The following is a 134,083-nucleotide window of genomic DNA, read 5'->3' as shown; positions in this document are numbered from 1 at the left end:
GCCCTTGGCTACTCAGTAAGGGGCTTGTGCACTTTCATTTCATGTCTTATTTTCCCTAGTACCTCAGTGGCCCTGGTTGGTTTTATGTCAACTTAACATATGCTGGAGTCATTTGGGAAGACAGACTCTCAACTGAGAAAATACCTCCATAAGTTTGGCCTGTAGGCAAGCTTGTGGGGAGTTTTCTAAATTAGTGATTGCTGGGGAAAGGTTCAGCCCATTGTCGGTGGTGCTACCCCCAGACAGGTGGTTCTGGGTTCTTTCTACATGAGTAACATGTTCTTTCTACATGACTAACTCTGCCATCCCCCTGTATATTCAGGCATGATGTGCTGCCCCCTCACATGCATGTAATGTGTCTTCAGAAAACATATAGGACCGTTACATGCCCCATTCCTACCCAGGGCAATCCCAATGACCAGGGTCCCATTGCTAACTCCCTCATCCTGTCTCAGGAGGGCCCATGAGCTAAGGACCTCGAAGGACTCCAGCCCCACCGTCGCTTATTTACTCTGTGTGTGCATCAGTGTGGCACATTACTCTGTGATACAGGAAGCCCGTCTCATAGAACACTGCGCCTGAGGAGTCCTCAACTTTCTGGATGTGTTGAACTGAGGGAAGAACCCCACACTTGGACAGAGGAGGCTCCTGATGGGAGGCAGCCATGTCTTTCACTGGGGATAGACATCCCCTCCATGCTCTGTAGGATGCGTTTGTCTAAGCTCAGCTTTGTATTCCCTCCCCAGGACTCTGCTGGTGGCCCCATGTGGAGTGGACCTGGCCCAGACTGAACCTTGAAAAGACAAACGGTTAAGAGACAAGATGTAGAAAGCAGGACTTACCATGGGATGTTGGCTTCTCCATCAGGCTCCCAAGGGTAAGGCCAGGAAATTCCTTCATTGCTGAAGCTTAGGGCTGAGGTTCTGTCATATGCCAACAACAGCAAAACCTTCAGTAATTTTATGTTTCAAACCATAGCTAGAACTTGCAACTTATTACAACGTCTATAATAAATATCTCTTTACATAAAAATAGGGACCAAAATCTCCATCTTACACAACTGTTGTATCTTTACTTTGTGGACTGAAAGATCCCTCCCCACCTCTATTTCCCCCTGGGGCTGCCAAACAAACACAGCATAACACGTTTCAATTAGACTCGGCACAAACACCCATATCAAGGATGGACAAGGCAACCCAGTAGGAGGAAAAGGGTGTCGAGAGCAGGTGAAAGAGTCAGAGACACCCCCACTGTTAGGACTCCCACAAGAACATCAAACTATGCAACTATAACTTATATACAGAGGACGAAAACTGGTGTTATTGTCAGGATGGAATGTATGAGAGAAGAATTTAAAAAAAGAAGAACAAAACAAAAACAACAACAAATTGATTTTCAACTCGGGAACCCAACTTGAAAAGAACCTGAGAGAAATAAAGTTACTCTGAAGTTACATTCATATCTTCACGCACCATGCCTTAGAAAATAGAAGGTGGTCAAATGTGCTTTAGAAAACATCCATCTAACTGACTCAACCCTCACAGCTGTTCATGGCCAGAAAAGCCTGTGGGGGGTCAGGACAGCTCAGGGCAGAAGTAGCTTAGCATTGTGGGAAAGCAGTACAGCTGCAGCTAAGTGTCCGAAGAGCTGAACACGTGTTCTGCCATCTTACCTATGTAAGTGTGGGTAAGTCCCTCGGCCTCTCGGCCTCTAGTTTCTCCTCTCTGAAATGAAAAAAACATGATAGGGTCTATCGAACCTTCTCCAAAACCCCGAGCAGCTGCTGTGACCAGAGCTTTCTTAGAATGGATTCCCCTCTACCCATCCCCCCTGGAGAAGCTGGGAGCTGGGGTAACAGCATGTATGCATGTTTGTGAGTGCTACTCCCGTTCGCCACCAACACAGAAACTATCTGTGCTGGTTTGAATAGGAATGGCCCCCCCATAGACTCGTGTGTTTGAATGCATGGCTCACAGGGAGGTGTGGCCTTTTTGGAGTAGGTGTGGCCTCATTGGAGGAAGGATGTCACTGTAGGGGTGAGCTTTGAGGTTGTCTTTGCTCAAGCGACCCCAGTGTTGTACACAGTCTCCTCGTGCCTGCAGATCCAGATGCAGAACTCTCAGCTCCTTCTCCAGCGCTGTGTCTGCCTGCACCCTGCCATGTTTCCCACCGTGACAATAATGGACTAAGCCTCTGAAAGCCAGCCCCAATGAAATGTTTTGCTCTATAAGAGTTTGTCACGGTCATGGTGTCTCTTCACAGAAATAAAGTCCAAACTAAGACACCTCTTAGATGTGGCATTGGTGCCAAGGGCAGCAGTGAGCACATGCTGCCTCAACCTCCAGATTCTGAATTCATACTCTTTATATCTTGTATGTTTTGCCTCTCGACGGCCCATGTGGACTTGATGAGAGAAAGGGAATCTGCCTTTAGTTCCCATGGGATGGTATGTGTTCCCTTCTGGCCATTGGTGAGATATGACCCCGTTCTGGGGAACTCTATTTTCCCTAGATCCTAGTCAGTCAAGCAGAGTCCACACAGGAAACATTTAATAATAGGGGGGGGGGGGTATCTTGTCAACTGATTTGTTACACACATGCTGTTTCTCTTACTCTATTTTATCTCCCCTATTATCAGGGGCTCTAAAGGCAAATGTTCAAGTTCCCTTGGTTTATCCTTTTTCATAATATTGACCTTACTTTGTGCTCCTGGTGAGGTGATCTGGTTCCTTTCCTGAGACCCATGTCAGGGTGACATGCTATACTTCCGATCTTGGGTGAAGGCTTTCCTGCCTATATACCTGCTACCTTCAACACACCCAGAAATGCATTTCGCTCCCACCAGAAGTAAGATAATACGCTCCAGGTCCTTGCACCATGAGCATGAGGGGCTCAGACCACACACACCTTCTCTTAGTGTGTCGGTCTTCATTTTAAGACAAGCTTCGTTTCTATGGCGTGAGGTCACTCGCACTGCCGTGCACTTGCTGCTTGGCATTACTCAGTGTCTCTGTAATGGATCCCAAAGGTTTTCCATATTCTGGAGATGAAAACATCTCCTAGGAAACCCATCAACAGACCTCAGCAGTGTACCTTGCAGGTATCATGTGTGCAGTCGTCTGGCACCAACCCCGTTGTGTTCAACCCAAGCTACGTGCCCAGGCCAGGGCGGCAGGGAGCCCAGACCTCAAAGCAGGAGGCTTTTCCCCAGACTGCAAAGGTCTGTCTTCAGCGGGCCAAGAGTGAAAGCGTTCTTAGCAGACAGGAAGGCGCAGAGGACATGAGGCCTAGCGCGTGATTGAGAGGAATACGAGTGGCTTAGAGTGTGTGTACAGTTATCTGAGCACTCTCACACTCATGCGGCGAGCTAGCACTTAGGGTTGCAGGAAGGTTTTGCGTTTTAACATGGGAGCGTGGCCCACTCAGCTGGAATTTAGCAGTAGGAGACCACACTCTCGGACAACCTGTCTTCAGCAGGTGGCCAGGATTACCTGCAGATGACCCTGGCATACGCCTGCATCTCTGCTCTGACAAATCTGTCAATGCCAGCACACTGTAGAAAGTCGGTAAGTACATCTTCCATTAAATGGAAAGGCTTGGCTTTTAGCCTGTGGAGTTTATGAACAGGCATCAGCCTTTAGAAACCTCTAACTCTGGCACTTGCATTTACTTTTGCAGGTGAGGGCGTATATATGTGTCCGTGTTAGTGTCTGCATGGCTGTGTACATGTGCGTTTGTGTGCATTTGGAAAACAGGTTTTTAGTACCTTCTTCAATCATCTATGCCCTGTGGCTTTTGAGACAAGGTCTCTCTCTCTCTCTCTCTCTCTCTCTCTCTCTCTCTCTCTCTCTCTCTCTCTCTCCTCTCTCTCTTTCTCTCTCTCTCTCCTCTCTCTCTCCTCTCTCTCTCTCTCAACATTGGCTAACAATGAGCTCCAAGGACCTGCCTGTCACTGTGTCCCCAGCTCTGGGGTTACAGAAGTTTGCATCAGCACCTGCTTGTGTGGAAATGCTAGGATCCAAACTGAGGGCTTCATGCTTGCGTGGCAAGTACAATAGTGACTGACCCCAGGGAGATTGTTCCTACAGTGGCCTCAGTGAGCCATGCCAAGATGCCAGGTATAGATGGAGAGCCCTAAGCTGAAACCAAGGGCACGGGCTCAGGGTGGTTCTGTTTGTTAATCTATTTTGGAGCCATATGCCTATTAAGAATCCCTTCAGCTGCTCTGGTCCCTGGTTTCCTCATTGGCACAGTGGAAATCAGATTAGACACTCGTAGTTTAAGCCCCAGGAGGCTCTGGGCTCAGCCCTGAATGGCCATGCTCTGAGCCTAAGCTTGCTGCACAGGACTGTGTGGCCAGCTGCCTGGCCCACGAGAGGCTCCAGGAAACAGTAGTGAAGGCTCAGACAAGGACAAGCCACGCCAACGAGAATTCCATTCTGAAAATGCTCGAGGCTCAAAGATTAGCAGCAATGTGCCGTGCCACGTGTTTACAAGAACAGCGGCTGCAATAAAATAAAAGCGGCAGTAGGCACAAGAGTCTATTATGCCGGCCCTGGCTATGTTGGCAAGGCAAGAAGCAGTGTACCCACTGGGCTGAAAGGAGAGCTGATAGGATAAGGACAAACACAGACTGAGCACAGTGGTTAGAGGAACTCATTCTACAGAGATCGGTGAGGGTGACCCGCCTAACCTTCACCTCACCTGCAAGAGTGCAAACCACGGTCCAGAGAAGTTTGTAGAAAGCCAGGAGACGTTGTTACGCAGTGGCAGAATCTAAACTACAACGTACTACTTTTGCTTTCTAGGCCTCTGTGATGGGGTCTTCTGGGGGAGGTGAGAGGGGCACAAAGCTAGGCCACGGTCAAGGTCTGGGTCACCATTTAGCCCAGCATGGGACAGACATGCAGCTCAGGAGGTGAAGGTAGAAAGTGTGAGCAGTGCACACGTGTGAGCCCCGTGGACTGAGCAGCTTTCAGGAGCCCATGTAGCCTGGACAAGACACAGTCAACAGCAGGGACAGGAAGTCAAAGCATTTTAAATTGTAAGTAATAATTAGCCACACAAACAGCCACTGGAGCCTGGTGTGGTGGGGCAGGCCTATAATTTCAGCGCTTGTAAAGTGGAGCCAGGAGGATCAAGAGTTCAAGACCATCTTCAGTCACATACTGGATACAAGAGCAGCCCTGTGGACCATGCCTCTAAAGAACAACTAAATAGGGCTGGAGATATATATGGCTCAGATGTTAAGAGCAGTGACTGCTCTTCTGGAGGTCCTGAGTTCAGCAACCACATGGTGGCTCACAACCATCTATAATGTGATCTGATGCCCATTCTGGCCTGCAGCTGTACATGCAGGCAGAGCACTGTATACATAATAATAAATAAATAAATCTTAAAAAAAAAAAAAAAAGAAGAAGAACAACTAAATAAACAGCTGTATTCATCAGTGCTCCTGCCTGGAGGCTAAACTCCGTGTTCACAGAGCCAGACTGACCGCCCTTGCCTGCTTCCCCTGGCTCCATGGGAATGTGCTACTAGTCCACATAACCCTTAAGAACAGGACGCCAGCAGCCTCAACAGCCCCACATCCTCTGCGTCTAACTAAGAGCCTTGGCTGCCTAACCAGAAAGAAAGGCACGGTGAGGTGAGGAGAGATGACGACTGTATACCATCCCCCCTTAGCTCAACCTCTAATGGAGCCAGCCAGCACATAAGGGCTCCTTCCTCAGGGACAGGCCCATTCTCAGGCATGGGCCCAGGGAGTCCTGTCCCTGGCTCTTAGTGTTTAGCAACAGCTGTCTAGTTCTCTCCCCAGGGATCCCACAGCTGCCCTTACGAATGGCCACCCCCCTGCTGCCTGTATGAATGGACCAACCCCTGCCTCTATGAATGGACAGCCCCGTTGCTACCTGTATGAATGGATCCCCGCTGCTCCCCCTATGAATGGACCTCACAGGCTGCCTGTATGAATGCTTACTGACTTACTTGAGCTGTAGTTGCTACATCTGGAGCCCACAGGCAAAGGGTGAGTGGAACAGGCAGACTACAATATTGCCAAGCAAATGAATGGGTGTTAGGGATGGAGGGGGCTAGCATCCCAGGCTGCATCATGGCCAGACACCCACCTACCAAACCTGTGACCCTGGGTGACACTCAGGTGTGGCTTCCTAACCAAAGCCCCTGAATCTGTCGTAATTAGGCAGCCTAAAGGTGGAGCATCCACAACAGAGCCACCTTGAGACTAGAAAGAGGGATGATTGATAACCACTGCATCCCCGGTGGTCCAGACATGCATCACCCTGACCACAACCAGCTGACCTACACAGCAGAAGCGCCTACACCCACCCCTGTGGTGAGGACTCACCAGAGACATGCCTCTGGGCACGTTCATATGGGCATTCTCAGGAAGGGTTAATTGAGGTGGGATGTCCTGCCACAAGTACAGGAGCGCTGCTCCATGGACTGGGGTTCCATGTTGCATAAAAAAGCAGAAGTGAGCTGGTCACCAGCTTTCGTGTCACCCTATTTCCTTGCTACAGATGCGTGACCAGATGCCTCATGATCTCGCCCCCAAGCCTCTCCTCCACTACAGACTCTGTATCCTCTTAAAATGTAACTATGTACCGTCCCTAGCAAGCCCTTCCTCCCTCAGTTGTTTTCGTTTGGTATTTTGTCTCAACAAGTAACTAACATACTAACTTTGGCAATCACTGATGCACTAAGAAAATTGTTTCAAAAGCACAAATTGGAGTTCTGACCCAGGGCCCTGCTCAAACTACTGTACCACCAAGGACAATGCATGCAGTGAACCTAGAACCCCTATTCACATCTAGCCAATGGACAGCACATTCTCCATGGCTGTCTGGAGAGTGGGGGACTGCCTCTGACATGGACTCTGGTGCCCCCTATTTGACCACTTCCCCTTGGTGAGGAGCAGCCTGATGGCACTCAGAGGAAGGGTAAGCAGGCTACCAGAATGAGATCTGATAGGCTGTGATCATATGGTGGGGAAGGAGGTCCCCTTCTGTCACAGACCTAGGGGAGAGGAACAGGATGAAAGAAGGCGGGAGGGGGAAAGGGAAGATAGAAGTGAGGGGATAAACAACTGAGATGTAATCTGAATAAATTACTTTAAAAGAAAAAAGAAAAAATTAGAAAAATTAAAAAAAGAACACCACAATTCTACATACAAAGACAGTTTGTGGACAGATGTGAATTTAATAAACAAGAAGATGATGAAAAAAAAGTTCTGATCCTAGCCCCGCCCAAAGAGCCCTGTCCTCACCTTAAGAGCCACTGCTGCAATCTCATCTGTGTCCACAAGAGGGAGCACCAGGCCGCCAGCTCTCTTCTTCCCAGAGAACTTCCCCGAGTTCTTTCAAGCTCAACAACATTGTGCAAAAGAAGAAGAAGAAGAAAAATCTGGAACTTTAGTGTTATTACCCATAATCCTTTCCAATGTGGAATAAAGTTCCATGATTCCTAACCCAGGGCTGGCAAGTCACAGTAATGAGAGGCCATGTAGTTTCTTTGGTTTTAAAGGGCTGTGAAAAACAAAACCAAGAAGGACAAGAGAAACCCTTTCTCTTCCTTTTTTGTTTTTTCCCAGTCCAGTGGTCCAGATGAGCTGTGTGGTTTGTCTATTTGCCTTTCCCAGCTTCAAGTGATGGGGGAGTTTTTAATTACATGAGTGGCATATTTTCTTCAGGCAGAAGGAATGTGTGATGGTAAAGGGCGTGCCGGGCGAGCGTTGCCAGGTTACTCCTGCAGAGAACACAGGTACTCTTAAAGCCAATAGACAGTCTTCATTTGCCAGCAGGAGGGCTATACAGGGAACTGACCCAAACTATGTAGCCCTGGGCCTCACAGTTCTTTGTCTTTTGTGCACAAAAAAAAAAAAAAAATCACATCCTGGTGGACACACTTTGGTTAACAAGAAAACTACACATACCCAAAAGCAAGGCAGGTACATTTACAGATTTTCCTAGAGTGGGTCTTTAATGGGTTAGCTCTTTGGCAGGTGTTGGGGGCTGGGTTTTTAAGGTCAGGGTGGTGTCTCTACTGTGGTGTCAGATGTGCTAAGGTCTCAGGATCTACTAAGATCTGGGGGTTGCGGCGCGGATTACAATAAGAGGTAATTTACGCATAGCGAGGCCTGGCTTGTCACTCCCAAATGGGCCCAAAGTTGCTTCAATCTGGGATGTCCCCAGCCCTGTCACATAAACAACATCCCTTATTATGGTCTGCTCTGATATGTGTGGGGGAGGGGGAGGCTTCATACATACGTCAAACACCTGTTCAGCACCCAGCATCTGACATGAGTGTGAGACCTGGGACTGCTGAGTCAGAAGGCTGTGGAGTGTGGATCTGCGTGAGCTGCGGAGGTCCCACCTAATGACACCAAGGGCCCGCCACAGATAAAGTGTGGAGCCGATAAAGCTTTCACAGTGGAACGGCCTTGCTGTACTTAAACTTGCAGCTGGAAGTAATGGAGAAGTTTTAGGAACAAAGGCGTCAAAACTAATGCACACAGAGCCAGCAGCACCTCCACCCGCAGCTCCTGGACCGCACACCTCCTACCAGGAAACCCACAGAGACACGTCTCAGCGCCATTGAACCGAGGCGTGAACAAAGCCTTAGCTCTCCACATATTCTGCTGCGCCCAGGCTCTGCAGTGTGCCCTTAAAGGATGGTTATCATTTGCAGACACTGTCCTATGAGGAAAGGATGCAGGAATACACCAAAGGCAAGGATCGCATACTGAGTGTTCTTGACCTAAATAATAATCAGAGAAAGATGGACAGACAGACACACACACACACACACACACACACACACACGGACGGACGGGGGGACTGCCTTCAGGACACTGATATTGGGAGCCCAGTGGGCTGTGTGATAAGAACAGGAGTGCCACAGAAAGCCTTGAATGGAGACAGGAAGGGATTCCTATAGACAGAATGAATTATGTCAAGCATCTTGAACCGTTCTCTTTGACCACAGATTAACAAGGGAAATGCCACCCAAGGCTAGGTGGTTTGGGGCAAACATTCCGAAAGGGTTTTCTGAGCAAAATTCTGGTTCTGTAGCTAACGCAATGGGTTCGTATCTTGGTGAGTACAAAGTCCAAAGCAAACACCAACCTGAAATGAAAGGAGAAAGGTATATTGCCTGCATCAGGAAAGAACAGGCAGCCATTTCAAAGCAATCCAATGCCTTCCTCAAAGAAAGTGCCTGGCTGCTATTAAGAAGCCTATGCAGAGTCATCTTAGGGGTGGGCACATTCCTGAACATGCTCAGTTAAGATGTCAACTCCTACACATAGTCATTGTAGGGGTGGGGACATTCCTGAACATGCCAAGTTAACGTGCACATGGTCAATTTAAGGTTGCCATCAAGAAACAAAGATGCTAGGTGCAATTCTGGGCACACTCTGTGTTGGAAATATGGCAGCCAGGAGCCTCTCAGCATGCTGGGCATGTGACATAAACATTTTGAAGAATATGCTAATATAGGAGCTTGCCCTCTTCACCGAACGGCTAAGGCAGCTTGCCTCTGCCTGGTTTTTGAGGTTTGATCTGTTTCCTGTGGTCTACCTGCCAGTCAAGTGTCGGACCTTTAAGAAAAAAACAACCTCCTAGTTTTATCTATTAATAAACAGTTATTAAGCCAGGCAGTGGTGGCGCACGCCTTTAATCCCAGCACTCGAGAGGCAGAAGCAGGCAGATCTCTGAATTCGAGGATAGCCTGGTCTACAGAGTGAGTTCCAGGACAGCCAGGGCTATACAGAGAAACCCTGTCTCAAAAAATCTAAGTAAATAAACAAGCAAACAGTTATCAAATAGATGAGTGACTCTATTTGATTATGATAACTCACTGTCTAATGCATGACCTCAGATTTTAAACAGTATTAGCTCAGTACAAATGACTGATGTAAAATGACCCCTTTAGATAAAATATTTTTACATTTGAAAACACAACTGCCAGGGCCAAAAGCAACTGTGAGAGGAAAGGTCCATGAGAGGGGAGCATCACAGAGGTCCCGCATCTGTGGCCGCCAGCTGCCCACACTCAACAGACTCACTGGAGTCCTCTAGCAGAAAAGTGTTCACAGCACAAAAGCAACACTATATCCAAAATGTCCAAGCCTGCCCTCTGTCAGGTAAACTGTGTAGGACAAACTAACTGGGAGCTGGAGAGCCATGATATGGTGGGGACAGGTCGTGGCACAAGAGAGTGATACTGAGACAAAGGCAGGCTAGCACAGGCACTAACTTCTAGCACAGACTTTCTCACAATCTTCCAACTCTTACATGGTGAGGGCTAGACACAAATTCTGGCCTATTGTAAATAATTTTGGGATGATATCTGGGATTTCCCAAAGTGTGTAAAGCCCTGTTGACTACAGGACCAATAGGCTCCTTGCTGCACCAACTCTCAGTCCATCAACACAGAACACGGAACTTACCCAGAAGCAGGCACACACTGTGGGTATCATAGAATTATCATGGACAGAAACATGTGTCACAAGCATGCATGTCATCTCCACGGCAGGCACTGCGCGCTGAAAAGGAAATACATCCCATGCCTTTAATTAGCATGAATTTATTATGCATACACTAATAATATAAAATGTACCTAAAATATTCTGAAAGGCCGAGGAGATGGCTCATTGGATAAATCACTTCCACGTTAGTTTGAGGGCCTGAGTTCAAAGTCCCTAAATTTACATAAGCCGGGCATGGTAGCCGAGGTTTGCAACCCAAGTGTTCCTTTGGATAGGAGGCAGAAGCAGGAGAATCCCTGAAAGCTTGCAGCCAACCAGACTGTCGTATTCAGAGTGAAAAACAAACAGCAAAAAGGAGGCCCTCTCTCAAACCAGGAGGTAAGAAGCAAACCCTGAGAATACCCCATCAACTTTACATGCACACTGTGGCACACAGGCCACATTCACACACACACACACACACACACACACACACACACACACACACACACACACACACACAAGAACATACACACTCCCACAAACATGCATACACACAGAGCAAAAGTGGAAAATATGGCATTATCATTTCTATTTATTCCTAGTGACTTTATTGTTATTTAATATACTTGTCTGTTTTCAATATCCTGAACACTGTTTGACCTAATGGGTGCAGTGTGCTGCAGTAACCAGCAGGTGGCGGTGTTGGACTTGGCCTGAGATCTCTTAAGGCTGTGGGAAAGCTACAGACTGACTGCTGTTACATCATTGCAAAGCCAGCAAAGCCATTTGTGAGTATTTGACGTCACCTGCCTGCTTTACAGTAAGGATCAAAAGCAAACAAACAGAAAAACAACTTGCATAACCATTCTAACTAGGACCCAAACTAGAGAAAACAAACTCCTTACACCGTGGAAAAGTACAGAAGAGTTCTGGGCTGCATGTCTGCACCCTCCTGGTGTCTGGAGAATGTCTCAGACTGCTGAAGGTGGGTGGGTGTTCAGGGCGGTCCAGAGTAGAGTAGGCCGAGGTCTATACAGCCCACTACTGGCACTGCATCAACCTGTGCACGATGCTCCATGGTGGCAACCCGAGGAGGTGGCTGGGACACGCTACCAGCAATGTGCACAGGACACAGAGAGACCCCATGTGACAAAATGCACTCGGCAGGTGAAATAAATGACCTTTGTAAATAGCCTGCCAGTGGGTCCAGGTAAGCTTTGCTCCCCTGGGGTTCACTTGGCTGGGTGGGCTCCAAGTGTGACAATGTTGAATGCACCTGACTCCACCTGAGAGGCTGGGAATGAGAGAGCTGAGCCCCATAAGGCACATGGGGAGAAGCTGTAGGAGAGAGGTTTTGCCTTGTTAGTGCTAATTCATATTCTCCCCGCCCCCACCCCATGGTTCTCGGACCCATGGAGTATAGTAGATCTGGTGGAGGCTCCCATTGCTCTGTGGCAGTGTGGGGGTGGTATTGCCACTCTCTGTCTACTAATTAAACAACAAGACGTAACCCTCTGCTTGCTGTTCAGGGGCCCTGGTGAGTCTGTCTTTTGTCAGGCTTATTAGCCTCCTCCACCCAAATGTCAACTTCTCCTCCTAAGAATATGCAACCATAGTCCATGTCAGGAGCCCTTGACGCAGAGTAGTCTGCAGGGCCAGGGTAGCGTGCCTAAGGCCACACTTCTCTCCCACAGCTGCCGCGTGCAGAACAAACCTCAAAATGGCTCCTTCTCCACCACAGCTGTGGATTTTTACACTCTCCATTCCTCTACAATGCAAACCATGGCTCCTGTGGTATCCACCTCGTGCTCAGGTGAAACTGTAAGACAAATGCGATCCCAGGCTACAGTGTCGCCACCCTGCCCCCCAAGGGCTGCTGCTTGCTATGGGGCTGCTATGGTTTGGATGTGGAGTATGCACGGCTTTGTTTGTCCCTAGTGGGGAAGTCGAGTCTGGACAAGTGATTCCAGGCTGCAGCCTTGGAGCGCTCGGAGTGCCGGATTCCTAGCGTGAAGTGGCCACATGATAACATGTAAATGGTCGCCTCAGTGTTGACCCATTTTCTAACAAATGGCTCCAATATTGAGTTGAGATTGTATAAACTACTAGAAACTTATAGAATGGTCAGAGCTCTGCTAATATTGTAAAGGTGAATATGAAGCAGATGCTTAGATACGCCCTGCCAAGTTGGGGAGGCAGCCAGGCCATATCTGCCAGTAACAGGATGTCCTCGGATGCTGGATTGTGGCAGGGTCCTAAGGAAAACAAAGCCTTATTCAGTGCCTCAGTGAAGCATGCCAAGAGTCTGAGCGGCAGGTTCCATGCCTAAACAGAGGTGGTGCAGAGCTCAAATCTAAAAGAGAAAGCGCATGGCCACTCTTGGTACCCAAGGATGCTCCTGGCCTATTCCCCTCCCATGTTCAGCTTCCTGGCAGAGGTTAGGACACCGTGAGGTGGGATGTGAGCATAAAGGAAGAAGAAGACCAGAGGAGCAGTTGGAGACCCTGAGTAAATGGTCCAGCAGGTAAACACAGCATCAGGACATGGAGGTCCCAGCGGGTCTGGTGGGCAGCACCACAGAGGAAGGCTGCGTGATGCTACACTGTACTTTACTGCCAGCAAATCCGCATCAGTCAGGGCTACAGCACAGGCCTTAAGAAGAGCTAGGGCGGCATCATATCAGGGACCGAGAATCGCCCCAAGCGCCAGTTTCTGGTGAAGTGCCAGGCCTGTGATTGATCCCTAAGTGTTTATTGTGTGTGTGTGTGTGTGTGTGTGTGTGTGTGTGTGTGTGTGTGTGTGTGTGTTTTGTTTGTTTGGTTGGTTGGTTGGTTGGTTGGGTTTTTTTTTTTGAGATAGGGTTTCTCTGTGTCACAGCCCTGGCAGGCCTGGAATTCATTTGTAGCCCAGGCTGGCCTTGAACTCACAGAGATCCACCCACCTCTGCCTCCTTAGTGTTGGGATTAAAGGTGTGTGCCATAACCACCAGGTTCTTGTTCTTAGATGAATCTTAAGAAGGGTGTAAGTAAAAGCCATGCACATGCAAGTGGGATTTCAGCTAAGCAGAATCATGCTCCCCCGCCCCTTTCAATATACAAGCAGATTATTTCTCAGTCTTGATAGCTTCTCCTGTGTATCCCTTCCCCTGTATTGTAACATTAGGCTCAGTAAAGGCCTTTTCTGGGTGGCCCATTGTTACATACTCGTCTCTACCACAGATAGAGTGGGCTGAGCTGGTGGCACTAAGGACAGGCGATGCTCTGGGCTCCCAGTTCCAGGCACCCAGGAACAGCGCTAGACAGCAGCTGAGGAGAGAGTCCTGAGGTCGCCTCCCTCAGCAGGAGGATGAAGACTTCCAGAGAGACTTTAGCGTCTAGAGCAGAAGGCAAGTGTGCAAGGAACCTAGTAGAAGAGGTACATGCAGCCTGTGACCAGAAGAGCTCCAGGGAGCTCCCAAGGGCAGAGGGCCAAGCATCTAACACCTGAAGTCTGGCGGCTGGAACGCCAACTGTTAAGAGCAGTGGGTCCTGGGATGGAAGCTGGAGAACAGCACACCATCACAGAAAACCTACTAGAGCCCACACTGGCCTGAGCCCGGAGAGCTGATAGCCCCTGGCTTGGAAAGCTTGGAGCTATAAGCCAGTCCGAGGGTCTGGTGTCCTGAGCCTCTGCGGCTTGCGCCCTGCCCTGCGAGCCTCTGGTTCTTGGGAGCTCCTCCAGCCTCCTGTATGGGAATACAGCAGATGGGCCCAGCTGTTGGTGGCTCAGGCTGGGTGGGCCTCCAAGCAGATACATTCTGCTAGCCTGGGCCGCTCTCCTGTCTGCATCCCACACTCTCGGGTCTCCTCTGCTCCCACGCTGAGGTAAAGCATGACTTGCATTGATGCTTTTATGAGGTCCATTCAACACAGGACCAGAACCGCTGACAGAAAAGCCGCTAAATTAGACTGAAGAATTTACCAGTAACAGGAAGAGAGTTTAGAGACAGGGTCAGGGATCAAGAGAGAGATAAAGAGATGAAGACAGGACATAGGGGAGCTGGTAAGAGACACCTAGTTCTCAGGGTGAGGTCAGGGAAAGACCTAAGAATCTAGTTACAGATTGTTAGCTCTCCGCCTTGACCTTCTCCTGAACAGGACTCCCAACGTCTCCAAAAGCCCCCTTGCTGGTTGGTTGCTTGGAACAGTGTAGCTGATAATTACCATGAAGACCACTCGGTCTCTCCACAAGGGCAGTCTGGAACAACAGAAGCCACTAACGCTCTCAATCTGCTCCCAATGACATCTGGCCAGCGCAGGGGGAACCAGAGGAAATCCGATTGGAGGATCAGCCAGAGAAAGAACATTTGTCCACCATGAGCCTTCACTGTCCTCCCCTCAGCACAGGACAATGGGCACTTCTCTGCCGATTTCTGTTCTCAGTGGGACAGAGGGTAAACTGTGACACAGAAGACCTACCAAAGAAAGTGGCTTGTGTACCAGTGTGCCCGGGGCTCAGTGATGTCATGCTAACCCATGGAAGGAAAAGGAACTATGAACATAGGAGGGCTTGGGGGTGGGGGAGGGGGAGGAAGATTGGGGGAGGGGGAGGGAGGAGGGCAGGGACAGCAGGAAGGATACAAAGAGGAAGCAGATTTCCACAAACTGGGCTGTTTTCATGTCACAGGTCCTGATCCAGCTGCCACTGGGGTTGGGGTGGACACTGCAGGATGTTGAGGCCTGTAGTGACCTGCACACACCCGGCTTGCTGTTATAGCCACCCAAGATTCCTGCACTGGGCTCCAGAGCACTGGTGGGGAGTGAGGTGTAAAACACAGGGCTAACCTGGTCTACATGTTAACAAGTTCCAGGACAGCGTGGGCCACACAGAGACCCTATCACAAGGAGGTGGCACTGACAGGGTCTTCTTTCCTGTAAGGCTCAAAGGTCAAAGGTCAAGTAGTATTTTAAATGTAAATGTTCAGAGCAGAAGAGGGTTGACTGCTAGGCTCTGGACCTCATAGTTCCCAGGAAATCCTGTGAAAGAAAGCAGTGTTGTTTGGTTGGTTGGTTTTGTTTTTTTAAGTTTACAGACTCACTGCTCCATAGTTTACATACCAATTACGCCATGAAAGCGGGATGGAACAACCCTATAAGGCTGTACAGCCAAGGCCAATATGTAATTTGTAGACAAACAGATACACATAGGCAAGTCCAGCTTGCAGGTGCCACAGAATAGCTGTGGATGCAGCTCAGTGCACAACAGTAAACTTACTAAAAGATCTCTCTCTGTCCTCTTTACAGTCTATATTGTTGATATTTATTATTTTATTACTACTTGTATTGCCTCGTGTGTGTGTGTGTGTGTGTGTGTGTGTGTGTGTGTGTGTGTGTAATGGGCACATTAGTAGTCAGAGGGCAACTCTATGGAGTTGGTTCTCTCCGTTATATGGGTTCAGGGACGGAACTCGGCTCCCCAGGCTTTCATCACGGTGACTGCTTTGCCTTGAGTCATTTCCCCCCTTGTTTTTTGAGACATAGTCTCTCACTGAGAGACCAGATCAGCCATGCTGGCTGCCAGTGAGCTCCCCAGCCCTGTGACTGCAGCCGCACACCACCACAGCTGGCATTTATGTGGGTGCTGGGGATCCTCACATCCTCAGGCCTGCATGGTGAGCACTTTACTGACTAAGCTATCTCTCCAGCCAATAACTAAGTTTTATAACTCAACTGTGATGTACTCCTCCTTCAAAGTTCTATTCTACCTAGGTTCAACCTAGGCACCAGGTGAGTTTATTAGGCTCACTAACAGAGTGTAGGTGCCCCTGAAACAGCCATGCTGGAAAGTCTGACCCAGAATGGATGACAGCGTCCCTCATGGCTGTGTAAATAGAGCCCACTTCCCCTAGTCTTCTCAGCTATATGCTCCAGCCTCTCCCCAGGGGCCCGAGGCCACATGCAAATAGGGCAGAGCTGTGTACAACTGGCTGGGTGTGGGGGGAGAATAGCTTTACACTCAGGTAAAGGTCCAATAATCCCCTCCCCCTCCTTCTCAGAGAGGTGTTTACAGTCAGTATGCCCGGGCAGCTGTGGTGATCTTTTGCAGGCAGACACAGCTGGTCTTATAAAGGCTGGAGGACAGAACTGTACACCCCCTCACCAGAGAGAGGCAGGCTGAGGTCAGACAGTGACCTGAGAATTGTCCCAGGGTCACTCACACCTCAGCATTATGGTCTTGAATAGAAGGAGATTTGGACCACAGAGCCGTGCCAAGCTCACCTCAGACCGGACGGCAGATGCTGTCCACCACAGAGCCATGCCGAGCTCACCTCAGACCGGACAGCAGATGTTGTCCATCACAGAGCTGTGCTAAGCTCACCTCAGACAGGACAGCAGATACCGTCCTCCAGCTGCCTGTAAAACCGCTGTTCCGTTTAGCTTTTGAGACACGATCTTGTTCTGCACCCCAGGGTGACAACACACCTACTATATATCCCAGCCTGGCTTCAAACTCACAGCAATCCTCCTGCCTCAGCTTCCCCAAGTGTTAGGATTATAGGCGTGCCTCACCATTCTTTGCTACAAGACTTGAAATACTACATCTATTCTGAATAGCTTTTAAAAAGTGATTTATAAACAAACAAGCAGATAAAACGAAACAAAAACCAGATACACCCAAAACCAGTGCCAGGGCTGCAGACTGGAGACAGGAGGAGATTTCCTCTGTGTACAGCCCTCCCTTATTTTGATTATGGCCTGCGTACATGGACACGTTTTTGGATGTAAATACATTTGGACAGAAGCATTGAACCATATGCTTGGAGTGATAGCGTTGTCAAGTACACTATTACAAGGTAATAGAGCTGATGTAAAGGTAACATAAATTGAATTCTGTGTTCATGCAGAAAGCAGTATGTGTTTTACTCATGATTCTAAAATCTTAGAAGCAACCGAGACAGTCTTTAGGAGGTGAATAGATAAACTGTAGCGTATCCATACAGTGGCGTGGTAGCATTCAACACTGAAAAGAAAACCACTATCCAGCCATGAAAGACACGGGTCAGCTCTCCTGCTTCCTTCTGGGCTACAGGCAGCAGGCAGCATCTTCACCAGGCTGCACTGTGTTGGCACGATCAGTGAACTTGCCCAGGGTTCATCCCTCACTGTGACGCTTACTTAAGAGCAGACCGCTGTCTAGAGAGAAGCATAAATCCTCTCCGCTCACTGGACACCATCTCAGCTCCACTACATAGGACCAGGAGTTCAGTGGGAGGTGGGCAGAGTGGCCAGAAAGAGCCTACAGCTGGATGGCCCCCACCCAGTGCTGCTGCTGTGTGTTTGTGTGTGCGCGCAAGTGCCTTTGTTTATATGTGTATGCACCTACATGCTCAAGCCCGCAGAGGCCCGCAGAGGCTATCTTGTGATAGCTACTATCACAAGAAAACCATGACTATGGAGCCTCAGGCACTATGCTACTTGGCTTTTGGAACGTCTCTCACCAGCCTGGAACTCATCCAGTAGGCTAGGCTGGCAAGCCACAAACCCCAGAGATCCACCTGTCTCCGCCTTCCAGTTTCTTGAATACAAGCAGATTCTGCCACACCTGGCCCTTTTAGGCGCAATCTGAAGATAAAACCAGGTCTTGTGTTTGCAAGGCAAGCACTGAACCATCGCCCAAGTCCCCAGATGTCATCCTAAATATAATGAAAAAGATATAGAAAGAGAAGAGTGACTCGTTGTTTTCAACCCTGCCTGGTATAAGCGGTAGGAGTGGAGCCGGAATGAAGTATTGGAGCCAAGGCTCATGGGCTCACAAACATGGAACCTCATTCTCCGCAGACTCTCCAGAGCCCAACACACACACACACACACACACACACACACACACACACACACACACACACACACACAGTGTACGCGTGACGTCAAAGCTCTAGCAGAACTTGGATGTCCCCTCCCCTCCCATAGGTGGCAACCATGGCTGTGTTCCAGGGAGCTGCATCTGAGTGTTTTGAGATGGCTCTCCTTGTGGGAAGCACCTGAGGAGAAGCTCCTGTACGCCTGGCAGATCCAACTCTTCCTCCTACACAGAAGGGAACAGGGAAGCTCCCTCTGTGCTAGGCTATGCTTGGGTTCTCCCCCTCCAAAGAGCATGCTTTGTGGCTAAGGATTTGGGTTTCTCTTCCCAGTGGCCCCTGCCCAGGGCAGCTGCCTTCCCAAGCCAACCCCAAACTTCTTCCTACCCAGACTCTGTAACCAATACCCATGCATCAGGGTGTCCCAGACCCAGGAGTCATTGCGCTCCCCATGGTCCTGGGTTTGGCTGGATCTGCTCCGTGCATCTGGCTGTCCTCAGCTAATCTGGTCTCCCCTCACCCCCTTTGCTGGATCCCCTCTGTTCAGTGGGGTCCCCTCTTCTCAGCTGCTGAGCCTTTCTCGGTTTATTTTGGCTTCCTGGGGGTGTCAAAAGGCCACGTGATACTCATAGGGGTAAATGGTACTAGGGAATGCCAAGACATTTCCAAGTCCCCATGAATCCTCTCCAAGAGGTGTGGCTGACTGATGTGACTATATCTTGTGCTTTCTGTTTTAAGATATTTTGGCATGCTAGAGCTTGCTGCTGGGGAGAGACACCGCACCGCCCCCCCCACCCCCCCCGAATCAGTCAGTTCCTAGGAACAAACAACACAGGGTTGGGCTAGCACACCCTTCTCTGATTTCAGATGCAAAACTATGCTCTGAGTGGGCCAGAGTCAGAGCCAGGGAATCAGACAGGACCTCAAAGCCCAGAACCCAGAATCAGTCTCACCTGTCAACAAGGAGCAGCCTGCTCTGCTCTGCCCCCTACAGGAGCCACAGCAAAGGTCTGGCTTGGCCCATTCTCACTCTGTCCTGGATACCCAGAGTCCCCTAGCCACCCAGGGGCCTTGCATTGCATGCAGTGACCACTCCTTGGGTCTGTCAGCCTCACAGACCTTACGATCCCACATACAGCCGTCGTGGTCCCATAACCCCAGCCTCTCACAACTAGGCTGTGGCCTGGCTAGCTATGAGGACAGGCGAAAGCATGGAGGTCATGAAACTGGCTGAGAGGTAGAGGAAACCTCAGCAGCCGTGGTCATTGGCTGCAGTGATGCTAACCCTACGTCTCTTGAGACACATCAGAACCCAGTTATTACGGGGATACACCACACCTGCCATTATGGGGCTCAGAGAGAGGAGAAAGCACAGGAAAATTTCAGGAGTGCTGGCAGTTTCCACATGGTTTATTTCATCTTGGCATAGGTGACAAAAACATACAATGTTTTACAGTATTTATGACTAGGATAAAACTCAAGCATTAGCACAGCAGCTACAACACCCAGTGACAGCTGGCCCGACTTTACCTTAAACAGGTGGAAATTGTTAGTAAGTGACAGCATATGAGTGCTGGGTTAGTAAGTACTAGTCAAAGCTTTACCAAGCACGGCGTTGGGGGAAGCGCTGCAGTCTCACACTAGAATACACCTAGATTTTCACTTCAACCCAATCCTGTCCACAAAGCCAGGTGAAGTTTCTGCCAGGCCCTTCAGCATCTCACAGTGCAGCCCTCTTCATGGATGTGGGCAGAGCATAAACAGTGTGACTGCTTAGATACACAGAGATGCAGCTAGGGCGCTGGCACGCCATCACCTGCCACTAAAAGACATTCCCAATGATCATGCCGGACTACCTGGACTTAGCAGAAGCAGCAGACCATCGAAGCATTCTGTTTCAACACTGGACAAAGTTTGCTAACAGATCGGTTGCACAGCTGCCACCAGGGTTACCAGAGGGACAGCAGTCATGTCTTGCCTTATGTAACAAAAGCGATACAGGTGAGAAACTACACGAAGCAGCCAGCAAGCTTTCCATAACACTCATTTTCTTAGAGTAAAAGAAACTCGTGCTGTCATTTTCTTAGAAACCAAATCACCACATTCCAAATTCATGAAGCTGCCAAGAGTCTGCACTAGAGGTGGGGCTTGTCCCAGGCCAAAGTACAAAACAGAAACAAAATCAAGAAACATGAGCTCGTTGCCTAGGATTCCAAATAAGCCCTGGCAATATAGAATACCCATCAACCAAACAAAAGGTCAGTCTTCGAGCACATGCGCACGTGTGTATGTATGTGTGTGTGTGTGTGTGTGTGTGTGTGTGTGTGTGTGTGTGTGTGTACCAATTTCTCCTTAAAACAGCACTGTCCTTTCAAAGACGTGGGATGTGTGCACGAAAGGGTTGATGTCCTGAGAATTGTGTATGGGTGCCACAAATACATTAGCCTTATTTGATCCTTTTAACCAAGAGTCAGATCTGAGCCAGGCATGATGGCACATGCCTGTAATCCCAGCAGTCAGGGTGGCATAAGCAAGTGGATCTCTGTGAGTTTGAGGCCAGCCTGGTCTACAAATTGAGTCCAGGCCAGCCAACGTTACACAGAGAAACCCCACTTTGAAACAACCAAAGAGTCAGCTCTGTGCTCACACCAACCATCCTCCTAGGTGGAGTTAGATGCAGGGTCTGGCCAGCTTAGAGAACATAAAAGGACCTACCCCGTTTCACACACTGGAGGCAGATCTCAGCGACGCCTGCTCCCCCTTGATCCTAAACCAACACCTTAAGGAGTTCACTACCTTTGTTGTGGGGGCAAAGGTCAGTGTTAAGTGGCAGGATCCAGACACACCTGGAAGGTGGGCCGCTAAGCATGCCTGGCGGGAGTTACCTTGATTGCGTTAATTGGAATGGAAAGAGCTGCTCACTGTGGATCACAGCATTTCCTGACCTTGTCCTGGGCACCTATATATGTGAAGAAAGGGGGTTGAGCGGCAGTATGCATTGAATGCTGTCTTTTGGCTTCAGGTACAGTACAACCGTCTCCCTCAGGATCCTGCCCTGTGACTTCCACAGAACGGTGGACTGTAACCTGAACTCTGAGGCAGAATAAACCCTCTCTCCCTTAAGTTGCTATGTCCACAAGAAATGAATGAAAGACTTTCAGATCCCTAGAACAAAATGCCAGCCAGGGCCTATAGCATTTGTTTCCATATGGGGGTCACTATTTAGAAACAGGACATAAAATATTTTATGTTCTCCAAAAAATAGGTTGAACGCACATCTGTTCATGATTAATGAATTAATGCTCTTTCAGAATCCATAAATTAATACATTTACCCTTTTGACTTCCTTGGGTTTTGTTTATGTTTTATGGGACAAGATACCCACAGGAAGGCTGTCCTGTGTGTCTGTCCTCTCTGAGGACATGTAACTCCAGAGGCCCAATTTCCACAGTGAATGTCAGAGGAGTGACTTCCTAGGCATAAGTCACATGATAGTATTCTATTAGTCTGGTTGGTACTTAAGGAATGAAAATAGGGACCAATTTCATGTAAAAGTGCTAGCAGTAGAAATAAAATTCTAGAGAAAACCGTGCTATGATATAAAAGATACATTTTTTTAAACATTGTTTTCCTTTGCTCATCTGCAACTCTTTCTCCAGGACACCCCTGGAAAAGACCAATAAAACCAAGCAGCAGGAAGTCTGTTTTTCTTTCTTAAGATGATTAACTAAGTTGCCAAGACATTCTCTAGGTTTATGAGTAATCACGAGCAAGCACAAAGCGACCAGAACATACAAACAGAAACTATAAACTCCATTCCTCTGGGTCATGCAGAAGACCCAAGCTGGCTGTTCCTAAACACGCTTCACAGAGACTTTTCAGAGCATAACCCATTTCCCAGCTAACCGCTGACCTCCCCAGAGATGATACAGTGTATGCACAGCTTCCTCTATGTTCCAGGAACACTCAATGTGTAGGGACCCTGTGATGACAACCCAATGAACGGATTACATACGGAATCGGAACCAGCTATTTGGAAGCATCTATTCTGTCCTTAACTTCTTTATAAACAGGAAAGCCTTGTCTGTATATTCTCAAAAACATCCTAACTGACTTGGTTTTGGCCCTTGCAGCCTTGACTAAGAATGAGTCTCCTTTCTACTCTACTAGGGTAAATTTGAAGTTAAATGTCACTTACTTGCTAAACTACATCCAAAATACGTGTGTTTCTCCTCCTCCTCCTCCTCCTCCTCAGAATATCACCCCCCTACCACACACTTGTAAGTGGTTGTAAATTAACTCCTTCATCTCAATCACAGAAGACACGTTCAAAAAATAACCAAGTAGAGATTTCAAAGTGTGCAACTGTCAAAACATGATTGTAACTTCTTTGTTTTGGCAGGGCTGGGGTGGGTGTTGGGGATCGCCCTAGTTCATGCTAACACAGGAAAGTGGGTGAACTCGAAGGGCCCCCTGGCCTGGGGTCTTTTCAAAACAAAAGACTCTTGCTGGCCATCCTTTTCTGTTCAGCCTGCTACCTGCTAACATTTCATCAACAGAGGCAACCATGCCAGTAAACAAGGATGCGCCTTCAGCACTTGATAAATTACTTTTTGAGGTTGAGCCTAACAAAACTTGAGCACACAGTGAACTTTTTAGGTCACGTGGATCTTATAAGTTATCGTTTTAAACCTTAGTGCTGGGTTTGGCCTTCCCTCTGCAGTTGCAATGATACCTGCCCGGCCTACTTTAGGATCCAACTCAGGTTCGAGAACCTTGTACTCACTGGGGAGGAGGGGACTGGGCAAGCTCGTCACACCTGTGCCCACTCCTGCATCCGGCTTCATCTGTGCCCTGTACCTCTTCAGTTAGGCATCGCGTTATCTGCATCTTCCCACACATTATGCCATGAACCCACTAAAACAATGAAGCGACAGGGGACTTCAGCACTGCAAAGTGGAGCTTAAAACAGCATTGAGAAAAAAAATGTCTTTGGGGCCAGCGAAGCTGCTGTTCTCAAAGCGTTTGCAAGATGCAGTGTGACCAGCAGCCTGATCTAATCTGCTTCCTCCTTTCGTGATCCCTCTTCGCCCTTCCCACACCGCGAAGCCCTAGCCCACTCTTTTGAGACCCCACCCCCCCCCCCATCACAGCTGCTGGACAGTGGAGCTGCCCAGCTGATCCTGTCCTAGGCTGCACCCTGCTCCCCACGGTCAGGCTTCTCAGGCAGGTTGAGCACAAATGGAAAGAGTACACCCCGGACATCCAGGGGGCATCCCAGGGGCTCTGGCTCAAAGTTGCCACCAGGTCCCACATCGCTGCCAGCCTCTGTGTCCCTAGAAGGCACGAAACGCCAGGTTCCCGCGCGGCTCACACAGTAGATGATACCATCCAGGGCGACGCAGCGGAAAGGCTGCAAGCCTGCGGGCGCGCCCGGGGGCCGCAGGTGTACAGCACACTGGCTCCACTGCTTGGCCAAGCAATGGTAGCGGAAGACGCTAACCCCGCCACCTGGGCTGACTGCAGCCTGAGCGTCACCGCGGCTCCCACACAAGTCAAAGCGGTAGAGGAAGCCGTCGAGGGCCACCATGTCGGCAGAGCGCTCTCTGCTGCTGCTGCACGGGCACTCTTGCCACTCATCTCGCCGGGGGTCGTACTTGAGCAGGCGGTAGAAGAGCGAGCCCCCGGATACATAGATCTCGCCGTTGCAGGTGGCAGCTTCATGGGCCACTGCGAAGGCGCCCCGGGGCAGCGGGGCCACCGCGGTCCAGCGGTCGGCTCGCGGGTCATAGCGCTCCACGCTGAGCAGGCACTCACCGCCCACGGCGTATAGGTGGCCGTCTAAGGCCAACAGCTGCACCTGCGAGCGCGCCTGGCGCAGCGGCCGCACAGTACTCCAGCAGTCGGTGACCGGATTGTAGCAAAACACCTGGTCGGACGGGCGCGCGCGGCCATCGGCACCCGCGGGAGCCACACCGCCCGCCACGAAGAGGTAGTTGAAGAGCACGCACAGGCCGCAGCCGCGCGTCGGCGCGCCCTCGGGCAGCCGTGTTAGCTCGCGCCACTCTCCGGCCTCCCCCTGGTAGCAATAAACAGCCGCGTCCCCGCGCGACTCTGCCTCCCCGGACGGGCTCTGCGGACGACTGCCTGCGCGCTCCCCGGTTGGCCCGAGTGCAGCGGCCAGTAGGCAGGCGCGGCCCGTACACAGGCGGCGCCGCAGCAGCAGATCGCGCTCTGCACCGGACAGGCGGCCGAAGACGGCGGGCTCGCGGAGCACCTCCAGATAGTGGTCGCTCATGAAGCGGTAGGCGGCGTCGCGCAGCTCGCTCAGCCGCTGCCGCTTGCCGGCGCTCAGCACCTCGTAGCAATTGTCCAGGCTCAGCTGGGGCGCCATGGCATCGGTGGCGCGCTGCGCAGCGCCGGGCAGCTGGAGGCGGCGCGCGCCGGCCACTACCTCGGCCACGTTGTCCGGCCGCACTCCCGCCATGCGCCCGCTGTACGCGTCCGCCAGCAGCAGCCGCAGGGCAGTGAAGCTCACGCCTTGCACCCGCAGCACGTCCCGCGACGCGCGCGCGCGGAAGTAGTCGCTGCGCGCCGCCAGCACGGACTTATGTGCCCGCAACCGGCGACCGGCCACCTCGATGACTAGGTCCGGCTCTCCGTGCGCGGGCCCGACCCCGGGCGGTACCGGCACGGGCTCCCCGAGTTCATCTAAAGATTCAAGCTCCACATGACGCGCGTGCTCGTGGCGGGAAGGGAGATCCTCCGGCGACCCGGGCTCTTCCGGGCGCGCGCACTCCTCCGGGGACTCTGGGGACGCGGCGCTGCTGACTTCCCACTGCGTCTCCACTACACGCAGGTCGCTGCGGCGAGAAGGCGGAGAGGCTTCGGCGCCCTCCCCGGCAGAGGCGCGAGACTGCGGTGGGGAGTCGTCCCCGGAGCTAAAGCACAGCGAGGCGCTCAGACTGCAGGGTGTCTGCGCGGAGGACGTAGCGCCCTCCTCCTCCGCTGGCAGCGGCAGGCTATCCTCTCCCGGAGTCCCGGGCTCAGTCCCCGGGTAGAGGACGCAAGGTGCCACAGAGTTCTCCATGTGTGGGTTGTGTTGTGTGCAGTCTGCCAACTCAGGAGCCACACCTGCCTGGTGGGAGCTGAATGTTGCCCTGGGGTCTCTAGCAGCACACACCCTTTCCTTGGCACCGGATCAGATTTCACTTATGTCCACCCCCTGTTCACGCCACTCCCACCTTGCCCTTCCTACTCTCCACTTCAGTGAGGAGGCCACACCCATCTGAACTTTTGAATGCAGGAACCGCAATCTAGGCTATATCAGTTGAGGTGGAGGTGAACCAGCCTGGCGCCAAAGGGGTTGTGTTTTTGTGGTTTTGCAGTTTGCATGTCCGACAGCCCTGAGCTGCAGTTCCCTCGCAGGGCTCCTTTGAAAAACTGAAATTAAATGCATCCGGTCCATGGCATGCCTTTCATTTGACTGTGTGAACCCACAAGTCACCTTGCACCACAACGATGCAAACCGAGGAGCAACAAATCCCCCCAGGGACTGCGATCACATTTAAATCCTTGGCTTAGGCTGTTTTACACACTCCAGCCATGTAGCCCAGAGTTCAGCTGAGGTTGTGTGTCAGAGTCCTGGATGGCAGGCGGTCCTGCACCCACACTGTCCACCTAGGGAACCACTCCACCTATGGGTGGGTGTCTGGAAGGGCAGTTCTCATTCCTCCTCCTCAGGAGCTTGCCTCTGCTGCTTCCTTCTGGGGATGCCAGGTTACCACATCACTGCATATTCTTGTTCCTGTTCGAAGAAGAAGGAAAGAGGGAAGATTGAGCTTCGTTGTTGAGTGAAATAGTTTTACACAGACTCTTCACCAGCTGCGGTTAGCACTCTGGTGGCCAAGTGTCTGATCATCACTGGAGTTTGGTGGAGAGGAAATACCTAATTACTCAACCTCCCTCCAGGCGCAGGGTAAGAGGAGCCCAGCTTAGGCAACAGGTGTCACCAAAGGAGGCTCTGACCACAGTAAACCCAATGGCCTGGCTAGTTCTGCAAGTCCGAAGTAGTCTACTATCAATGCCAAGTTTTAACCCAGTAAAAGTACCTTCAGAACCAAGACCTTGTGTGGAGGAAGCAGTGTTTGGCTACAAAACTTTGACAATTTTATTAATGTGTTGGCGCCCCCCCCCCTTCACTTTTCAGGACAATTCATTCTATTACAAATATGTGTCAAATATTTTAAATTGTCCTTGGCCAAAGATCCGATCCTGGGGCTCCGCCTGCTACTACCGTGGCAATTATTGGAGTCAGGCCTCTTACACGGGCAGAAAGGCAACTGCCAGTTGGCAGGAAGGCAGCAAAGGAAAAGCAAGGCAAAGCTGCAGAGGTTTAGGAAGGTGTCAGGACCCTGCAGAACAGTCAGCAGGCAGCGTTCTTCTGCACTGGCAGACACTGGTATACGACTCCCTGCCTTGCTGGAGGGGATTTGAGGGTGAGGTCATTACCATCTGCTTGCACCTTCTGAAGAGTATGGAGAAAAGTAGAGGCCTGGACCTAACGTAGAGCATGCACTTGCCTCTCCAAGGCAATAGATAGTAGCATCCGGGTACTTTCCTCACGCATCTCATGACCCGCTCTACACACACCGTTACATAGTGCTGATATGGTTTGAATGTAAACTGTCCCCCATAGGCTTACGTTTGAACAGGTTTCCCAGATAGTGGAGCTGTTGGAGGAGGCTGTGGATGGCTGAAGTAACAGGCATGCCCAGCCTTTTGAAGTCTGCAACAGAGTGTCATCATCTACCGAGTTCCTGCTAGAGGCCTATGCAGTCAAGTTAAGCCACTCCCTAAAATGTTTTTTTTTACACTCCTCATGTTTTAAGTTATGAATTTTATTTGGGTCACATCCACCACTGTCCTGGATAGATGTGTGTCCGTTTAGGAGCTGGGGCTATGGCTTGAGGGTTTTGAGGGCTATAGACCATCTCTTTCCCACCTGGCTTTCTGTTTTCTCATCTGTCAAGACATGATGAACTCTGGCCAGGCTCTCACCGTCACAGAGAAAGCCCCAGGTGCCATACCCAGCCCACGTTAATGGACTATAAAACTTTAAGAAGCAAGCCCAAACAACCTTCTTTTTTTGTCGTTGTTTGTCAGGTATTTTCTCGCAGTGAATAACAGAAGCATGAGTGTACAGCATGCCCACCCACACCGGGCTGGCTCCTCGGCCACTTTGCCACGGATGTTTATCGTGGAATCTGGAGACATTCAGCTCCCTCCGTGGCATGTCATTCTGCCCATGATGCTGCAGTAAGAGTCTCTGGAGATGTAACGTAGGGAAGTTTGGGACCCTGAAGCCTTGTCTGTCAGGCATGTGGGTTAGAGGACTTTAAAGAGGATACAGGACCTAATGTTCTCTGGGTGATCCATGACCGCCCGCCCCAGTGAAGCCTCCAGCCAGTTTTCAGGACAGGGAACAGAAGGCATTGCTGGCCCATAGCGATGAGGATGGGTGCAAACACAGAGGCAGGCACACCAGCACCCCAAAGGGTGTAGAGCTTTTCCTCTGGGCTTAGCCACTGAAAGAAAAGTGAAGCCAGAAGCAAGACACACCGTGTCTCATGTGGAAATGTCTGGAAATGTCACTGTATGAGACAGAAGTAGGGCTGGATCCCCTCCTTGGCCACTCATTCTTCGCACTGCCTCTGTGAGGGACAGCTGACCACTGACTCCAGGAAAGGGGCCTCAGAACTACCTGGTTACCTGGCCTGACTGTGACTGGAATGTGCAGGTGAGAAGCCTGTGGTATCTTTCTGTTCCTTCAGAGCCTGAGAGGGGACTAAGCAACAGAAGACTCTAAAAGTGACGCTCAGGACTGGCCTTTAAAAGGTCCTATAGAAACAGTTTAAAGCTTGAGAGAATGTTCAGTAATCCAGCATCTTACCATGTCTACAATGAAGAGTGTGCATACTGCAGCTTTGCTAAGGCTATGGTATGGTTTGTCTCATACCTAGGGGAACCGTCTCTGTTCCTGAGGCCTGGGCTGGAGCTGACTCCAGCTCCTTCTCAATCAGAGAAAGGGAACTCAGGTACCCTCAAAAGCATGCTTGCTGTGTCCTTACTGCTCTTACTCCCAACACACACGATCCCATCACGCCTTGTGAAAGCCGATTTCCAGAGTATGGCTTTAATAGATCGCACCAGATTCCTCTGTGACCCATGCTGCCCTCAGCACAGACAGCAGGGTGAGTCGGCTGAGTCCTGTGGTCCAAGCATGGCACAACTATAGCTTTTTCATTGTGTTCCCTTCTCAAGCAAGAGGTCCCGTCACCCCATGACAGCCAGCAGCACACACCCCACCAAATGCAGCAAAACCTGTCAGCCACACCTCCGTGACACTGGTGTTGAACAGATTATGAGCAACCTGACAATCATGCTGTCCCACACTGGAGCCAGGGTCACACTTCAGAACCCTGGCTACCTACACAGGGAGCTCAGACTGGCTGCACAGCTCCCCAGCTCAAAGAAGGGTTAGTGGTCACAAACTCTCCTAAGAGCAAGGCAGGGGGCCCTCTGCCTTTTAGATGTGCCATTGAATGAAATGGGGTTTCTTCTCTAGGACCACCCATGACTGCAGCTTAACCTGAAAACAGAGCGGCCAGCCCATTTTCACACAGAAGCCCTAACAATATGGAATGGCTTCCTGACAGCCTGTCCGTGGGAAGGAGTGACCAAGCTTTCTGACTCTGATGTGAACCTGTTTCCCTCTCGTTCTTGTGTACAGCCATGCCCAGGGAAACACTCTTACACCGTTGGAATAGCTGTGCTCACAGTAGAGTGTTAGCTGTAGGCTTACAGCTTTAATAAGTTAGGAAAGTGTAAGCAGGCAGAACAAAGAAAAAGAAAGCCTCAGACAGCTGTGCTTCTGCTAAGCCCGTTTCTACGAAGTTCTAAACCAAGTGGAGGTTTGGAAGTGGAAATTTCCCTGCTTTGTGGTCGGCTCTAGGATGAGAATTCCTTGGAGGCTCCTGCAGAGCGCCGCCAGCCTTCACCATTGCGGTGCAGTAATTGAAGTCCTGCTGCCTGCTCCTGACCTTAGCATAAGGCTCTGCTCACTGAGGCAATTGTCCTGGAAGGAAGGAATGTGAAGGGCAGGGCAGGGCAGCGGGGTGAGTGGGAAAGAGCGCCCCCTTCCGAACTAATTGGGAAACTATGCCCTTCAGAGGACTTTAAATATAATTTACACAGCGTTTTCTCAGACAGAACATGGCCTTCCAGACCTTAAAAGCATCTAAACACCACCAGGTTTCTATTTGTTCATTTATTTACCATTTATATGAATAAAAAAACATAGGATGGGTGTGGCTTCCCAGTGTGGACACTGGGGTCCATGTCTAATGTGGGTATTAGTTTATTCTAAACAAGATGCTACACTCTTCACTATAATGCCAGTTGTTTAAAAAAAAAAAAAAAAAAAAAATCTTTCAGGTTCTTACAGCCAGCTCACTTTAAGTTTGTTGATGGACTTACAAACTTGAGGCAAACTTCAACAATATGAAGTACGGCCCCTGTGTCCCTCACAGCTGGAGGACCACCCAGTCCCTGGGAAAGGTCTCTTTGCTCTGCCTACCTGGTGCTTCATAGTTAGGTGCCAATAAATCGCAAGCCTGTTCCCTTGAACAGTAGATGAGATGGAGAGCAATGTGTTTCCACTCACTACACTCTTCTCCCTCCACCCCCCAGCGCCTCCTCTGCTGCTTGAGATAGTGTGTGCTCACCATCTCACGCCAGTGAGCATTGCAGGGATACGGGGTGTATATGACACGGCAGGCGGCTTTGTTGAGAAACCTCCATTCTCTTGTGAGCCAAAACTGTTATTCCTTTAAGCTCATGTTCCATGGCACAGCTCCAGTCACTGCTGGCCTCGGGTACAGCAACCAGGGGATGCTGACAACGGATCATCTTAGCCTTGTGTCGAATAGATGATGTGCATCATTCATCTCACTCCTGAAAAAGTGAACTTCAGTAAGAGAAAGGTCACTGCCATTGGTCCATCCCTGGCAAGGAGCTGAATGTTAACTGTTGTGTTTGGGCTATGGTTATTAGGCCATGTTGAGATATATCCACAGGTCAGACGATTCGGGCCGTGCTCCTGCCTTCTGTGAGGACATATGCCCAGACACAAATGGAATATTCTGAAATCTTAAGTGTTTCCCTTCCTGGTGACTCAAGTAAAGCTAAAGACTTGGGGAAACACAAAGCATGAATGCCCAGAGCCACTGGGACCTGGAAAAAAAGGCATACAAACTCTAAGTCTGTCTCGCACTGATAGCTAACCCATGCAATCCTGAGCAACGCCTGGATCAGCCTGATTGCCAAATCTTCTGTAAATCCAAACTCAAAACTGGATGTTTCCTCAATGACAGGTACTAGCATCAGAAATGAGAGAGCAGCAGGGCTGAGGCACCTGCAGCTTTCCCAACCATCCACTCCGGTTCTAACTGATGCTCCAGCACTGGAGAATACTTAGCGGCTGTCATTAACAGACGCACATGGAGCACCTCCCATGTGCTGGGTACGCAGGAATGAGCACCTGAGCAAAGCAGGGCATCAGTTAGCCCTCACCCCTGGGATCTGTTTCAGGAGGAGACAAACTGAGCCAACACATGTTCCAAAGGAATCAGATGCCATGATCAGCTAAGAGGGGACCTAAGATGTCATGACAGGACCTGACTTCCAGGGCAGGTGATGCTCCCCAAGAATATGAAATTTACTCTGAAGCCAGAGGGAGACTTAGGGGTAAGGCCTGTAGGGTGAGTCTGGCTCCCCAGCAGAGTGGCCAAATAGAAGCAGTGTCTTGGGTGGCCACAGGGTTCTGTCACCATGGTCACAAGGAAGACCACCAGTGGCTTTTAAAGAAGAAAACCAGCCCCTGATATGCGGCACTTAGGGGGCTGCCTGCTTAGTCCTTTCAGATATGAACAAAATATGAACTTTTGGTTCCTAATTTTTAGCACTGCTAACTTCACCTTTAAATCAATGTATTAAAATCTGCACAAGTCAAATCAGAGTGAACCCCACAAACACAATTCCGACTTTTTGAAGGCTTCCGGATGCTACCCCCATAATGCCGTTCCTATGCTTTTTAAAATATAAAACTGCTGCCTGTCATTTAAAAGGCAGAAAGCACAGGCAGGAGGCCGAGACGGAGCTTTTGTGCAGCATGTGCTTGTGAGGTACAAGGGCGTTTCCTCTGCCTTTGTGCTGTTGAGTTTCTCAGAATGAGTGAACATCAAAGGCCCAACAATAATGTTCAACCTCAGGGAGCAGAAGCGCCTCCTTTTTTGTTATTTCTTGTGTATTCAGAATCTTTTAGTTTTTATAATTTGTCACTCTGAATGTTTCAGCAGCAGAAGTGGCGTGGGCTGCCCGACACTAAACGAAAGGTGCAAAGACTCAGACAAAATAAGATTGTCACCGGTCAACGGGCCTCAGCTGTATCCCATGTTCTTGAGCATGGTGGGTGAGCGACTTATGTTGTTACCTGTGTTCTAGGCGCGTGAAATGCAGGAAATCAAAATGAACATTCTCAGGGTGTAATTTATTTCTTTTCTTTTTTCTTTCTTTCTTTTTTCCTCCGAGACAGTGTTTCTGTGTGTAGCCCTGGAGTCCAGCTGCCCTGGACTTGCTTTGTAGACCAGGCTAGCCTCGAACTCACAGCGATCCACCTGCCTCTGCCTCCTGAGTGCTGGGATTAAAGGTGTGCGCCATCACACCCGGCTCAGGATGTAATTTCTAAACTTCTAAGCTCTCAGAATTACAGAAGTAGAGCTTGGGCAAGATCACACAGTAGCAGCAGGATCAGGACTGCCGGAGGACAGGCAGGTCCCAAACTGGGTCTTCTGGTCCAGAGCACCAGATTACATGGCTGGGACAAACTTAGCCAGGCTGGAGCCCCCAGGAGGCCTCCAGGGTTTTCCTCTCCTCACCCATGCCTGCATCATGAGAACTGTCAGCAAAGTTCTCAAACTCGGGGTGTTACTGAACTTGAGCTTCCTGTTCAGCCAGAACAGCGAGTGTTAACTGCTTTGGCTCCACAGAGAAAACACAATTCTTTTCATCACAGTTGCAGTGCACAAAGCACTGTTTGGATGTCAGGAAGAGGAGGCCTGAACTGATGAGACTGGATAGGAAGACTGGGGTGGGGTACCCTAGCTTGGTCACATGAAGGTCTGGGTAACTAGGTAACTGATGGGCTGGGGTCTTTTCACTGACATTCACAGTTTAGCCATCACTGTGGAAGTGGACACCAGAACCTGTGGTCTGATGTGTGAGAGCAAGATCATTTCCTGCCTCAAAGTCCCAAGAGGTGGAGTCATCTGTGGACGCAAAAGCTGTCTTCAATTAGGCCCCAAGACGAGCTGGGAGACATGAATTCCAGATGCTTCCACCCTCACTGGCTTCTCAATGGTTGCCGGCACTCTACTTCACTTCTCCCAATATGCAGGCTTGAAGGTTGCCTCTGTAGCGCATTCAGGGGCTCCCACCTGGGCCAGTGCTTGGCAAGACATCCTGGCCACCCCAGAATGGTGAGGCTGTGGCATCTTGTGTGACTGGTGTGGCCTCTCCCCACACTCTAGCGCTGATATCCCCTGGGAGCTGGACAAGGGTGAATTGCAAGCTAAGAGGTGGCTGTAGTAAAATCTTGACACAGGGTCCCAAGGGGACTCTGCAGTTAGGATTATAGGATTATCTCCCATTGGGCCGAAGGTCACATGGGTGGCCCAACACCCTTCCAGCTCCTGTGGGTCGTTGCTTACAGACATCAACACCTTCACTCTGAGAGGGTCTCGGGAGTCTTACAAAAGCACTTTTCATTTTACACGGGAGCTTCCACAGGCCCGAGAACATTTTCTAGACACGCCTAAGAATATTATATTTAATAAAGTAGCAGCAGAAAAGGTAGCAACATGAGCCCTGGTGGAAAGGAGCAGCCTGAGTCTTAGGGCTGAGGGGGAGGAGGAGGACATAGAAATTAACCAAAGCAAGCAGTAGTCTCCAGCAGGTCCCGGCAAGCTCTGGACATCCACAGCCTCCATGCCAAGCGTACCCTGCCGTGCCAGCCACATACTCTGTCAATCTTCCAAACAACACCTGGCTCCAAGAATAAGTGAGTTTGGCAGCTTAACACTGCCCATCTGATTAGCTGATTTCTGTATTCTTAAAGTCGTTGCTGTTTGTACTGGATACTTTTATGTCAACCTGACACATGCTGCACTCACCTGAGAGGAGGGGACATCAACTGAGAATACACCTCCTTAGGATCGGGATGTAGGCAAGCCTGCAGAACATTGTCTTAACCAGTAATTGGTGGAAGGAACCCAGTCCATTGTGGGGGGTGCACCCTGGGCTGGTGGTCCCGGGCTCTATGAGAAAGCAGGCTGAGCAAGCCATGAGGAGCAAGCCAGTAAGCAGCACCCCCGGCTCCATGGTCTCTGCCTCAGCTCCTGCCTCTTGAGTTCCTGCCCTGTCTGAGCTCCTGTCCTGACTTCCTTCGATGATGAACAGTGAGGTGGAAGTGTGAGCCAAACAAACCCTTTCCTTCCCAAATTGCTTTTGGTCACAGCCTTTCATCACAGCAACAGTCACCCTCGTTTGTGACTCTATTGTTCTAATTACTGTCATTACATGTGCTCCTGCAGTACAGAGCACCTTTGTCTGGCCATAAAGTTCTGATTTAGCTTGTTTCATCGGACACAAGCACAGCCACCCACAGTCCCAGGGGCTTGTTTCACACAGTAGCTCTCTCTCTGCCCCCTTACTTCATGCATTTATCCTTAAAAGTAGAGCCTGTCTCTCCCAGGTGGTATTAGCATTAACTGAATCTTATCTGGAAAAATAGCTGTGATGTGCTCCCACTTTATACATGAGGTAAGTCATGGTGGGTAAGACTTCCTCTTGTCTTTCCTTCAGTGTCTCCCTGCTGTTTGTGGTCCTTCGCTGTTTTATCTTTCTCTTCATGTCCTCCTTTAAGCTCCAATATGTAGCGAGTCTACTGCAGGTGTTTGCTGTGATCCTCACTCACTGAGCTGAGCCCTGGAAAACAGTCAAGAGAGAACCATTGGGCCCTGTGGTCCCTTTGCAGCAGACAGAAGCGCCATTGGGAACTGTAAGCCCTTGTATCCAGAGCCTTGCAGAAGTCCGAGTAAAGGACGCCCTTCGCACAGATGGGATGTGCAGGTGCAGCTTGTGACCAGAGGCATGAGTCGTCAGAGATCCCTGGAGACCCAGGACATTCTAAGCCAACTGGAAATTGGAGGTGGCGAGCCGTGGCCAGCTCCAGCTAAAGGAAACAGATGCAGTAGGAGAGGAAGTAGTGTGCTAGGCTCCGTACTGTGGGGCAGGGCAGAGGCAGAGAAACCCAGTTAGCTGCAAACAGCAGGCGTTGCCATGGAGAAAGAGGAGCGTTGGGGGGGCGGGGCAGGACCAAGCTGCTGCTAGCTTGCACTTGGCAGTCTTGGGACTGCTGTGAGCCAGGGGGACTGTCTGCCTCTCAGTTCCTTTTCCCAAGAGATGGGAAAATGGTCAGTTTGATTGTCCAAATAGGGGAGCCACACTATCCAGATGTTTGGTCAAACACCTGTTTACATGTCACCTGGACCCTTTGTAGACAGGCTTAGCACAAAGTCAACAGACTGAGGAAAGCTAGATGCCCTCCATTCTCTGAGTGGCCCTTACCTTGTCAGTCCACAGCTTAGGAGAGAGAAGGAGGTATTTAAGGTAAAGAGAATGCAGCCTCTGGCTCATGCTGCACCATCAGCTCTTCCTGGTGTGCTAACACATTTCTGGTGACTGTAACTAAACTCCCAGGATGGGGAAGTTTATAAAACATAGAAGGTAATTTGTCTCTGAGGATTGGGAAGTCCAAGGACATGACACTGGCCATCTGCATGGCTTCTGGCACCGATCTTGGCACTGCTTCAAGGCCTGGCCAAAAGTGAGAGCAAGTGATGCCTACAGAAGATGCAAAACGGGAGGGGGTGCACTGGTGATGGACCAAGTCCCACAAGAGCCTGCACAGGAGCGACGCCACAGCAGATGCAAAATGCGAGGGGATGCACTGGTGATGATGGACCAAGTCCCACAAGAGCCTGCACAGGAGCGACGCCAACATCCAAGTGACCAAGTGCGCATCACCAGGAACCAAGCCTCCGATACAGCTTTTCGGAACCATAACCGGGACCAAGCCTCACTGTGAGTACTGTGAGAACAACTCACATTCAGAGCGCATGCCCTGGGGTCCCTGCCTGCCATGCTGCCCCACCATGCCCTGGGGTTCCTGCCCGCCAAGCTGCCACACCAATGGGGCTTTGCCATAGTTAGCCTTCACTGTCGACCTCACTGAATTTGGAGTCATCTAGAAGACACACCTCTAAAGGGAAGACCCACCCCGAATGTGGGGGCAGAACCATCTTTATGCTAACGTGGAAAACAGCACGCTGGACGTGGGTGCTCATACTCTCTCTGTGTCCAGACTGAATGCAACCCAACCAGCTACTTCATGTCCTCCCTGCCATGCCAGTCCACGTACCCAATCACGAGCCACAACACGTCCCTCTTCCCTGGTCACAACGTCAGTTTCCCATATGCACACATGCACACTCGTGCCCCATGGCTGAGGAGCTCAACAGAGAGTGACCCTGTACTGACCCTGGACCTGTACTGTACTCACTGTGGTACCTGTGGGGGTAGGGCTAACATCTTCCCTCTTTGGTAGCTAGGTCTTCAAATGTATAGGAAGGGGACCTATTGAAGAGTAAGGCCCAAGGCAGTGCCTTCACCCAGCAACATGACTTAAACCTGACCCCACAGGATGTGAAATATTGAGATTTTATTTTTTTTACCCTCATCCTGTGGTGGGGATTGAATTCAGCAGCTGAAGGTCTGTGACAGGTGATACTTAGTTGTGACCTAGCCAGAGCTCTCCCTGGGGTAGGAGATGACAGGGTTCCTTGAATGGAGTCCCATCTCTTCTTTCAGTCAGCAGGCTGGCTGTGACTGTGATGAAAATGACTCTGTGTGACTCTAAAGTCTCCTCAGGAGAAGCCGTCCAGCTTCCATGGGACTCTTTCTTAGGACACACTCCTTACAGCCCAGGATTCACCGGATAGAAGTACACACACACACACACACACACACACACACACACACACACACTACTAAGAGGCCTAGCTGCCTCTGTCCAGCCATGCCAGAAGTGAATAGCAGCCTTCCGTGAAGCTGCTGCCTTCAGGCTACCCCATCTGGCACTAATTGGCAGGCATGCCACCCCTGAGACGGCAGGGTGGAAGGCGAATGAATGAATGAATGAATGCTATTGTTAAAGCTGTCAAGTTTTCTCAGCCGTGGGAACCTGAGCAGGAGTCTCGATGCTCCGGTTCAGGACCACATCCTACGGTGGTGGGAAGCAAATGAAGGCGGGGTCTCACTAGACGGTTGTGTTAAATGGTTATGCTGACCAGTACATCCAAAAGCATACGTCTAACCCCACGTAGAGACCACCGCATCAGCAAAAGCAGAAGATGAATGTGGCTTTGGAATCCCAGTGAAGACAGACAGACTCCAAAGCTGTACGGCTCTAAGACTTCTCCCAGCAAACACCCTACAAGGCTTTTTATGTACCCACACCCTCCAACTTCAGGAGTTCCCTTTGACTCAGGATCTCAGTTCTGTAAAACTGAGCCACATGCGACCCCACCCAGCCCTCCAGTGTTTCATCCACGTATGTGACCGGAGATGAGGTCACTGAGCCAAGGGCTCCTCCCTGGCTTTCTCTGGCTATCCATTTCATACTGCAGGGCCTTTGCACATGAAGTCTCTGCCGATGCACCATAGCAATCCCCTTGCCACAACAGGAGCCTTCACTATAGACGTTTATGGGATGTGTCCACTCCCTACACAAGTATTGGCAAGACGTGCTTCGTGCCTTACGCTGTTTTTGAGTCTAAGAGGCACAGGAAGGGAGAGCAGTTCAGTGCTACCCAGAATGGTGTGCCTAGCACCTAGGATTGTGCCCTACTCACAGTAGACACCAACAAACACCACTGAAAGACAGGAAAGGATGTCGGGCCCATTTGAATAGTACTGGCAGCGCTTGAAGTAGCTTCGGTTTCCAAGGCAATATTTAACTACCTAGCAGGAGCACTGTTTCCAAAGTGCAAACTCCTAGAAGTTTGCATTTTATTATAAAAGTCATTCACTGTATAGATTCTGCAAACATTAGCCAGTACTAACACTCTCGGAGTAAAGCCACAATAATTTCAAGAGAAAAGCTAAAAACCAAGGCAGTCAGTGGGCTACGCCATGGCTTCCAGAACAGGGCAGACATAGTGGGCCACAGGGACTTGCGGGAGGCGAGGCTGGTTTCCACCAGGGCTCCACACGGTCCTTGTGCCCAGCTGACAGAGTCTGCTCTGACCACAGCCTGGATGCAGGGCGGTCCAGAGAATCACTGAGATCCACTAAGTGGATCCAGATTTGCACTGAGCTGTTATTACACAGTAATCGGTGCCGTTGGTGTTTAGGAAACATCTGAAATACGAGCCTAGATGGAGTGCTGGTAAAGGGAGGGCTGCTTGGCGCAGAAATCACATCTCGCAGGGAGACAGGCACTGTCAAGCCCCTTTCTTCATGCTGTGACTTGCACTGGAACATACCCCATCAGAGACCTCCTACGGCAGGGGAAACAAAGTGGTGGTGTGAGCTCAAACCACTGACCTAGACCCCCACAGACCTAGACCCAGGGCGTAGTGGCCTCCAAATGGTGTTGCTGCAAAGGGCTTGTACAGAAAGACACATTTAATGCTTTCTCCCTCCCCCAAAACCACAGATGACCTTCCATACTGTAAGCAAAATACTTTTAGTATTTCCCCTCTGTACTTTTCTAATGATATGGTGAGCATTTCCCGGAGCTGACACGAAAAGCTCTAAAAGGCTTTTTTTTTTTTTTTTTTTTTTTCCTTTAAATCTAATCAGAGCTTTAGCTGAGTTACGCCAGAAGAGAGCGTTGGAACACCTGGGCAATCAGCAAGGGGACACTGGTTTTTTCCCAGCAACTCTGGTACCCGGGGCAAGCTCCCATCTGCCTGGCAAAGCTGACAGGGGAGGGGAGGGCAGGGACGGAGGAGGGTCTAATAATAGGAACTGCTCAGGATGAAAGGCTTAAGGGCGCCATTGACAGCTACGGGGTTACTAATTAGAGACTGAGTAACTGTAATTCAGTGGGAAGCGGTGGGGTGCTGGGAATCCTCGGGGAACCAAGGACTCTTCACTGGGTGCTGAACTCGCTGCGGAACTTCAAGATGAGCTCTCTCGGGAGAGGTGAACTAGAAGAACGAGTGCTCACCGCGAAGATGTGCTTTTCCTGTCCCCAGAATAGACACTAGCAGGGCAAATTAAAAAAAAAAAAAAAAAAAAAAAAAAAAAAAAAAAAAGGAGTTCTTTAGGAAAGCGAAATAATTGAGAATGAAAGCCTTCCTGCCTAACGCTACAGGTGCAGTGGGCCAGCAGAGAGGAACTCCGCAGGGTCCGCCCCCATCGCCTTGGGGGTTGTCCTAGCCACACAGCAGGGCTGGCAAGTTTCCAGGAAGGCTTGGGCTCTGCTCCCAGCTTCACCCCTAGATGAAGACGAGCAGCCACACTCAGTCCTAATTTAAATGCAGCGCGCTTTCCTCCTTCCATCTCTCTCCTTACCGTGCTGTCAGACACGTACTCGCTCAAGCCATCAGGCATCCCCCACCACCCCACCCCACCCCATCCGCCTGTCTGGCTCCAGGAGCCGAGGATCCCCCGGAACGAAAAGTGTGCTTGTGCCTTGGCCCACACATCCCGCAGACTACGCGTGGCGTCAGGGGACAGCAAAGGGACCCCGGCCCAGGCGCGCCAAATCATGTCCACATTTCGAGCTAGTGCTCAGTCCCTGAGCCCCCCAATAAAGAACCCGGCGCCGCAGGCAGCAGGAGGGAGCGGCCCGACCCACGCCAGGGAGGGGCCCGCGCTGGCGACTCGCTGTCGCTGGCTGTCCTCCTACCCCACCCCACCCCCACCCGGTGCTTGTCTTGGGGGAACCCGGCCACCTGAACCCGGTACCAGTCCCTACCTCCCTCCAAGAACAGCGCCCCTGCCTACCACCTCCAAAGTCCCTCCACACACACCCCCACCCGGCGTCCGGCAGGCCCCGATCCGGCCCCTACCTCTTGCCTCGCAGCTCGCCGCTCTCTCTCTCTCTCTCTCCCTCCACCCCTGCGCCCACCCGAGCCCAGGACGCGCAGCCTGGCCCGGGGTCTCTGGCGCGCATGCTCTCGCGACCATTCGCGCGCACCTGTGCGAGCACCCAGCGGAGCGGAAGAACCCTCCTCGCACCTGTGCGAGCGCCCCGATTCTGCGCGTCTTCCCGCCGCCGGGAGCGCGCCGGGCTCCACCGCTTGCGCGAACTGGGCTGGCAGCTGCGGCTCACTCCTGCGTGTGCCCTGAGCATGGAAGGAACTGGAACTGGGAGGCCGCCCACGGCCCGGGCGCGCGTGCACCTCGCGGCTCCGCGCGCCGCCTCCGGCTTTGGGGGGGGGGGGGTCCGCCCGCAGCGGCTGCAGCTGAGCTAGCCTACTAAGGGCCAGGCGTGCGCTGTGCCAGTCCGCAGCAGCCCCTGCGTCTCGGCACTTAACCCTTTCCAGACAGGGTGAGCAGAGGTTAGGAGCGTGCTCTAGGCAGCCACCGGCCTTGACAGCAGCTCCACTGCTTAGAGACGCCCCCGCCGGCATGACCTGTTGAGCCCTACCCAAACCCAAAAGGCGCCGGAACAGGTGTCCTCTGCGCGCTTGGCCCCGCCTAAGGCACTCTTGGCTGTTCGACCTAACAGCACTGCATCCTGGCCCCGCGATGCCACACGTAGTAATTAAAAATCTATTGCCCACATCCCGATAGCGTCTAAAATCTTACGTTCGGGATAGTGAAGCAGACCAACCGGTGGGCATTTCCTTGTGGGCCTTCTTGTGGAGAGCCTGGGGTGACATGAGGGTGTGTGTGTGTCAAATCAGGGTTGAGTCCAGGGTAAATGCTTCTTTTAACAGCTTTATGCACATTACTGATGGCTAGATTTCAGCAGAGGACTGACCATTTGCTTTCTTCTCAGCTTTGATATTCTTGGCCAATTTACATCACCAGCCTTCCTGATTACAACACCAAAGCTGTAAAAACCCTTCATCTCGCTCAGTAGCCAGGCATCAACCTGGGCAGAAAGCTGAAAACAGCTGGAATTTAACCCTTCCATTTCCTGTTGGTTATAACAGAAATAGGCCATCTTGGGGCTGAGATAATTTTCATCCTTTCATTATTAATTTCTGTTTGTCCTAAAATATGTGAGGGACTCTTGAGGTCTCTAAGTGTGCCTCCATTTACACGCGGGCAGAGAAAAGGCAGAAGGCTTCCTCCACACCACCAGCTTCCAGCATCCCTGCTCTAGGTGCCCAGTGAGCCACTGCGGTCTTTCTCCATCTTTTAATGCACTTACATAGAACCATCCTCCACCCCCAAGGGTTGTTTTGTTGTTGTTGGTGGTGTTTTTTGTTTTTGTTGTTGTTTGTTTGTTTTTGTTGTTGTTGGGGGGGTTGTTTTTTAAACAAAGCTATACAGTAAGCTGTCCACAGACATCTTCTGAAAGAACGAAAAAACAAATGAAGTCATTCAAAACACCTTTCCAGCGTCTAGTAGGAGTGTTGTGAGAGTTACCCCCATGTGTTTCCCCACTAAAATTGTTTATAGACTCTGGTTTCAATGGACTCAGCGAAATTTTCAGAGTTGTGGTAATTAGTTGGACATTCTTTGTGCTTCACGAAGTCCTGAATCTGACCAGGACTGTAATCCTGGTGGCTGTGATATCACGTGCCATCAAATCCTCCTGCCTCAGAAAGAACCTGACGGATGGGGATGGCCGTGTAAGATCCACCACCATGGGTGTCTGCCAGAGACAAGAGCGGTGTTGACTGAACCCTTCACAGTTTTGAGGCTGGGTACAACTGAATAGGTCCAGGCAGCGGGGGGGGGGGGGGTTGGGGGGGAAAGGCTGGGAGAAAGCCAGCAGCAGTATTAGCTCTCCACAGAGGACACCTCTAATACAGCCATCCTTGTCAAACCTGACAGGGACAAGATGCCCATCATCTCTGCTTCCCACCTCAGAGCAAAGGAGATGGTGCCCGCTGTGTACTGGGTAGTGGGGCCATCTTTCCCCAGGGAGGACCTTATCCCCCTTATTCCCATTGTCCAGGGAACTCTCAGCTCTGCCTGTCCCTTTATGGTTGACCTTTCCTGTACATGGCCTTGAGTTAAGTATGAGAGGCAGGTGACCTGCAGTCTTTCCTACTCTAAGGTGCTTTGGTTGGCTCCTGTTGGGATAGTGGGTGTTGTTTTCTCATGCATGCCAGACCAAACAGTCCCCAGGCCTCTTTTTTTTTTTTTAATGCCCATAAGACTTCATGTACTGCACTGCCCTCCCACCTCCCCCAAGCAATTTAATTCCAATGACTGTCAGGAATTGAGCTAGTTGCTCTAAGTACTTCCAGCTTCTTGGCATAAAAACAAATAATTAGATGTTTGTTGGTTCATTTAAAGTCCAACCCATGCTGTATAAGAGGAAGTTGTCCCCATGGGACTCCCTTAAGTCAGCCTTGTCTGACCAGGCCACTCCCCAAAGTGCAGGGATGAATCTGCACGTAGGCTCTTCCAGGAACTTCTTGAGTATTGTGGCTGAGCTGCCTGGGCTCTCCTTTCTCTTCACATGCTGCAGACCGGTGCCTAAGAACCTGCTACTCAGAGGTCGCATGCTATGTTTTCTATGAAATGCCCAAAGCAATGGTGACTGTGGAGACTGATGTCCCGTGCCAGGTGATCCTGCACCGCTCATGTCCTTCCGGGTATTTTAAACTACAAATGATCCTGGGCCTGAGATAAAGTCTCATGCCAGCTGAATAGCACAAGAATGCATCCCTTAGCTCTGCTTCCGGGGGCCAGGGTAAGTGACAGGGAAGCCCACTTAGGCCAGACATCAGCTGCTCCGTCTCACTGATGCTGCTCTCTGTGGACTGGAGGTTCCTGCAGATTGTGGTTCCTGAGAGATAAATCCTTACCATGTGAGGATTGCACTGACTTGCTTAATAAGCCACTGTACTGATAAGTATAAATCCTACTAGGGCCCCCCCCTTTTTTTTTTGCAGAATACCTTTAAAAGGAAATAAAATCTTAATGGTTATGTTGATAGTCTTAAAATATGTTAATAAACTGAAAGCAGTCTACTATAGTTGAATGGGGTTTCACTTTCATAAGCATACAAATCAAACATGTATTGATAATGAGCCATAAAGAAATGCATTTTAAATCAGGCATTTGTGATACAGAGAGTTTTTACCATTTATTAAAGATTAGATGAAATTTGCATACTAATGAAGTGGTTGATTGCTATTTTTGAAGAACAAACTAAGTCTCGGCTTATTATTTAATCTTGCAGGACACGAAGAAGCTTTTTTTTTTTTTTTTCTCAGTGTTGATCAGTATTTTTTAAAGATTTTACTTTTTGTTTTAGTCACATGTCTGTGTGTTGGGGGTGCCTATGGAGGCCAGAGGCGTCAGATCCCGCAGAGCTGGAGGCGCAGGTGCCCTTGAGCTGTAGAACCGCAACAAGGCATGTGTGCTGGGAGCTGAGGGGCTGGAAGAGCAACAGGCACCCTTAACTGCTGAGCCGCCTCTCCAGCCCTGAGATTATATTTGTATTTTATGATTGTCAATGCTGAGAACACTGTGGCATGTGAATATGTAGAGAAGGATATGTGAGCTATGTCATTAATGTACTGGAAATTTTGTCCTAATCCTAACAAAATTCATTGAACATTTTTTTAAAATAAAACTCAAGCAGCTAACAATGACAATTTTGAAAATGAAACATTCAAACAAAATTCACTAATTGTGATACTTAAATGCTGAGAAATGACAGTAGGAAAATATTAGAAGTCTCCATTTTCTGTAATTAAATACTTTCTGTAAGAGCATAAAATTTGCACATACAGTAAAACCACTGCACTTCCTAACATTAGCATCCAATCTGAACCAAGATGTCTCAGGCGGCATCCACTGGCACCATAGGGCATGGTGCGTATGTGCAAAGTATATGTGCTGTGTGTTCAGAACCATCGTTACAGGGAAGTGTCGTGAAACACCCCGGATGTATTGCATGTTTACTTTCAAATAGATGTTTGGCGTTTGCACATCCTGCTATTGTCTAATTTTATGGGACCCTCATATGGGGTTTAAGAAGCTGGGATTTACAGTTCTAGAGCCAACCAGAAAGTTGACACAGTTCCCTTGTTACAGTGAAGGACATTCACTGGTCACACATTTTATACCGTATTCCTCTCCTGGCCTTCTCAGAGCCTTGTTCTTCGGGTGATGGAACGCTACCTTTCCAGATGAACAGAGATCCTTGCCACAGAATTCAAGCAAGAAGGCTATGAGCACCAGTGAGGACACATGGAAGTCCCTTCCATCTTGACCATATTTTTTTCTAAGTTAAATATTTATTCATTTGGTTTTGGTGTAGGCCAAAGGATGTGGCTCAGATAGGCCTTGAACTCATGGCAATCTTCCTGCCTCAGACTCTCAAGTGCTATGATTTCAGGCATGAGCCACCATGCCTAGGAAAGCTTAAATGTGCCCAGGAGCTGTACCTCTGCACATGGCTTGAGTCATTCAGATGGCAGGAACCTCAGGCATGTGGTCAGTGGCTGGGCAGCTCCAGATGGACATCCTGGAGAGGGGCAGGCTGTGCTGCAGAAGGTATAGCCCCAGGAGCCAGAACGGACAGGCTTTGGTCCTGTGCCAGCCCTGGCAGCCAAGGTACATGTTGTCACACAAATCTGTTCTCTTTTGGTGACTGCAGTGTGGTTTAGTCACAGGCGATGGCTTTGGTGCCATGTACACTTTAGCGTAAGAAGAATCCAAAGAAAAATAAGACACCCATCTCACTCAATCCCAAAACCATTAGTTTTGGAGTCATCTTTAATTAATACAGCTTGAAGTAGTAAATTCTCAAAAGTGTAAATTAAATAATTCCCCAGAAACCTCAAAGATTACTAGAGGTTGAATTGTGAATAATGATGATGATAAGGGTGATGATGGTGGTGGTGGTGGTATCCCATCCCCACCTCCACCTTAGAACGTAACTATATTGGGAAATAATTTCAGAGGTTACTGTCAGGACAGGGAGAGGTCATTGAGGCAGAAGAGACAGATATGAACAAGTAACACGGGGCAAAGTCATGAAGACAAACAGAGAAAAGGCCAGGTTCAGAGGGGTAGCAACCGCATGTTTCGTGGTGGGTGTCCATGCCACTAAACACTGGAAGCTGGCAAGCTGGCAGAGACAGGAGGACCCACTCCCAGAGCCCAAAGGGAAAGCAGAGCCTGCAGAAACCTCAGCCACAGGCTTGGGCCTCTAGAGCTGCAGTTCACAGCCTCCGGCTTTGGTATTTTTGTGGCTGCAACACAATAGCACTGAGACAAAGGGTTTTGTGCCCTGACTACAGAAGTAGTGAGTTTCAATCTGCCTGGGGATGAACCAGCCAACTCTACATTTTTTACCTTTCCAATTCATTACAGACTTTTTTTTTTTTTTTTAAACATTTCACAGTAAATGTAACACTTAATAAAGAACATATAAGGGCTGGGGCGTAGCTCAGTGGAAACGTGTCAAGTGTGTGTCAAGCATGTGTCAAGCATGTGTAAGGACCTGGATTCCATTCACAACAGTGCAAAGAAATGAATGAACAACAAGAAAATAAAAACAAATAGACCAAATGCAAACAAAGAAATAAATGAACAAAAATAAAAGACAAGAACAAAGACTAAATGAAGAGCAGTTACCCCAGGACTAGATGAACCGGGCAAGAGGCCCTAGCCAGCCTGGCTCACGATGATGTCAGCACTGTGCTTTGCTCCTTAGTCTGGTGGGGTGACACACACCATGCTGTGTGTATTGCCACCAGGAGGGGCCCTCTGACATGACCCTGCCAGGTTTCCCCATGTCTTTCTAAACGCCCCCACTTACAGAAGGGGATGGAAACTTGAATTCTTCTTTCACACTGTATTACCCAAAAGTCACTTTGGCAGAGGCAGGTGTAATGCTTGTGGGGAGCGAGCTGGGGTGGGGTAGGGCACCAGTGTTTGAAAATGGGCCTAGACTATTTCCATAAACGCTGGCGGAAATCTGACCACTTGGCAAACATTACCCATGGGCTCAAGAGCAGAGAGACTGGCTTCTTTCCTTGCTACTGTCTGGAATCAAAGGGTGATGGTTTGCAGCGCTCAAGATGGCACTTTAAAAACACATGAGTCACCAAAACTGGCCTCCCTTGAATGCCCTGATCTCTCAGGACTTGAAGTTACTGCAGAATCTTTATGATGGCCCCCTGATGGGCAGAGCTTTTGCCTTCTCCCCCCATCCCCCTACCCCCCTGGCTCCTGCTTCTGCTCCCAGCATCCTGGGAAGTGGGTCAGCCCAGGCAGGCAAGGCCAGCTGCCTTGCTGTGCTGGGGAAGCGGTGCCCACTCTCCACTTCTTTCCCTGTAGCCAGAAGCTGTTTGATCTCCAATTGTAGGAGCAGGAAATGAGACCGGAAGCAGGGACTGGCTAGGAGGGCCTGAGGAGGAAGCAGGGACTGGCTGGGAGGGCCTGGGGAGCAGTCCTCACTGCCCCGTGGGGCCTTTGCCTCCTGTCCCTGGGTGGGGGAGAATCACAGGGCACATCCACTTGTCTAGCTCCTACCTGAATGAGCCACAGGCCTGGATCTACTGGTCCCTGGACAATGCCTGCACCAGTAGCCCTCTGTGTCCTCAGTGAAGCCCGACTGGTTCCCTACCAAACAATTCTCCTTCCTTTTCGATTTCTCGGCCTCCACGCCTCCACATCACCCCGCCTCCACTGACTTCCCCCATCAGGACTCCAAGGCTGCATTTCTGGAAAAGTAAAAGCCTTTCAGAATGCAAATATAGTCTTTATGCCTCACAGGGTAGGTGTGGGCAAGGTTCCCTTCACCAGCTCTGACAGGAGGATGAATGAGGACACTCTCCCCAGGGGAAATTGTTGTCATCCACAGTGGGCCCACCTTCCTTCCGGCTGGGAGTGCAGGTCCTATACACTAAAAAGGCCATTTTTCTTCCTGAGCAGTTGGGGACACGCTTTCCTCCTGTTCCCCTTCTTGAACGCATGCCAAATATCTGTATTCTCCTTAGGCACCTGAGAAACACATACATGGCCCATACTGACAGAAGCTCTCAGATGCCAAGGTTTCCTAAGCCTACTTGCCAAGAAAGGGTTAATTCTTTCCCAGAGTCATTGGGAGCACTGGCCTCAAGCCCAGGGTGACCAACAGCTGCCTCTGCTTTTTCTACTCAAGTAAACAGTTGCCCAACCAGTCCCTCATGGAAAGCAGCAATTATTAGAGAAGACAAAGTGTGGGTGCACGCATGAGTGTAAAGGAAGACCCTTTTGTGTGTATGCGTGTGTGTGCATGTATGTGTGCATGTGTGTGCGTGAACGTGTGTGTGCGTGAATGTGTGTGTGCGTGCATGTCTGTGCATGAATGTGTGTGCATGTATGTGTGCACACGTGTGTGTGTGTGTGTGTGTGTGTGTGTGTGTTTGTGCTTATAAGGGTGGAGAAGGCTAGGAAGTGGGGAAGCAGTCAGTGGAAGGAGGAGAACTATCGCAGACCAGAATCAGAGCTGACATTGCTTCTTTAATGGAACTCCCTCTATGCCCACGTAATTACTCTGCTTTGGGAAGCAGGGCCTGCAGCCCAGCAGGGACACAGGCTGTAGAAATGAAAAGCTCCAAGTTGAAGACGTGAAGGACAGGAGATATACAGGCCTTCACTCTCAGGCCTTAGGGCATATACTCAAGCTGGGGTTTACAAGCCTTATGTAGGTGGGGGCATGTCCAGACTCTGCAGGTAGGGCTTCTGTCAGGGCTCTAGTGGGCCACCTGCTTGGGGGGAGCCAGTAAATCCTGTTGTTACCAGCCCAGACAACTGTTTTCCACAAGGTGAAATGGCTTGAAGCAATGCTGAGAACAGACCACTTTGATTGACAGTCCTTAGCTGAAGCGTGGAAGAAAACACACACCCGTACTTCCAGTTCCACCAACGCATTCCAAGCTCCAGGGGCAATGGCTACACAGAAACTGGCTCATCTCCTAGAGATGATGGCACAACTCAACCCTGCCTCAACAAGGCCATCCTCAGGGGCAGGATCCCTCAAGCTGGGCCCCAGGATTGCACACACACGTCCAGTACCACTGCTGTGTGCCTCACACCAATGCTGAGCCCCTCTCTGGCCAGAAGCCAGCAAATTAGTCATCACCGTTCCTGGTTGGCGCTGGCCTTCCCAGGGGTGGGCGGAGCTGCCAGGTTGGTGCCAGCACAGACCCAGGTCAGCTTCTGGAGCTTCCCAGGAGCTGAGTGCATTTGCAGCACTCTATGTGAGGGTACCCTCAGGGCTTCCTGGTGCTGATCTGTGAACACTGAGCCCTGTTATCCCAGCCTACTTCACCAGGGCCTTGCTGAGTGCTGGCTACTTGGGGGGCCTGTTTGTGTGCTGAGTGAGGTCCAGAGGACGGTGTCGTGGTGGTGGTGGGCACCGGCCTGACCACCTGTCCTTGCATCACACTACCTCCTGGGTTCTACTTCCTGTTCCTCTGATGAACTACCTGTTCATTTACCTCTCCACACCCCAGATGCAAGGAGAACTTGCAACGGGAGCTGAATGCAGGGAGCAGGCAGCTGCTAAGACTGTGGGTTTGTCTGCTCAAATTTTGTCAAGACCTTATACTTTTACACAACCTTTGTGTCTGGAGGGGTCCTGGAAGCCGGGATACAGGGTGTGGATCCCAGAATGGGGCTGGAACTTTCCTAAGAGGAAGCACCGCGTTTCATATTTCCTCTCCTTCCCAGGAAGACAGCCAGAGAATCTAGCTTTGAGGTTATTCTGCATTTGAACAGGGACACTTGGCTGCTGCTCTCCCAGGAGACTCCCAAGCTCATGACCCCAGGAGCTGACCCAACCAACGTAGCTCCTGAAACCACATCTCTCAGACCCGGGGGGGGGGGGGGCTTAAGCTGAGGGCTGAGGGGCCCAGAGAAAGGTGCAAGCATGATAGGGTCCATCTCCCATCCGCAGGCCTGTGAGAACTTAACTTTATGACTGACATATAAAGCCTTTGGGAGTCAGCTGCTGATTGAGTACACTGGCTTTAATGTGTTGTTTGTTCAGTGGGCGCTGACACACCCATGTCTCTCTAATCCAGGACTCAGCCTGGACCCCGGGCACAGCTGGGCTTGCTGTCATTTGAGCTCCCACCTCTGCTCTGCCAGACGCTCCTCACCCAACCTGCTTCTCCCAGCTGGTGAGCTGTGGTGGCGTTTGCTCTGTGCATGTCTGGTATCTGCGGCATCTGCCTTCCAGGACCGCGAGCTTGCTCTGTGCATCTCTTCTGTCTGTCCTCTAAGACTTCTCCCTGGTTTTGAAAAATATCAGTCTGGCAGGCAAATTGTAGGAACTGGTGATGTTGTACACCGTGAGAACTGGCACTCGCAGGGGTCTGTGATGGGTTCCAGCCCACCTGTGAGTTGTCTTTCACACATCGAGACTCTGCAGCTGGCCACTGTGATGCCCGAGCTGAGAGAAGGGGGCTGCCTCCTCCCCTCCTGGATGCAATCACCCTTTCATATTTTATGGAGGGGGGAAAGAGGTAAACTCGTAAGACTATATTTTAAAATAAAAAAAGTCTTTTATTTTATCAAATAAGATAGCAGCTAACAGTTTAAGAAAGCCTGGGTATATGTGCAATTTAGAAAACATTTGGCTAAATTAAAAGTTAGCATTTTTAGTCATTTGTAAAGTGCTGAGAAGTGTGTTTCTGGTGAATACCTGCATTAGGCTTAAAAAACAAAAATCTTAACCCATCCAGTACGTGAAACACTCATGTACAAATACAGTGGGGCAAATGGAGCCTACGGTGACTCATGTTCCTCGATGTGTGCAGCTGTCTCTGAAGTGCCCCGTGTGACCCTGCACATTTTTTGGGACAGGGGTTGGGGGGTGGCTCTGGCGTGGCAGGCAGCAGAGGCAGTGGCTGACTGATCAGCACCATGGGACACTCAGAATGAGCATCCAAATGTGGATGGCTCTCTGACAGCAGATGCACAGAAGGCCTGAGATGCTGCTAGCACCATCTGCGTATGACCGGCCAGCACGTGTCCCTTGGAGATATTAACAACGTTTAGTATGAGAAGGCAAGTATGATTTGGCATGGAAGCTGGACTCCAAATGTTGATAGCTATTGAACATTTTGGCTTCAAGCAAAGATTATGTGTGAAATGCTACAGATAGTATATTGACTAAAATGTTAACTGTTGATTTTTAATAGAAAAATGCAATATAAAAACACTATTTGTTAAAGGGCACAGTACACATATCAGTCTACTTTGGAATGCCTCAGTCACTCCCCCCAAGAAACAAGCTGACTGGACTGGGGTGTCTTACCTGGCTTTCTATTGCTACAATTTCTATTCTGGGATTGGGAACACATGTAGAATATAAATAACAGAGGTGAGTGTAAGTCAAGTAGAATGGGTTTAAGGACTGTTAGTGACCTCCTAGGCTACTGGACGCTACATTTCCCTGTCAGTTCTCTGAGATGTGCCTGGAACTGGTGCTTTTGGTGCACTTTGCATCTCAGGCAAATGAAGGGACACACTGTAGCACGATCCTGGAATTCTGCTCAGTGACTCAAAACCCAGGATGCTCCTCTGTCTCCCTAGCCCATCTGGACTTGGCTGTGCTGTGGGAGAAGGCAGGAAAGCTGTGTGATCGCTGCCTGTTTCTTTCCCACACTCTGCTTCCAGTTGGTCCCAGTGGTATGGATGCAGCTTCCGCCACTTGGCCTGCATCTGGCTGAGAATTGTCCCTGCTTGCCACCTGATGTCAAGCAGCATCTCTGACCTACATGCTTAGCAATGGGATCTGCCACACCATCACTGAAGAAACCAGGTCCTCCTGGGAAGGCTGCCTGGCCTTCCTGTGCACTCGCCGGTGGCCCTGGCCGCCGCACACCACCAGCGCTGAGCTGGCTTTGGCTCTCCGAGAGCGCTGTGCCCTGCTCCTTGGGGAAGCGCTAGGGTCCTTCAGGAGGTCACACAGGCTGCTGTCCATAGATCTGTACTCTAGGGAGCTGGAGCCTTGGGACAGGCTCAGTGACCCCGAGGATGAAGGCGGGTCATTCTTCTCAGCTGTCAGTCCTACTGAGTCTCCTAACCAGATGCTCGTGTTGCCATCTGTCTGGCCCAGGCAGGAAGTGCCATCCTCACTGCAGAGCATGTCCTTGGGGTCTTCATCCTGAGGCTCTGGGCCAGAGGGTGGGCTGTCCCTGGCTCTGTCCTTGTTCTTCTGGAAGGCTGTGGCCATGACAATGAACTTAACGGGCCCATTATGTGCATGGTAGGAGACCATGCCTCTTCCTGAGAGGACAATTCAAAACAGGTCTTTAATAACAAACGTACTGCATAGAGTATCAAAGTGCAGGATCCGGCCCCACGCCCCCTACCCAGGCAGCAGCTTGGCAAGCAGCATTGACACACAGGGGCGGTTAAAGCACAAATACCCTGCATCACATCCCTGTGGACTCAGTCATCTAAAACTTTAAATTGAGTGCTCCGTCGATTTGTTGTTCTTGCTTAGTGTTAGGGCAGAGACAGGGGTGCAGGTCCCAGCACCCACAGGGCAGCTCACAAATGCCTGTAACTACAAACCATGGGGATCTGATGCTCTCATGTGGACTCTGGGGGCACTGCACACACACACATAAACACACACAGAAAAATAATAAACAAATAACCCACACCCCTGACGTAAATGTAATAGGAAGTTTTTCCCTTTGGGCGTGAAACATTTCCACCACCTGCTCTATGCAAATGCATCTGATGTCCTTAAGTCTTAAGAAACCAAAGATTGACGCAGGTCAGTGTTAGGAACAAAATGCCTACACTACCAAGATCTGCAGAAGTTTCTGGAGCTTACAAGAAACAATCCTACAGTCGCTTATTAAAATGAAGACTTTCCATCTCCAGGTGGTGTGACTTATTCATTTTAGCTGTCAGAGACAGCTGGAGGGCTCCGGGCCCCCGGCAGGAGAGCTGTGTCCCTGTGTCACTGATCTTAGCTACAGTTTTGGGTGCTTCATGGGTGCTAATGACAGGTACCCACACACTGGAACATGGCAAGAAGTAGTAGAAACAGAGGAGAGAATCAGGTCACCAGAAAGATACACACTACGAGACTAGTATGGACAGTGTCAAAACAGGAAATAAATGTGAGGTGCAACTTGGTAAATAAAACAGAAGAAGGAGTGTGCAGGGGGAGGAAGTGGGTTTAGAAGGGTAACCAGCTGGGATGCCCCAGTTCCTCCACTGGGTAGCAGATGTGTGCCCGCCATGCTATCCTATTACCATTTAAACAGGACACACTTGTAATTAAAACTTGAGGTACCTGCTGTATATAACTCCTAACAAAAACAAACTTTTAAAATGAGTGAATGTGTGCTGGGGCAGTAGTTGGGTAGTAAGTGTGAGTGCCTATCACATGAAGCCCTGGATTTAGTCCTTAGCACTGAAAAGGAAAGAAGGGGTGGTGTGTGTGTGTGTGTGTGTGTGTGTGTGTGTGTGTGTGTGTGTGTGTGTGTGTGTCTTTAATTAATGACAAGACAACCACTCCCTCTCATTTGAACAGTCAGGTGTCTTTTCTGTGCTACAGAAATCTTCCCACCATGCTTTGCTCCTGGCTGGGGCTTGCCTGAGCCGTGTCCTGAGGTAGAAACCCCGAGACCCGTGATGTTGAGCTGCTTGCCCAGTGTGAACCGCCAGACAGAAGCAAACCTCAGAGGAGAGGGTGTACACAGTAAGACGGGGTCCATTTCCACTGAGTAAAACCCCTATGTTCTGATGGGAACTAACTGGTAACAGAAGCACTATGAAGTGAAACGAGTTTTCAGGATGGATTCTCCTGGGACTAAGAACACAAGAATGAGAAAAGCAGAGGTAAAAACAGAACATGGAGATGGAACAAATCAAGATGTGTTAGGTATCTACAACGCTCCGAAGAAGCCAGGACAGCAGCATGCTGAGCCTCTGAGGAGATGCAGGCATATAGCCATCTGTAGTCACTCACCTGTCACTTTGGGGATACCCTGAAGACGAGGGACTGGCAGCGCCACTACAACACCCAGGCTGGTACCAACCATGAGCAAGCCATGGCACACGAGGAGGCTGGTCACAGACAGGCGCTGGTGTCCTGAGTGAGAGAGAGAGAGAGAGAAGAGAAGTGTCCCTATGCCCTGCACCTGGGTGGGTAGCAGGGGGTGGGGGTGAAACCCGCTAGTGTTCTGGACCTCAGGGCCAGTCTCCCAAGACACCACTAAGCCTTGTGGGAGGAGAAGCTGTAAGGATGCTCACATCTGTACCCTGAGCCTTCTTCTACCTGAAGAGAAAGACAAGGCCCTGGAATGCCCCATCAGTGCACCTCAACTGAATAAAGTAACAAGCACATGGCAGGTCTACAGTTTGTTCTTAGACCAGCCTTTCCAGAGGTGAACTGAACCTCAGAGAGTGCCTGCTCACACCGCCCCCCTCACACACACACACACACACACACACACACAGAGAGAGAGAGAGAGAGAGAGAGACAGAGAGAGAGAGAGAGACAGAGAGAGAGACAGAGAGAGAGAGAGAGACAGAGAGAGAGAGAGACAGAGACAGAGACAGAGACAGAGAGACAGAGAGACACGCTGCCTGTGAGGCTTCCAGAGTTTCTTTGTAAGTGTATTCCATGGTTCTAGTGACGATGAGAAACAGGGGTTAGTGACAGCACGCTGGGGTCTGAGAAGCCTCTGGGACACCTGGGCTGTTCTGAGCCTGCTCTGTAGCCATGGAACTGACCAGGCTGGTGGGAGGGCTTGGGAGGAGTGGGTGTCTCTGAAGCAGGGATCTTCTGTCCCTCAGGCGCCAGAGTAGCAGGGGGCCTGCATGGTGTTCTGCCTCCATGGAAAGTGACAATGGCTTGAAAGAGTCTTAAGACTGGTCCTGGCATTCAGCCCCAAAGCTGACCAGCACCAAGGCGCAGAGTTTACTCACGGAGCGCCCTTTGACTCTTGTTTTCTGTAGGACAAAGGTTATTTTTGCTCTATTTGCCTCGGACAGAGAGTTCACACTAAGGACAAGCAAACACTGGGGCCAACGGGGACTGTGTGTCTTCAGAGGCTATTTTTTTTTTTAAATGAAATGCTTAGACTTCAAAACATGTATTTTAAAAATAAAAGGCATTTTTTAAAAAAAGTTCTAAACATTGATCCATGAAGTTTTTAAAAAGCTAACAGTATTTAATCCCTGTGATTCTGGACATCTGTCTATCTGGAATGTTGTGAGCCTTAGGGATGCACCACGGTCAAGCCCACAGCCATGCACTCCAGCAGCTGTTTTGGCTTTCAGGGGCTCCTGAGAAGCACCAAGGAGTTCCGAAGCCGATACCTGACATTATTTCCGACTGTCCTACCATGCCAGGTCAAGCTGGTGGGTCATCCTGACATATAGAAGCCATTTGCTCCACCCGTCACCCCCCACCCCACCCCACCCGTGGTAAGACAGGAAAACAGATGGGAGAATGGAAAGTTCCAGTGAGTCTGAGTGAGCTTCCTTTTTAAAACACAAAGGTTTAGAAAGTAATTAAACCTGCTACAGCTCTGAGAATCCCCCACCTCCCCCAAGACCTCAGCCCTGCTCTCAGTGGCCGGTCAACTGCTGCGTGCAGTAAAGCTCCCCAACTGAGATTGCCTGCCACAACCGTTCTCACCTGGTGTGCTAGAAAGCTTTGCACCGGGAAACAAGACTTTCCTTTCCCTTTTCTACAAGGAAAACTTTTTGAATTAATAACTTTTAGAGTGTTGATCTGGGCTTTTAAAGATGCCTATGAAATAATTTTACTGTAAATAATGTCATTTCAAAGGCAATTAACAGGCAAATTCTCAAGTGAATGTCATCTCCTTCAGCGGCTCCTAAGAATGATTTACCATTAAAGCATGAAGGATGATAGAGTCACTAAATATTTTCATTCATTCAGAAATACATCTTGTATCTTTCATTCTCTGTTTGAGTCTCCCACACGTTAACAGTGTGTGTGTGTGTGTATCAGAGAAATTTCACTTTTACACCTACAATATCTTAAGTATAGTAAGAATCTGGGCAGTGTTCCATTGCCTTTTCATAGAAATCGCTTCATCAGGCGTGTGTTTTTCTGAGGAGAAGGGACAGAATAACATGTCCGCGTCGGATGAGTCCTGACAGGAGGAGGGGAAGCCGGGAGACAGAAGCCCTGCAGGGCCGCTCACGTGCAGGTGCCTAGGTGTGCAGGTGTGCAGCAGCAGGACCTGACGCATGAGCCCGAAAACACTGCCCTGATGTCAAGACGATCAGATGATGACGATGAAAAGAAATGGCCTTGACAACTAATAATAATGATAATAATAATAACTATGATAAGTTAGTAATGAAGAGGAAGAAACTACCATTTCCTATTTTTATTTAGGAGCCAAATAAAACCTTGATCAAAAAAACCAAAAAAACAAAAAAACCTTGATCCAGGAACTGGCTGCTTGCTGTTTGCAAATGCTCGCCTCCAGTGAGCAGGTCACCCCCAGTGGGCAGGAGAGACGATGCCCACATGCCAGCTGTGTATACCTGTGTTGAGTTCTCCAATTCACACGTAACTAGGAGTGCAGCATAACTCATCAACTCCCTTACGGCCAGGTCCGCGGCACTTGTAAGACTCACACTTATTTTTAAATAGAAAACATGGCCCTTTTCCATGGCTGCGTCCCTTCTGGAAGCTGTATCCGCTCAGCAGGGACACAGCACCTTTGTCAGCCCGCTCCGCCTGCTTTCAGTACTGAGGACAGGACAGGAAACATCTGTGTGCTGACACGGAGGCTGCTTGGGGCCTTTCCACGCTACAGCCACACCTTCTGTCCCTCTGATCTCTGGACCCCAATGCCTGGTCAAGCTAAGTTACCGCTGGGCAGAAGTGTGCACAGTGTGGTTCACATTAGAACCTATGCTAAATGGCCTCAGAACTGAATTCCACATGGGAGGGAAAGTGACTTGCTAGGAATGGATTCATATGTTTCACAGGATGGTCTTAGGACCTCTCTGAGGAGAACGTTCTGATCAAGTTCTGACAAGTATGGTCTCTTTTTGTTTTTTCCTCCCAAATTTTGTTCGTTTTTGGGCTCAATGTGTCTCTATCTGCAAGACCTTATTGGACTTTAACTCTTAATAGTGGCATGAAAGGACACTTGCCCGTGCTGCTTCCACATATACCTGTAAGTGCACTTACTGCAGCACCAACAGTGGCTCAAACACTCAGGTTACAACACAAGGCTATGGTGGGGTGCAGTGCTGCAGTGGTACAGTGATGCGGTGGTGCGGTGGTGCAGGGGCACAGTGGTATAGTGAAGGAGTGGTGTGATGGTTGGTGCCATGGTGCAGTGGCACAATGATGCAGTGGCACAATGATGCAGTGGCACAGTGATGCAGTGGCTCAGTGATGCAGTGGTTCAGTGATGCAGTGGTTCAGTGATGCAGTGGTTCAGTGATGCAGTGGTTCAGTGATGCAGTGGTTCAGTGATGCAGTGGTTCAGTGATGCAGTGGTTCAGTGATGCAGTGGTACAGTGATGCGGTGGTTCAGTGATGCGGTGGTACAGTGATGCAGTGGTTCAGTGATGCAGTGGTTCAGTGATGTGGTGGTACAGTGGTGCAGTGGCACAGTGGCGCAGTGATGTATTGGTTGGTGCCATGTGCAGTGGTACAATGGTGCAGTGATGTGGTGGTGCAGTGGTGCGGTGGTACCTACTGCTCTGAGACACTGACTTTATTCTTTCTAAACCACAGTGTGTGCTGGAGATCAGAACAGCCCTCATGGCACCATGCCGCAGTGTTAGGAACCCAGTTCTTACTGTGGCAGAGCTCGGCTGAGTGACCCTTCCCCAGTGACCAGGCTGCGGGATAGTGCCACATTACCACTGGAAGAACAACAGAGCTTGCAAACACAGCAAGCCTCCCAAATGTGGACGGAAGCTACTTAAGATGCGGCACGTGACGCCAAAGAGTGCTGGCCAACCTTCGGCTTTCCAGTCTGACTCGCCTGTCTGCTCCACCCATATGTGAATAAGCAGCACACTGACACGCTGCATGCAACTAGATTAAGACCTCTGACAGATGGTCCCCGAGGCTGTGTCCATCTTGTACCAGTCTGCCTTCCACAGCTGTGACCAAATATCTGACATTAGCAACTTAAAAGGATGATTGACTTTGGGCCATGTTTTCAGTATCTCTGTTGCTTTTCTGCCTGTGGCAAGCCAGAGACGTGAAGGAAGGGTGTGTGGAGGAAAGTTGCTCATCTGGTGATAGCTAGGAAGGGTGAGGGGGTGGGAACATCTGTCCAAGGCACTCCCCCAGCAACACACCTCCTCTAACTAGACGCCATTTTATAGTCTCCACTATGTCACGACACCATCAGTATGACTCCGTCACTGGATTAGGCCAGAGACCTCATGATCCAGCCGTCCCTTGCCTTAAACCATTGAGCTGTCAAGATTCAAGCCGTAACCCTGCCGAGAGACTGTGATACAACCTCTGGCCTGAGGGAAGGAAGGTGCTGAGGTGGGCAGGCCTCTGGAGAATGGCCCACCCCACAATCCCATGAATCCGGTGGCACCAAGGGTCAGGCTTTGTAGGGGATGTTGGGGCGAGTCAGTGTTCTGCCAGTGGGAAACAGTGTGGAAGGCTGGAGAGGGCAGCACAGGCTGCAGGGTGAATGGAAAGAACACTAGGGCATGGTGCCGTGTGGCCCAGCTGCAGACAGAACATAGCGCGCCCACGCTGAGTAGCCAGTTGTGTTTCCTAACAGAGCTGGCTGCCTGCCCCGGAGGGAGGAACCCCACTGGTCAGTATGGCAGAGAAGAGGAAGTGGGCAAGTGCGTGCAAATGTGTTCTCGTGCACCCTGCTTGCCTGTGTCTGTAGCATCCATTGCCAACGGAGCTGCTCAGAAGCCAGGCACGTCCCACCTTTTCCACGGAAGGAGGAAATTGAAAGGACGGAGGAGAGCAGTACTCAGTTTGTTTTTAAAATTAGGTGGACACGGAGGTCATGGGAAATACCAGATAAAGGAGGTCGGCAAGATGGATGGCCCCCGAGCCACCTCACTGTTCACTGGCTGTCCCTGCCATTTGGTTTCACTGTATCATGTACAAGGATTATTTTGATTAAAAAACAAAACAAAACAAAACTCAACATGCAAACTCCACTCACTGACCAGCCCCTCCTTTCCCTCAGTCTCTGATAGAAACTGCAGGGGATAAACACAAGGCAGAGCAGGGGGACCCTGTGGCAGGGACTGTGGCCAGACACATTCCTGTGGTTGGTTCTCAGGATTCCAGGCACCATGGCAACCGCAGCTGCTTCCCTGGAGGCCACAGGGTACCAGGTCAGAGTCTGGGCCCCAGAAGCTTTATCACAGAACAATCTAACTGTTGTCCCCTTTCCATGTGAATAGAGAGTGCATGGCATTCTCTGGCCGGATGCAAGCGTGTGCTGGCAGCTGGTGAATCTGACATGGTTTCTAAGAGTGACAACAGATGCCAACAGCAGGACCTGTCCAGGTGGCTAATACTTGAAGGAAAATAGTCAGGTCCCCAGTAGCATGCTTTGAGGGCCAGCCTAATGCTAAATCGTTTTTGTTTTCTAAAAATAATATACTTTACAAAACCCTCCATTTTTCTTTCTTTTTTTTTTTTTAAGAGTTATTTATTATTATGTAGACAGTGCTCTGCCTGCATGTACATCTGCAGGCCATAAGAGGGTATCAGATCACATTATAGATGGTTGTAAGCCACCATGTGGGTGCTGGGAATTGAACTCAGAACCTTTGGAAGAACAGTCAGTGTTCTTAACCTCTGAGCTATCTCTGCAGCCCCTCCATCTTTCTAACTAAATAAAAAAGCTAAAAAAAAAAAAAAAAAAAAAAAAAAGGGTCAGCAGCAGTAATCCCATAAAAAATCACCCATGGGCATCCCTACCCGCCTGTGCCCTGAGGGTCTCAGCAAATTTCTTCGGCTGCCATCTTTCTTGTCGCTACCTATGTCATGGACAGGTGCATAGCCGTTTGGCACCATGACCCGTAAACTATTATGCTTTTTCAAGACATCAGGGACAGGCTCACCTAGGACCCACATGTGAACACCAGCCAACACAGCACGTCTGCTGACAGGTGACCAGCTCACCTCACCCTGCATTGCGTGCCTTCTGCCTTCAGCCCATTCTCACCTTTCTCCCATGCTCTCCCTGTGGCCTGCTAGACGGGACTCTGTGGACAAAGCGCAGGCAAGGCCCACTTAAGCCTCTCTCTACACGACCATCATCTGCAAATCCACGCTGTCATGCCCTCTCCCCTCTCCCTGTCAGAAGTTTCCAGTGGTTTCCATTGGCAAAAGGTACATTGAGGACTGCATTTCACCTTGCCTTGCCTCTGGCATTCCCATCCTGTTCATTGTGGCCATTAATGCAGCTTCCGTTAGGTTTGTAGACAGGGTGCATAATCATGCACATAGTCTGCATGTTCATATGCACTGCCCACACACTAACTTACCCTGGGTGTTACACACACTGGCTGTGTACCTGCACACATGGGCCAGATGTGACTACCCAGGGGCCATGGACCACATGGGCTATTTGTGAGCTAGCAGCTGCTGTCATCGCTGTTCCTCAAGCCTCTGCTGCCCTCTCCCCTCCCTTCTGAGGTGCCTGACTGCAAGCTGTACGAGGGACAGTGACACCAGAACCCTCCCTTCCTTGGGGAGTACCTGGCAACATGCTGTGCACGGGGGCATCAATGTTGACATCCTGTAGGTGCTTCAAGGTCTCTGTGTGGAAGAGGCGAAGGGTGGACCCCGAGGTGAAGGCAATCCAAATGCCAACGCCAGCCACAGCCATGTGGGAGATGACCATCCCTTCATCCTGGTGGGCCTCCAGCTGATTCTGGGGGAGTAGAGGAAATGGGTTACACAGGGTACTGGGGGTACAGCCAGAACCTACAACAGTGCTGTGGGCAAAGATGCTCCACAAGGGGGCTAGGCTGAGTCACTCCTGAGGGTCATAGGGTCCAGCTGGAGCCCAGCTCCATGACTGTAATAGCACTGATCTCCTGTCCACAGCTGTAGAATAGCATCTGGAGGTACAATGCCCCTGGGTTTTCCCCGAGTGGGTAAAAATGATTCATAGAAAGAACCCATTGTCACTTTTCTTTTATCCTGGTACCTTCAAAGCTGAGAAAACAACTTCAGCACAACATGAAAGAGGCAATGGAAGGGATGGCTGCTCATCTAGGGCCCCAAGGAGACACAGACAAATGAACAGCCTGGTAAGAAGCAGAGATGCACAGCTGTGGGTCCTTAGGAGGAGGTTGGTCCTGCTCTCCAGACCAGGCAAAGGCTGTCATTCTTCCTCAGACATAACAGTCCTAGGGCAACAGACAGCTATGTGGTGCAGAGGCCAAAGCCAAGTCAAGGTACAGTGTTGCAGCACCCTAGAAAGGCCAGAAATTCACACTCAGGATCAATCTTGGTTCTCTGTATTTCAACAACTTAAAATACAACCATGGGGAAAACACAGACATAGATCTGTGTCCTGAGAGAACAAGGGAGCAAAGCACATGACACGGGGACAACAGGCTTGCCAAGGTTATGGTACCCACACCCACACAGATGCTCCCAGAAGAGCTGGGCTGAGCTAAGCCACACCCTGCGTCAACTGCATCTCATTTCAATGGAAGATTCCAGGGTGGGAGTCGCTATGCTTGCACACACGGGTGGCAGAGCCCAGGTTAGGAACCGCAAGGGGACATCTCCTGCCCTCATCTCCCGGGCCTGGTTTTCAGGCTGCTTGCTGCTGGAACACACAAACCGGATTGATTTCTAGATATCGAACTTGCAGCCTCTGACCTTGCTGAATTTCATGGGTTTTGATCTGCTAGTGTTGTTCCGGATGCCTTAGGGATTCTTTATCCAAGGGCATCTCTTAGCAAATTCACCTCCTTCCAACCTGACCCCCAGGCAGTCCACCCCAGCATCTCTGGTAATAAGAGTTAGCTCTGTGTGGGCAGAAGGGGAAGAGGTGGGACTCCGTGCACTCCTCATGGTCTCCTTTACGCTGTCATTATTCTGGCACCCAGCCTCCTCTTTGTGCCTTGAGATGCTAGCTTTGGCCTGGTCCCTATCTCCTCTCTGTGGGTTCATGCTGAGCATGGTGTGTCTAATGTTCACTGGATGGCCCTGGGGGCAGTTCTTCCTAGATGCCTCCGTACAGAGAACGGATGTGCGGCTGGTGTTACCACCTCCACAGAGGCTGTCTGCTTTACTTTGGAGCTCAGGCTGTACACTGGGACACTCCCTGGAATGTTGAAGAAGGCTGATGCCCAGGCTTATGGCCTGAGGTCTCGGTGCTGGCATGGTCTTTAGGGTTCTGAGATGACTCACACCCACACGCCTACACCCTATAGTTCCTCATCACCAGAGGAAGAAGCCTGAATCAACTTAGCTTTCTGCTTCCTGCTTAACTCTGGCCATAGCGCATATCTGTAGATCACTGTGATTTAACTCGGATCACAGAGGAGCAAGCACCTTCCACATGGAGCTTGTAAACCAGACACGAGGAATGAGTGTCAGCAGCCAGGGATCCTGTGACTGTTCTGCACGTGAGACAGCTGGGGGTGCCAGGGCCTGAGTGTCATGCCCAGCCCAAGCGAGGGACATGGGATCAGGGGAGGGTCAGAGTGGTCTGCGTGCTATTGTCTTTGTTTGTTTTAAGATTTATTTATTATTATGTATACTATGCTCTTCCTGAATGTACACACATAGGGCATAAGAGGGCATCAGATCACATTATAGATGGTTGTGAGCCACCATGTGGTTGCTGGGAATTGAACTCAGAACCTCTGGAAGAGCAGTCAGTGCTCTTAACCACTGAGCCATCTCTGCAGCCCCCCTGCATGCTGTTCTTGTGGGACAGCTAAGGTTATACCTGCTCAGCTTCTCTGGTCTCTGGGAGCCACCATCAGCTTCCTCATAGCAGCCAGGCTGCCAAGCCTCAGGTGGCAGATGAGGCAGAATGTTTTGCCTTGCTTTACCTTGTTTCTGTAAGTGCTGGAAGAGCCTTCCCTTCCTGCTCAGTGCCCTGCACTCATGTTGGGTGCAGAGCTGTCTGCAGGGAAAGTTGACCCTGTGCACGTGGGGTCACAGATCTTGGTCACTACTGACCCTCTCGGGAATCCAAGGCAGAGCAATAACTGCCCCTGGGAACTATGGTAGCTGTGTCATAGGATTTCTGGTGTGTGTGTGGGGGGGCTTGAAAAAGCAGAATAAGAAACCACAGCATGTGAGGCCCGAACAGCAAGGCTCCTCCTTTCTCTCCATGTCACACCGCCTATACAGCCATCCCTGGAGGCACACATGCCACAGCTCTCCGGTCTCCAGCTCTCAGCAACCTTCTCAATCTGGTCTGCAGGCTGCAGCACTTGAAGGGTTGGTGGTATCATCTTCTGAGAAAACACATTTTACAACATCTGTTCTGGACCTAGGATCCCTTGGGGCTTGATGTCACAGAGCAAGTGTGATATTCGCAAGAGAACAGCGAAGTCTGTTCTAGGGCTTAAGGTCAAAGGCACCAGCTCCAGCAGACTTGGATGGAAGGCAGCCTGGCCCTCTCCCTCTGCAATCCATACAATGAGGTGAAAGATCCAGGCTCCTGTTAGTGTGGGGTCTTCCTGGCCCTGTCAACCTGCTGTGTCCTCTCATCCCTTGGCCCCCTTGGCCCATGCCTCATCCAGCCTGAGGACCATGGCTCCTCCAGGGGTCACGTCTCACTGTGACACTCTCTGTGGTTCCTAGTGAACTCTGCTCATCTTGATGGGGGTGGTGATGAGGACTATGGTTTGATATTTGTAGCCATAACCTGACACACAGATTCAGGGCAGATGCAGCGCTTGAAAATCACAAGACCAGTCCTGACCCTGGCATGCCTGCTGAGGGCTGGGCAGAAAGGAGCCCCCAGAGACCCACAGTCTCTGGCACAGCCCCATGCCTGGGCACATTGTAACTGGCAGGTACAGAACAGTACTGGATGCTGGATAAAGGACCACATGGCACTGATTCTGGAAATGGATCCACTGAGATGCTGGGCATGGATGCCCTAAGCCTGACTTTCTGTTTCAAAACAGGAACACAGGCCCAGGTCTTGTTCCTTCCCTCCCTCATGAGCATGTCTCAGAGGTCACGGATGCCAGGATAGATATGTGGAGCCTGGTCTGTGCTGCCATGTTAGTTATTATAAGGAAGAACATGGCTAAAGAGCACTGTGGTGTTGCTGTACTCCTGTCCTGGCTATTCATCCTGTCTGTACATTTATCCCACTCTCCTCCCTTCTTTGCGTTTAGTTAAAACAACCATATATGGTGGAAACTCAAGAGCAGTCTTTAGAGTTAAGCAGCTCCAGGAATGAAGTTATAACCATGCCCCGGGGCTCTAAGAACAAAGCTGGGAAATTAGCATCTACCAGAAACCCAGAAACATCTGCCTGTTCCTAAACATCACATTGCTCTAGACCTGTATCAGTTCTGAGACTTGATTTTTAGCCACGTGTGCAAGTGTACTCGCATACACGCATACAGAATAAAAAGCAAGAAGGAAAGCTACATGCAGCTACATGCAGGAAAGAGAAAAGATGACAAGGGGCTGGACAGATGCTCAGGGATCAAGATCACATGCCACTCTTACAGAAAACACAAGTTTAGCTCCCAAGCACCCACTTTAGGTAGCTCACAGGGGATCTGACGCCCTCTTGTGGCCTCTGTGAGCACCTGCACGCATGTGCACATACACACATGCATGCATAGACATGGACATAACATGTGGAGAATACAGTTCCTCCACTGTAGAGGAATTTCAATCCAGCAACAAGGCAGCTTTGGCAAGAGATCATATCCAAAGACCTTTTAGATCTGTGTGATCCAGGCTGGGCTACAGACACACTCTTGGTACGCGTCTTTAATAACAAACAATGAAGGTAAAGCTAGTTTGTAGAAGGAAGCAGCCATGTTTGAAAGTGACGTCTAATTGAGGGGCAGACAAAGTGATGAATCAGAGAAAGGTCTGACAGAATAAGTCAGAGATAGGATGCGCCCAACTCACAAGAACAGACAGGAAAGACAGGCTACTTCAGAGCAGCGCAGAGTGAGTCAGAAGTGGAGGGCAGTCCAGTCGAGTTCAGGCGATGCACTGGAGGTCTGTTCAGCTGAGTCAGTCCCCTTCTGCTTGTGCAGTAGAGCAGCGCAGGTCAGCAGAGGCGGTTGAAGCCAGAGAATAAGAAGGAGCCAGAAGATTAGGATAAATTTCCAGAGTTAGTTTGAATCCAAGCAGAGCAACTTAATGAGAAACCAAGAGCGGCCATTTTGAAATCAGTCAGCTTGGAGAGGAGTTTGAGCCAGAATAGCTGAATTGAACCAGCCAGGCCAGAGCTCAGTGAGAACAAGAAAGGGCTCAGTAAGCAAGCAGCAAGCCTCTAAGATGACGCTTACATCTGGTGAATAAAGGATACTTTTACACTCCACGATATGACAATTAGCACTAGGAACTCCCCTCAAGCTTGGTAGGAGGCAGAAGCATCATCTGGGAGGTGCTCTACCCCAGCTTGTCAGGTTACAGACCCCAGGCACAGGACACCCTGCCTATGCGCCTTCCCACACAGCCCTGCGGCAGTTGTGACAATGCCTCAGCCTCACAGCCTCCTTCCTAATGGCCCCACCATGCTAGACCCAGGCCCAGCCACAGGCTCACAGCTTGTTCAGGAAGGCAGCTCCCTCCACAGGCAGCACCCCCACTCCAGCTGGGTGAACACAGGTTGAGATCCCGGGTTGTACCCACATCTCAGCTGTGGCTGCCCACAAACCGGGAACATCATGAATCTCATTTTCCCAGAAAAGCAGGTTTTGCTTCTCTCTATAAATATATCTAGTTAGTTTTGGGCTAAAAATTACACAGAGGGGACTGGTACACGGATCTGGATGCTCTATTCTTTGAGCCTTGGAGAACTCCAGCAATGAGCCTCTCTGCAGCATATGGCACAATAAAGCAGAGAGGAACATCACCTTATCTTGGACGCCTTCTGAGGAAGGCTACAGAGAGCATCCCCTTGTATTTTTTTTTTTTTTTTTTTTTTTTAGTTTACTACCTACTACTACTACTACCAACAGTAATGATGATGATGACGATGACGATGACGACAATGATGATACCACCATTTGGGGGGAACATCTTAAAATAGTGTTATGTCTTAGTATAAAAATGACGACTAACAAAACATTACTCTGGCCCTTGTATGTTTCTTTTAGCAAGATTTCATCCTCGTAAAAAATGGCAGCTGCAGCTCCAGTGTGCTGCGCTGGCTGGTGGGCATTTCCCTTCACCAATAAAGCAGCCCCTGACCCAGAGGTCCAGGAGCGCATTCTGTGGCATGCACCTGGGCTATGGACAGACGCTTGGGCTATGACACACAGAATCAGCAAGGCAACACTGCTACTCAAGGTCGCCCTGCGGAGCGTGTCTGTGCAGGTTTTGGAACTTTCTAGGAACCTGACGCCCAAGATGATGTACCTGCAAGGGCTGCAGCAAAACTTCAGGAAGTTGCTGCTGGCATCTGACTTGGTAGGGAGGGCCCTGTGCTTGAAGGGAAGGTTCTAACAAACAACAGTGAGTCACAGGTGAATGTAAAAGTAACCGAAGTTACCGTGGCATGATGGGAGGGAGTGGTTCTCCATGTCTCCTTCTGCCTCTCCTAGAACTAGCTGGAAGTCCTGGGCCTTGGGGACACAGAGAAGTCACCTCATACAAGAATCAGAAAAACAGCCACTGCTGTAGTAGCGTACTCCTGTTACCCCAGCACCTGGGCTGAGGCAGAAGGGTCTTCAGTTGAGGGTCAGCCTGGGGGCGGGTGACATTTTCTTGTTGCAGCCCCAGAGGGGCAGTTTTGAGCCTGGGCCTCACCAGGACACTTGGTGGCATCTCCACCTCTGTCCAGGTGGAGGCCTCCTGCTTCTAGCAGAGCTCATCTCCTGACCACCTCAACTGCCCTAGGGAGTCTGCGGGCGGGAGACAGAACCTGCACCGAGGAGCTCAATGCCATGCTTGCACACACTACAGTGCGCAGGCCTTGCAACAGGAGTGCGCTGAACATGCCTAAGGCCCTGGATTCTACTCCCGGCCCCAGAACCACCCTGAGTTCTCTGCATCTGGAGCATCAATTCCACTCTCTCTCTCCTGAGATGACAGAACATGCCACCAGTACCTGTCCTGAAGTACATGTCTGACCAACATCTAAAAAGGTGACATGTGAATGCTTAGCAATATGTCCTGAAGCCCTGCTCAGGCGAGCTAGTAAAGCTCACCAAAGATGACCTACAAATGTTTCTGAGGCCAGTGATGCTAAAGTCATCCAAACATGTCAGATTAAACAAGCCCCACCCTGAAGAATCAAACAAACAAACAAAAAACCAAAAAAAAAAAAAAAAAAACCAAATCAATGTGACCTGAGCTTACACAGGGAAGGTTGGAGTAAGAGATGGTGAAAGGCAGATGGGGTGACTGGGCATGAGCAATCTGTATAATAAATAGTATAAAATATAACCAAGGAAATGCTGATGCCACAATCTGTGACTGGGACGTGGGACTGGAGACTTGACCATAGGTAGTAGATGCACCAGTGGGCAAAGGTGTGCTAGGCAGTGTCGCCTTCCTCCAGTGAAGGACACACCTCACTCACTGCCTGTACTCACCTGCTCTGTGCTATGCAGCATGCCTGTGCCTACCTAGCTCCCACTGCGGAAGAGGATTGTTTGGGTACTTACAATTACCTTTTCCTTACTCACACAGGGGAAGAGGAATCAACCAAGGAAGGATGGAGGGTTTTAGAGAGGGAACGGCTATAGCTGCTGCTACAATGGACACACGTCACCCATCATCTTACCACCGTGTGAGTGGAGGTCAGTGTTTACTGTGGACTGCACAGCGAGGACATGTCAATTCACGTAGGCTGATGGGAGCAAGCGGGACACATATAGGGGTGCTGACGGCAGGAGAGGGGTGTGCATGGGGGCAGAGAAGTACTGTAATCTCTGAACTTCCTGCTCAATTTTGCCAAGAACCTAAAGTGTCTCTAAAAATAAAGTTCATTCACAGGACAGCAACTCACTGTGTAAGCCAGGCTGCCATCACCAAGGGTGCGGGTGTGCGGCTCTGTGTTTCTTTTCCTGCCTCTCAGGCCCTCTGAACACTTTCTCCTGGACTGCTTGTCTCTTTCTCCACATCTGGGAAGACCTTGCTGTACACTAAGAATGTTAACTTTTGGTCATAGTACAGGAAATATTTTCCTGAATCTGAAAATGAATACTTTGGTGCCTGTGTAGTAAACATCAGATGTGAAAGGTTATGACTCTAAGTCACAGTTTCTTTTCCTACAGTGGTGACTTCCATGTCTGAGATCTCAGGAGAAGCGTCCTCATGGCATAGTGATCCCCACACCAACCTGCTTTTTGTCCCATGAGTCTTTGGTTCCTCTTTTTGTCCAAATTCCCATATAGAGGGAGTTTTTAGATGGGGAAGGCTGGGCTGGCTTCCTGAATGGCTGGCTAGTTCTTCCTGCATCCCAGGAATGAACTCTGGCCACAGATGAGAAACCAAGCTCCAATGGAGCACTGGGCTTCCATGTGTGGTGGTTTGATTGGAGTGACCACCATAGAATGACATGATTGAATGCTTGGACCATAGGGAGTGGCACAATTAGGAAGTGTGGCCCTGTTGGAGGAAGTGTGTCACTAGGGGCTGGTCTTTGAGGTCTCAGAAGCTCAAGTCACTTTTGCTGCCTGTGGATCAAGATTTAGATCTCTTAGCACCACATCTGCCTGCATGCTGCCATGTTTCCTGCCATGACAGTAATGGGCTAAACCCCTGAAACTGTAAGCTACCCCAATTCCATGCTTTCCTTTATTGCTGTGGTCATGGTGGCTTCTCTAGTGCCCAGAGAAGGGGTTAGGAAATGGTAAGTTAAATTTTCTAAGTAATCTTACATTTCCTTCTTTCTTTTGTTTGTTCCTTTTCTTTTCTTTTCTTTCTTTCTTTCTTCTTCTTCTTTTTTTTTTTTTTTTCCCCCCCAGACAGGGTTTCTCTGGGTAGCCTTGGCTGTCCTGGACTCACTCTGTAGGACCAGGCTGGCCTCCAACTCACTTTGATCCACCTGCCTCAGCCTCCCTGTGTGCTGAGACAAAATGTGTGCATCACCACGCCCACCTTCGGTAATCTTTTCTTTCTAAGCAAAGCCAGTAAGTGTCTTGGGCTGACACAGAGCCCCACCCGTTCCTGCCACTCACACTGCAGAATGCCTCCCAGCTGCAGGCAGCAGGAGCAGCACTCACCTCTATGGTGTGAGTCTCCAGGCTGGCCATGAACACCTGCCCTCCCGAGGCTGCCCACAGCGCACCCTCCACCAGGAGAAGGCTTCTGACAGGCAGGACGCCCAACTTGATCACTTGCTGGGGTTCTGAGTTCCAGGATCCATCTTATAGAAATAGAAAGAAAATACTGTTAGTTCCCCTTGAACTTAGCTAACTGTGCAGAGGGACAGAGAAATAGGACCACATGTCACTGCAAAACACAACTCAAGTACCAACTGTGGTCACGATGCTTGCATTTAACATGGGAGGGGGTCGGAGACCCCGAAACCAGCCCTGTAGCATGTAGAAGACACAGAGGACAGCAGGCAGGATGGGTCTCAGCTAAGTGCACCCCTACCTGGCATGTCTCTAGGCACAGTGGTTGTAAAGACAGAAAGCAAGACTTAATGCAAATTTTAAGGCAACTGACAGGACTATCTTCTAAGTACTTAATTAACTCTTCACAACAGCCCCAGGATTCCAGTGGTAATTAGACCATCAGAGACACTTCCCTGCTGTGTGTATGAGTTCTCTTAGCTCAGAGGAAGCAACGCCTCAGCCTTTTCTCTCTCCTGACCCAAAGCCATCAGCCTCTGAGTACAAAACCCTATGAGCAAGTGGAGCTGAGCTGGACCATCAGAGAGAGGTGACTGGGCAAGCTCCACTGCTATGGGTGGGGCTTATTGTTACAAAGCACCTTTGATGGGAATTCTGCTCAGGCAGAGTAATGTGGCAGGATGGTTTTGACCCTCAGGGGCCCAGCTTACCTTTCATGCAACAGTTGCACTGGGCCCACATACAGTTAGTTAGATGTGTGCATCACACATGCATGCATGCATGCATGAATACAGAAATGCAGGTGTGCACAAAGCCACATACACACACACACAAACACACACACACACAAACACACACACACACACACACACACTTCGCCTTTCCCTCACCTGCCCTGACATTTTCACAGAAGCAGCCATCCCATGTGGTACTCACAGCCCTTCCCAGCACTGCAGCCTGCACCTGTGATGATGGAGCACAGTTTCCTGAGATGCTCACATGCTTGAGAGGGCAAGCATGGCACAAGAATGCAGACGGCACAGAACTCTGCCGGTAGGCTGCCAGAAGAGCGGCGTGTAGCTGGCTGACAGTGCGGTTCCTTTGAAACAGGAACTCCAAGATCAAAGGTAGGATAACCCACTTTGGACATTTCACTTTGGCTGAGGCTTGACTTCCAACAATCGGCCTCTGTTTTCTGGCCACCTAAGTGAGCTCTTTTCCTTCCACACTGCGTTCTTGTCTCCCTGGGAGAGCTATGTGCAATCTCTCTGCTTAGAGTGTTTGTGGCCGAGGTCAGAACTGCTAGGCAGGTTGCCCGCATCCTAGCCAGACTTTACACACAAGCTAGCAATACAGATAACCCTATGTCTTCACAACTTGAGAGTTTCTCATCACGTCCCAGGTTACTAAGCCCTACCCCAAAGCAACCACCCACTCTATCTGGGAAAGCCATGGTCTCCAACCAGCCACCTCCTCTGCCACCAAGAACAGAAGGACAACAGGCTATGTGTGGACACATAGCCCACTTTACACTCTACCGCCCAGGCCTGCTGCAGTGCTCAGGAAGACTGCAGAGGTGGTGGAACTACAAAGGCGGCGTGTGCCATGATGCATACTGTATTATACAGCACGGGGCTGGTCTGGTCAGAGTGCACAGTGATGAGGATTAACCTTCAAGCCACTAACACACCAAGAATGAAGACAGCCAGATGGCCAAGGGGGCAGGAGAAGTCAAAGGGGACCACCTAGAAACCTACAAGAAAGGGCACCATGGCTAAGGGAGCATAAAACAATATAATGTCAATCAGAAAATTAGGCCAAAAAATCCCAAGATTATATAAAAGCTACTGAACATGTGAAGCCAAAATACTACTAAAAGTAGATGGAACAGAAAACCAGCAGTTTTTAAATGAAAGAAAGGGCTCGGAACAAGGCTCAGTGACCCAGCTTTTTGATTTACGTGCAAGCACAGGCTCGATTCAATCTCTAGCACATTAAAGATAATAGAATAACACAAAGGAAGATGGGATTGTGTTCTAAGTAACCATGTAAGCTTTGATAGCATAATTTTAACTCTAACTCAGCAAAACTGCACCAATAGTTATTTAGAAGTTCACATGCACTCATAGTAATGGAAAAGTGGACGTCATCTTCTGAAATCAGCTTCAAAGACCTGTTATATCCCCCTGAAAAATCACCGCCCTTCCAACTTTCAAATAGTCAATATTACCATGCAGTGTGGTCCCCAGCAGAGAGAGGCCTGGAGAACACAAGGTGCAGAGCTGGGCAGCAAGGCTCAGCAGCCATGGACGGAAGTCCAGAGCTCCCCAGACAGTGCTCGTTCTTGCCAGTGCTCCACAGGGCGGTAAGGAACTCACCAGCCATTTTGAAAGCTCACTGATACATATCCAGAAAGCACGGGCAGGCATAGAGAGCAGCATCGGGGCAGGAGACCCCACATCCTACACTTCAGGTGGCAACACTGAGACTCCTTAGGTAACATAAAGGGTCGAGTTGGATGCCTTTGGATGTGGATGCGTAGGGCCTGAGGCCAGCTCCTGGGGAGCTGTGGGGCCAGGTGCACAAGGCTATAGGGTAGGTCTGGGCATCTGATGATCATGCCTGGCAGGGAAGGGTCAGCCTCTAGGCTTCAGCTGGGCAACATCTATATCATGGGCTTGGATGAGGGCCTAGGGAGGAAACCTGGCCACTAGCCGTGCAGCAGCAAGGACAGTCCCTGGAGACGCATTTCCATGAGGCAGCAGCTGAGGTGCATGAGCAGAGCTCAGGAAAGCAACAATATCACTCCCACAACTGGGCAGGTTCCCAAAGTCTGCAGAATAGCGTGGGGCTGTTTTTCCCTGTCATCTTCTGGGAGAAGCACAGAGGAACCAGAATTCGGGGCAGACTGGAGAGTCTACGGAGGAGAGCATGTGACCCGGGCGGTCCTCTTTCCATCCGCATCAGAGACCATCAGATGGCTAGCTAAATGCTGCCATGCCACAGGAAGACTGGGTGGGGGCTGAGGGGCACACATGGGGGGCTGAGGGCTTCTGAGATGGTAAGGACTGGGCTCAGTGTTTGACACTCTGTGGGGGCAGATGAGGCCGTTCATCACATGCTATGTGGGAAGACTGTAAGATGGAGAAGCCAGCCCTGGATGGCTATCACATCCCCAAGTAAACGTGGGTTTGAGGGATGGAGCCAGGCACACGAGAGCATGAGAAAGTCTAGACTGCCCAAGAGCACTAGGGTGGGGCTTCAAGGCTGATCTCCTTATCAGAGTCACTGTGTCACTGTGGAGCAGGAAGAAGGCCCTGGAAACCAATCTGAGAAGAACTTCCCATGTGTCTTTTTGGAAAGGAGCAAGTTACGCTGACTTGGAACCGGGACTGACAAGAACCATGGGAGGTGAGACTTACTTCTAGCCAAGGGTTGGGCCTAATGTGGGTGGTTACCTGGAGCCTTGGTGTAGCTGGCTACTGACCCATTGACCAGGCCTGCGTACAGGCCTTGCAGGGAGCAGGCCAAGCTCATGACCGTGGACTTTTCCGGTGTGTAGAAGTGCTGAAGCCTCACCTTCTTGCAGCCCTGACTGCTTTTGTAAATGGAAATGCTGTAAAAACAAACAAAAATAACCCACACATTAATTAGCAGACCCACATGTGCCCCGAGAGAGAGGCCAATCAGCCAATCAACATCAACAGATGGCATGTGTCTTCTTCTTCCCCCATCCTTCCCTCCCCATCTTAACACACACTTAAAAAGCACCTGCAGCCATTCTGATTTTACTCTTGCAGCTTAAAGAGAAATTCTGGGTCATAGTTTATTTTCCTCCTATACATTTTGCAACGTTAGTTTAATTTATAGTATAAAATACAGTTGCTTTATTCCAAAGTGGAAGAAGTGGTATATTTTTAAGAAAAATTAACAAAAACTGAGGGGGGGGTGCAAGCAGTGGGGAGCTTTCCCCTTTAAAAAAAAACTACCATGGGTGTGGACGACTGATAACTTCAGAGTGCGGTCAGTGACTGGGAACCCTCCCCCTTGAGTTTCCCACTAGGCTCATACTGCCCTTGGGAGGGGACTTGTCGTCCACTGAGGATAACCCCTAACACAGCGGATGTGCGTTACCTTCCCTCCTCTGTGCCCAGGCAGATGGTGGGCCCATGGGATGCTCTCACAGCTGTGGCCTCTGGATCCATGGCTTCCCGGGGCTCCTCTGCAGGAATGTAGACCATGCACAGGATGCGCGATTCCACGTTGAAGCATTCAATGACTTTGGGGTTGGGGCTTTGGAAGGAAACAATGGCGACCTGACCCATCTGATTGCTACAGCTTCCAATCTGAGGCAGAGATTGAGAGGGAGAAAGAAGTGTGGACTGAGACATGCTTCTGGAACTGCCATGTCTTCTGATCAGGCATGGTCCTGTATACGCAGAAACCTGACCCACGGAGGCACTGGTTTTCATGTGGGAATCACACTCAGAAAAAGCAAATGCAACAAAGGATGCCTAAGAGAGGCCGCTTCTCTTTCCGACACTTTTTTTTTTTATTTCAATAACATGAATATAACTTTATTGTCAAAGTGACAAATGTACACATCAAATACCAGACACACGTTCCTTACACAACCGCCAGGGCTATTTATACACTCATAAAAGTACAGAAGAACAAATTAGTGCCAGTGTTAAGTAAGCTGGCATGAAGGTGCGACTGCACTTGGCCTTAGTGAAAACAAGCCTTTCGAGAGGCAAAAAATGGAAAAGAGCGCAGCCCAAAGCAGGTCATCCTGGGGAGCACACTGTGGGCTGTCAAGCAGACCCAGGATTTCTGCAATGAGTCTCATGAACGCCTATAGCCCTCCCAGCAGTTAACAGTCTGGAGGGGTCTGACCCCTGACCCCTGACCCCTGAGACAGACAGCCGACTGGCTCCCAGTACTGGTGGATCTTTTCTCCTTCCTCCAACCTGGAGCATGTTGTTATACCTCACTGCCTCTCCTGCACGTATTCCACGCTATAAGTGAGCAGCCCCCTTTGGCCCTGTTGAAAGGAGGCCCAGTCATCAGTTCCCTGGTCATGAGTGAGTGTGTGCCTGGGTCGCTGCACGCCTGCATGTGGGCGTGCGTGCATTAGTTCGTGTGTGAATCAAGTGCCAGCAGCTACAAATCTGTGCAGAAGGAACCTACAACCCACGAGAATAGTGTCTCCATTGGTCCCTAGGTAGGCACACTGGCCTACCTAGCTGGCCACCCTGCTCCACTCTGAACACTACTAGAAACAGAGCCGAGCAACAGCTCTGGCTATGACAGACATGTCAACTGTGAGAGATGTATACTGCGAGGGACAGTGTAGGGGCACAGGAGGCCAGGGACCCAGGCCCAGGGAAGCTCCTCTACTGTGCAAGAACCTGAAATGGCTACTGCCACTGAGTGTCACAGACAGCCTGGACTTGGTATGGAACAGAGTCATTTTAACCATGATGCCAGCATAAAAGCCAGAGATGTCGCCAAAGAGGAGGAAAGTCAATGTGGGGACACACTAGAGTGGCTGACATGCCAAAGCCATCCCCACAGCATTTAAGTTCACTGTAAAAGTCTTAGATGAAGAGGAACAGAAGCCAGTGTTTTAATTCATAAGTTCACACGTCAGAGGAAAGGCTCTGCTTGGAAACCTAAGCTAGCGTTCTCTGGTGAATGCCCCTCAGCCACCTCCCAGTTCTCTGTCAGCCTGCCCTAGGGACAAACCAAGGGCCTTACCCACAGGAAACCACGTGCTGCGCAGGGTGAAGCTGGCTGGCTTTCGTTGCTTAGGTAAGGCTCGGGGTTGTAAGCTGCACACTCGATCTGCAACGGAACACAGCACTGTAGATTCCAGGGTTTTCCATCCTTGGTTGCTAAACCATGGGCCTGAGCAATGGATGCACAGAGCCAACTGTGCAAGTTTCACAAGCTCACTCTGCAAGGAGATCTTTGTCTTTAGAACCCTTCAGCCATGTCCACAGCAAGGCCATGCCAGGTCAGCCAGGGGGACTGAGGAGCAGGGCACCTCATGGTGTGTCCGCTGGCCTTCCTTACACCTGAGCTGTGTGGTTCCACAGGGGAAGAGTCTGAGGTTTCCAAAGGTGTGTTCACTAGAGCCAGGGACAAGGTAGTCCCCATGGAATGGGTCAGTGGCCAGGAATGAGAGATAACAGTGTCAAATCATTTCTTTTCTTTCTTTCCTTTATTTATTTATGTTTTTATTTTTTGGTGTTTTGAGACAGGGTCTCTCTGTGTTAGCCTTGGCTGTCCTGGACTCACTTTGTAGACCAGGCTGGCCTCGAACTCACAGCCATCCGCCTGCCTCTGCCTCCCGAGTGCTGGGATTAAAGGCGTGTACCACAATGCCCAGCCCGTCAAGTGATTTCTTAAAGAGAGCTTGTCAATGGCACTGTGAAGACACTGTGGGTGTTCACAAGACACAGCTGGTACGTTAGCAGAGAGAGAACACACTCCATCAAGCAGATAACGGCCTTAGAGGCCTGACCCTCTATAGAAAGAGGCGGTTCATCAAACTGGGGTAATCACAGAGGGGGCAGCTGCTGTAGCACAGAGGCGTGTGGCCTACAATAACCTTAGCCGGCAGCAGGCCACACAGACAGTGGCTGGGTCTCATTGGTGGGCTCCCAACAACAGCCATCTCCAACACTGCTAATGTATTTCCTCTTAACTAGTAATAACAGAATCCTATACCAGTGTTCCCCAAGAAAATCCTCTGCCTTCACCTTAAAACTCTGGCTGCTTGGCCCACCATCACAGGCATGTGTCCCACCAGGAGAGGGTGTGTCTCCTTCTTGGCTAGGTTGCCATCGTCGTCCACACAGAACCATCCCATGTGGTTCTCCTCCTCTGTGGGCACAGTCAGACAGAGCGAAGCTGAGTTGCTGGGGTGAACGTGAGCATTCCTGCAGCTGTACCCAACCCTCCACAGCTTGTAGGCAAGGATGACTTTATCTTGGGGTGCTGTACTGCCTTCCCCTAACTGGAGGTGGGGGGAAGGAGGCACTCACTGCGGCAGCCTAGCTTATGCCATGTCAGGGGGCCTCACACTCCGCATCCACCCCTGAAATGAATGTACCAGCATCTTGGGCTGAGTCCAAACAGATTCACTGAGAAATCCTTAAACATGAAGACATAATTGGTCCCTAAAGAAAATGGCCACCTTAGCCCTGAGTAAAAACAGAAGAGAACTTACCACTCTGTGTTATTCTACAAGGGGCCATCCCTTGTTTGTAGAGGCACAACCCAGTGAATCACCCAGGAGGGCACAAAGAGCCTGTCCCCTGCCAGGTCAAGGAGGCTCCCTTTCACAATAAGAGTCCTTGTCCTCTCACTAACCATTGCTTTCTAGGAGACCAGGAGCAGCTGACTTCTGTTTTATTCTCGGGTGACATTTCAGACAGTCTGCACTTAAAAGAGGACTTCACCAATGGGTGCACACACCTACCCACTTACAGGTGATCAGTCACATACACTGACATCACATCTACACACACACTTATATGCCATATGTATGCATATACATGGCACAGTGCAAGCTGAGTAAAAGCTCTGTGTATGTAAATTATATACAAACTATACAGAGATGGGTCTACCTACCCACCATCCTTCAGTCTGTACACCTGTCTACCTATCACTAACCTCTCATCTCTCTACCTAACCTCCTATCGCCTATCAATCTCCCTATCATATCATCTTCCTACCTTATTACTTGTTATCTATTGATTTGCCAACATACTTATCTTTTCTCGTCTACCTACTTGCCTACCTGCCTACTACCTACCTATCCAGACTAAAAGAATAACCGAACCAGAATGCAGTTATAAAGCCACATCTAGCCATAGGAAAACCACAGGACTTATTTTTAGAGCTGGGGTTCCTGAGTGACAAGGTTCTGACTCGCTGCACTCCCTGTCATGGGATGAGTTAGCAGAGGCTGAGATGCTGGGCTCGTCCTGCTCCTGACCCATGCCAGGGTTCCAGGCTCTGGACCAGGCTACAGCCTCAGGGGCCCACCCTTGAGCTCAACAGTCACAACATGTTAAGACTGCCTTACCACAACCATTGCTATGTTCTTGCAGCCCCCTGAGTCACAATACGGACTGTTTAACCTATTTTTTTTTTTTTTTCCATTCAAAGCTAGGCTTCCAGGTCACGGGAAGTTTTCTCTCACCCTGGTTTTACCCTCCCAGGTGTATGCATCATCACACGACATCTCTGATGACTCTGAAACTGTCCTGTTCTTATTAGTGCATGCCCAGTTAGGTTAAACCCTGTGTCTTACCGAGTGCCAGCTTGGCCATCTGCAGGCTGCTCACCCAGGACTCCTTGATGGCAGGTGTGAACGTATTGAACACGGCAGTAAAGAAAGTGGGCCGCCCTGACCTGCCAGGGAAGAGAAGCATTCCCCTTATAGACCACACTACCAAGGACAATTAGTGTGCATAGTCTGCCATGTAACGCAGTCATCAAAGCCAGAAAACACACGTGACAAGAGATGTTACTTTTTTTGTTTAAAATTACTGACTTGTCCTGCTTTCCTGGGAGCTGTAACTGAATCCTGCAGCGGTCAGCAGCTCTGATGTCATCTTCTTTCCTCAGAACCAGCCGTTGCAAGCCTGCTGTCCAGTCATGGGCTACTGACTGGTTTAAATTCTACAGAGGAAATGAATAATATGCCCGTTAGGGCTTATTGCCTTTTGCTTTGTTTTGTGACAAGGTCTCACTCTAGCCTAGGTAGTCCTGCCAAGGGCTGTGATGACAGGCATGAACCAGCACACTTTCATCACACACACATTTATAAGAGGGGAAAAAGTAAAGTGCTAACACGAAAAACTCAGGCAGACCCGACTGTGCTCATGTCCAATTACAAAATCCCTTGGGGTTGATCACGCAGAGATATAACTGAGGCTTAAGCATCGCAGGGCGAAGGAAAGCTACACTGCCCCAAACAACAGAAAAGCAGCGCTGGGCCTGGTCCCTGGAGATGCCCGAGGGCTTGATTCTGGAGACAAACCCACGCTCACAGATCTAGAAGCCACAGCAGTGTCCCATCCAAGAGGCCGTTACCTGATAGCTCCCTCGAAGGTTTCCGATCAGCTGCGAGATCTGGCCAACGACGTTCAGGTCATGCAGCAGGTTCTGCAGGTCCTGGTACAGCTGCCCTGGCCCCATGTAAACTTTGTCTGGAAATGAGAAGGAAAATACAAGAACCACTGTCTCCCTGCTTTGGTGAGGGGTGTGGGGGGGACCAAAATAAATTTTAGTTTTGCTTTTTTTTTTTTTCTTTTTTAAGTTGGGGAGGATATACAATTTAAAAACACAGTTTCTAGAATTTTGGCATTATTCCTGCTATTTTGAAATAATTTACTGTATAGTATGATACCCTCCTCCATCTGCCATCCAAGAGGTTGGTGTCTCCTCTCACAGAACTATATGTTGTCATGATCAGGGTGACACAGGATGACACTACTCCTGTCAGACACAAACGCCACCGGTTTCTGCTCATTGGTCTCATCTTGGGCTAGCCCATGGCCCCGCACTCCATGAGTGACCTAGCCTTCACCCTGCTCATCTTGGGCTAGCCCATGGCCCTGCACTCCATGAGTGACCTAGCCTTCACCTGCTCATCTTGGGCTAGCCCACACCCCTGCACTCCATGAGTGACCTAGCCTTCACCTGTTCACAGACTGGAACAGTGTCACAGTCTGTCTTTGATGAATTTGACTCTTTAGAAGGACACTCCTGAATTATCTTATAGATTGTCTCATGATTTGACTGACGTTTTTTGTAGCTGAGAGAGTCAGTTGGACAAACGGATGGATGGAGGGACAGATGGACAGCTGGATGAGAGAATTCCATGCATATCAGCCTGTCACCAAACTCCTAAGTACCTGAGGTTGAGCTTGAACTCATAACCCTCTAGCTTCTACCACGAGATTGCTATATTATGCAGTTCTGGGAACCAGGCTCAGGGCTTGATACACACTAGGAAAGCACTTTGTCAGCTGAGCTACACCCAGACAGCAGGTGGCTCATTGCCAGGAGGTGATGACACCCAAGTTTGACATTTCTAGTTCTTTCTAAATGTTTTAACCTTGGGAAAATCCTTAGGATGAGTCTCTGTGGTGTTAGATCCCCCAAGTATTAGAAATGCGATTCAGGTTACATTTCACATCTGGGTATCTATGTGTCTATAGTCAGCTCTTACCAGCCAACCCTCAGTGACCAGGCCAGCCCCACCACTGACAGAAGGCTTGGCAGGGCCAGGAGCCAGGAGGCGACTGCAAATACTTTATCTCCAGACCCCACAGGTATATGAGTGCTGAGAGCAGACCTTCTGCCTCCAAGCTGACTTGGAAACAACCCAAGGTCAAACAGAGGCAGGAGGGATCTGAACCCAGCACTACACTCGAAGCCTGCACTGCAAACCAGCATGCTGTGCACCGGCCTTTCCCACTTTCCAGATGCAGGGATCATCACACACCAGACAGGGTGAGAGCCAGAGTTCAGAATCAGGTAGCAGGGCCTCATTTGGGCTGCACAGAGCATGGGAGCCTTGGTGTCTTGGTCTCAGCAGGACAGCTGCCTGGCCACAGCTCTGCGGCAAGGGTCCTAGGCTAAGCAGCGCCCAACAGGGCGTCAGGCTCTGCTGCTAACCTCTTCAGCCTCTTAGTAACTCTGATGGCGAAGTCTGCAAGTTCACTTTACTCTCTGACTTGAGAATCACACAGCTTGTCCCACTCTTCATTCTGTGCAACATGTCACCGTGTCAAAGCTGGAGACACAGTTATATACTCCCGTGATAAAGACTTCATAAATACGTGTATTCCCAAACACACAGTTTCATGGAGGATAAAGCCCTCCACCTGTGTCAAAGATACCATGACAAGGCTGGTTACTCAGAATCTGGATCTGATTTTACCACCTTTCACGCAACCTGAGGTATGAGACTCTCGGCCTCACTGTGTGAGGAGTAAATTGTGCCGATGCATTGCTATGAAAAAGTCTTGCACTCTGATACTGGAACCTTGCTGGACCTCAGTTTGTTAATAGTACATCTTGCAATCATTTAAGACTCAAGACGGACAGCTGTCTACTCAGCCTGTTTGTTTAACCTGCTTTTAAAAGACCCACGTAACAGTCAACCTTACTTGAGGTGTAGTTCCCACATAATCAACTTTTACAGCCCTAGCTAATGTGTAAAACATGTACTCTTCCATGCCCCTGGCCCGAGGTCAATGCACACGAGGATATATGTTATGGTAATAAACACTGGAAGCAGCAAATAGGTTGAAGGCAACATGACGCAACAAAGCCCAGCAGAGGTGCCGGAAGCAGCACACAGGTAGTGCCTGTTAGCACTTGTTTGTGTGTTATCAAGGTAAAGGGCTCGTCCCTTGTACTGGGAAGGATTTCTATAAAGCAGCCCTCATTCCTTCCCCGTGTGCTACAAAAGACAGAGCAAAAGCCCTTTGTGAGGGACACAGGGACAGGGACTGACAAGACAAGACAGCATTCAGGAAGGCACAAACTCAGACTCATACAACAGACAGATTATAGACAATTCAGAGATCGTTAGTTACAGAGAGACGGAAGACACAGGGAGAGAAACAGAAAGCTCAAATGTGGGCTTGCTCTTGGCTAAACTACTTCGGGGGAAAAGGCTTGGATTTCCTTCCTTCACGCAACACTGATGAACACCAGTGACTCTGAATGGATCACTAATGCATTTAACCTGTGCAGTAAATGTTTTGGGTGTTATCTATATACACACTGACTGTATTTTTCTTCATATTATGCTTATAAACCAAAACATTTTTATCTGGCAATGCATTCATTGCTTTCACTGTATACACTTTTGAGAATAAACTATGAACCCAGGCCTCTACTATAATATAATAAATATAATAATATAATATATATTATGCTATATAACATATTAGCTTTACAATGATTAATAAATGTTGGCTTCTTCAGTTAGTTCACAGGCCATGAGTCGCTCCAGGACTCACAAAACAGCTCCCATCAGCTGTGAAGCCCCCTCGCACTGCCCTTAGAGCCACACCCCTCCTCGGCTCTGTTCTTCACCTCTCTACTTTTATTTTAGCATAGCCCGTATCTAGTCTCAGCCCCAAAGAGTGTAGTCTCATTTGTCCTGGTGCTCAGTTAATGAACCCTTTTATGAGAAGCTCCTTGGTTTGGAGGACGAGTGCCCACACTGGTCACAGTTAGACCTTAGGCCACCATGCGTGACAAATGTCACAGAGCAGAAGTATGCACAAAGAGGCAGGTCTGTGCTAGGCTGTCTAGGGCCTCTGCGCCAGGTTCCTCATTTCCCATCTCCACGACCAAGGTGAAGAAGCTAGAAGGGACACCAATTTCCTGGCAACTGCTTCTAAACTGAGCATGTCGCAAATATGCCATGTGTCTGGATTTGGAAAGAAGACATTTCTTCCTCCCACTCAGCGTGTGAGTGGGCCACATGTTTGAACAGAGAATACTTTTCTACTTAAACCAGACTTTCTTGGATCCCTTTATGCCCAGAGCCAGATCTAGGCTCTTCCTCGAGTCTCCATTTCCCTTCAAGGAAAACAAGCGATGGGCGGTCAAGGTGGAGTCCTGAGCAGAGAGACCCTAGGAGGGGGGGAGAAGGTGACAGGAGACAAGAGGATCCCAAGGGGAGGCTGCTTACTTCACCTCACAGACACCTGGAGACCCTCCTCAGAGTGGAAGAAACAGAAGGAGATGTAGCCGGCCGCCAACTGTGTCTACTCAAGGAAGCGACAATAGGCCTGCACTGTGCTACACCTTACACAGCAAATACTTGACCTACTGAACCATCTCCTCAGCTTAAAAAATGTTAAAAACAAAAACAAAACCAGAAAAATTATGTGTGTGAGTACCCCCCGACACACACACACCATCACCGTTGTGAACACCCCCCCCCACACACACACACATTACCACCGATGTGAACCCAGCATGGGAAGGGAGGCTACCTTTTTCTTGGCGAATTAAAGGCCTTTATATTGAGACACAAGGGCTGTGTCCTCCTCTGTCCAGCCCAACGAAACGTACCAAGTGCCAACCGAGTCTTAGTAGCAGACACTGGGGACACAGAAGAACAGGAAACCACCATGGAAGGCCCCAATGCCAGGCGGCGAGCCAGAGCACCTCTGCTCAAGATGAAAACTAAAAAACACATAGACCTCAGAGCAGAGTGCCTCTCAAATGCTTCTTCCGTGTGGGAGAGAACTATTCTTGCTTTCTAACCCAAATTTCATCACGTCAAAATACACCACCAGAAATTTTGTTAAGGCTGGTTTCCAGCTACCTGGTAACAGATTCTAAGTATTTTAGATTTGTGGTCTGATTCTCTATTGCCGGCTGGCGCACAGTCCCTCCACATCTTTCCCTGGCTTTCTTTTGGATACTACACCCTTCCCCCTCTCCTGTTTCTATGGAAATCCCTCAGGGTGTAAGCTGAATGGAATCTTACGGGACAAACAAGGAAGGGGCTGTGCGGGAGGGGAATGTGAACTAAAACATGACCCTCGCCAAGGCTGGAGGCTGAAGCATCTCTGATGCTGACAGAGGGGTGTCAGGGGCACAGGGCTCTAAAGCGGAGGGTGACGGGAGCAGGTGTGGAGGAAAGCAGTCAGTGGTGGCTCTCATGTGCTGTTCCCTGGAGCAGCCACCAACTTCATCTTCAGGCAAACATTTTCCCAGCATTCCATCTGACTTCCCCATATCTCCAGAGGGCCAGCAGTAACTAGAGGAATTGCTGGTCTCTGGCGGAGCACCCAGCTCCAGGCAGTGCTCCTGTCCTCACCTCCCCACAGGTCCCCTTCGCTGGGTTGAGGCTTCTGATGCCTGACTGCCCGCTGAGAGCAAAGGCTAGGGCTGCCAGTTGGCTTCTGTGTGGGGTGAGAGGGGTCCAGTCCAACCTTCTGCCTGTTACACAAGACCCCAAAAGCACACATAGCAAGCCTCATCTCCTGAATAGAAGAATGGTGTTGTATCAACTGAGATGTTTCTACACACCAAAAGGATCCATCAGCTGATCAGCCTTAGAGGATGTAAGAATGCCTGTGAGCTAATCATGTGACAGAGGGCTAGCATCTACTCCCACCAACGAAATCCAACTAATCCAATTAAAAACGGGCAAATAATCTGAACAGACGGTTCTAAGAGTAAGATACACAGTGGCCGATGAGTCCGTGAAGAAAAATTCCCCATCACTAATGACTGTGGAAAGGCACATTAAATCCCACACTATGAGAAAGGCTACCATCAAAACATATGACAGCAAACGCAGGTGAGAGTGTAGAGAAAGGGAAAGTATTACTTGGTGCTGACGGGGACTGTAGATTATTAACACAGCCACCACAGACAACAGCACGGAGGCTCCCCCAGAAACTCCAAACCAAGCGTACTATATGAACAAACTGTCCTACCCTGAGTATATAGCCAAGGGAAATCAAATTGGCATGTCAGACAGACCTGTGCTGATTTCAGGCCTTTTCACAAGTGACAGGATACAGCAGCAGCCTAGGTGCCCATCAGCAGACAGGATACAGAGCAGCCTAGGTGCCCATCAGCAGACAGGATACAGCAGCAGCCTAGGTGTCCATCAGCAGACAGGATACAGAGCAGCCTAGGTGTCCATCAGCAGACAGGATACAGCAGCCTAGGTGCCCATCAGCAGACAGGATACAGAGCAGCCTAGGTGCCCATCAGCAGACAGGATACAGAGCAGCCTAGGTGCCCATCAGCAGACAGGATACAGCAGCAGCCTAGGTGCCCATCAGCAGACAGGATACAGCAGGAGCCTAGGCGCCCATCAGCAGACAGGATACAGAGCAGCCTAGGTGCCCATCAGCAGACAGGATACAGAGCAGCCTAGGTGCCCATCAGCAGACAGGATACAGCAGCAGCCTAGGTGCCCATCAGCAGACAGGATACAGAGCAGCCTAGGTGCCCATCAGCAGACAGGATCCCAGAGGCAGCCTAGGTGCTCATCAGCAGACAGGATACAGAGCAGCCTAGGTGCCCATCAGCAGACAGGATACAGAGCAGCCTAGGTGCCCATCAGCAGACAGGATACAGAGCAGCCTAGGTGCCCATCAGCAGACAGGATACAGAGCAGCCTAGGTGCCCATCAGCAGACAGGATACAGAGCAGCCTAGGTGCCCATCAGCAGACAGGATACAGAGCAGCCTAGGTGCCCATCAGCAGACAGGATACAGCAGCTTAGGTGCCCATCAGCAGACAGGATACAGAGCAGCCTAGGTGCCCAACAGCAGACAGGATACAGAGCAGCCTAGGTGCCCATCAGCAGACAGAACGGACAATGAGAATGTGGTACGCACACAATGGGAAATTATATTCAGCGACCCTGAGTGTTGGTACTGCCATCTGCAGCAGAGTGGACAGAACGGGAGTGCCCTGTACTAGATGAAACAAGGCCGACACAGAAAGAGAAATAGCATACGAGAAAGGCAAGAAGAGGGTCCAAACACAGGACAGTTACACCACAGGCTAGGAGCAAGGAGACGAGAGGGGGACTGAAGACGGGGCTCCAGACAAGAGCAGTAAGTTCTCAGCAGGGACTAAACTGGAAGAGAGATGACAAGATGCTCCGAGCTCGAAGTGATGCCAAGGAGGTGGGAGCACTGAGTACTCACTCATACAGTCAAGATGTGTTACATGGCAGTGCTGAAATGTCAAACCGTGCCCCACAAACACTCATCATTATTTTGCGTTAACCGAAAGTTGAAAGACAGTTTTTGAGGAGATGGAAATACTAAGGATATTGTTTAATCACTATATTTCGAATCAGATGTCAGATTATCATATTATCTGTGTTGAATGCAGTACCAGTTCATAGTAAGTGATAGCTGGCATGTGTTCTTATTTGGATGGGGAGGACTAGAAAGTCAAGGTGAGGTCCTAGATACCCTGAGTCCCCAGGCAACCTGCAGACCATGCGCTAGATAAACCAATACAGAATAACTGTCCGACACAGAAACACGGAGCTGCTTCCACGGTCAGTGTTACCCGTGTGCGGAGCACTGGGATACTGTGCAGAATCCCGACAGATAGTTCATCCTCTTCACAACCATGAGCCACAGTCGGAAAAGTCAGTGAAACCCTTTAAACTGCCCCAGAAAAGTACACTCTTTGCCAAGTAATTTCAGGGGACCTGAACGCTTACCCTGACCCACAGGTCCCGAGAGGAGCCCAGGTCACTGGTTCCTGTGCCTCTATGTGCAAAGCTTATCATGGAAACTCAAGGAGACCAGCGCCCGTGCCCTGCCCCCAACTGGAGCCTGCTTTCTGGGTGCTTCGAGCAGTGCAGGGGCAGCTCCTTCCTGCTTCTGTTGGCACAGCCTCACCCTTTCCCAGCACTGGTTGCTAGGCAGTGACACCCACACTCTGCCTCCAACACAAAACAACAGACCACGCTTCCGAAACTGACTGCTACAGTCATTCAAACAGCACAAAAGTCATATGACTTCAGTGAGAACAAGTACTTCTACCTGACTTCTCAAAATGGGCAGGGAAGGGGAAAGAACACACACACACACACACACACACACACACACACACACACACACACACAGAGGCCAAACTGTGAAGGAAGTACAGGGAAGACTGGGGGACAGTTCCATTGTTGGGTGAGCTGACTCCCAGTTCAGCCTGGGGCTGGTGTGACTAACTGGCAGCCTGGAAGGCAGCTCCTTTGATCCTAAGGACAGACTGCCCAAGCTGCGAGGTGAATCTGGACACAACCAGCCCAAGCTTCTCCCAATATCTACTGTTAGACAGGCCAGCGAGCGAATGTGCTGTCTGCAGCAGCACTAGCAACCTCTCAAGCGCAGGAGAACAACCCATCACTGAGGCCTGCGTGTGCGCACGAGACATCTTGAAGGTGCAGACTCTCTTCCACCATATAAGCAGAAGAGATCAAATGTGGGTCAGCCAGGTTTGCTGGCAAGTGCCTGCTGAGCCACCTTACCAGCAAAACCTTTTTTTAAAAAAATTTTTTTTATTAATTTATTCATATTACATCTCAATTATTAACCCATCCCTTGTATCCTCCCATTCCTCCCTCCCTCCCACTTTCCCCCTACTCCCCTCCCCTATGACTGTGACTGAGGGGGACCTCCTCCCCCTGTATATGCTCACAGGGTATCAAGCAATACCTCTTAAATGCCTAACCATCCGAAAGAAGAAAAGTAAAACTGTGCCATTTGTGAGGACGACCGGCTAACCAACTTGGGTTGTGCTATGCATTTCACTTTGAACATATGCATCAAAGCATCACATTAGACATTTTACACATAGATGACGTTCAGTTAAACCTCAGCAAGTGGGCAACGGGAGGCATGCCACTCACACAGCCCTTCGAGATTTAGTAATCACTGCTGTGTGTACCACTCAGATGAAGACTCACTGAGTCTCAAGTGGGAAGAGGACAGCTTGGGTCTTTTCCAGTTCTGTGTTCCTAAGAATGAGGGGCAGTGCAGGGGCAGTCTCCCAGGGCTGGCTGGACTTCCTCAGCTGCTCCGGAACCAGGGCTCCTTCAGGAGGACCCAGGCCAGTACAGCTGCCAGCAGGGGTCACCGGCTGAGTGTGCAATGCCAGGGTGAGTGAGTCAGGGTACCCACCTCAATCTATAGAAACCCAGCAGACAGGTTTTTTGTTGTTGTTGTTTTTTCAAGACAGGGTTTCTCTGTGTAGCCTTGGCTGTCCTGGACTCACTTTGTAGACCAGGCTGTCTCGAATTCACAACGACCCACCTGCCTCTGCCTCCCAGGTGCTGGGATTAAAGGCATGCGCCATCACCGCCTGGATCCAGCAGACAGTTTTAAAGGCCCAGTTTCTGAGAACATGGTCGCCCTTTTATCTGCCAAAGCTTTTATTCCTGCTTCTGCTATGGGATGTGTCACACAGTGCAGTGCCTGTGTGTCAGAAAGTCTGTTTGCTCCTAGAATTTGCTCCAGGGTATCCTGGTCTGTACCAGATTCGCCTGCAACTCACGGGACCCAGCTCTTGGCTCACCGTGGGCTTTCAACAAATAAACACGGAGAACGATACCACGCCATTAAATCGCAACGCCCACTGGAAACGGCATTGTTCTTCAACTCGGCCTACAGAAGCCTTCTATACGGCATGCTGCTGTGAAGCTGAGGATAAGGAAATCAAGGGAGAACTTAATAGATGAAGTCACACACCCATTAAGTTACCACCTTAAAGGGCACGGCACTCCACCATCAATGTCAGGAACAAGACGCGGAGTGCCATGCCAAGACAAGGGTGCACCCACGGTGAGTAGCAGAGCAAATCTCTAGAAGGCAGAACAACTGCCTCACTGCTGAATAGTGTGTAAGAAGACCCCCCCAGAACCTGCTGTTACTGAGGTCATCTCAGTGCTGGCTTAATGACATAAACCAACATCCCCCTCAAAGTACAATCTGCACATCCCCAAGGACTCCCCAAATTCCTCTTAACAGGACGTAACAGCAATCCCCTGAGCTGCTCCACATTTGGCATCCTACTGTGTCCTCTGACAGTGGTCCAGGAGCTAGGCTCTGCACTGGCTGCCCCACCCCACGCCCACCACTCCTGCTATGGCCTTCATGGTGAAATGGAAGAGATGGTGGGTGCTCGCTCGGGAATGACTCAGCTTTGCCCAGTAGTTGGGATGGAAAGGTCATACCAACACACAGTGAGTCCTTTTCTGGTTCTTCCTCCAATGGAAACTGGCCAATCATCCTTCTTTATACCTTCTCTTAATGTTTCTTATGGAGTCTAACCCCATTCTACACTGGCTGAGTACAAGTCAGCAACAGGAAGATGAGAGGAAGATGTTCGTCTATATGTGTCCACTCTGAATTTACCTCATGTTTGGGTCATCAACAACTGTCTAAACACTGAGGGGCAATCTTAGCTACGAACACACTTTAAGACTGACAGCAATATAAAACACAGATGTCTTTGTTCACAGAGATACAACACAACCTGCAATCCACACCCCCAAGTAATTTCAAGGGGATTCTAAAGACAACTTAGAAAGATATTCAATTTCCCCTTGAATCAAATTTCAACGGGTCACAACAATTTGGAAAATCACCCTCTTCCTGCGTCACCTCTGTCCGCTCTTCCCTCCCTCTTCACTCAGCCTTGCGGGTGCTCAAGGGTATTCTTTCATAACTCAGGGTTAGTGGAGAGTCTAGACGAAGGTGCCTGTGGGGAGTCTAACAGCTGATACTGTGTCCGGAGAACTAGCCTGGCCTAGCAGGCAGATGACCCAGCAGAGTGACCACTCACATACTGGGCATCAGAGAAGCAGGGCTGAGACCTGCACTCCTAGGCCCACTTTGCTGGGCTTCCCCTGCGTGCTCACATTCAACCAGGAGGGCTGAGGTTCGGCGTCTGCTTTCATGCTTCTGGATGTGTCAGAAGCAAATTAATCTGCCCAGTTAGTGCTGGTTAAGGCTTGTGGAGCACTCCCACTCATGGCGCTTTAACTGCTCCAGAGGCAGAGGTCAGCAACGGGATGAAATCCAGCTCGTCTTTATTCAGGATTAAAGAGGCAGAGGCGAAGACAATGATTCCTGCTCTCAGATCGCAATCTCCAGGCCAAACTGTGAGTGGCAACAGCGATCCCGGCTACTGTGTAATGCTGAGTCACTCCCAAAGCGCAGCCATCCCTCCCACTTCACTGTGAAGGCCACGTGCATGAGCTCACCCATGGGCAGCTGAAGAGGGAGCCAGCACAGAGCAGAGCAGAGCAGAGCAGAACCTGCCCATGGTCTTCAGACACTGACCAATTTACTGCCACAATGTAGCCAATGCAGTGCGGAGACAGGGCTCTGTCATGACAGACAGACGGACAGACAGACAGACAGACAGACCAAGGCAGCATATAGAGCTGTCCCACAGCCAGGCTCAGAGCTAACACTACCCATAGGTCCCAGGAACATGAGCAGGATGGTCACTTACGTGGCTTTACATTTGCCATCACGGCCAGGCTTTCAGGCGAGTGTGGGCCATGGTGCCTACTGTGCTCCCCGGCACCAGAACTGCCACCGTACTCGATCACGTCCACATGTCCTAGGGGGACACTCCACTTGAGCAGGTACCTCTGGCTCATCACAGCATGGCTTTCATGTGAAGTCCTAGAGCAAATGCAAGGCTGTTACTTTACGGGTTACCACGGGACCAAGTTCTGATGACTCCCATCCCCCATGCATCGCTGAGCAGCAGCCTAACCGGCATGGCACTCAGGACCCTCATGCCAACAGCAGCCACTGGCTCCATCTAAGGCCTCCAGCAGGATGGACAAAGGAAATCCTCTCTACAATCCCACCAGAACCTGAGAACCCACAGCAACCATGCCTGAGGATTCTGGGAAAAATATCCTAAGTGCACAGAGATGCTCTGATAGCTCTGTCTGGGTTGAATTTAGCTTCCCCCTTTATTCCTATGCAGTTACATTACAACCCCAGGAATAAAATCATGTCACACCCCCCCCCCCCACCCCATGAGTAAAGCATTTGCTGAGCATACACAAGTGAAACAAAAGCCGATGCGTTCTCTTCTTTAACCACAATGTGGGACACAGACACAGAGAAACACAAGTGCCTATGCCCAGAGCAGATGCAGGGCTCACAGCTCATGCAACTAAGCACACGCATAGTGACAGTCATACAGCTGAGGACATTCCTGACAGCACTGACATGGCCATCTTGACCCTCATGGTCACTGCCCTTCATTTGCTGACGTGGAGTCAGAGGCTTCGCAAAGAAGGGTGACTGGATTTTAAGAGACACCCACATATTCTCTTTGCCCAAACTCTGTGGTGGTGGGAGGAGGGTTGCCACCCAGTCACACGGGTGATGGTGGCAATAAAGTGTCATGTGACAGTTGCGCATGGCTGCATAGTTCCCAGCCTGCTCTCTAGAAGGGATGCCTTGGATGCCATGGTGTGCACCTTCCATGGCGCAGGCACTCCTGCTAGTCCACTGTGCACTACCAAAGGCTCACCACCTGCTCCTCCAAGGCCAGCAGCGGCCGCTCGTGGCCACTGGAGCTGGCTCCACATCAACCCATGTGACGTGCATAGGTACCAAGGACCTGCACTCAATACTGAACCAACTCTCTCTCGCTCTAGCTACCCTTGAGGATCCTACCTTCCCAGGTGCCCTCAGCTCTCCTCTATGTGATGAGGATCCGTTCTCATGCGAAACTAAGGGGAGTAACTACTAAGTACGGACATACCCAAATGTAAACATATCGGAAAATACCTCAAAAGTGTACTTAGAGAATCAGCTAATGACAACAAAGAGCGCCAGGTGACACGGGACTCGAGAGGACCCTGTTTGGGGCCAGCTCCAGCCGCAGTCTGCCTGAGTTCACTGTGTGCACCTGATTCCCACCAGCAGATCCACAGAATCCTTTAAAAGTCAGCTCAGAGCTGGTGCTGCAGCTCAGTCCCAGAGTTTGTTTGGCACATATAACACTTGAGGTCTCAGCTAGGTGGTGGTGGCGCACACCTTTAATCCCAGCACTTGGGAGGCAGAGGCAGGCGGATCACTGTGAGTTCAATGCCAGCCTGGTCAACAAAGCCAAGGCTACACAGAGAAACCCTATCTCAAAAAAACAAAGAAACAAAACAAAACACAAAAAACACTTGAGGTCTCAGCCCCAGCAGTGCAAAATAACAGCAGCAGCAGCAGCAACAGAAGCTTGCAGTGAGTTTCCTTTTATTAAGCTAGTGACTTTGGCCACAGCTCAAGTGAGAGACAGGATGCAGCCTCTCTCGTTCTCTGATGTACACAACGCGTCCCCGTGAGGCTGACATGTGACGTGGGTTTGTTCTTACCGTGAGCTGGCAGTAGCACACATCAGCACGTCATTCAACATGAAGAGCCGGCGTTCTTTGGTCTTGATGATTTCTCCCCTGTCGTTATAAACCGTTTCGATCACATCATCGGACCGAATGAGGTACCGGTTTCCACTGCTGAGGAGCTGAAGTTCAAAAGGACACCGACAAGGTCAGCACATCGTGCAAAGCAGAAGGGAAGGGTGCTCCCGAAACACACAAGCTTAGATTATCCATGTTTTATGGCCTGTTCAGGGCAGGAAAGCCCAGCTCCTGCTTGTTCCTCACCTCGGTGTGTGACTTTAACCTACACATCTTATGGACATCAGCACTTGGGCGGGGGGTGGGTGAAAAGTCACGTAGCAGCTGACTTTAAGCAAAGGTAAGTCTGTATTTAGTCCCGATCGGCTCAGTGACTGAGCCCAGTGCTCATGCATACGTTTCCATCAAGAGCTCTACCAGCTCTACCACCGAGCTACGTCCCCCAGAGGTATCTGGACTTCTCACTGAACCAAAGAGAAGGCTATCAGCTCCTGGAAGGACATTCTGCCCTGATTGGTACCATGGATGTCACTTCCTGCTTGTAACAGGAAACACAGCACCCTTGGCTACCACCTTCTGAGCAGAGCGTACCCTGACCGCTAGCTCTCAGCCACTACTATAAGCCAACTTCAAAACTCGGCCTTTTATGGCCTTTGCGCAGGATCAAGGTCAGGTGCACAAGCAAGTGCCATCAGATTGTGGTCAGTACTCCTTCCTTCCCAGTGAACCCTCACGCCAAGCACCACGGAAAGGCACAACGTGAAATGACATAAATTATATCAAGAGCACAACTGATTGCAATTCTCTACTCAAAACCTTTCTGTCATTGTACAAATGTACAGCCATAAAACCATCAGCGGTAAGCCGCCAATGTCGGCATCAAGCAGGACATTTCCGCCACTGAGGAGAAAATGAAAGTGGCATAGCAACGGTGAACTACATGTGAGCAAGTGAGCATGGTTCCTACATGTAGGTTGACTCCTCCCCACAGACAGGGGCCCTAAACAAACACGGGAACATCTACGCAGGTCTGTGGTGTGCTGCAAGAAATCCTTCTGTACAGAGGAAGTCAGACAGCCCGGCCGAGGGGGGGGCTCTTTGTTCCGCAGCACATTTTTGTGGTACACACAGCTCAGTGTAGGTGGATTGAGACAAACAGCTATCCAAAACAAAATAACGAACTATTGGAACTAAACCGTGAAACTAAAATGTGGAAACAAAGCAGGAGCTTTTGAAACTAAAGCTAAGAGTTGCTCTTAAGGAACCTTTTTGGGGTTCCGTGGATCCAAATGGAGAACTACAAAATCTATGAGTCCCTAAGAAAACAAGTGGGCAGAGGTCAAGGTTTTCCATGCGGCCCCAGGCATTCGCGGCCCGACCCACCCCAGTTAGCAGAGCAGAGGAGGCAGTTAGCCTAGTGACTAATGAGCTGTGGCCCAGGCTTGTGGGCATAATGACCAAACACTTCTGCAACGGGATGAAGACCTCTCTGGACCTTGTTCAGGTATCTCTCGTTTATGGCTTTGGCTATTTGCTTGATTTCACAGCGCTGGTCGGCGTCTCTCTTTCTCTCGTTTAGCTTCTCCGCAAGGGTCTCGAGCTCTGTCAGTGCCATCTGGAGGGGCAGCCTGTCAGGGTGTCCTTTGGCCGTGTTCTTCAGCATGTCCTGCAAGCGGGAGGCAGAGCATGGGTGGTAAGCCAGGATGCTTCCGACCCCAAGAGTTAGCAGACCTCTCTGTCGGGCAGCTACGGTGACATGGAACGCCAGCCACCTCTGGAAGGAGAGTCGGGGCTGGGACAGGGGTAAGAATCATCGCACCACTCGGCTCTTTGTGTAAAAACAAAATTGGCTTAATATGTTACACTGCTGATGGAAAAATATGTAGTGTGGGCCCCTGACATAGAAACATACTACCACCTCAGAGAGCCAACAGTGGCCAGAGCAGAACAGTCAAGCTGCATTATTCTACTGGAGTCAGACAAATCCATCTACTCACAGAAGGCCCTAGTAGTGGTAAATGTGCTACTGTGGCAGCTACTATACAGGTGGTTCTCAACCTGTGGGGCACGACCCCCTTGGAGGTCACATGTCACACAGCCTGCATATTGGATATTTATATTATGATTTATCCCAGCAGCAAAATTACAGTTATAAAGTAGCAAGGAACTAATTTTATGGTTGGGGGTCAGCACAACATGAGCAACTTATTAAAGGATGGCAGCATTAGGAAGGCTGCCGACAAGGTCAACTCACCTGGCAAGGTCGGCAGGCTATCTCCCCACCCCACCCCCACCCCCACAAAGGGCCTGCATTGGAGAAGACTCGGTGTGTGCTACCACACAGATATGCCCAGGCTACACTCAGACCCCAGGTCTTTTGCAGATTGAGCCTGCGGCACTGTATCCACCTGATCCGCAGGGAGTCTCCCAACAACATGCATTCACATCGAATCTCTACGTCCCGTTTGAAAACTCTCAGACTTTTTCAAGCTTTTCCATTGTCGTCCTGGTATGGAGGTCTCTGATGCCACTGTTGCTGTTGTTCTAGGGCACTGTGACCCACATCGCTAAAAGATGGTGGACATAACTGATAAATGTGTGTGCTCTGACTACTGACAGGCCAATGGATAACCCCACAGAGGCTTCTGGGGAGTCCCACACGTCTCACTTCAAAGCAAGAGCTAGAAATTGGGCTAGCTGTGGTGACACAAGCATCCTAGCATGCCAGCAGCCTAGGTAGGGAGATCAAGAGTTCAAGGCCAGCCTGAGTGCTCTCACCTCTTGCGGGAAGTTAATTGTTCTCCTTTAGTACAGACATTGGTGATGAGAAAGAGAAACACCTTGTTGATGATAGGGGGGTGAGGGGGCGGGGTGTCAAACTAGCCAGCTACAGCATTTCCTCAGCCAGCTAAGTGAAGAGTCCCTAAGACGGACTCATGAGGCTTAAGCACAGAACATTGCTATATCATGACAGGAAGGGAACAAAGCAGGTGCTGATGGAGAAGACCCAGCGAGTGTGACGGAAGACCCAGAGAGTGCGCCAGAAGATCCAGCGAGTGTGCCAGAAGACCCAGCTGAATGGACAGGCTAGCGATGGGCTTACAGTGAAGCCCGTATCTGCTTCCAGTAGAAGAAGATTCACCCCACTAGACAGGAGCAGCCAGCGCCCAGCTCAGAGCTACAGAGGCAGCCTGACTCTGTCGGAGAGTGGACACAGCAGGGAGCTAAGGTTGAAGCTGACTGACACTCATCCACCATCTGAAGGCCAAGGACTTTCTCATTTCCCCGAGTCTCCCCTGCTTGCACTCTGCAAAAGGCCAATAAATCCTACCTACAGCCTACCTTACAGTGTCTCTTAGCCTGTGCTCTAAGCTCGACACTGAGACCAATGACATGGAGAAAAGGACTTCTTTTAAAATAGCATAGGTGCCTGACAAAGCAGGGTGCGGCAAACGCAGAGGAAACACTGTGGATGAGGAGGAAACAGGAAACTACAGCCAGAGGTGGAGCCTGAAGACGCCTCACAGAGGAAGCTCAGCTCCTCACAGCGCTGTGAGGAGCACAAAACGATGACAAGGACTTGGCCATGGTGCCCTGCAGTCGGGGAAGAGTGGCAGCACGTGAGAGGGCTGAGTCTGGAGGAGGTTCCGGCTGGCTAAAGCTCTATCTAACAGCATCCCAGGAACCTCCTGGATTTCATGAGGGGCTAAAGATTTCCCCTCTGCTACATACAAGCAGGACTCAGGGATGCTTCCTGGAGGGACTAAGAGGCATCACAAACACCTGCCCCCCCCCCCCCAGAACCCAGCATGGCTCTGTACCCTGCTGCCAGGACTTACAGCGTGTCACCAGCACCGAAGCGCAGAGCACTCACAAAAATCACGTAGGTGGCTTTTTCTGTGTTAAGTACGGCATGCTAACTGATTGCTCCCCTGGAGCCAAATAGTAGCTTTCCCGAACAAATGTTCTTAGAGCCGTTCACACAGCTCCGAGGCAGCCTTTTCATCAGTCTGCCATAGCTCTTAGGATTCCGTGATCCCCCACACCCACTCTTCTGGCCTATCCCTGCTCCCACGTTGACCAACTCTGCTGTTAGAATATCATGGACGTCATCTGTGTCTCTGACAACCGCCTTCTCCCTGAGTTCCCCGGTTTTGTTTCTTTGTTTGTTTGGTTTTGGTTTTTTGGTTTTTGGTTGGTTGGTTTGTTTTTGTTGTTTTGTTTTGCTTTGCTTTTTAACTGGGAAAGATCTCAGCATGAGCAGGCCAAAGATTCCAGTTTTTATGACCAAAACCAGCCTGCTCTGTACATAAATCACATGAAAGTCTGTCAACAACAACAACAAAAATGAACAATTTGTGAGTGTAGAGACGGCTCCGTGGCTAAGAGCACATGCTGCTTTTGCGGAGGACCCTGCTTTCTTCCCAGAACCCATACGGCAGCCCACACCCATCCTTCAGACTCCTTGGTCTTCATAGGTATCACCTTTGTGGCTGCTGGGGACTGTGCCCCGCTGTCCCCTGTAAGGATGGGAAGACAGGAGAGGTGTGGAGGGGAGGGGGAAAAAGAGAGGGGAGACCCTTAAGGGCCTACCCATCCTTGACCCTGGTCTTTCCCCAGAGGGACAAGCACACACTCTCTGTAGGCCCTGACAAGCGCACGCTCTCTGTAGGCCCTGACAAGCACACGCTCTCTGTAGGCCCTCACACGTGCAAGCTCTCCACAGGCCCTGGCATACCTGCAGCAGGAGGATGAACTGTGGGAACCTCTGGATGGGTCGCATCATAAGGCTGTGGAGTGTGACCCGGTCTGGACTGGAGTCCTGGCTCAGCTGCAGAGAAGAAAGGCAGGCTCAGGGCAAGTGGTGGCTCAGCCTAGCTGTGTCCTTGTGACACAGAGTGAGGATGAGGAGCAGGCCGCTCAGTACCCCTGCTTCACATTTTTCGCTTCACTAAGAAGAAACTGTGCGAATATGTGGGAAATACTTTCTACTCCAACCCTGGGGAGGACTCGCTGCTGCTGCTGGCCCTGAGGACGGGCCACACCTGGCTGTCTCAGGCCCTGCTATATTTCCCAGGATTCTCGGGGGTTCCATGCAAGCCAGTCTGCTCCAGGACAGGTTGTAGCCCCTTATGCTGCTTCAGAGAGAAAGTTCCCTGTGGTGGTTGATCTGGAGCCACCATGCTTTCAGATGCTAATTGCTCCCCATGTAACCAAGATGATGTTTGTGGACTTTACCTCCCCCAAAATCCCTGATTGGCTAATAAAAAATGCCTACACCTGGGCAGGACAGAAGGCAGATAGGAGGAGCTAAGGCTCATGGGCTTGGAGGACAGGATCACAGGAGAGGGGAAAAAAGGAGAGAGGAGAGGAGAGGAGAGAGAGAGGGAGAGAGAAAGGGAGAGGGAGAGGGAGGGGAAAGGGGAGGGGAGGGGAAAGGGGAGGGGAGGGGAAGGTAGGGAGCAGGGGGAGAGGGAGGGGAGAGGGGAGGGGAGGGGAGAAGAGAGGGGAGGGGAGGGGAAAAGGAAGGTAGGGAGCAGGGGGAGAGGGAGGGGAGGGGGAGGGAGGGTTAAGAGAGGTCAACGTGGTTGGTGTAAAGAAGCAACACGTGGTGAAGAGGCGCTTGCTCAGCAGATCGGCATGAGGGGGAGGAGCAGCCCAAACGGAAACATATGCACATATTTATGGCGTTTTGGGTGGGATGTGTGGCTGGAAGATAACACCGTAGCTCAGGGGGCTAAGATCTGCCTAGTCCCAGTGTATAAGGCTTATTAAAAATCTACCAGGTATCTGCGTCTTTTATCTATATAATAGCAGGTTAAATAATAACCACCGCAACACTTACATGCATTAATATTAAACATGAATAGCTTCTACAACAGTTCCTCCGGCACTTGTCAGTCCCCTTGGCCAGCATCTCTGAATGTCCAGGGACATGTCAGTACCAGACCGCCGGAGACCATGGGTAGCCCTGATTCTGGGGCTCCACCTGAGACATCTCCATATAGTACCCGCCCACCGTGAAGGTCATTGCACACTGTGAAGGAAGGCTTAGCTAAGCCTAGGCTCAAGGTCATCTGACCCTGGGGAAGAGAGCAGCAGGGACTGTGGCCACTGCAATGCCACAGTTTATAGCATCACCAAGTTCCTGACAAAAACCCTCAGAGGAAATCAATAACCTAGTAATATCTCTCTTTCCCCCAAGGAAAAGAATGGCGTCACAGCTCAAGGACATAGGGCTTAGCTTCTCCAGAGCGAGAGAAAATTTAATCTCCGGATAGCCAGCTGTCCTTGGCCATGGAGCAGTGGGGACCTGAGCTGTGCTCAGTAGAAGGGAAGGGAAGGAGGTGGAATTATCCCACGGTAAATACAATGTCAGTGCTGGCAAGAACACTTGCCCTGTGGCTGCTGACTTCAGGTAGCAGACATTTCCAGAAACACAGTCGAAGTAGCAAGAACACCCAGTGCCCTAAGGCTTTATCATTCAAATGAGTCTGAGCAGAGAGGCCCCAGATCCTGGAAGGCACTTTAATATGGTTCACTGGGCAGCAGCCTCAGCTAGGCTTTCACATCCTGGCCTCTGAGCCCTGCCTGCAGACCAGCAGCCACCGGACTGCCCTCACTGGTGGGATAAAAGAAGCAGCAGGGGCTTGAGGCTCTCTCAGCCCACATCGGAAGGCACAAACCCCAAATCCCCAACACGGGCTCCTCCTCACAGGGTCAGGCTTTCCAGGCCTTGTCTAACTGTCCTGTGCCAGGAGGGGGGCCACCCGTAATCTAGATTGGGCTCGTAGTGGGCTAATGTTACTCCCTACACCATGCTGAGACGGGAGGCCCAGTCATCTGTGGCTTCTGATTGAAAGTCCTCTTTATCTATATCTGTATAAACACATGTTTAAGGTAAGCAAATAGAAGTTCCCTCAACAAGCTATCACACAGCCTACCATCCCTAAACCTCCACTAGTCTATGCAGATAGCCAGAGAACCAGATAATACCAACTCTCTACAATAGACAGCATCACACGTTCAAGACAACACTCAGTCCAGTTTCATCCCAAGGCACTTTGGCATGGGACATGTTATGAGGTAGGGTTAAAACCCAAAGCAGGGAGAACACCCCTTACCTTTAGGAACTCGAGGAAGGCAGGCTTTGTGGCGCATGTCTTCTTGAGGACTGCCACGGCTGTGCTGAAGTTGTTCACATACTCGCTGTAAGCATCCAGCACCATGGACTTGGAGAACTGAAGCACAGAGAGTGAGAAAGGCATGGCTTGGACCATTCACAACGCTTTCACACGACAGACTGTCATAGTCGTGTGAGCACTTCCTTCCTACGTATCCGTGGGCACTTGATGCCTGCCTGCCTGCCTGCCTGCCTGCTGCCTGCCTGGAAACCACTGGGCTGACCCCAGTGCACTGGCTCCTGCATGTTGAGGAGCACAGGCAGCCATCTCCAAGTTTCTCTGGCAGGACGCAGCTTCCAAGAGAGCAAGGGCCATTACCTGGTGGCCCCAACAGCATCCCCTGGGGCACAACCCAGAACCACAGGGTAAGGTTGGCCCCTTGCCAGGTAGAGAACTGACACCTATATACTAACACTCCCTATTGTCCTGCAAACAGAATGGCTTCAAGATGCAGACCGAGCCAAGACTGATGCCCCTGGTACCAATGTTCAGAGATCAATTATTTCTTGTTCTTTCACAGGCACCATGTGTCATCTGGACAGCCAGCTGTGACTGACATGAGCATGCTTTCAGCCAAACTTCTTTGTGTGTGTGTGTGTGTGTGTGTGTGTGTGTGTGTGTGTGTGTGTGTGTGTGTGTGTTGTGCCTGTGTACCGACATGGAAAGTCATGTGATTTATTTTGTCCACTTTATCAAGTATTTGTACAAACTGCATGAAAACAAGTGCTTGGCAGCATCTTAGGAGGCCGAGGCCAGATATTTAGAGTTCAAGGGAATCCTGGGATACAAAGCAAGATTCTGACTCAAGAAGTCTAACAGGGCCAGTGTGATGACTCAGGAGGTAGAGGTGTTTACCCATAAGCCTGGCAAGCTGAGGTCCATCCCCACGACCCACATGGTGGACGAAGAGAGCTAACTACAGAAACTTGTCCTCTGACCCCTGCATGTGTGCCCCTCAACACACACGATAAATAAATAAAATGTGATTTAGAAATAAACAAATACAATTTGCTTTTAAAAGTTTGCTGTGTCACTAATGTAGCGTCATTAAGTACACAAGGACTTTCCCCACAGACCTTCAGGCTCTTAAATCATCAGAGCTAACCGGCTCCGTCCACAGCCTTCTGCATCCAGACTGAAGGGGAGTAACACACTGTGTTCAACAGTTTGCTCATGAAGAGCAAACGTTGAACTACTCCAAATCAGTGACATGCCAATGCTGTGCCCCTGGCTTCCAGGCAGCTGCCTCAGCTGCAGCTGCCAGGAAATGTCACCTGCAAGCTGTCCCAGCATTATCTTCCTGTGTCACATGCAGGACCAAGTCCTAGATCCATATAACAAAACATCCAGGTCAAAGAATAAAAGTGAGGAAAACATCCAGATATTTGCCACCTCGTGTTTTTTACGGTCACTAGGCATAGAGAGCATTGCATAGAGAAGATACGACCTACACCAGGAAGAGGCCTGCTCAGCAACAAAAGCGAGACTCAGGCAAGTGATGGTGCAACCAAAATGTATGAACCAATCAAGTGATTGTGCAACCAAAACGTGATGGAGCATGTACACTCAAGCCTTCCTGGACCCGTCTTTTGTCCTTAACCTCTGCACGGTCCCTTCTGTCCCCCGAGGAAGGGACCTCTGCTCCTTCCCTGAAGGTAAGAACTCGGTCAAGGCATCAACACACCAGCACGCATCCTTATGGACTCTGGGGCTCTGGAAAGTGATGCCTCCCTAAAGAGGGTGTTCAGAACCCACAGAGCTTCAGGCGGGGCGGGAAACGGGGTCTGCTGAATTACCGAGGCCACAAAAACATCACCGATGGTTTCCACGGCATCCCACTCGGACACGCGGCTGGCCAGGGCAATTTGGAACATGGAGTGGCACTGCAGAATCTCCTTGACACGATAGAATACCATCTTGAGCTTCCTGTCACTCAGGAGCCGGGGCTCCATCTCAGACAGCGGCTTCTCATATTGCTGGACCAGAAACAAGTGTGAACAGGTCACAACATGGCAAGGGAGTTGTTCTCCCTCCAAAGCAGGTCACGTGACTTGCAATGCAAGCACACAGTCCTAACATTCACACTCTTGGGAGACTTTCTCAAACTTGCATATGTTTGGTCATAAATTATACATATGCAAAACTGTGTATAACTGGGTAAGAGAAGGCACAGGAAGTATGTGGCGCCGTGCTTAGCTACCTCCAAGATCCTGCGGAGAGCATCTACGTAGCTCTTCTCGCTTTCAACGATGGAACCCAGAATGTATCTTCTCACGACCTGTCGGGAATTGGAAATAAGACAGTAAAAAATTGCCTCAGGATACACACAGATCATCTTTACTTCTATGTTAAAGCTTGTTGATTAAAGAAAAAGAAAAAGAAAAATTAGCCAGATGTGGTGGTGTACACCTTTAGTCAGCACTGGGAAGGCAGAGGCGGGTGGATCTCTGTGAGTTCAAGGGCAGCCTTGTTTATATAGCAAGTTGCCAGCCTGCCAGGGTTACACAGTGAGACCATGTGTCAAAATGTTTAAAAATAGAAATCAAAGGAGATCTCTGAGGAAACGACTTAAGTGCTGTGCTAATTAAAGAACACATTGGTAATTAAATGTACATCTCTGTTGATACAACCTTTGCCTTTAAACTTCAAATTATAAACTACAGCCATGGCAGGGGAGCAACAAAACCGCTTACTTATGCAGCATCCGTGGTCTGTGTCAGTCAACCAGGTCTTGTGTTTTAATGCTAAGTGGTGTGATGGTTCATATATAAATTGAGGGCCAAATAGCTTCAGCCTCAATCAAATGCTACTCATAACAGCACTAAGAATCATTATCTTAGTGACAAGCTTAACGCCTGAGGCCTGAGGCCTGAGGAAGGCAGAAGGACAGGCTATGTTTTGCTAAGAGCCACCTAGGCTGCGTGTTGACTCTCCTGTCACTGAGGTGTGAAAATCTACACACCAGATGCTCGCATTGGAAACAAGCACTTTCTTTCATTACTAATGTAAAGTATTATCATGTGGTCTGCAAACTGCCAGCGACAACATGGGGTACTGTTATAACCCTGGGTATACCCCAGCAAGTAAAACTGCCATACGTGGAAAGGAAGACAGAATACCGCAATAGAGTCACCCTGAAACCAACACTCACAAACACGTACATGCTCAACACATGCCCTAGAACATACATCACCACCACACAGGGTGTGGATATGTACACATCCCTCACATACACACAGGCAAACACGCGCTAAGAAACATTATCTGAGAATACAGCAGTGCCACCTAGTGGGCCAAGAAATCATTTCTACTCAGAAAATTCATATTTTACCATGATTTATGAACTGTTAGCAGGGTAGCTATTGCTCTCTTACAAAAAGAACTAAGACTACAATAGCCCTTGCCAGTCTCCCCCCTCTCTCTCCCTCCTTCCCTCCCAGTGTGCGTGTGTGTGTGTGTGTGTGTGTGTGTGTGTGTGTGTGTGTGTGTGTGTGAAAGAGAGAGAGAGACAATGTGTATGCCAGAGATCAATGCTGTGTCAGATTTCTAGGCCCTTTTTCTGGTTTGCGGCTCACCAGTTTGGTAGGCTTGCTGATCAGTGAGCCACAGAGGTCTGCCTGGCCTGCCTTCCCAGTACCAGGATGTACCTAACCATGCCCAGTGTTTTGCAAAGGTTCTGGGAATCAAACTCAAACCCTCCTGCATGCGCAGCAAGCATTTTACAACTAAGCTCTCTCACCAAGCTCAGGAAGCTGTGGCAGGGGAATTGACCATGAGCTTGGGCTACCTAGTGAATTCCTGACAGTGTTGCATACAAATTAAGAACCTACCTCAAACTAACTTTCACACGAACTCTGGTGCCCCGTATTTGACCACGTCCCCTGAATGGGGAGGCCCGGTGGCACTCAGAGGAAGGATAGCAGGCTACCAAGAAGAGACTTGATACCCTATGATCATATACAGGGGGAGGAGGTCCCCTTCAGTCACAATCATAGGGGAGGGGAATAGAGTGAAAGCAGGAGGGAGGGAGGAATGAGAGGATAGAAGGGATGGGATAACAATTGAGATGTAATATGAAGGAATTAATAAAAATAAAAATAAAAAAAAAGAACCTGCCTTCAAAAAAACAAAACAAAACACAAATGTAGCGGGGATTAGACACACTTTGAGTGGCCATGAGGCCATTCCACTACCTTAGCCTATTGTCAGACCAGCCTGGGCACAGTTCTTCACTCCCACTGGCAGCCAGGCTACTCTTCTAGAAAACCTCAGAAGCACAGACCCTACTCCAAGGTTCTTGAGCACTACCCAAGGATTAACCCAAGGGTAACGTAAGACCCTGAGATAACAGCTTAAGTCAATGGACTAGATTTGGTGTACGGCAGTCAACATACAAAGCCCCACTCCACCCTCACGGCTTCCTCCCTACCCAGGTGATGTCGGCCTTCTTAGGCACTTAGAACAGACACATCAAATGGCATGTCCAGAGAGGGGTGGCACAAGCAGCATCCAGGGGCCTAACATCATCCTAAGAACTACAGGTCCAAAGTTGCCGTGGCCAAGTTCATGTAAGGGCATTCGAGACACAAAGGTGGTAGTTTGCAAATCCAAAGGAACAAACAGGGAGGTGACACTGTCCTTCAAGGCGACAAGTCTGCTGGGGAAGTCAGAGCACAGTGAGCACTAACCACTGGGGCCTGAGCAGGAGGCAGTCCAGACCATCCCATGGCCACCCCGGTGCTGTAGGGTGACTGATAAGATTTGATGCCCTTGGGATACAAATAATTTTCAATTAGGGGAAGGGAATAGGGTGAAAGCGGGAGGGAGGGAGGAACGGGAGGATATAAATGAGGGGAAAACAATTTAGATGTAATCTGAGTAGATTAATTAAATATTTTAAAAAATCCATGTATAGAACAATAAAGGCTTATGAAATATTTTAAAAAGAAGAAAAACAAATAATTTTTAGTAACAATCTCAAAAAAAATAAATAATGGCTGACTGACCTATCTCTTTCCAAAATATGGCACAGGAAGAATATTCAACATGCAGCCTTTCTAGTTACTTATACTATCTTCTTCCATTTCAGAAGAGGGGGAAGAAAGAATCCAAAAGCATCAACAGCCTCATTTTAACCTTTAAAGGCATAACTCTCAAGGAGAGCTCAGTTGCCAGGAGGAAAGATAACACATGTGACTCCCGACTGTAGGAAAGCGAGCTGCACAGTGAGTGCAGAACTCCAGGACCCCTGCTCCAGGTCACCAGTGCTGAGCTAGCACTGAAATCCCTCCACTGGACCGCCCTTATCATGCATAAAGTGAGATCGCATAGGCAACTATATAATATAGCTCCGTGCCACGCAGGAAAGGAATTGGGGTTAAACTCAACCTACATGGCCAAGCTAATCCTCGCGTGGACCGAAGGGTGGGAATCCGGTGTACGGGCTCCCTGCAGAGATGTCTGTATTTAACAGTCACCTGTGGAACTCAGAGGGCACCACCACCTCCACTCCCTGTCCTCCTGGTCACGGCGATTGCCCAAGGGGCTGCTGGGACTACGGAGGCGTCAGTACCTCCTGTTTAAAATCTGGGTGGCCAGATGGCTCAGTGGGTGAAATACTTGCCGTGCAAGCCTGGAGACTTGAGTTCCATCACCAGAACCCAAGGTGAAAGGAGAGACCTGATTCCCAAAAGCTGACCTCTAACCTCCACACACACATCTCGGCATTGCCTACCTGTACACGCACACTCAAGTGCATAGTACACACACACACACACACACACACACACACACACACACACACACACACACACACACACACCAGAAGATGCCTATGTATGCTACTGGCCATTTCTTCCTCACACAGTACTACCATCTCCTCACACACATCACACTTCTACCCACTGTTTCCTCACACTCCTGTTCATGCTCTTCCATACACTTTGTCAGTACACACACACACGCACACACGCACACACACACACACACCCCACACTACTACGTTGTCTGCAGACAGATCACACACCTGAGCTCACTATCTCCTCACAAACCCTAGGCTCTATTTGCTACCTCCTCACACACTAGACACCCTAGCTCAGTACCCCTTCCACCTTCATGCCGTATCCTTGTTCGCTTCCTCACAGTCTATTGCCCTGTTTGTGGCCTTACCCCCGTCAGTGCTGCTTGCCTAGTTCAGGCCTACTCCTTTGGTGTGGACGGTGTTTGCTGAATGGCTGCCTGGCTCTCCGGGTTCATTCTATGTAGTGATCTATACCTGCTCTCACTTCCTCTGTGTAGCTGTTTCTCCTCCTACCATGGACAGAGTTTCCTCTGAGCTTCCTGTCTGGCACAGGGATGTTGACAGGGAGGAGGATCTGGGCATCCTTCAAAGCTTTAGTCCCTGGTACCCAGCTGAGATCCTATATATGGTCAAATGTGGGGAAACGGTAATGCTGGAGCAAGTCAGCAGTGCTGTCAGTAAGCCTCTCCCATGCTCAAGTCGGGTGGGTGAGCCAGGCAGCATCGGAGAGGAAGCCCCAGGATGACTCCTCATATAGCAATCTGTCAAGAATCCTTTTCTGGCCAGCAGTGCAGGTTGTGTCCCCAGAGGGGCATGAGAGAGGGGTTAAGGACAGACCTGTGATGAGACTGAAACACAAAACCAGGCTTTCCCGCGTCTATCTACAGGGCATGGTTCAGATCATTAGCCTCCTCTGCATGGCCAGCTTTGTCTTTGTAAAATGCAAGATGCGAACAGAAAGAGAGGGCTTTTGAGGACTACAGGGGGCAAAGTGCATCCAGCCTCAACCCTGATGACTGGTAATTAACCAGGCAACTCTCGGGCTGTCCACACCTCTTTGCCGTGTGTGTGTGTGTGTGTGTGTGTGTGTGTGTGTGTGTGTGTGTGTGTGATGGACTATATCTCTTTACTCATACCCACTTTTTCCTTGGTTCTGTTTTCAGTTCTAAGAGAAGGTAAGCTTGCTAAAGGGGCCTGACCAACTATTAACACTTAGATAATCTCTTCAACCTTTTCAACTCTAATCTTGCAACTTAGCATTTTATGTTATTGTCCTTTCGTGTCCATGGTCCATATCTATTTACCTATACATGATCAAGCATGTCTGTCTATCCTCATCCTGTCCACCTGTCCATTGGCTCAGCTTTAACTTGTTATCTATCTGTTATCCTACCCACTCACTCGCCATCCATCCATCCATCTGCCCACTTACCAACCCACCCATCCAACCACTCACCAATCCACCTGCTCACACATCCAACGATGTTATCGAGCACAATTTCCACTCTTCTGTCCATGTGGAAAAGGCCTCAAATCCAACCCAAACAATTTTCACTCCCTCGAAGTCTCATGCACTAAATTGTGATTTGTTTCCTGTGTTTTCCTTTTACCAAGTAAAATCAAATTGAGGCCACTGACTTTTCCCCTCTGTACTTATTACCAGATGTTAAGAAATTAATTATTTCTAGATAATTTCATTAGCTATTAAAAGTCTATTACTTGGAGGCTGAAAAGATGGTCCAGTGGTTAACAGCACTGGCTGTTGAATCTCAATTTTAGGCACCTATGTGGGCATCTTTTCCACACACCTGTACATTGCCACTTTGAGGGTTTTGTTTTATTGAAACAGCATCTTGCTGTATAGCTCAAACTATCCTCCTGCCTCAACTTCCCCAGTGCTGGAATTACAGGCACGGCCACCATGTCTCACTGCCTATAAAAGTATCATATCAGTGCAAACTAGACTAAATAACTTGTGACAAAGAAACTAAGTGCCACACATTTCTCACATTTATACATAGAGGTGATGTTTATGGTATTTCAGGACCTGTGCTGAGGCCAGAGTTAAGACCAGCCCTTTTGCAAAATGTGGAAGCCCTGGTGACAGCAGCAGGTCTTTCAGTGGGACCCCCGTAGTTCACTTACCTGCTGCTGAGACAGACCCTCAGGCATTGGGGTCAGGACAGCCTCCGGGTGCTTACAGTCAACGTCTATAAACAAATTCTGCTCCTCTTCAAAGCAATACCTCTGATCTAGAGAGAGACAGGGTGGGGAGGAAATACATGAGCTTCCCATTAAAAGCCTCTATTTATGACATTATAGCACAGTAAAATAGGCAGTGTTTAAAAATAAAATACATCTTTGTATAAGCATTTCAAGTCCAGATACATATTTTCCATCTGGCTGTTATTAAGTTGAAATTTTAACAAACCCAATAAAAAAATTCCTTCCACAATGGTAAAAAAAAAAAAAAAAAAAAGCATCAGTATTTGAGATTTTGAAGTTTAATCTCAGTCAGAGATATTAGGTAGCCAAGTGGAAAGGTCGATAAGGATGCTTTAGTTTCCAGCGTTACACAGCACCAGCACTGGAGACGGAAGAGCAGCAGGTGGGACCTACTTCTTGACTTCCAGTCCTTCTCACACTGGGGGCTGAAAAGCATTGCTTCACAAAAATCAGAAGGTTTAAACTAAAGCTGGGACTGCGGCTCAGCGGCGGAGTGTTTGTCAACATGTGTGAGGCCATGTGTTCCATCCCCAGCACAAGGAAGAGAGGTTGAAACCAAAACCGAATCCACCTCTAAGAACCAGACAGAGCTAGGAATGTGCGCTGTGTCTAGACGGGGCAGGCACAGGAGGCACTGGGTAAGAGAAACCCCAAAGGCTGACAGGACGGCAGGGACCTGAGCACTTGATGCTTTCCAGGTAACTGAGAGACATCTAGGACCAAGAGCCCTTGCTCAGGCCACGCCTGTGATATGGCCGCCTGGGAAGTGGAAGCATGTAGTCTGCTTAGGGACACACCTTTGAGCTCCTGCACCTCTTTCCTACCTACACCCCCAAGAGTACCATCCCATCCTAAACCAAAGATTTGCTGCACCCATCCCAGGAGGCCTTGCCAGCCTTCAGACCCTATCTGGAATCTCAAATCCCAGATGTGGTGGTCCAAGAAGTCCCTGTGACCCAAAGGACCCTGTGCCGATGGCTTAATGGGAGCATTCCAGTGTCCCCAGATACACAGAGACCATACAGGCTGCACAGGTTCTTTAGCAAGATTTAGGAAAGCTCACTGTGATGCCAGCCAGGCTTCTTCACCAGCCTGCATAGATGGTCACCCCCCTCTTTATAAACACCACCAATCCAATCAGAATGGCAAAGCTGGGAGAGCCCATGCACCATCAGTATGTCACGCACTAGTCTGATGTGGGATGGGAGAAGTGACTAGGAATCCACTGGCCCTGAGGGCAATAGGGAAGGGGCACTAACTGCCCTCTAGTGAGAGGGGTCCGCTGGAGAGTCAGCTATTTACAAGGAAGAACTCCCCCAATTTTCTGATTTTATTGGGTGCACCCCCTTTATATATTCTGCCAGCGAGTCTCACTACCCTGCAACTAGCCATGTGGAGGACTATAAGAGCAAAGCGTCCTTCATTTGGGCGGGTCAGGTGTGGATCAGCTGGGTGCAGCAGAAGTGTCCCTGCTGACGGCAAGTACAGGAAGGTCCCACACCGCCTTCTCCTCACAAGGAAAGCTGACCCAGGTTCCCAGACCTTGAGAGACGAAAGACTTGGTCCTGATGAAGGAACGGCCTCTCTTCACCGCAGCTTTGGTCTTCTCCAGCCCGTCTTTGGTCCCCTCCTTGGCTGCCTTCATGAGCTTTTGCATCTGTAAGGCAGGAGCAAAGGAGTAAGGAGCTGCGACACTCCTGCGCGATGCCACTGCTGTCACTTTAAAAGAATACTGTCAAGTAGCCCAGGGTTGGAGTGTTACCTGAAATGAGCTTTTCATATGTGTGTGTGTGTGTTTGTGGTTCTGGGATACTTTTGTTTTGGTTGTTTTCCTTTCTGGTTTTTGCTGTTGTTAAAGAAGAGCCTTTCCTTGACAGGATTCAAAATCCTCCTTTCTACCAAAGTTTGTATTTTTTTTTAAAATTGCAATCTCTTCCAGATACAAGTTGCTCTGTAGAGTGCAGACGGTCTACATAGTGTGCCCCAATCCAAGGGCAGAAGGGGTAACTGCACGCTCAAGGCTTCAAATAAGCCTTGCGTGTTCTCCACGGGAGTCCTTCCTGACACAACCCAGGTAAAGCTATACCGGTTACTCAGAGGGGAAAGAGTCAGGGCTAGAGAGACCTGTAGGAAGGCAGCCAATCCCTCCGTAGGGACATAAATCAGAAAGATAGCCCATGTGGTTGAGGTTACTAGACCTGGTTTCCTCCAGCCAGAGCTGTGACTTAACATTCAAATATAAGCCGCGGGTGCTCAAGGGTGGTCTTAGCACACGGTGGCATCTCATTTCTTACTCTTTAAATAGTGTTGAAAGTATTGGCAGCAGACACTGAATGTCCCTTCAGAGAAAACCCAGGAGGCTGATGGAGAAACAAGCCAGCATCCCTCACACCGGCAAGCCTACTTCAGCTCTCAGTCGGTTGCTATGGCAACCAAGGCTGCAGTGCATGCCCTCTGCTATCTGCTCTGGACCACTTCACCCAGGGGACAGGAGGCCTGGCTGGCTGTCTTTGGGAGAGCCCGTGCTGAAGCCCCTCATGTCCCAATGCTGACACTGCTGCTTTCTGTTCAACGACCTTCAACACAGCTATAATCAACCCCTCATCTACACTCCCAACCCAGCACCCTGACTCTTAAAGTGACTCCTGCCCCCCCCCCCCATCCTAATTCCTGCACCCTCAGCCCCACACGTGACCTTAACCTGCTGCTATGTCAATGGCTGGCTCTTGTAGCTCATTACGGGTACTGCCAAAGGTCCCGTTCCTCCTGGGCCAATCATGGGCAGCTGCACCTCAGCCCCAATTGACCACATCAGAACAATCAGAGGACAAGGGGAAGAAGGGGCCCTCTAGACCCCAAAGCACACTTCCATGTTCATCAGGTAAGACCAGGTTCCGGGAGGTAAGGAGACTCACCCAAGGCTCAGCCTGAATGCAAGACGTTTTCCACTCATGCACCCGACACAAACTTTGGACCTGTCACTCACCATCATCCAGCCATTGCTAAGCTGGACTGAGCTGGCTTTGTGCGGCATGATACCCATCTAGCAGAGAGCCCATGGCTCCTGGGGAAACCTCGGGATTACCCAGCTGTCTCATGGATCTGCCTCTGCCTTTTCACTGCCCTGCGGGAAACCAACCAGATACTGCTCGAACAGTGACGTGACTCCTGGGGAGGAGGTTCCTCAGGAGGCCTAGTATATAAACGCTGGAGGCCGGAGCCACCGCCTGCCCAGAGCTGTCTCCAAGCACACCTAGTTTTAGTGAAGTTCCATGTAGCGCATGACTAGATCCCACAGCAGCGGAGGGTGGAGGGTCGGTGAAGGTTACTTGACAGTGCCCTTTTAAAACTCATCGCAAAGGATTAAGATGTGCAAACCCAGCAGTTCTCAAACTTATGGCCTAGGAGCCCCTTAGGCTTCACAGTCATTTCTGTGGTTTTGAGCAGTGCTGGAAATGAAGCCCAGGGCCTTGGGCTTGCTAGGTACTTGCTTTATTTCACTTGGCTCTGAAAGACCACTGAGTGCCCTGGCATACCACAGTTCTTTTTATTAATCTAGAACAACTGCATTCAAGTTAAAATTTGGTAACAATTTTAAATGACATATTGATGTTTACTCAAAAGATACTCAGACTATTGCATTTTATATTAAATAACATAATTATCACTTGTGCGAGAGAACAAGTTCAGAAGTCATTTGTGACGGCCCTGGAAATGTGCAGGTGAGCTGCGAGCCCTGGGCCACGCTCTGAGAGCCGCTGCTCTGGCCGTGCCACACATGGCATCGAGCCTGTGCACAGCGTGGTCTGCTCTGGACCACGTGCTCACTGCAGAGGGTAAGGAGGAGCCACACTACCTTCCGCTCCTGCCTGTGTTTTGCCTGATGCGCCTCCACGGCTCCCACTGTACTGGCCACCAAGCCTCTCATCTTTTCCTCACAGTGCGCCTTAAAGCGGGTTAGGTCATGAGAGAGCTGCAGCACAAAGAGATACACCTTTCAGAACAGGCTCTGTGGGTTTCCCCACAGGCTACCCTGCATGAAGGGTGTGGTGCCTTCCTGGCTGGAGGCCACGGTCAGCTCTGCTGACCTGAGGTAAACACACACACGAGTGAGGATACGTGCTCCTTCCACTGGTGGGTTGCATATGCTCCGGGGAAGCACGGAGCCAATAAACATACAGAAAGATCGGTGGGAGGTCATTTATCTGTAGCTCCAGGAGACAAGTACTCCCTCGTGCAATATACATTTAATGCTTGTCTGCGTCAGCACACAAGGGGAGGAGCCTGGAACTCAAGACTGTGCTCAGGTGCAGCTGCTAAGGGGAAGACAGTCTGCACGGTAACAAAACCCCTGACTGCTGGCTTGGCCCTGTGTGCTGAACCACTCTTCTTATGGTCGTCAGCATCTCAAACACACGCAGCCAGCCATTTCTCCCCAAGGGTTAATGTCTCATGTCAACCAGGCCAAGGGCACTTTTGATAATATTTAATAAAAAACTTGATACTACTTCAACAACACAGTTTTACTCTGGTAGTTTTGGAAACCCGACACCTTAGTTTGGATGGCCACTTCTTCTCCCTGTGCTTCTGTGTTGAACAGGCCTACCCCCACGGGGACCCCCATCCTCCAAGCAGCAGATGTGGGCTCTGTGTCCCTTCCTTTCCTACTCTATACTCATAGGCCGTTTTGCACTTGCGTCTCTGGTGCTTCTAGCAACAGAAGGCTGCTGAGCCACCTGCCGGCCTCGCCGGCATTTGTGGAGGCTTGACAAAAAGTGTGAGTCCACCTTGAAGGCAAGGAGAGTAGCCCATTGGCGCTGTCATCTTCCCGAGTCAGTCTAGGGGGAAGGCCTGAAGTGTCTGTCACAGCACAGGTTCCCGGGCACCCTCATGAGTTCCCCTGCCTGCAGTTGCAGCTCCATCTCTGGACAGATGCCAGCTGCACTCCTATGTTCCTGGAGAAAGCCTGGCTGCAAGCTGGTACTATTGCCCTTGGGGCTGAAATAAGTTAGAGGAAATGACAGTTCTCTGGTGACACAAAAATTTGGTCACAATCACAGCCTCTGGCTGCTGGAGTCACTAGGGGAAGGCAGGCAGGTAAGGGAGGTCATGACTAACGGTTACAAAAGCAGGCACCAGGTCTCAGATGAGGATCTCCTGTGGGCTGCCTGTCAACCTCATACGGGAAGTTGTCAGCCACCACTGTGACTGGACACAGTCAACCCTTACACCTGCCACAGGAAATGCCACCAACAGAAGTTAGAGGCAGTGACAATAAATCCTTCTACACATGGCTATAGGGGACCCCAGACACAAAGAGTATGTGACCTTGCCAGCCACAGAGAATCCCACTACAGAGCAAGCTGTTGTCAGGGTCAGGCCTGTCCTTGGTCTAATATTTACACTAATGGCTTCCATGTTCCTCCATGGACTGTCATGTGAGAAGAAGCCAAAAAATAAAATCTCTCTCTCCGGGAAAATGATTCAGGTGGCTGGAGCCTCGTAGCACAGCCTTGCTTCTCAGCCCTGTTTTCACATCATCCAGTTCTCACGCAGCTGGCCACTGACAGGGCAGTGTGGGAGCAAAGCAGAGTTGGGCCTGCCTTGCCTCAAGGGCCCCGGCCAGCCCACTCTGAGCACGAGGAGAAGAATCAACTGCCCAGACTCTGCACCACTTTGGTGCCTACTGATATTTCTCTTCCTTTTTGAGAAGGGGTCTTTCTCAGCAGCCCTGGCTGTCCTGAAACCATACACTCCTGGCAATCCTTTGACTTCAACCTCCCAAGTGCTGGGATTAACTATACTTGTGTCAACACCCTTGGCTCTTACCGACTTCTTAGAGGATGGGTGATGGGTCTGTTCAGGACTGCAGGAGTGACTTACCGGGAGTGTAACAGGGGTGGATCCTTCTGTGCTTAGGGCTAAGAGACCATGTCGCTGGTACCCTATGCTCTCCAAACTACCCATCAGAGAAATAACCGGGCAATTGTGTGACTCCAATCACATTTCCCAGTCCTGTTCCTGGGCAAGCGGAAGGACACTTGTCCATCACACAGACCAAGCACGTACTTGCTTTTTATGGCTGCCGCGCAGGAAGGACCTGGGAATCCCATTCTTGCACTCCGAGTCGCTTTGCTCCTCATAGCTTTCGAACTCACTGGAACTCCACCCGTACTCCAGTGAGCTGTTTCCACCTTCGTCTCCGTTCTCCACATCGTCATAAATCATTTCATCTGAGTGCACAGAGCAAGGTGAGGATGTTGAGTTCACTCGGAGGTCATGAGCTTGCCGAGGGACTGTTCACCTACAGTCCAGATGGAGGCCGTCCAGCACTGTTCGGGAACAACGGCGACTCTGCCAAGGGCATTGGTGCTCGGGACCTCCTCCATGTGGGCAGTGGTTGGAGTCTGAAAATGGCCTGCATGTGATTCTGGCATGTAACTGTAACTCTGGCATCCTAGGGACCCAGCATGATGACGGCAAATAACATGACAATATGCTAAATGATATGCTAGCCACTGTGAATGTCCCACAGAGGGAGGGCTTTCTGTGTATGTGGAACATGCAAAGATTAGATGGATACGTGAAAAGCAGATAGAAAGGTGATGCAGAGGCGACGCCTGATACACGGAGGACTGAAGGGGTGATAAATAGCTCCCGTATCCTTTCTGCCACCCTATGGTATTCTCCTCCAAGGAAATGGGCTGGATTTCACTACTTTTTAGTAAACTTTGAGCACAGGCTATTGTCTCAATAACTGTATTGTTGTCAATCTATCCCGAAGGCTTTTAAGATTACTAAAGTCAAATTATGCTGTGATTTTCTGTCTGATTTCATCTTTGACAGTTTAAAGACAATAGTATAACTATTTTTATAAAGTGGTCTTCAGTTTCTAAATATTTGTCATTCATTCATTCATTCGTTCATGCATTCATTCATTCATTTATTGTCATGTTGGCAATTAAACCTAGGGCCTTGCACATACTACACTGGCACTCGGCCACTGCACTGTACATTCCCAGCCCTTTCTCTTCACTATTGTTGGGTCATACTAGTTGCCTTAAACTCATTCTGTAAGTTGGGAAGGACTTGTACTCTCTCTGTAGCTCAGGATGCCCTAGAACTTCCAATCCCCCTGCCTCAGCCTCTACAGTAGCTAGGGCACCACCAGACTCAAGAATTTGTATTATTATATCCTTTAAGAAGTTATGTTCATATTTTTTTTTATCAATTTTATTGGACTGTGTAGTAATCTAATGTCAGCTTGACACAGCTAGAGTCATCTGGGAAGAGGGAGCCTCAATGAGAAAACGCCCCCTCCAGACTGGCTTGTAGGCAAGCTTGTGACATCTTTTGATTGGCAGTTGATGTGGGAGGGCCCATCTCAATGTGTGTGGTGCCACCCTGGGCTTGTGGTTGCGGGTGCTGTAAGAAAGCAGGCTAAGCAAGCCATGCGGAGCAAGTCAGTAAGCAGCACTCCTGAGGTTCCTGCCCCATCTCTCCTCAGTGATGGGAGAGGACCTCCCCAAGTTGCTTTGGGTCATGGTGTTTTTATCACAGCAATAGAAACCCTAACTAAGACAGACTGCTCATCAGATGACTTTTGCATACCACTTTTTGGCATTTGCTAATACTTGATGCGAAGCACAGGTCATAATTTTGAAGTATTACATGTACTTGGAAACTCTGTCTTCAAAGCTGGCTTTCAGCCAGTCATGCTAGCACTCCATGGGCGTTGACTCTGTAGCCAGCACCCATCAGCAGTGGTGAGGGCTTTGTGGAAATATCACTTCAGTTACACAGGGAACTTGTTTCCAGACATTCCTCAGAACTCTCTGTGTGCTTGTGGAGTGCCTTATGTGAGGTCATTCTGTGCCTCTAACAATGCCATGGAGCAGGAAACCTACTGTGTAGTAGTTACAATGGCTAATAATGCCAGCTAGCGTAACACTTACAGGTTACGAGTTACATGGCTACATTTGGGTGACCATCGTATTTCTATTCCACATGTGTGCTTACGTCCTTACATGTCCCTCATGTTATATTCACGGCCAGTGTTGCTATTCAATCTGAAAGCCTTTACGGGCAGTTGGGTTGAATTTATATTTACTCTAAGTGTCAATGTTTGGATTCACTCTGCAATCTTTCTTCATGCTGTTTGTCATTTTCTTCTTAATTCATAATCCCCTGCTTTCAACTAGATCGGTTTTGCTCATTAGTTTAGAAGTCAAATGATGTATTTCTATGCTCTTACGCTGCCCATCATATACACATTTTCATAACCGAACAAAACCACAAACTACAAAAAGCAACAAGGAAACCAAGCAACTTCTGCCTGCCAGCGTAGAGGGCCCCAGCTCCTCACCACAGTGGCTGTGGCACTGGTGGTCAGCCCACCAGCAAACCGACCAGCAGTGCCGGCTGCCTTGCCTGATGCCTCGTGGCTTGCCACAGGCCTGCCGGCTGCCATGCTCGCTGCTCTCCCGCTGCCTGTTGCCTTCTTCTGCATCCCTTCGCTGGGGTACAGCCCTGTTTCTTTCTCCAGTCTGTGAGGACACACCCAAGCCTCTGGCTGCTGTGGCGTGTTAAGAACATCATGCTTGTCTGAAAATCGGAGCCATAGGAGCTGCCTCCCACTCCCAGCTACCCAGGGGCCTGCCATCTTTCCCTACAGCTCTCGGTGGCTCATCTGGTTCTCCTGCTGCTCTAAGACTGTCGCAGGGATCCGGTGCTCAGCGGTTTCATATACATCTGCCAAGTTCTAGGTCAGTGCTCAGTGAGCCCACTTAGGTTTATATGTCTACGGTCTGACGATGTATGATTTCCCTCAGGTCTGGAAAGCCTTACCCTGACTCTCTGTACTTTCCCATTTACATTGCTTCTTAGATGCATGCTGGGATATCTTAGCCTCCATGTTTCCAACGGCTTTGCTCCTATGTTCCATATCTTTCGGTCTCTGGGGACCAAGTGTTGTGAGTAAGCACACCAGTCTTCACACAGCCCATGCAGAAACAAGCACTGAGCACATGAAGACAGAAAACATGCATGCTGGACCCAGGGGACTGCACGCACACTAGCAGCAGCACTCAGAACGAAAGACTATTAAACTAGACCTAAAATTCTGGTCCAAACAAGATCAAACCTGGTTCAGAGTCGGAGTTTTCTCTTGGAACGTCATCATAAATTGCTTCCTCTGGGTCTGCAATATAATGGAAAATATGTTTTTAAAAACCAGCCAGAACTGAGCCGGGCATGCATTTAATCCCAGCACTCAGGAGGCAGAAGCAGAGGCAGATGCACGCAGATTCCTGTGAGTTCAAGGCCAGCCTGGTCTACAAAGCGAGTCCAGGACAGCCAAGGCTACACAGAGAAACTCTGTCTTGAAAAACCAAAAAACAAACAAACAACAAACAAAACAAAACAAAAAAACAGCCAGAACTGACCAGTGTAATGTAAATGTCCTAAGGCCAGTCTCCTGTGATGTTATAAATGTCCAGAAGGCAGCTGACTGAGGCTCAGCAGGAAGTGACACACTGAGTGAGAGTTTTGGCTTTCAACAGGAAAGACATGAAATATGACCAAGGTGGGGAGTTTGCAGTTTCTGGGCCCATTTATTCTACAACTCTGTTCCACAGCTTATCTTTCCACAGCTCTTTTGAACAGGTCTAAGCCTGTAGGGTTCGGATGTCCTGACGTACCAGAATACAAAGGTGGCACACAAGTCTTAGGAGTGAAAGGCCCCATTCATGCACATGCGTGGGGATCCACTGAACTGCACAGATGGTTCTGCCTGTAGTACTGACACCCTGGAGGTGAGAAGTCACCATTGCCAGTGGCACGTCAAATGCATGAGGCAGTTTTCTTCCCTGTATCACCGGAACATGAGCTCTGTGAATAGGCTTCCTTAACAGGTGTGTGTGTGTGTGTGTGTGTGTGTGTGTGTGTGTGTGTGTGTGTAAGGCTGTATTAAAACGCCACACACTGTATAAGATGATCACACTGGGTCACCAATAACATTGGAACTGATTTGATGTGAAGTGTTTATAAGCCTCACGTGGAAATGTGCTTCGGAAAAAGGCTTTTGAAGCTAGTTTTCCAAAGTACCTGCTACCCTTTCTGTGGAAGAACACCCAACCACAGCGTGCCGCCATACTCAAAATCAAGGCAGAGAGACAGAGTGTACATGAACTGTCCCCCACATGTGGCGTGGCTGTGCGTCAGCGTGGAGAACAAGGCAGGAAACTGCACTTCTGAAGCGGCAGAGGCAGCTGGCTGGCACACCACTAACACCTGAGCAGCTGTGGCCATGGAAGATTTCATCCCCTAAGACAGGGCCGCGGGGAATAAGCCCTAGGGCTGCTAAGAAGCAGTTAATTTTGGGGGGTTGAGGGGGGAGAAGAGGAGAGAGACAGAGAGAAACAAGATGCTGATGGGTTCTTGAGATGGCTCAGAATCAGCCACCCCCAAATTGCCGTCACAATCACCCCAAGACCTATTAGTCACAGTTAAAACCAAAACAAAGCTTTCCTGAAGATACCTGAACAGTTAGAGGCAGCAAAGGTGGTTTGACCTTTAGGCCAATTATATGAAACAGTCACAGAGAAATAAGGAGCTTTTGGGTAATAAAAGGCATAACCTTTATTTCCTTAAAAATAAGAAAAAACAAGTGACTACCTAAAATCATCTTAGCTTCTTAAAACAACTGTGGAACCCAAGTCCTGTGCGCTGCAGCCCTTAAGCATTGTCCCAGTGTTGTCCCCACTTCCCTATGCATCATCCCTGAGGGTTGTCCCCAAGTAATGCCCCTCCCCAGCACCATCCCAGACATGACGGTCTGGTGGCGACCCAAGTAAGAGGCTTCTCCCATGCATCAGTAGACAATGGCTGACCACGGGCGGCAGGTCAGAGCACTAGCTCCCCATGATACAGCGAAGCCAGTCTGTGCCAGGAAGAAACAGAAGGGGGAAGTGCTCGCTGGGCCGCACAGCTGGGATCGCCTCGATGCAAAGCAAAAGGCCACTTTAAGAGTCCCAGGCAAAGTCCGATCCGTGAGCTTTTGTTAGTACTTGAGCAAGCTAAAGCTTCCAGTCGGGAAAGGAAACCCACTGCCATCTTCTGAGAGGACCTGTAGGTGGGGGATCCAGGCCCCTGAGTCAGTGGTACTTACTTTCCATCCATGCTGTGTTGGCAGGGTCGGCTGCCCACCGGGCCAGGGCACTGCCTCCTTGGCTGCCTTGATCGCCACTGAAAATAAAGACATTATAAACTGAGAGCATGGAGAAACACGTCAGTCACGAAGGGCTTAGTGCTCTGTGGTACAAGTATGTGTACACACTAGTGTGTCTGTGTGTGTACACACTAGTGTTTCTGTGTAGATCTTCCCAGGCACAAGTGCAAGAATCCCAAGTTCAAGTTGACACATAACTGTATCGGCCATCACACACACACACAGCAGTGTCACATGTGTCATCTCTGTACAACCTGAATGTCACACATGATGCTGCCTGACTGTGAAAGGCCTCAGCCTGCTCTTCCTCTGGCACAAGCCGGCAAGTGGAAGGCACACAAGCCACAGGGCTTTCCACATCCACACGGCGATAGGCACAGGCAGACAGGGACTGGGATTCTGTCTTACCCATTATGAAGCTACTGTGACACTTCCCACAGTGAATGACAAAAAGAGATTCACTAGACAGAATGTAAATTGTCACTGTGAGGCCTCAACACACTGACAAAAGGGTGGCAGGGAGACAGCCCCAAGACACCCACCTCCTGCTGGGGCAGCCATTAATGCAAGTGCCCAGCAGTATAGAAGAATTGAGAGAAGAGTCCAGAAACAAGGTGGCCGTGCAGAAATACACAGAACGCTCTGAAAAGCCAACACATGCAAAGGGAAGGATTAGATTCTAGGCACTAAGGAAACAATTCAACCTGTCAGGGCAAGAACACACAGCTGAGGCCTCTGCCTGCCCTGCTCCCTTGGTTGGTACAAGTTCTAAGGAAATGTATCTGTCTGAAAGATCTCAAGAGAGAGAGGATGAGGACAAAGTTAGTAGGACTCTCCTCTTGCCACCTCCCCAGGGCTAAGATTACAGGTTTGTGCCCAACCCTCTTATGTGGGTACTGGGGGCTGAATTTATATCTTTGCACTTGTGCGGCGAACACTTTACTAACTAAACTGTCTCCCCAGCCCTGGTTCCAGTTCTGGGAAACAAGGTCTCACTATGCGGCCCACTCCAGTCTAGAACTCACGGCCTTCTGTCTCGTTCCCCTCTAGCCACGTAGAGAACTACAGTTTCTGAAAAACAATCTGTGTGGGTGGGCTGGAGAGATGGCGCAGGGGTTAAGAGCACTGACTGCTTGTCCAGAGGTCCTGAGTTCAATTCCCAGCAACCATATGGTGGCTCACAACTGTCTATAGTGAGATCTGGTGCTCTCTTCTGTCACAGTCAGACATGCAAATAGAGTGCTTATATACGTAAATAAATAAATCTTTAAAAAGAGATCGTTGTGGCTCTGCTTTGTCCCAAATTCTCCACTCCCACTAGATGAAAAGTCTTTGCTATGTGCTGATTTCTCCCTAGAAATTCCAGTGAATTCCAGAATTTTAACTTTGGGATACTTGAGTCCTTAATGATTGAAGGGAGGCACAGGGTGTTGAGACCAGCCACAGCCATGCTGAGGTGACATGGTCTGATGAATGAGAGAGGACACAGCTCCGGTCACCATCTCACAGCTGGCACTGATGCTACAGAGAGAGAGGACACTCTGAAGCGAGGACACTCTGAAGCTGTGGCAGATGGAAGGGCCTAGAGGTGGGCAGGAGCCAAGGCAGTAGCATCCTGAGGGTCAAGGTAGTGTCTTCCTGAAGCTCAGATGGCCTGAGAATCCAGTGGGGTGGGGTGGGGTGAAGGGAGAGTGAGCCTGGCACAAAAGTAACGGCATCAACATAGGAGATGTGGAGTTGGCAGAGATACCTGTGTGGAAGATCTTCCGAGCTTAGGGAATTACACTGCCCATCTCCCACAACGGATGCTGCTTCTGCCAAGAGAAAAGATAAACAGTGTTTCACACCTGACAATATGTTCGTTACATCTCAATGTTTATCCCATCCCTTGTATCCTCCCATTCCTCCCCCCCCCCCATTTTCCCATTATTCCCCTCCCCTATGACTGTTCCTGAGGGGGATTACGTCCCCCTATATATTCTCATAGGGTATCAAGTCTCTTCTTGGCTACTTGCTGTCCTTCCTCTGAGTGCCACCAGGTCTCCCCCTCCAGGGGACATGGTCAAATGTGAGGCACCAGAGTACGTGAGAAAGTCGTATCACACTCTCCACTCAACTGTGGAGAATATTCTGACCATTGGCTAGATCTGGGAAGGGGTTTAAAGTTTACCTCCTGTATTGTCCTTGGCTGGTGCCTTAGTTTGAGCGGGACCCCTGGGCCCAAATCTGCCTATCATATTGTTCTACTTGTAGGTTTCTAGGACCCTCTGGATCCTTTTATTTTGCTGTTCTCCCATGCGTCTCTCATTTAGAGTCCCAATAGGATGCCTTCCCCTCTGTCCCAGTTTCCTGGTAAGTGAAGCACAGTTGACTCTTAATCCTCAAATTATTTCATGATCCTTTCTCACCACCAACAGGCTTCTGCTACCACAGATTGGAAAATGATCCACCTTAAATGAATTCATGTATTAGATGTATTCATGGCAGGATCGTGACAGAATGTGAGACCCCAGGTTCATGACAGATGAAATACAAACGCACACGGTACATCAGACCAGAAGGAGGGAGTTCAGCATTTGCAGAATTAATATGGTGCCCCTGGGGGGCTCATGTACTGAAGTCATGGTCCCCAGCTTAAGAGATCCACTCACTGAGGGGGGATTGGACCATACGGGCTCTGACACCAAAGACTGGTCACCAATGGGGGCACAACTTGACAGCATTATTGGACTGTAACAAAGACTTCTGGAGGTGTAGCCTAGTCTGGGAAAGCGGGTCACAAGGTGGGCATGGCCTCAGGGGCCACTTCCTCAAGGCCTCTGTCTCTAACTGCTTCTTGGCTGCCATGGCAGAAGTGGCTTTGTTCTGTTTATGCCCTCCGCAGCTCTATGACATCCTGCCTCACAGCAGCACAGCCAGTGGCCATCGGGTGAACCCTCAAGGGCCGTGAGCCAAAGGAATCCTTTCTTCTCTTTAAATCGTTCAGTCAGGCACTTTGTTTAGTAGTAAGACGCTAACACAGCGGCTCTTGAAGTTCTACGTATCTGCCTGACAAACCAAGTGGCAGTGGATTTTTGTGATTCACCAAACTGCACACGCCTCCTCACACATGTTCTGTCCAGGCACAGTGGGGCCTGACCAGCATCTCCCTCCCCTTTCTGACTCAAATATCTATAAGCTGCGCTCGCAGAAGAGGCAGCCCCACAGGGTGCGTGTAGGCTACACGCAGATGAATGGGGAGGAGTGCGAGGGAGCCAGCTCAGACGCCAGGCTCGCAGGAAATGGTGCTGTCACCTGGCACACGCGTGTGCATGTGGCCTGCCCGTCCTCCACTGGGCTGCATCCCCTGTGCAGCAGCAGAGGGCAGCCCATAGGGGAAGGTGAACGGATGACCGCAGGCAAAGGCTGGACTCCTAGGCTGGCAAGGCCCTCAGAAAGGGACTTGTCTTATCGGTAAACAACTGCTCCTGACACTTTCCAGTCACACCGAAGCTGGCTGAAGCTCAGGAGGCTGAACCCAGTGCAGCCACCATGGAGATTTCAACCATGAGGACAGTGCTATCCTGGCCACATGGGCTGCCACCATGAAGCTGGCTGCCAAACAGTGCATACAGCTGCCAAGGTGTGAGGCCTGGCTGGCGGCACAACGAGCATTGGCTACCCAAGCTTTCCAGGCCATGGCTATGATGGAGCAACACTGGAGAGCGCTCTGGGCCTCCTGACATGACTGGATGCTGTGGATACTTTGCCACTCCCACCACCCACCACCAGGAAGCTGCTCTCTGCAAGTTCCTGCTCCTAGAAAGTAAGGTGAAAAGCAGGCTCTGCAAGGCACCAGGCAAGACAAGGATGGGAACAAGTGAGCATGTGCAGGAAGTTCTCTGGCCAGGAGAGGACCACCAGTGAGCAGAACTCTTCTCCAGAACTGGCTGTCCCCAGGTGCCCAGGCCTGAGCTGCAGCTGGGGCTGCCAGCCTTAGGGAAGATGGGGAGGAGGTAGGGGTGGGGGTAGTGCTCGAGGATGTGCAGGAAAGCTTTGCAGAGCACAACAGCACCCCTCCCTTAGGGCAGGACAAGGGTACCAGGTGTCCAGAGGCCAGTAGCTCAGATGCCCTCACCAGGGCATCTCTGCTGAGTGCTTCCTTCTCCCATCTCACAGTTTTCTATTTCTTTCCAGGATACACCACTGGAATACCCCAGGTGAGACATTTTTCTCACGATTGGGAAGTCTTAGAGGCAGAATTCTGATTTACAGTTACATGAAAATTTTCATTAAGGGTCCTTTCCTTTACGGTTAATAACTGAGAAAACAATCTTTAAAGAAAATTCAGTTTTGGCCAGGCAGTGGTGGCACACGCCTTTAATCCCAGCACTCGGGAGGCAGAGGCAGGCAGATTGCTGTGAGTTCGAGGCCAGCCTGGTCTACAAAGTGAGTCCAGAACAGTCTAGGCTACACAGAGAAGCCTTGTCTTGAAAAACCAAAAAATAAAATAAAATAAAAAAATAAAATAAAATAAAAAATAAAAAAAACTCTGTTTTAAATGCTGGAAACCATAGAAGGTTCTAAAGATAACTGTTTCCTGCAGAAACTGACCATACATGCTGAGACGTGGCCATGGCCTGCAGCGCAGCCCCATGCTCTAACACAGAAACAGCCATCTAAAAACAAAGGTCTATGCAGTGAAAGAAAATGTGTCCACATGCCAGGCACGTGGGACAGCTACCCAGGGCGGCAGAGGCAGGCACACTCAATAGCCTAAGCTACATAGCTAGTTCAAAGCCAAATTGAGCATTTTAGCGAGACCTGGTCTCAAAATAAGAAGCCAAAAGGGCTGTGGGTATGGCTCACAGGCAGAGTGCTTGCCTCGCATGCGCAAGGCTCCAGGTTCAAACTCTAGTACTGAGGAGGAAAAAAAACTATAATTTTTAGAGTGATGAATAACTGAGTACCAGGTGAAGGACTTCATTTGAAAGGAATTTGAAGAGCTGGGCGCGGTGACACACGCCTGTAATCCCAGCATGCAGGGAGGCAGAGGCGGGCAGCTCTCTGTAAATTCGAGGCCAGAATGGTCTACAAAGTGAGTCCAGGACAGCCAGGACTACACAGAGAAACACTGTCGCAAAAAACAAAAAAAACAAAAAACAAAAAAAACAAAACAAAAAAAAAAAACCAATCAAACAAATAAACAAACAAAAAAGAAAAGTAATTTGAAATGATTTACAGCAATCTGTTTTACGTATGTATGTATGCATATATGTATGTATGTATGTATGTATGCATGCATGCATGCATTTTACTATGTGTAAGCACTACTCTAAGTCCAAGAACTGAAGGGCAAGGTCTGCATGCTTGCCTTTTGACCCTTTACCACACAGAGGATTACAGAGAGCCCGTTCTGAGGTGTGTGCATTAGGCAATGACAGGACATGTATGCACTCCGGAACAGTGATGGTAACTTAGAGAGGATGCAGGGCTGTGGACAGCTCCAGACTAAAGGCCACACAAGCTCTGGTGTGTAGAAGCCAGAGGCTGTCTCTGAGTTGTCCCTTCACTGCACCTCCTCAGTTAGAGGAGGGCTTAGCTTGGACTCATTTCCCAACACTCCAGACAAATAACGTGATAGGAAAAGAAGGGCTGGGCTCGTATCTCTTAGCCGGTGTGCCCTGTCACTGTGCGAAGCTTTGGGACACGTACCTTCCTCTTCTACAGACTCAGCTCGGATGATGACGGGACTGGAGTAGGCAGGGAGCAGCAGTGGCAGGTTAGACGGGACAGCATAGCCACAGGGCACAGGCACAGAGTAACCACTGGGCACACGCAGGCCCGCCCCTTCTTCCTCTGTGTTTGCGTCTGGAGACGGTGGCTGGTCCTCCTGGAATGGTGTGATGTCAATGACAGAATACGGGTTCACTCTCGTTGGGAGCACAAGCTTCGCAGGCTCGGCCTCGAGGGCAGGCTCAGCCTCGGGGGCAGGCTCGGCCTCGGGGGCAGGCTCGGCTCCAGGGCCATTCCCTTGAGGACAGAAGGGCACTGGTTAACAAACAAGGTGTCAAGAATGTATGTGGTCCCGTGACTGTAGCGGAGGCACAGGAAGTGTGCACCTGTCACCAGTGCCAGGACCCCCAGCATTCCCAGATCACCTCTGGAGGCTATGAGACCCAAGTCCCTGGGATACAGCATGGGATGGGCAGCTGGCATCAGCCCTGGGCACAGATGGGGAAGACTCCGCAGAAGGTCCCAGGACGGCATATCAAGTGAGGAGAGTCAAAGAGCCACATGCAGAGATTTGGCTGGGGACAAAGGAGGGTGACGCTGGTTCTTGGCCATAGTGACTGTGGTTGCAAAGAAACAGTCTACCTGGCTAACGAGCAGAAGTCCCGGATCTACCTCCAGGCTTGAAAAACATGAAGTCATACAGGTAGGCCATCCCAGTTTGTGTATAGCGATAAAATGCCAAGTGATATCTATTAGAAAATGGCAGACTTTTGTCTCTACACTATAAATTGGGGGAGTGGGGGGTGGGGATACAGCAATAAGAATAGAAACTGGGGGGAAATGTTACAAAATATAGCCCAGTCAGTTTTATCACAGAGACCTTGATGCCTCAGGCCTCCAAAACTGTCCTTGCCATCTCATTTGTGTGTGTATGTATGTATGTGTGTGTATATATATATATATATGTATATATATATATATATATATATAAAAAATGACCACGCCCACCCCAAGGTTTACAGGCTGACGGCTTAGTCCCCGGCAGTCGGCACTATGAGGGTCTTGGTAACCCAGGGATGAACTAGATCCTGAAAGGTGGAGCCCGATGGAGGAAGGGGTCACTGGGGTTGTGCGTGTGTGTCTTCCAAGGAGCTATCTTGCCTCCTCAGCTTTCTTCTCTCGGTCTTCCCGAGTGTCATCATATGAGCAGCCCTGCTTTGGACTTCTCTGCTCGGGGTGCAGACCCTCTGAGAGTGTGAGCCCAAGCCAACCTCAGGGGATGCGGTCTCACCTGCACCTCCTCCCTCCGCACCGCAGCCGCTCGTCTGATGGGTTGACGGGGCTTGCCGGTCTGCTTCCGGAACTTCATCTCCGCTGTCAAAGTCAAATAGCTCTCCCTCCTCCTCTTCGTTGTTATTGGTGTCAAACTTCACTTCGTTTTCTGAGGTTTAAAATAACGCAAATCACAATGCTGAGGTTTGCTTCGGATTTGGGGAGGGTGTTTGTACCTCCCTGTGCAGGTCAGACCCAGGAGAGAAGGCAGGAGAGGCAGAGAGGCTGAGCCCAATCCCTGGGGAACTATCTGGCAGCCCTCCCTGGAGATGGCAGCAGGACTGTGAACCCGAGTTATGGCTTCCCTTGGCAGACAAGAGGTCACCGCACAGTGGCCTCACGTGTGAGGTATGTGCCATGACTTAGCATCTAGGAGGGGAGAAAGACTTGCTGTGTTAACAGGCGCCCTGGCCACAGGACACGTCCACAGCCTTGCTATTCACAGAGACACAGCTCACAGCATCCTCTGGCAGAATGAAGTACCACATAATGTTTGCCCCACAATTAGAATGGTTCCAAACTGCTCTTTTGGCAGGGGGTGGGAAGGAAAAGCATTGCTGAAATAAACACATTTTTACATCACACAGAGTCTCTCGGGACAGGGCGTGATTTCATACCAGGGCGCTTGCCTGGCATGCGCATTGCTCTGGGTCCCATTCCTGCAACTGTCTTCTCTGTGGTACGGGGTGGCACATCTTGATGAAAGGCATATGCCACGTGATTATGGGGACACCCCGCAAACCAGCCAGCAGACTGGAGGATATAGTGTCATCTATAAAAGTATCACGTATGGAAGAGAGTCGCAGGCGAGTTTTGGCAGCTGATGTGCAGCCCTTGCTCGAGGCGATGAGGCATGTGACTGAGGCTGAGCTGTCTGCCAGAGAGAGCCTGCCTGTGTAATGGAAGAATTCAAGTGGAGAGAGAGAGAGAGAGAGATGTGGACAATGCCATCCTCCGTGTTACCCTATGCTTCACAGGAGGAAGAGGAAAGAGGAGACTGGAACAGAGGTGTTGGCTTCTGGGTTTTACGCCTGGCCCAGAGAAAGATAACTAAAGAGCCCCTGATGGGGTTCAGAGTCTTGGAGACAGCAAGACAGACATTCTACTAGCCCTCCAAGCTGACCTTTAATACAGACGAGGAGGAAATCTTTGATGATGGGAGCTGTAGCAAGGGCATGACCAGAAAACTGTAAAAATCAGGCAATACTCCGCATGTGAACTGTTTGAATCGGCAAAGACTTTCACGCAAGGGGCCAAGAGCCTTTCAGAGCATAGCTTGCGAGGCTGTGGGACACAGTGGTAGATGGGACCAAGCTGAGGGATGTGGAAGCAGAGAAACTTAGTAATATGACTGCTCAGCCCTCCTGGAAACAGAAGCAATATGAGGGAAAGCAGCCCTCGGCGGGCTGCCTTGTGGGCCAATAGGAACGCTTGGTTACTGCTGGCTGAGGTCCCCATGAGTGACAGGGGCTGGGAGACAACAGAGGAATGCTAAGCACTACTAAGGGTGACCAGCCACAAGAATGGCAGCACTCGGTACCCACTTACCAGGACAAACAGGACTATGTTCACAGGACAGGTAAGGAATAGATTGATTGGACAGGGGCCCAGGGGCTGGCATAGGGCTGTAGTGGCTTGTGGAGGCCCAGCCTGGGATGTGACTTTTACAATTTAGGAGAGGCTCTGGCAGGTCTGAGTGCTGCAGACTGGCCTGTAAATCAGGTTTGTGCATCACTAAAGCAGCCAAGATAAAATGAGGAACAAGCAAAGCAGATAAGTGGGTCTGTCCAGGTCACCCCATTGCAAATGTGGTAGCATTGTGCAAAGCCAGAGTCCCCAGGGACAAAACTAGCGGAAGCTAAAAGCTGTGCTAGTGAGCTTCCGGATGGCTTGAGAGCTTGGACATTAGTCTGCAGAAGGCATACAGGACAAAACAGAACAGCTTGACCTGGGGGCGGAATGCTATTCCCCTTCCCCCAAAGTATGTGTGTGCCTTTCTCCCCTATAGGGAAGTATATTAAAAGGGGAGAGGCAGAGATGGCTCATCCAACCTGGGGCTCTTTCAGCAGCCAAGTGTGGCTGATGGGGAGGTAAACAGGACAGTGCTGGCCTGCAGCCTGCCAGAGCCAGGGAGCCAATTCTAACAGCAGGCGTGGCTGGGCAAACTGGCCTTCACCAAGATCCTCAGTAGTGGGGCGATGTGCAGAGACCCCCATGGTAGCAACAGAGCCCCAGGATGAGGAGCCGGGATGGCTCATGAGAATGATCGCGGAGGTCTAGAAGGGGTAACGTCTCCTATCACATTGCTGTGCCCATACACTGTTCCTTATATAGAACAACGGAGATAAGAAGTGACAGGCCTAGGGCTGGAGAGATGGCTCAGTGGTTAAGAGTGCTGCCTGATCTTCTAGAGGTCCTGAGTTCAATTCCCAGCAACGACATGGTGGCTCACAACCATCTATAATGTGATCTGGTACCCTCTTTTGCAGATAAAGTACTCATATACAATAAATAAATAATTAAAAGAAAAAGAAGTGATGGGCCATGTGTTACATACACTAGACCTCACTAAAGTGATGCTGTTTTCAGTATCACCTTTGCAGTCCAAGACCACTGGAGACAGCAGAGGTCCTGCCCCACCGCCACAAGGGAGGTTTCCAGCTCATGTCCTCACTGCTACGCTGGGACTTGGCGGTCTGAACAGAGTAAAGCTGTTCTAGACGCGGCACAGCTATGTCAATGTCACTTCATGTAACGATACCTCCCTCCCCACCCCCCTCTCTCTCACATTACCCTCTCATCTCCTCCTCATGACCCCTTCCTCTTCCCAACTACTCCCCTTTGTACTTTATGTCTTTTGCCCCCCTTTTTCCGTTTTTTGTTTGTTTGCTTGTTTGTTGGTGTTGCTTTTCTTTGGGTGACCCAGTGAGCTTAATTAGGTTGTACACCACTGAATAAAATCTCTCTCTCCGCGACTAGCAATTGTAGTGCCTATAAGCCTCATTGGAAGGCCGGATTGGAGCTTGTTTTCATGTCCTATACTTCTTGGGTATAGAAAACCCCAGCAAGTAAGCGTCTAGGCTGAGTCCTCTCCCGCACAGGAGCCTCCCTACGGCATCACTGGCCTCTGCCTCTGCACTACCCCTTCACCGTGTCTCCAAGATGCTCTTTGGAAACAGCTATACGCATGTATTTGTGACTCCCATGTGTCACCGTATAGGCCCAGCACTCCCATGCAGCAGGCAGAGTGGGATAAGAGAGCCAGAGGCAAGGGTGACAAAGGTAAACCCCTTCCAGCCCACACGTACAGGGACCTGGACCCACAGAGGAATGGCCAGCCTTGTGTGGCTGAGCTGCCTCACAGCTGCTGCCCACCCTAACCTGCAGACCGTGGCTATGGAGACTCTCAACACCCACATCCTTTTCCATATGCAGGGTGGGTACCAGTATCCCGGATAACCTTTCTGGCAGGGCCACGGCTCTGGTGTAATCAGAAAAGAAACCAAGCAGCGGCCCCTCCTTTTGTGTCTAGCATATGAGCTGATGGAGGAGGATGCCATCTGGCCATGAGCCACACACGGGGAAGGAAGCAGGAAGAACACTGTCCCAGTCCACTCCCAGCGCTAAGAGGTGACCGTTTCCTGAGGGAGCATGGCTGGTAGGCAGGGCTTATTCACAAACGTGCCCCTCACTCCAACTCTGGTGCACTCCGCACTGGATCAAGCAAAAGAAACCTCATGGAATCCAAAATGCTGAGGACAGGTCACATGCTGGAGCACAGGTTGCTAGCTCACTGGCACCCAGACACACAGGTATGACAGCCACGGGCAGTCAAAGCTCATGTCCCGTCTATACCACAGCACGAACCATCTCTTTCTAGCAGCAAGTTCAGTGGTTCCGGCAGCTGGAGTCCTCTATCAGAACCCTGAGGACTCCAGGAGCCAGGGACACCCCTAAGGAGGCAGACCCCTACCTGCGGGTGCAGAAGGTGAAGCCTCTCCTTGGTCCATGCTCAGCCTCGCCTCCTTTCTCCACACTTGGTCAGCATCAGGAGACAGGAGCCCCTGCAAGCAGAAACATTTTCAAGTTGGCATTAAAAAAAAAAAAAAAGAACCTTCCCAAGAGACACCAGCAGTCGGGACTTTCTAGAAACAACTCGCAACAAGGAAAGAGGTCACTGTCACTCCCAGCTGTAACGACAGAACTTACTATCTATTAGTTGAAAATTCTTGCAAATCTCCCTAGAAAGGGGCAATCCAGAGCAAAACAAACAAAGGTTCTCAGTGTGGCCAGACTTCACCTTGAACCATAGCCAGGAGCTTATTTTGGAACCAGAGGCCCCGGCTAGCGCTCTCTCAGCCTGCACCACTGCAGCAGGTCTTTGCTGAAGCATAAGCCAAACAGTTTCTCCTCTTCCTTCAGATAAGACCTTAGCAGGGTTAACTGAAGTTCCCAGGGAAAGCTGCAACTAGTGCAGCCCTCTGCAAAGTGGCCTCCCTGGTCAGACCAGTCATGACTGGAAAGCTGGAGTACTCCAAGTCCAGAGCCCAGTTATCGTGGGCTATCTTAGTCCCTAAACAGTTTGTTGTCCCCTCTTTGTGTGACCTAACATCCTGTGACTATTTGGTAAATACAGGCCCTGTGGTGGTTTGAATGAAAATACCCCCATAGGCCCATAGGGTGTGGAGCTAGTAGGAGATGTGGCCTTGTGAGTAGGTGTGGCCTTGGAGTGGGTGTGGCCTTGTTGGAGGAAGCATGCCAAGGACTGAGGTTTCATTAGCTTGAGCCAGGCCCAATGTCACTCTCTTCCTGCTGCCTGCAGATCCAGATGTAGAACTCTCGGCTCCTTCTCCAGCACCATGTCTGCCCGCATGCTGCCATGCTTCCCACCATGATGACAATGGGCTAAATCTCTCTGAACTGAAAGCCAGCCCCAATTAAATGTTTTCCTTTGTAAGAGTTGCCATGGCCATGGAGTCTCTTCACAGCAACAGAACACTAAGTGTTCTAGCTTCCCCCATCAGATCATATCTGGGGCCTATATCAGGTTTCTCTACTCTGCTGTAACCAACCTACTGGAGGTAAACAAGTATCTTGTCGTAGCTTCTTTTGTTGTTACTCTGCAACACTTCATGAACTGTAACCACACTGGGGCCACTCAACACTCATTCTGGATCCCTCTTGAAATCACTCAATACTCACTCTGGATCCCCTTTAGAATTACTCAACATCCTTCCTAGATTCTCCCCAAACAGCAGGAAGGAGAGCAGACTGCTTTGAGGCCTGCTCCGTATGCTTCTGTTCCAGTAGCAGGGAGGCAGATGCAGTGCCCAGTGAGTGGCACCCCACTTCTCTCTCCACTGGCTCTCCACACACTTGCTGCTCAGTACGGAGAGAGTAGGCAAAGCTTTGCACCCCGCAACATCTTAAGATGCCAAACAAGCCCAGTGAATTCTTTCACCCTAATTAACAGGCTTAATGTTGGCTTTGGCACTTCCAGTAAGCCAAACCATCTTCTCATCAAGATGGCTGCCCGTGCCAAGCCCACCATCTGCCAGTAGACAGAGAATGCCCATCTGCCAACTTTGTACATGCTGATATGAGCCTTTTGTACTAACCCCATGCAACTTAAGCCATGTGGCTCCATCTTACCCTCATGGACACCAGAAGCACTAAGATGCCCACCTGAGTAGCTAGGCATCTTCAGTGGGTACCTATTATCTCATCTCCGGCACCCACATCGTTTCATCACCACAGAGCACTCCCGTGCTGGCTCTCTCCATCACACATGTGGCGAGCCACAGCTCAGCTTGACTCTCCTACCACTGATAGTGTGTATAACTGCACCGCCACTCTGGGAGCAGGTCCTACTATCTGAGATGAAGACATTATAGCTTGAGGATCGGGGAGATCCACCCAGGGCTATGACGAGGGCAGGTGTATGGGGTACAGCACAAAAGTCCAGAGCCTGGGTAGATACAGTCCAAAAGCCTTCCAACAGGCCCTGGCAAGTACTGAGGCCCCTGTGCAGCAACTACTCGCCTGGAATCTGTCTCAGAGAATTGTGGGTCAGCTACTCCATGCAGGTGGCAAGAACAAGTGCACATCCCCGTGACAGGCACCTCAGCAGGGCACACGCGTACACACACACACACGCACGCACTCGCACAGTATGCACATACTGCTGCCTCAGCAGGCAACATCTGTGACTGATGTTCGGATCACGTGATGACCCACCTCCACCTGTTGCCCTGCCTGAATACTGCCTGATACCCAAGGGTTTCAACAGAAAGAACAAAATGATTTGTGGAAAGGGCCCGGCTCGGTAAATACTTTTGAACTCTACAGTCTAGAATGACTAGAATCAAAAGAGCATGGCCACTGAGTACCCCTGAAAGTGTCAGGAGATAAACCCAGGACAATGCTATCACTTAGCACCAGTAAGGAGCAGAGGCCAGTTAGAAACCAGAGAGCAGCAATGTCTGGGGTCTCCAGAGAAAACAAAGCCACCATACATGGGCTGTGTGCATCTCCGTACTCACCTTGCTGGTCTGTGAGTTAACCAATGGCAAGCCTCAAACACCCTTCCTGAAAGCGGCCAAAATGTTACCTAGCTGCCGGGGATTTGTCTGCACATAGCTGCAGACACACTGTGTATAGGGCTGCATCCTGAGCCCAAATGCTCACACGTGCAGACATTCTCACTGTATGGGCTTTGTGAATACTCAAAACACATGTAAACAGAATCCTACTGACTCTCATCTTCCTGCTGGTATGTAACTGCTCAGGTAGAGAGAGATGCAGCCTACAAGTCCTGAAGGCAGCACTGCCCACTGACCCAGCCATCAGCACTGCCCACTGACCCGGCCATCAGCACTGCCCACTGACCTGGCCATCAGCACTGCCCACTGACCCGGCCATCAGCACTCTCCGCTGACTCCACCATCAGCACTGCCTACTGACCCAGGCAACAGCACTACCCACTGACCCGGCCATCAGCACTGCCCACTGGCTCGGTCATCAGCACTGCCCAATGACCCAGGCAACAGCACTGCCCACTGACCCCACCATCAGTACTGCCCGCTGACCCGGCTATCAGCACTGCCCGCTGACCCAGGCAACAGCACTGCCTGCTGACTCAGGCAACAGCATTGCCCACTGACCCGGCCATCAGCACTGCCCACTGACCCAGGCAACAGCACTGCCCACTGACCCGGCCATCAGCACTGCCCACTGACCCAGGCAACAGCACTGCCCGCTGACCCGGCCATCAGCACTTCCCACTGACCCAGGCAACAGCACTGCCCGCTGACTCCACCATCAGCACTGCCTACTGACCCAGGCACCAGCACTACCCACTGACTCGGCCATCAGCACTGCCCAATGACCCAGGCAACAGCACTGCCCACTGACCCCACCATCAGTACTGCCCGCTGACCCGGCCATCAGCACTGCCTGCTGACCCAGGCAACAGCACTGCCTGCTGACTCAGGCAACAGCATTGCCCACTGACCCGGCCATCGGCACTGCCCACTGACCCAGGCAACAGCACTGCCCGCTGACTCCACCATCAGCACTGCCTACTGACCCAGGCAACAGCACTACCCACTAACCTGGCCATCAGCACTGCCCACTGACCTGGCTATCAGCACTGCCCACTGACCTGGCCAACACTGTTAGAGCTGCTTGTCTGCACCCAGGCTAGGGTGTTTTCCTGTATGATCTTTTCCAGAATGTTCCTATCCTAAAAACTGTGCTCCTAGGTGTGCTTTTACTGATTCAGCCTCTCCTTTCTCCCCCCGCCCCCCCCCCCTCTCTCTCTCTGAGCTTCTCTGCTCTCAACCTGAGACAACGGCTATGCGTTCTCAGGAAGGAACTCACCTGGGCTCGTTGACATGAAATATGTTGTTGAGTAATTCCTAAGAACAAGGCCCTATTCATAGGCTGATGAGACACGACTCTGGACGTGCTCCAGGTGAAACAGACATAGCAGAGGCCCCCAGCGAGAAGGGGTGAAGGTTAGGGTGGCTCTGGCCAGCACAAGCCGGGCCATACCTGTGTATAGCTGGCCGGGTTGATCAGGTATAAGCCTGAGGAGACAGCTGCACCGCACAGAGGAGACCCATTGACAAAGGCACCAGAAGGTTCCCTGCCAGCTTGTGTGTCTTTACTGCTGCAGCCTGTGCAGAGAGGCCCTCAAGCTGCCTCAGGCCTCTGCATCCCAGGATGTCTTGGTCTACCTCCCAGGGATGGCTCTTTAATATTCATCAGGGCTCAGGCAGCCATGTCACTTATACGTATCATTCAAACTCCCAGCAGCCCAGGGCAGCTGCCTGGTCCCTGCTGCCCTCACAAGAACCCACCTATAGGAGAAGAATGAGCTGCAAGCACATCCTGAGCCTGCTGCTGCACTGTCTCCTTTCTGAACTCAGCAAAGGACATTCTGTACGCAGTGCCTGGAGGCTCCCGACAGACGTAGGAGTCAAAACGGAGGAGGTGTCCAGGCTAAGTCCCGCCGCACTTGAAGATTAACGTGCCAGGACAGTGCTTAACCATACCTTCCCTTGGAGCCCGCCTGACGGCCTGGGAGCCCTGGTGCATGCCCAAGTTGTGACCACAATTGACACAAACCAGTAACGCCTCAAAGACTCGTGTCATCTAAACAAAACCCAAACTGTACACTGTTATCTGTGCAGTTTTAACTTCATGACTTGGGAATGCCTCTCCAAATGTTCTTTGTGAGACTGGATATTACATTAAACAAACAAACAAACAAACGCCAGGGCAGAATGCCTCTTGCAGAGGGTAGCAGATGCCAGGCAGGCTCTGACCGTCTGAACTTAGAGCCTATGCCCACACAGGCTTCTTGGGCAGCCTCCGCAGACAAGCCTTTCTCTGGCATTCTTGTGGGGCCTTTAGAAAAGTATTGTCAGTCCTTGGTTGTCCAGGACCTGTAGGCCCCTGACAGGCCTAGCCCAAGAAGGTAGAGAACAGAAACAGGAAGTTCACGACCTCACCAGGGGACAAGCCTGATTCAAAGCAAACCATTCCACAAGAGTAGAGAGGGGACAGGAAGGGGAGGGAGGGAGAAGGGATGCTCCCTCAGTTGCTGCTGACCATGGGGATGCCCGGTGATTTCATACACACAATTCTCAAACTTTTGGAAACATCCGTGGTTGTACTCTGTCTCTGCACTTACGTGCTGGGAATCCAGCAAGGAAGAGAGGGTGTCTTGGTTGTCAAATGTTTGGTGGCTTCATAAGTGGCTACAGGAGAGGCTCAAGTCCACCAGGCCCTACTAAGACTTCCTTAGTGAGAGGACAGGTGGGCAGTGCTGCCCAAGCCAGGAGACCGAGATAGCTCCCTAGAAATGAGCCACCCAGCACTGGGGGAAAGAACATGGCAGACCGAGAAAGGTAAAGATCAAGCGGGGGGGGGGGGGGGGGGGGGAGTGGGGATGGGGGTGGGGTCTGGCTGTTGGCAGCCTGTAGGCTCTGCTTAGGGCATGGTGGGCCTTTTAGAACAAAAGGAAGCATGTTAGGTATGCTAGCAAGCAGGAGGTAGGTCTGCATGGGGTCTAGGAGGAAGCTGGCTAAAGGACAGCAGTATCCCCAGCAATCTGTGTGGCTGATGATGACAATAGTCTGAGCTTCAGACTTCAAGTGGACTCTGTGAGGCAATAAGTGACCCTCAAGATGGCCGTGTAGTAATGTCCACCCTCCTCCACTGTTTCGGTGGACTCAGACTCATATGCAGTCGGAGGAATACTGCCCCTCTGGGGGCCACTCACAGGAGACTAGGGATCCTATATATGAATTAAGACCACTCTGTCCCTGTCACACTCTTCCTATTCAACTGTGGAGAAAGATGACATTGCACAGGTTTGTGGTAGGGCGCTCATCCCCGCACCCCTGAGGAGAGTTTCCCCTCTAGCGGCACAACTAGCCATAAGCACAAGGGGCTCCTCTGCACCTTCTGCCCATGTGGAAGAAACAAGCTGTGGGGGCTCTCACATAGGACCCTAGGGAGAAAGGACCTCTCTCCACAAACCAGCTGCTGACATTCAGACACTGTCCCTGCAGCCAAGGGCATCCTGTGCCCAGCCTGGTTATCAGAGGCTACCTCCGTGGATCAACAGAGCCCGTGTACCCCCTTCCCACACGCTTCTCTTGGGTAAGTCTATGGATGCCACACTCTCTGCGTCCCTCCTCCTTCCTCTTTGAAGCCCAGCTATATGCCCACGACCACCTAGTACAAGGATTGAGGGAGCTGCCCACTCTAGGTCTCGGGGAGGCAGACAAATCTAAGCCTGGGCAACTGGTCTTCCAACTGGCTGCTGATTCTCTCTGTACATAGAACAAACTTCAACTTCCCATCTTCCCAACGCCGGCCGACCATCGTTCATCACTGTCCACACCTGATCAGCAACTATGGCCAGCTCAAAATGGGTGTTCCTGCCTCCACCTTCTCCTGTACAGGGGCTAATGCTGACCTGTGAAAA

General features: G+C 50.1%; 2 protein-coding genes and 1 long non-coding RNA gene across 4 annotated transcripts; 1 reads left to right on the top strand and 2 right to left on the bottom strand.

The window, feature by feature from the left end:
- Nucleotides 1-22,869: 22,869 nt before the first annotated feature.
- Nucleotides 22,870-25,704, bottom strand: Kbtbd11 (kelch repeat and BTB domain containing 11). Its single transcript, XM_051169774.1, has one exon. It carries the CDS (start codon nt 25,413-25,415, stop codon nt 23,514-23,516), a length of 1,902 nt encoding a protein of 633 aa, XP_051025731.1. The 5' UTR covers nt 25,416-25,704; the 3' UTR covers nt 22,870-23,513.
- Nucleotides 25,705-50,066: 24,362 nt separating this feature from the next.
- Arhgef10 (Rho guanine nucleotide exchange factor 10) lies at nt 50,067-124,239 on the bottom strand. The gene is made up of 28 exons (XM_051169451.1): nt 124,200-124,239; nt 123,522-123,691; nt 122,230-122,479; nt 118,286-118,349; nt 116,476-116,552; nt 114,451-114,507; nt 111,378-111,541; nt 109,165-109,281; nt 106,851-106,965; nt 105,228-105,334; nt 99,483-99,560; nt 99,079-99,258; nt 97,223-97,339; nt 94,837-94,929; nt 91,594-91,764; nt 90,057-90,202; nt 88,175-88,350; nt 77,231-77,346; nt 76,689-76,816; nt 76,446-76,546; nt 74,895-75,010; nt 73,880-73,966; nt 72,254-72,465; nt 71,578-71,735; nt 68,045-68,187; nt 59,391-59,565; nt 52,650-52,772; nt 50,067-50,944 (listed from the first exon to the last, which is right to left on the bottom strand). Exons 1-28 carry the CDS (start codon nt 124,237-124,239, stop codon nt 50,430-50,432), a joined length of 3,996 nt encoding a protein of 1,331 aa, XP_051025408.1. The 3' UTR covers nt 50,067-50,429.
- On the top strand, nt 82,745-83,631 carry LOC127210057 (uncharacterized). Of its 2 annotated transcripts, none has more exons than XR_007833259.1 (3): nt 82,745-82,789; nt 83,070-83,105; nt 83,491-83,631. It is a non-coding gene; the product is annotated as an uncharacterized LOC127210057 (long non-coding RNA). The 2 variants fall into 2 exon arrangements; XR_007833258.1 differs by lacking the exon at nt 82,745-82,789 and adding an exon at nt 82,865-82,963.
- Nucleotides 124,240-134,083: the final 9,844 nt, after the last annotated feature.

Source organism: Acomys russatus, chromosome 27 (genome assembly GCF_903995435.1).
Source record: "Acomys russatus chromosome 27, mAcoRus1.1, whole genome shotgun sequence".
Lineage (NCBI taxonomy): Eukaryota > Metazoa > Chordata > Mammalia > Rodentia > Muridae > Acomys > Acomys russatus.
This window is presented reverse-complemented; position numbering and strand designations above follow the sequence as displayed.

What these genes read in the sequence shown, in the direction of transcription:
- Kbtbd11 (XM_051169774.1), bottom strand. Translation starts at nt 25,415, where the DNA reads ATGGAGAACTCTGTGGCACCTTGCGTCCTCTACCCGGGGACTGAGCCC.
- Arhgef10 (XM_051169451.1), bottom strand. Translation starts at nt 124,239, where the DNA reads ATGGGACCCAGAGCAATGCGCATGCCAGGCAAGCGCCCTG. An exon ending in TGTGCTACTGCCAGCTCACG is followed by an intron (nt 88,351 to 90,056) that starts GTAAGAACAAAC and finishes CATTTGCTCTAG; the next exon opens with GACTTCACATGAAAGCCATG. An exon ending in CAGCACGTGGTTTCCTGTGG is followed by an intron (nt 72,466 to 73,879) that starts GTAAGGCCCTTG and finishes TCTCTGCCTCAG; the next exon opens with ATTGGAAGCTGTAGCAATCA.